Source organism: Hydra viridissima, unplaced genomic scaffold, assembly GCF_058129835.1.
Source record: "Hydra viridissima isolate aposymbiotic clone 2 unplaced genomic scaffold, HvirCarnegie_v1 scaffold_12, whole genome shotgun sequence".
Taxonomy (NCBI): Eukaryota; Metazoa; Cnidaria; class Hydrozoa; order Anthoathecata; family Hydridae; genus Hydra; species Hydra viridissima.
In genome coordinates this window covers 11220744-11363312 of record NW_028324311.1, presented here as the reverse complement: position 1 = coordinate 11363312, position 142569 = coordinate 11220744, and the positions used below count along the sequence as shown (strand labels likewise).

At 29.1% G+C, this 142569-nt stretch overlaps 14 protein-coding genes and 3 pseudogenes across 29 annotated transcripts in view; 12 read left to right on the top strand and 5 right to left on the bottom strand.

Moving 5' to 3' along the window:
* Positions 1 to 215, bottom strand: part of LOC145193436 (SCO-spondin-like) — a 14255-nt gene extending 14040 nt beyond the window's left edge. For all 3 annotated transcript variants that reach the window (XM_090068597.1, XM_090068598.1, XM_090068599.1), the window contains exon 1: positions 90 to 215. The gene's annotated coding sequence lies outside the window, so the exon portion shown is untranslated. The remainder of the gene's footprint in view (positions 1 to 89) is intronic.
* A 17409-nt stretch (positions 216 to 17624) lies between these two features.
* Positions 17625 to 19444, bottom strand: LOC149881274 (uncharacterized; annotated as a pseudogene).
* A 6108-nt stretch (positions 19445 to 25552) lies between these two features.
* Positions 25553 to 32148, top strand: LOC145193882 (18S rRNA (guanine-N(7))-methyltransferase-like). 2 transcript variants are annotated; one of them, XM_090068614.1, is made up of 12 exons: positions 25553 to 25686; positions 25769 to 25895; positions 26293 to 26388; positions 26621 to 26703; positions 27407 to 27503; positions 27857 to 27953; positions 28274 to 28324; positions 28471 to 28556; positions 28828 to 28876; positions 29080 to 29129; positions 31706 to 31798; positions 31928 to 32148. In XM_090068614.1, exons 3-12 carry the CDS (start codon positions 26300 to 26302, stop codon positions 31977 to 31979), a joined length of 747 nt encoding a protein of 248 aa, XP_089924740.1. In that variant the 5' UTR covers positions 25553 to 25686; positions 25769 to 25895; positions 26293 to 26299; the 3' UTR covers positions 31980 to 32148. The 2 variants fall into 2 exon arrangements, with proteins under 2 accessions (XP_089924740.1, XP_089924739.1); XM_090068613.1 differs by having other exon boundaries at positions 25576 to 25686; positions 25858 to 25895.
* Positions 32149 to 32582: 434 nt separating this feature from the next.
* Positions 32583 to 50035, top strand: LOC145193778 (ankyrin repeat and FYVE domain-containing protein 1-like). Its single transcript, XM_090068612.1, has 25 exons — positions 32583 to 32766; positions 33126 to 33321; positions 34024 to 34145; positions 35277 to 35412; positions 36000 to 36273; positions 36386 to 36657; positions 37008 to 37115; positions 37267 to 37335; positions 40003 to 40157; positions 42075 to 42240; positions 42556 to 42890; positions 42990 to 43085; positions 43342 to 43578; positions 45210 to 45462; positions 45590 to 45758; positions 45855 to 45991; positions 46546 to 46684; positions 46790 to 46990; positions 47098 to 47274; positions 47397 to 47544; positions 47810 to 47900; positions 48007 to 48131; positions 48254 to 48400; positions 48970 to 49060; positions 49564 to 50035. The coding sequence occupies exons 1-25, from the start codon at positions 32763 to 32765 to the stop codon at positions 49682 to 49684; spliced, it is 3969 nt and encodes a 1322-aa protein (XP_089924738.1). The 5' UTR covers positions 32583 to 32762; the 3' UTR covers positions 49685 to 50035.
* Positions 50036 to 53445: 3410 nt separating this feature from the next.
* LOC149881273 (uncharacterized) lies at positions 53446 to 54460 on the top strand (annotated as a pseudogene).
* A 1632-nt stretch (positions 54461 to 56092) lies between these two features.
* Positions 56093 to 60911, top strand: LOC145193632 (malectin-A-like). The gene is made up of 4 exons (XM_090068173.1): positions 56093 to 57742; positions 60085 to 60264; positions 60362 to 60419; positions 60567 to 60911. The coding sequence occupies exons 1-4, from the start codon at positions 57341 to 57343 to the stop codon at positions 60779 to 60781; spliced, it is 855 nt and encodes a 284-aa protein (XP_089924299.1). The 5' UTR covers positions 56093 to 57340; the 3' UTR covers positions 60782 to 60911.
* A 225-nt stretch (positions 60912 to 61136) lies between these two features.
* LOC145193676 (protein retinal degeneration B-like) lies at positions 61137 to 77085 on the top strand. 8 transcript variants are annotated; one of them, XM_090068165.1, is made up of 22 exons: positions 61137 to 61188; positions 61385 to 61525; positions 64718 to 64992; positions 65453 to 65550; positions 65755 to 65844; positions 66074 to 66361; positions 66479 to 66527; positions 66858 to 67060; positions 67200 to 67587; positions 67980 to 68083; positions 68895 to 69174; positions 69336 to 69505; positions 71872 to 72169; positions 72272 to 72535; positions 72628 to 72773; positions 73497 to 73613; positions 73737 to 73853; positions 74018 to 74157; positions 75235 to 75384; positions 75591 to 75774; positions 75975 to 76100; positions 76421 to 77085. In XM_090068165.1, exons 5-22 carry the CDS (start codon positions 65767 to 65769, stop codon positions 76682 to 76684), a joined length of 3366 nt encoding a protein of 1121 aa, XP_089924291.1. In that variant the 5' UTR covers positions 61137 to 61188; positions 61385 to 61525; positions 64718 to 64992; positions 65453 to 65550; positions 65755 to 65766; the 3' UTR covers positions 76685 to 77085. The 8 variants fall into 8 exon arrangements, with proteins under 8 accessions (XP_089924291.1, XP_089924292.1, XP_089924295.1 ...); XM_090068166.1 differs by lacking the exon at positions 61385 to 61525 and having other exon boundaries at positions 61144 to 61188; positions 64718 to 64982; XM_090068169.1 differs by lacking the exons at positions 61137 to 61188; positions 61385 to 61525 and having other exon boundaries at positions 64707 to 64825; positions 64928 to 64982.
* Positions 77086 to 83858: 6773 nt separating this feature from the next.
* LOC149881272 (T-box transcription factor TBX5-like) lies at positions 83859 to 86182 on the top strand. The gene is made up of 7 exons (XM_090068775.1): positions 83859 to 84004; positions 84264 to 84510; positions 84681 to 84948; positions 85082 to 85234; positions 85328 to 85404; positions 85543 to 85667; positions 85829 to 86182. Exons 1-7 carry the CDS (start codon positions 83965 to 83967, stop codon positions 86152 to 86154), a joined length of 1236 nt encoding a protein of 411 aa, XP_089924901.1. The 5' UTR covers positions 83859 to 83964; the 3' UTR covers positions 86155 to 86182.
* A 659-nt stretch (positions 86183 to 86841) lies between these two features.
* Positions 86842 to 97670, bottom strand: LOC145194402 (coiled-coil domain-containing protein 42 homolog). Of its 2 annotated transcripts, none has more exons than XM_090069479.1 (12): positions 97321 to 97670; positions 92245 to 92350; positions 91495 to 91599; positions 91326 to 91411; positions 90793 to 90907; positions 90590 to 90646; positions 90370 to 90444; positions 89557 to 89592; positions 89262 to 89314; positions 88897 to 88965; positions 87032 to 87116; positions 86842 to 86955 (listed from the first exon to the last, which is right to left on the bottom strand). In XM_090069479.1, exons 1-12 carry the CDS (start codon positions 97374 to 97376, stop codon positions 86863 to 86865), a joined length of 936 nt encoding a protein of 311 aa, XP_089925605.1. In that variant the 5' UTR covers positions 97377 to 97670; the 3' UTR covers positions 86842 to 86862. The 2 variants fall into 2 exon arrangements, with proteins under 2 accessions (XP_089925605.1, XP_089925606.1); XM_090069480.1 differs by having other exon boundaries at positions 91541 to 91599; positions 97321 to 97435.
* A 3330-nt stretch (positions 97671 to 101000) lies between these two features.
* On the top strand, positions 101001 to 103809 carry LOC149881271 (uncharacterized). 3 transcript variants are annotated; one of them, XR_016445972.1, is made up of 5 exons: positions 101001 to 101306; positions 101707 to 101788; positions 101941 to 102543; positions 102647 to 103381; positions 103559 to 103809. XR_016445972.1 is itself a non-coding variant. In XM_090069756.1 (4 exons), exons 3-4 carry the CDS (start codon positions 101985 to 101987, stop codon positions 102889 to 102891), a joined length of 804 nt encoding a protein of 267 aa, XP_089925882.1. In that variant the 5' UTR covers positions 101014 to 101137; positions 101707 to 101788; positions 101941 to 101984; the 3' UTR covers positions 102892 to 103018. The 3 variants fall into 3 exon arrangements, 2 of the variants coding, with proteins under 2 accessions (XP_089925882.1, XP_089925883.1); XM_090069756.1 differs by lacking the exon at positions 103559 to 103809 and having other exon boundaries at positions 101014 to 101137; positions 102647 to 103018; XM_090069757.1 differs by lacking the exon at positions 103559 to 103809 and having other exon boundaries at positions 101014 to 101137; positions 101941 to 102566; positions 102647 to 102763.
* A 1356-nt stretch (positions 103810 to 105165) lies between these two features.
* Positions 105166 to 109110, top strand: LOC145194399 (uncharacterized). Its single transcript, XM_090069755.1, has 9 exons — positions 105166 to 105376; positions 105603 to 105635; positions 105814 to 106173; positions 106457 to 106831; positions 107077 to 107400; positions 107673 to 108059; positions 108194 to 108379; positions 108491 to 108673; positions 108914 to 109110. The coding sequence occupies exons 1-9, from the start codon at positions 105334 to 105336 to the stop codon at positions 108958 to 108960; spliced, it is 1938 nt and encodes a 645-aa protein (XP_089925881.1). The 5' UTR covers positions 105166 to 105333; the 3' UTR covers positions 108961 to 109110.
* A 4581-nt stretch (positions 109111 to 113691) lies between these two features.
* LOC149881270 (uncharacterized) lies at positions 113692 to 114476 on the bottom strand (annotated as a pseudogene).
* A 2681-nt stretch (positions 114477 to 117157) lies between these two features.
* Positions 117158 to 118214, top strand: LOC145193704 (uncharacterized). Its single transcript, XM_080071202.2, has one exon. It carries the CDS (start codon positions 117279 to 117281, stop codon positions 118212 to 118214), a length of 936 nt encoding a protein of 311 aa, XP_079927328.2. The 5' UTR covers positions 117158 to 117278.
* Positions 118215 to 118256: 42 nt separating this feature from the next.
* On the bottom strand, positions 118257 to 133064 carry LOC145184500 (glutathione hydrolase 1 proenzyme-like). Of its 3 annotated transcripts, none has more exons than XM_090068212.1 (9): positions 132927 to 133064; positions 129858 to 130035; positions 120496 to 120730; positions 120111 to 120303; positions 119715 to 120019; positions 119450 to 119589; positions 119126 to 119319; positions 118772 to 119012; positions 118257 to 118649 (listed from the first exon to the last, which is right to left on the bottom strand). In XM_090068212.1, exons 1-9 carry the CDS (start codon positions 132932 to 132934, stop codon positions 118380 to 118382), a joined length of 1764 nt encoding a protein of 587 aa, XP_089924338.1. In that variant the 5' UTR covers positions 132935 to 133064; the 3' UTR covers positions 118257 to 118379. The 3 variants fall into 3 exon arrangements, with proteins under 3 accessions (XP_089924338.1, XP_089924339.1, XP_089924337.1); XM_090068213.1 differs by lacking the exon at positions 132927 to 133064 and adding an exon at positions 130124 to 130763; XM_090068211.1 differs by lacking the exon at positions 132927 to 133064 and adding an exon at positions 130656 to 130693.
* On the top strand, positions 124015 to 128000 carry LOC149881269 (uncharacterized). Its single transcript, XM_090068210.1, has 2 exons — positions 124015 to 124248; positions 125424 to 128000. The coding sequence occupies exon 2, from the start codon at positions 125424 to 125426 to the stop codon at positions 127659 to 127661; it is 2238 nt and encodes a 745-aa protein (XP_089924336.1). The 5' UTR covers positions 124015 to 124248; the 3' UTR covers positions 127662 to 128000.
* A 4569-nt stretch (positions 133065 to 137633) lies between the features above and the next one.
* LOC145194212 (uncharacterized) lies at positions 137634 to 139546 on the top strand. Its single transcript, XM_080071840.2, has 4 exons — positions 137634 to 137756; positions 137908 to 138014; positions 138169 to 138315; positions 138442 to 139546. Exons 1-4 carry the CDS (start codon positions 137687 to 137689, stop codon positions 138670 to 138672), a joined length of 555 nt encoding a protein of 184 aa, XP_079927966.2. The 5' UTR covers positions 137634 to 137686; the 3' UTR covers positions 138673 to 139546.
* On the top strand, positions 139312 to 141143 carry LOC145194211 (homeobox protein GBX-2-like). Its single transcript, XM_080071839.2, has 2 exons — positions 139312 to 139478; positions 140454 to 141143. Exons 1-2 carry the CDS (start codon positions 139313 to 139315, stop codon positions 140864 to 140866), a joined length of 579 nt encoding a protein of 192 aa, XP_079927965.2. The 5' UTR covers position 139312; the 3' UTR covers positions 140867 to 141143.
* Positions 141144 to 142569: the final 1426 nt, after the last annotated feature.

Sequence of the window (142569 nt, the reverse complement as noted above, 5' to 3'; positions counted from 1 at the left end):
GAAGAGCAAGAATCCTAAACTATTTTTATTTTAGGTTCGCTCTTAACCTCCTTAATTTAATTGAAAAAATTTTAAAAAGTATTCCTAACCTTCTGAGGAACTTTGTTTTAACTTCTTAAAACTGGTTTAGCTTCTCTCTTCAAGATTGGCACCGAGCAAGTGACTGATGAAGAAGAAATCAACTGACTTATAAAACAACGATTAAAACCTTAATGGCGACAATAGGGATTAATCGCTATGGGGATTTGGAATCTTATGTCTTTTTTTGGTCCGTTAGACAGAGGTCAAAGCAATATAGATTTGAAAAAAGGTGATCCTTCTTCGAATAGCTTTTTAATGAATAATTTTTTCTATTGAGACCATTTTCAAAAACTACAATGGTTTTAAAATGCGATTATTGCATACAATCATTATCTGTAACAAACGTCTATCAAATGATGGCGGTGGTTATAATGCGCTTTTTTCGCGACAAACCAAAAAAATTCAAAGGTTTTTCTAGTTAAATTTTTGAGAAAAATATTTTTCAGTCGTTAAACCTAAATATATCTCATTTATTTTTTGATGTTTATTTTTCCTTTTCGTTTTTCTTTTTTGTAGTATTTATTTAATAAAATTTTAAGTATTTAGAACAATTAAAATAAAGTTTATAAAATGAAAATTTCAATTCACTTAAGAAACAAAGGTCAATGTGTAATCTTCAACGCTCATCAATTTTTAGAAATTTATCTCAAATCTCAACGCCATTAAACAGTCTTAAAAACTTTTGCTTTTTAAATATGACTTTTAATTCATGTTTTGGTACTAAATAGTAACAAAAATTAAACTAAGTCTTTCAGCTCTAAACTTTATAAACAGCAGAAGTTTAAAATAGAAAAAAATGGATTCATTAAATCTTTACTTTATACTTTCGACGATTATACTTAAAAGGTTAAAAAAGCGCCACCAAGTTTATTTTCTCCCTAAATTTTTTGACTAGAAAAATGCGCTCTTTTTTATTTTATACATATTTAACATATGCAGTTAGTAATATATATGTTTCTTTTTCATTAGTATGATGCTTATAAACATTTGTTACTCACATTTTGTTAAAGAATAAGCGTATGATAAGCAGTTGAGCCTTACTCAGTAGACATGTTACTCAGTAGACACGTGTTTGCTGTTTTATTTCACAGTAACAAAGCTAACGTTGCGTTGATGTTAAGATTAAGTGGGTAAAATAATGATGTAGTGATAATACTGTAATAATAATTGAAAAAAAGACGATAAAATAAGAAGGTCTACCAACTCTGAAACTACAAATAAAGATTAAAAATGATAAAAGCTTGTGGACTTTTTAAAAGCTGGATTCTGTTTTTGTTAGGTGTTAAGATCCAACATAAAAAAGTACTCGTTGATTTAAGGAGATTTTCCTGCGATTTACGTTTATCCAAAAATCAAGTTAAAAAATCAAATGAGGAAATTTTGACGCCACTCTTTTACTGTTTTATATTTTTTATATTTGTTCTTGCTTTTTTTTTTTTTTTTTTATTTCATTCCGCTTTTGATTGCACTTTTTTATCGAGAATTTCTGACTCTAGATGCAGGTAACAACTCTAAACGCATTATAAAGACTTGTCGGAAAAAGGGTTTTTGTAATTAGTTTTATTTTTTTAACACGAAGTTTATTTTGTAACTTTAAGTAATCAAAGTTTGCTAAGCTGCCTGAATAACGCAATTGGTTGTAATTCAACTTAACAGATGTTATCTGATGATGGTATTTTTTGAAAACCAACCTTTTCACAAACGTTAAAGAAAAAGAGAATTAAAGAACAACTATTAGTAAATTAGTGAAATCCATTCAACAACAAAAGAAGATTAAAATATTCATGGCTGCGTATTCATGGCTGTCAGCTCTGATTACAAAAGCATTTTTTTATGATACAATCTAAGTAATTAATTAGATCAATGTTATCTGATGTCAAAAAAGCCAATCAACAGTAAAAAGTAGGTAAGCTATTTAAATTAAAAGATTTTAATTTTGATCTCTTTTGCAGTCATGCTAAAAGTATGAGTTTTATCTTACGATGCAAACTTCTGCATAATCACGCATATTTTTTTTTAGGTAACCAAGCAACAGCTTAGGAACGTGGACGTGAAAGAGCGATTTTTCTTAGATACCTGAGAAATATTTAAAAACTTTACGGGGAAAGTTTTATAAAATATGTATAAAGTGGAATTCTAATTTTTTTTTTTTTTTTTTCACTCAAAGGGCAATATTGTCACTTAACTATTTATGGGTGTTTTTAAACAAATCTTTTAATGAAATTTATCTCAGAAATTCGAGGATCGTTTTATGTTAAACAATCGACTAAAGTTAAGATGTATTTCAAACTCGCAAACTCTTAAAATGGTTCTAAAATATGTTTTTACTTTTAGAATTAGTTTTTCACGTCTCTACTTTCAACGCATAAAGCTTAAACCAGATGAATTGAAGATATAAAATTATTTTAAAAAATAAAAATATTGCAAACATTAAATGTTGCACTTAAAAAATCTTTCATTTTGATTTTAGGTTGATGATTAAAAAAATAAATTTATACGTATTTGCGCTCGCTTTCACTTTCTACACGAAAAAAAAAAAAAAAAACCGACTCTAAAATTATTAAGCAATTTTATCCGCATTTAAAAATCAAAGGTGTGCGTCGTTAGAATTTTGAAATTTTGTTTTATAATCACAAAGGTATTTCATAGCTCTTATAATCACTAAGATATTTTCATAAAATGAGAATTTTTACATTTTCACAAAACTCGTAGTGTAATGAAGGCACACCTTTTTATAATGTTGGCTCCAAGTTCTACTCTAGAATTTTCAGGTTTTTCAAGTTCCAGAAAAAAGTAATCAAATCTATCATTTCAAAAGCTAAATTTTTCCAGTTTTTAGAAAATGTACAAATTTTGACATTTCTTTTTTAAATAATAAAAAAGCAATCTCATGACTTTTCCATGTGCATAAATAAAACTTAAGACTTTTGATAAAATTTTAGAAAAGCTTTTTGTAAATCTTTAGCTAATTTTTGTTTTTTTTTTATTCATGGCTTCCTGATTTTTAGTGGGAAAAGAGATCAACTTTTTGAAATAGCAAAGAGTTTTGTTTGATTGAAAATTTGTTAAGATTTTGTTATTCGAGCCGCTATGAGATTGTCACGCAGTTTCAAGTCGTCCTGAGGCTTTACTAGCCATTTTTCCTAATAAATCATTGTAGATCAATAGATCGATGATATATATTAGGATAAAAGTATTTGATAATCTTGATATTAAAGTTGTTGGCTTTTTTAATTGTCAGATTGTGACTTCACGATGTGACAGTGCAAAACGGTAATAGAAATTCGGCAGCATGAGTGTTGGTAGATGCTTCTGAATTCTAACACTAGTTTATATTATTCTGGAATATTTTAAGAAGAAGCCAATAAGGCTCGCTGAACTTCAGAAAAAGAAACGAGAAAATCAAGTAGAAAAATATAAGTTGGATTCTTTAAGTGTTTATGCCCTCCGATGGATTTAAAATTATTTTAAATTTATAAAAAGTTTGATAGGGTTGTTTATCAAATGATAAATCGCGTTTTCACCTTCGTATTAGTTGGTTCTGGAAAAATATTACCTGTTGAGACAATGTCTAAAACAATGCAAGATCATCACTTCGGATCGGTCAGACCTTATTTCTATGCAAGATACAGTTAAATGACAATCAAAAACATAAGAAATACGTATGACGTATGACGTATGACGTAAGAAATACTCCCAAGCGGTACTAACTCTGCATAATTTTATTTCAAATTTTGTCAGGCGAAGTCTTTCTGAGCTGAATGTAACAGTAAATAAACAATGTTGTAGATTTTAATAAAAATCCAATCCAAATCAAGGTCCTTACTTTCGCTTAAGGTCAGCCTAATTTATTGTTGGACCGTATTTTTTTGAAGATGACAGAGGTAACGCTGTTATAATCAACAGCGCATGCTACAGTCAAATGATTGAGCAATTTTTGTTTCCCGATCTGAAATCCAAACTCAAAACATGAAAAGTCCAGCAAATTTAAGATTAGTTAAAAAAGCATCAGAGACGAAACCGCAAACATATCTTCCATGCTAATAAATAAATAAAAAGTTGCCTCTGTTGAAATATTTGATTATTTGCAGAAAGAGTTTATTTATAAAAAAGTTTATTTATTGATAATTTTTTGAGCGATATTAAATTTTCTATGATCTGATTAAAACGGATGTTCTTTAGAAAAAGTTGTTTTATATTGACGCTAAACATTTTTGTCTCGTTATGAGCAAATTCTGTATTGCAAATTAAACGCATTGAATTGGTCTGTTCCTGAAGTATTCTTTTTTGAAATATTCTTTTTTGATCATCAAGTTTTCTGTTCTTATTTTTTGTTGTGAAGTGAATTATTGTTAGCATTTGCTTTATTCTTCTGAACAAAGATCTTCAATAAAATAATGTTATAGATAACTTAAAAACTCTCTTGAAAAGAATCGCAATGGCGCTCTTAGAGCCGCGAATAGGCCACCCTTTTACTAGCTAATAGAAACAGAAAAGAAAGACATGTTGGATTGCTAAATGGTGAGTAGCATGTTTAGCGTCCTCAAAACTTAATTGCGCAATGTTCAAAGGTAAATAAAATTGGATCTATAAAAAGAAGAAGAAAAAAGTTATTTTTGCAATAAAAAAAAATGTTAATTAGATTTACATCGAACTACAGGCCTTTATGACGATCATCGCACTGGTAAACAGTATGATAAGTAAACAGATTAAAAATATGAGTTAAAAGATTAGTACCAATTTCCTCGGCTGCTTTCTTCAAAATCTTTATCCAAGAACTCTCAAATTATAATTATGGCAAACTTCTTGTTTAACTGTCTGAAATTTCTCCTGCACATTACCCAGAAACGATTTTTTTTTTTATCTTTGGTTAACTGTTGTATTACTTAATTTTATAGTTTATATGTTATTCGATGCATAAAATTTTTCACGTTACGATCATTTTATTTTTACTTACTTGTATTTGAGTTATAATTTTTGTATTATAAGAATTGACGTAATTGCATTATTCTATGCTTTGTGAGAATCTATTGGTACGAGATTTATATATACATGTTTATTTTTTTGTATTTCCTTTCTCTCTTTTTTTTTTTTTACGTCTTCAGAAGCTTTTTTCCGATGCAAGGCATTTTGTTATCCTCTGTGAAGTAGCCAAAAGTTATCACCCATTATGTTGTCATTTGACTGTCCCTGGTAACGTTTCCTGCACAGCCTCCATTTCAGTTAATACCACAATTTTCGTCAGAATGATTTTTCGAAAAAAATTCTTTCCATTTTATAAGAAGCTTCTTTTTATTTAGTAATCTTTTTTGTGTTATAATTATTTAGTAATCTTTTTTATGTTATAATTATTTAGTAATCTTTTTTATGTTATAATTATAGTGGGATTTACACGGGAAACATATCGGCAAAATAAAAAAAACGAAAAATCTTTCGGCTGTTTTTTTCTTTTCCCCGTATTTTTCCCCAAATTTCTCCCGGATGTGTTTTAAATAGATCTAATTTATAGAAAATTGGTTCTTTGTAATTTACATTTTTTAGATTTTGTTAACAAACTCTAAGAAAATGTAAATTATAATTAATTTTACATATAAATATTAAAATTTTTATGTTTATTTATTTCATTTTAAATAAATTAAATGACGATTTCAATTGTGGGATATGATTATTTAAACAAGTTGTAGTTTGTATAAAAATAATGAAATAAAAATTTCACTTCATGATTTCTATCTCCAATTTAAAATCTAAAAGATATCTTTTCGTATTTATATTTATAACATAATTTTTTTTAAAAAACGAAATTGGAACCGAGCAGCTATCAATTTATCAAATGTAGCGTTTAGATACTGATATTTTAATTAGCATATTTTAATTTTAATTTTTAAATATACAAAGAAAATTTTAATTGTACAAAGAAAGCGATCGATGTTGCCGACAATCTTTGTGAGATATTTGCCGTATTTGGACAACCAATTGAAAGACATATTTGGACAACCTAATAAAAGACATATTTGGACAGTCAATTGAAAGACATATTTGGACAACTAATTGAAAGATATATTTGGACAACCAATTGAAAGACATATTTGGAAAACTAATTTACAGATTGAATTTTATTATCAAGCACCCGGGTACTTGATCATAAAACTCAATCTCTATCAATTGATGAAGCGAGGGTACTTAAAACGGTTAAAAGTTTAATTGCACAATTGCATTGCTCAATCAATCTGGTAGCACTGCTTTATAACGAAATGGTCGGATCAGAAAAAAAAAACAGTCTATCTAAGAAATTAAAGCCGTGAAACCATTCAATTATCTGCAATAAGTAGGGTAAAGTAGGGTAATTTCGGCAGGGAGGTAATTTCGGCACCCCTTCAAAAGACACCTAAAAATATTTATTTATTGGAATATTAAAATCATAGTTGGGTATTGCAGCTAGATAAACAATTTTCCTAAAAATATTGCTTTAAACTTTTATTTCTACATTACAGGTTAATTTATGCTTATAAGCTTTTTCTTAACATTTTCACCTTTTTGAAAATGTAGGATAAATGATTTTTTCTCGGAAATTTTTTACCAAAAGTTGTTATTTATTTTATTCAAAAATATAAACTGAATAAAATGTGAGCAACAATAAGATGAAACTCAAAGTATGTTACAAAATATAAAAGTTTCCCAAAGGACTGCTCTAAAGAGATAACTTCGGCTGATAAATAGTTTTTAATTTTGGCAGTGCCGAATTTGCCGACCTGTGCTTTCTCAGAAACCAAAATGGAATAAAAGCGTTTGAAATATCATGTGTAGAAGAAGTTGATTTTAGTAATTCAGATAGTAATAAGATAATAACGAATAAAAAAGTGAATTCGTTAGTATCTCTGTGAAACTTAGTAAAATAATTGTTCTCCACAATATAAATTAAACTTATGTCATATATAATAATATGTATATAATAAATTAATAACTTATTATATACATATTATATATATATATATATATATATATATATATATATATATATATATATATATATATATATATATATATATATATATATATATATATATAGGGGAACATGGGGTAAGATGACGAATGGGGCAAGATGAAAACATGTTGATATCTTCAAAACTCAACTAAATATGAAATCTGACTGTAGCTGAGAGGGAAGTAGATTACATCTACTAGATTTATTTATGCTTTCTTAATATATGTTATTTTCGTAATCAAAGATAATTATTAAAAAGATTTTTCCTATATTAAAGGAAAAAAAAATTTATCCACTTGTTTTTGATTTATTTCATCATTACATCACCAGCCAAAGGTAAGCAAGAATTCCTCATTCAGTTTGTTCAATTTGTAAGCCACACAAGTAGTATTAAGTTATGATGACTTATTTATGTAGAGTTCTGAGTCATTTTAAAGATTAAGTAGCCTAGGGGCAAGATGAACGGGGCAAGATGACTCGTTTGTCTTTTCGCCAAAGTACATGTTTTACCATAAACCTATACTGTAATAACTTTTGTGTAGCTTAGTCATTATTACATAACTTTTGTGTAGCTTAGTCATTATTACATTGCTTTATTATGCATTAAAATATTTTGTTTTGCATTTGCTTTATTTTGTTGTGTTGGAATTTGCTAAACTGATTAGTAGACTTTTTTTTGCATAGCCCTATATAAATATATAGTTTAATTGTTTAAAAAATTACATAACCGTTTGTATGACGTATCTTATTAATAAGAATTTATGATATTGTGTTATTTGAGAAGGTAATGGTGTAATGGAATTTACTTTTTTTAAAATCGCCATCTTGCCCCGCATACGGGGCAAGATGATAATTTGAGGTAACTTTGGTTAATGAGTTTTTTCCAAGCTATTTTTAATTTTTATATGGGTTTTTTTTATACATATGGGACGCATAATAATTTTTTTTCCACTTTTTGATAAAGTTTTGCTTATTGAAACAGTTATTGAATAAGATATAAGTGCTTTTCAAAACGTTCGTAATCTTGCCCCATGTTCCCCTATATATATGTATATATATATGTGTGTGTGTGTGTGTGTGTGTGTGTGTGTGTGTGTGTGTGTGTGTGTGTGTGTGTGTGTGTGTGTGTTAGCACCATATAATGGCTTTAAAACGTGTAAAGTATGGTAATTTTTCAAATGAATCATTAAAACTTTTAAGTTGATGGTTGCTCAAAAAATTCTGCTGCTAAATAGTATAAAATTTCAAGGCGAACACTACATGACTATATAAAACGAGCGTCTGTTGATAATTATGTTAAAAAGTTAAGTGCAGGATACCCAACAACGCTCTCAGCTTTTCAAGAAAAAGAGCTTGTAGAAGTTCTTCTGACCATGTCACAGAGATTATTTGGTTTGTCTCCAAAAGATGTGAAACAAATGGTATTCCAGTTTTGTGAAGAAAATGGGATTATTCACAAGTTTAATTGTGCAACAAGTCAGCAGGAAAAGAATGGTTTAGGGGTTTTTTGAAATGTCATAATAAACTCTCTGTAAGAATTGCTAAATCAACGTCATTGCATCAAGCCAATGGTTTTAATAGAATAAAAGTTAATCATTTTTATGATGAACTAGAAAATATAATGTTTAATGCTAATGAAATGCAGATTATTCCACCATCAAACTTATTCAACGTAGACGAATCTGGATTATCTATATGCCATAAACCAGAAAAACTTGTTGCCCTGAAGGGAAAACATAGTGTTGGTGGCTTAACAAGCGCCGGAAGGGGAAAAACAATCACAGTTTGTTGCCAATCAGCAAGCGGATTTTTTGTCCCTCCAATGTTGATTTATCCACGTATTCGAGTGAGACCTGAATTTTTGATAAAGCCCCAATTGGTTCTATTTCTTATAAAGTTTTCTTTGAATTTTGTATCTTATCTTTTTTTTTTTTTTTTAAACAGAATTTAGAAATAATCATCGAAATCATAGAAATTAGTGATCATTTTATTTACAATTTTACTTTGGAAGCACATTTTTCTAAAAAGGCTGCTGTTTTGGGTGATATATTCATACTTTACTAAAATATGTGGTTCAAAAATTATTAATCTTTACAATTGCAACGCCCTTAATAAAATGCCAATTAAGTGTAACAAATTCCATTTAAGAGACAATTACTTTATACAACGCAGGTTTACAGCTGTTTATAATTATATTAATGCGTTTTCAACGAACGTCTTAATTTTCTAAAGTATGCCGAATTCACCGTATCATTGTGCCGAAAATACCATACTAGGTCGCTAATTTCGTCATTTTTGAGTATTTTGTAAAACAAATTTAACATAAAACTTTGTAAGTTTGAAACAATTTTTTAACTATTATTTAATAGATATTTCTGCAGGACATTGATATGCATGACTTTTTAAGGTTATTAAAGCAACCATTGTCTATAAACAACAAAATAGCTTAATACGCCGAAATTACCCTACTTTACCCTAGTTTCTGTAATATGAAGAAAACTAATAAAATAACCACTCAAATAACCCAGCTGTGCTCATATTTCAAAAACTTATTTTACATATTGATGTCCTAATAGGTTATTTCATAAATGCAAGAATGATAAACTAGTAAAAAAAAAAAGTATTCAAATTACTAAGAGAATTGCTCAAAATTAGACTAGAATACTGAGAAATTTTTACCCTTTGATATTATTTCTTAATTTCTGTGACAGATTTACTGTATTCATCTTCTGAGAAAAGAAAACAATTAATAATTGAAACAGATATCAGAATGCGGAAACCAGGTCCAGCAATATTATGATTAGGATTCGGAATTCTTGTGTTGCTTTTTTTTCTTAATAATCCTGTTAAGGGAAATAGTCACGTCAAATGCCATTTAACTTTTTGTAAAATACAATAAGATTCTTACGATAGCATATATACAAAAAAATTTGGAATCACAAAGGTTTTGGAATTTCAGCATCTATAAATTATTAGCACCTGTAATAGATCCTTAAAATGAAGCTTTTGTACATTTTTCTCCTTTCGAAAGTAAAATCAAAAAATGAATTTATTCCAAACTTTTATTTGCAATGGTTTTATCAGTTGGTGTGGCGTTTATTTGCGTGTATGTTTTCCGGGGAAGTTTAACATAGGCGGAAATAAAACTTTCAACATCAGTCCATTTTTTAACTTTTCTGGTTTGCTTAGAATTTTCACCACTGGTTCATTTTTTATGAGCTCCTAAACTGCATATCTTTGCCCTAAATTTTTTTTCATTCAATCGTACAAAGTTGTAAAACTTATCGGTCCTAGTACATTTTTTGTTGCGATCGTTAATTTGTAATGAACATAAACATATATACAAAATTCAAAACAAAGCTTTTTTTGCTGTATTTTAATTTTCAACGGAAGTTTTAAAAGTTTTTACGGCGGGCCTAACTTCTGAATGAGAAGAAGCAAAATATGTACATCCATCTTTAAAAAGAAATAAGTGTTTGCTAAGATAGAAAAAATGTTCTATTAGTTCTGGAATAATCATTCGGATTATGTTATAAAAAGTAATATAAGATGTGTTTTAGAACTTTTTCTTTGTTTTTTTTTGATAAACTGTTTAAAGTAATCCAAAAATATTTTCTCATGATTCTGGGTGGTAATGATTGACCCATATTTCATCTCCTTTGACTATCCTTCTCAAAAAATTATCGTATTCATTGTTTTAAAAATTGAGTAAACGTTAGCAAACATTTAGACGTTTTCACTTGTGCTCTTCAGAAAGCTGCCTTGGGACCTATTCCACACAGACTTTATGGAAGCCAAGTTCATTATGGATAATTTTAAAGGCAGAGCCATGACCAATCTGCAAAGAACAAGCATCAATTACATCAATAGTAAATCACCGGTTCGCAGTTACCTTATGTTGAACTTGCTGAATCTTCTCATCAGTGGTAGAGGTTAAGGACGTTCTGCTCCCCCTTCGTGCGTCACGCTTGGCCAGCCACATTTAAATATATCTATCCACTTATAAACATTTCTTCGTAAAAGTGCACTTTCCCCATATTTTTATAAGAACCTCCAATGAATTTCACCGTTTCTTCTTTCTCGGTGTAAATAAATAGTGGAGCGTCTATGTTTGCACTATAACGACACAAAACTTACTAGCCCTATTAGTCTCAAACTTTAATTACGCGGCCACAACTGTACAACTGGAGTATCAAATTTTCATTTCAGATTTTTCAACTTTTCTTGGGTTTATAAGTTTTCTTTTTCTCTCATTTCTTAAATTTTAAAAGAAGTTGTTGTGGAAAATGTATTAAGGCTTTAAAATTCTTTATGAATATCAATTCTTATTATTTTAGGTAATGTAACAAAATCTTCATTCTGTTATTCTCTAAAGTTACACGTAGAAAACTTATGTTTGGATCAAAATGATTTTAGTTTCAGCATGCTGATTTTTAATTTGGCCTTAATATGAGTTTCATTCGTCACTCCAAGACCATTTGAGCCCAATATGAAACTACTTATACTTTGTTTTAAAAGCTTTGATTTATTTTAAAAATGCTATTATCAATACAAAGTACTCATTGGTAGTTCTCTCTTAATGAACGATAAATGAATGACAGCAAGCCCTCTGTGAGTGAAGACGTTGTCAAACGCTTAGCTGAATTTATTCAATATTCCATTATAACTAGAGTATTAGTAAAACAAATGAAGTTTTTAACTGACGTTTTAAACCATTCTTAATTTGCTTGTGAAGTAAAATACACTTTTGAACAAGATGGTAAACATATACTCACCATGTTCAGTCTGACCGATAATATCCAAAAAAAGTCCCCAGGAAATCCTATAGAGGCATCTTAGATGGGACATAGAGGATTCAAAAAAAATATTTGAAAATAATGTCATTGTATGCGGGAAATTTTTAAGCTTGAATATAACTCTTAATTCAAATTTAAGCCTTTTATGAATATATATGTTTAAGAAAGAAATTTATTTTTTTATCTTTTTATCATGAAAATCATCTTTCACAATGATTCACGCAACAAAATCTTGTATCACTGCTTAAAAAAAAAATCAACAAAACACACACAAAAAAAATGTCAACAGAAAACAATTTGGTGTACATTTAAAAAATTGTTTGAAGCGGCAATAAAATGAAGATAGCTTTGAATAGAATTTTAGACACGGCATCTCAACAACACAGCACAATCAAAATATTAAAAAGGAACGAGAGAATAAAGTTTTAGAATAAAACTTCAGGACTAGAGTTGAGATGTGGGATTAGTTTGAGATTTTTCTTCAACTGTTACGAACAAATTTTACGGGGAAAAAAAAAGTATTGAGGAAATCCTGATATAATTCTTTATATTCTATTATTCCTCCACCCCACTCTCCTCAAACCCTAAACCCGATCCATCAAAATCTCATACTTATTCAAAATCAATTAAAAACTTATTTCATTTTAAAATATTACCTCTCTACTTTGAAAATCAAAAAGTTTGAGCTCAACAGCTATGGATTGAGATTTACTAGTTGGTAAAGTTTAAATTTATGAAAAGCATAATTTTAAACTTTACCAACCAGTAAATAATAATCAGCCTAATTATCTGAAAAATGTAAATATTTTATAGCTATATTGTCAACAATTACAGGAATGAATATGCAAAGTTGCCATACTTTTGGCTACAAATATTTGTAGTTGTTTTTTTACTAGGCACTGATTTTTATTACACTTTCAGATGATGCCTAAGCAGTTTTTGGAAAGTTCTCTTTTAAAAGAATCTCGTTCCTTTCCCAGTTCATTTTGTAAAGTAAGAACTCGTTCCAGTTCCTCGTTCCATGTTCAAAAAAGGAACTCGTTCCACGTTCCACAAAAAAAGAACTCTTTCTTAATTAGTTCATTTTTTTAAATTTACTTTTACATAGTAAATTGTGTTACTTATACTACATTTAATATTTCTTTTTCTTTAATATACTACTACATTTATGACAAAGTGAGAGCAAATTTATTGTTTCGCTATGCGAGCGAGGCTTTTTGTTAAAAAAGCTGCTTTAAAGCTGCTAAAAAAAAGCTTAAAGTGTTTTATTTAATCCGTCACTTTTAAAAATTTGTCTAATATTTCTGGTGTCCTGCCGGCCTAGTCTGACTCTGCAAGTACTTTTCACACCTAAAATTGATATATTAATTTTAGCTCAGAAGTATGAGCATTATAAAAATGTTATTGGAAAAAAAAAATTTAGAAAAAAAAAAAAAAAATTTTAAACACCATCTTTATTTTGATTTAATATAACTAATTTTTCAAATAGAGAGTCACCTAATTTATGTCTATTTTCCAATTTTCCTAAAGGGCCACACAAAACACAATTTGCATTTACATTATTAATTCCATTGAATACAAAAAATGATTCTAACCAACTCCTAGGCAAACATTCACCTGAGAGAAAAAGAAAACATTACATAGTGTTAAGTATAATAAATATTTTAGTTGCAAAGACTTATGACTTTTGTTAAGTTATGGACGTCAGTTAATAAACTTACTTTATAAGTAATAAACTTAAGTCAATGCAATATAAAATAGATAGTATGTAACAGCATTTTGTTTTTGAACTGTCATAAACAACAATAGTAAAAAGCAAAGTTAAAATTTTTTTAAGAACTATTACTTTTCGTTCACGTTCCTTCAAAAAAAGAATTCTTTCTCTTCCCTCGCTCCGTTATTTTTAAAGGAAACAGTTCCAAGCTTCGTTCCTCAAAAAAAGAACTCGTTCCAGAAATCCGTTCCTTTTAGAATACATTCTTCTAAACAATAAATAATTTTAAACAAAAAGTTCCTTTAGCACAACACAGGTTTCTCAAATACCTCAATTCAGTAGTTTTAACACTAAATATTGGCAGCAGTTCAAAGGTTGTTGAACACTCTCAAAGGAAGTTTTCTGAAGCAGGAAATGCTATCACATTATTTTTCAGTTTTAAAAATTCTAGTCAGCAAAAACAATGATCAAGAAGAAGGAACAAATTATTTCAAAATGATTCTTGGCATAATTGATACACCATCAAAAAACGAAAAAAATGACGAATCAAAAAACCCAATTAAGAAAAGATACATGCTACTCACCAAATTAGTTGCACAAGAATATCCCAGAGTCTTAAAATAACCTAAAAAAATCCTTTGTGTAATTAATCTAAGTAATGTATATTTCTTCAAAAGTTCCAAATCTTATTTATGGTTTTCAAGCCCATTCAAGCAAGCTCTATGCTGCTAGTGTGATGTCAGCAGTTATTCTCTTCAGAACTGTGGTTGACCGTTGACATTTCATACCCTTGCATTTCAATACCTCAATTTTATTACTTTTGGGATCAATTGTCAAAAGCAAAAGATTTTGACGATGTTGTTAACCCAAGCTTGATGGAAATCCCTGAGTTAAAATTGCTCATTCATGTAGTTCCTCCTATGGATCTTCATCTGATATTAGAATTAGTCAATAACTTTTATCTAACAACTTTTATCAATTTGGCCAGATAGCAAAGAGTGGCCCAAAAGGTTTTAAGATTAAAGAGCAGCTTAATCATGCTGGTAACTTTGCAGGAAATAATTATTGCAAACTTCTACAAAACGCAGATCAACTTCAACAAACGGCTAAGAATTCTTGTGCTTTCGAAGTTTATGTTGAAAATTCAGAAAAATCCGATTGGCTGTGTTAAATAGTTTTGGAAATAACGTTAACGAATTATACAGCAAAAAGATTGAAAATTTCAATAATACCTTTTTCTCAACATCTCGGTCCAAAAGCACACGCTGTGCTTTAAAATGTTTACCATATCATCAGAAGAATGAAATCTTCTCTGGGACTCAAACTTCACTAAGAGAAACATAAACAGAATCCGTTGCATCCAAACTATCATAAACAGCTGCAAAACTGTATTGTTGACTACAATAGTAAACGTCTCGAATAGACTGCGATAAGAAAACAGTTGCCAATGAAAATCTAGTCATCTTTACAGATTATAAAATATAAGAGGAAAAAAACTCATTTTTAGAATACTTAATGTACTTTAAATTGAAATGGAAAATTGCCTTGGACTTAAAGAATCCGGAAACACATTTAATATCAGCAACTATAAGAGGAGACTTATATTTCTGATGTTGCTTATACAACTGGCAGCTAAAATCGTAATCAGTCCGCAAGCAAAATTTTTGTTCTTTGTTAAATACTACCCATCCTTCCCAAGAACCTTTGATTAAACCACACAATTCCTGTACTTACACAATTTAAATTAAAGACGTTGTCAAAGACGGAGTTAAGGTAGGAATTAAAGCATGGACGTATAAGAGATGGACGTGCAACTTTTTATTATAGTTTAAACTTTTAGTATTAGTTTAAACTTTTATAGCATTTGACTAATAAGACTGTTAAGGGCAAAGTAACTACTTCACGTGTTTACAAATAACTAAACAACTTACACTAAGGTAAAGGAAATAAGTTGTCGGTACGAACAGATTTTATCATTTTTTCAAGATGAAAATTTGTAAATTTGGGAACTATTGGTTTATGTATATGTTATTTAAATATAATAAATTATTGATTTATTATATACATATTATTATATATGACATAAGTTTAATTTATATTGTGGGGAACTATTATTTTACTAAGTTTCACAGAGATACTAACGAATTCAAACGCTTTTATTCCATTTTGGTTTCAGAGAAAGCGCAGGTCGGCAAATTCGGCACTGCCAAAATTAAAAACTATTTATCAGCCGAAAACATCTCCTTAGAGCAGTCCTTGGGGAAACTTTTATATTTTGTAACATACTTTGAGTTTCATCTTATTGTTGCTCACATTTTATTCAGTTTATATTTTTGAATAAAATAAATAACAACTTTTGGTAAAAAATTTCCGAGAAAAAATCATTTATCCTACATTTTCAAAAAGGTGAAAATGTTAAGAAAAAGCTTATAAGCATAAATTAACCTGTAATGTAGAAATAAAAGTTTAAAGCAATATTTTTAGGAAAATTGTTTATCTAGCTGCAATACCCAACTATGATTTTAATATTCCAATAAATAAATATTTTTAGGTGTCTTTTGAAGGGGTGCCGAAATTACCTGCTAAAATTACCCTACTTTACGCTATATATATATATATATATATATATATATATATATATATATATATATATATATATATATATATATATATATATATATATATATATATATATATATATATATATATATATATATATTGTGTCTGGAAGCACAATGGTTCCATGTTTAATGAACTACTTCTTCTACTATATTGCTGCAGTCTTCTAGTGTATGAACACTATAGAATTTTCTATTAGGAAGCCCAAATAGAAAATTCTATAATGTTCATACACTAGAAGACTGCAGCAATATAGTAGAAGAAGTAGTTCATTAAACATGGAACCATTGTGCTCCAGGTAGCTACAAAACTTGTTGATATTTTGTATTTATTATATCACAAGCATGGCCGCCGAGAGGGGAGGGGTGGACGGGGAAGATTCCCGGGGCCCCGTGTAGGTATAAAAAATTTTTTAAAGTAATTTTCAAAAGATTTAAATAGTTTTGACTTTTAAAAGAGTTAATTAACTTTTATTTTTAACTTTCAATGACCAGAGCACACATCTTTTGGTCCTAGGTATATAATTGATCATAATGAGGGCTCCTTAAGAAAACTTTTCCGGGGCCCGAAATTTCTCTCGGCTGCTATGATCACAAGTTGTAGATGTACTGAAGTAGTCAAGTAAATGATCTCAATTTCTTTTCATCATCCGTGTTATTTCTTAAAATATTAAGAAAGTCAATTTATATACAATTAAACTTAAAACTTGGTTCTATTGCTTATCTTTAATAGGTAAAAGGAAGTTGATGTGAATGGTTAGGCGAGACCAAAAATTTTAGACGAATCCGACTGACTTTAAGAGAATTAAATTTCTATTGTTTAAAACAACTGGCATGGTCACGGTGGTTTAGTAATGGACTTATTATGCGCATGCGTTACATTTTGCTCAAATGTTGGTAAACAGTAATGTTCGCAAGTAAACAGAGAACAACTAATAAAGTTACCTAAAGTTCAAATTAGATTTTTTTGTAGATATTTCTAAATAGTCTATAAGAAATGATATCAAAACAATACTTTAGGTATGGTATGTGTTATCAAAGCTATCATTTAAATAATTTTACAAAGAGAATAGAAGTAACTAAAGTGATCTTGATTTTTTTTGAAAACATAAAAGTTTGTGAATCATTTAAAGCAAAAATCAAACACCGGTTACTTTTTTTGGTGATAATATAATGCTTTTAAAGATTGGTAAGTTTTCTTTTTATTTGAAAGGTTAAAAATACTGACAGAAATATTATGAAGGCTTTAATACTGCCATTTTCTTTAAATCATTTTGCAGTAATTTATTGGATTATTTTTAGTATCTACAATTTTTCTTTTTCTTGGTTGGGTTTTTTTTGGTATTTTTTTACAGTTGAGTTCTTTTTTATGAAATGCTCATTCATTATGCTTTTTAATCTACTTAGTACTTTCATATGGCAGTAGGTACTCTTCATGCAGTTGTTTTAGCATGAATACTTTCTCCACCTTGCTCTCCATAAGTACCTAGTCCTACTCCCCATTTTCTAATGAAAGGTAATGCATGGTACTCCACCATATGAAGCTTGGGTGTGATTAAAGCGTTTGGCCAGTTTTCACGGATTACTTCATGAAATCTTTGATTCAATTTTCTGTAACCAATAATATGTATGTATATATATGTATGTATGTATGTATGTATGTATATATATATATATATATATATATATATATATATATATATATATATATATATATATATATATATATATATATATAAATTTGATTTCATAAGAACTTTTTGAATCTTTTTTTTCAACCATAAATGGAGCGTTTTTAACAATAAGATTATCACATGACCATTTCTTAGACACATTTCTTTGTTTTGCATTAGAAGCACATATCACATTGTTGTTTTTCGACCACCTAAAATGATGTTTTTTTCATTATCAATAACTATTAAAAGTATTGAATTTGTCTTTTCAAGATTTCTATATAATAATTGCAATCTTGTGTACCTAGATAATATTTTCATGTTGACATAAGTACTGCTCATGTTTGCTTTTAAACTGATCATTTCTTCAGCAGATATTTTGGCTTTTGAAATATTTCATTAAAAGATTTCAAAAGAGAAGCAGTTTGCTTGATTGTAGAACTGATGCTTTCTCCACATGTTTTGCTCATTTTATGTTTTAGCTGTAATTGTTGTCTGCAAATTGTGCATAAACATACATCTGAACTTTCTTTGTAGGCTCTTGGTGTTGATGTAAAGCATAAGGGCTAAAATGTTGTGTAATTTATTTAAAATATTCAAAAAATCATACTAAAGTTTCCTACTATAAAATTAAAAGCATTTTTTTTTGTTATAGTAATTTTACAGTCTCTGCTTTTGTAAAGATAGTCTTACTTTTGGTCCACCTGTCGGAAATTCAATGACAATAGATGTTGTTTTATTATATGCAGAGCAGCATCTACAATATTTCTTGGTATAACGCTTGTTGAATCCAATGCAAGTATATCTGAAAAAAATATTTGTGAAGTTGATGACGATGATGTTGATAATGCTCTTGAACTTGATATCGTAGTTGTCTGACAAGTTTTTTGATGTTTCTTTTGTTCTGACAGTTGTGTGACTTTAAACAATCTACCACAACCTTTTCAATGGCGTTAGTTGATGAAATTAACCCATCACTTGGAATTGAAAAGGAACATTTAGGGCATCTTGTTTTTGATATTAGTTTGCCAATGATAAGTGGTAATAGACATGGTGTGCAGAATGAATGAAAACAGTTTTTTATAATAATTGGTTTATGCATAATATCGTTGCAAATAGTACACACACAAAGATGCACATGAGGGTTTAAGATGCAGTTAATATCTTGCAGTTTAAGATTAAATTTTGTTTGAGGTAAAAGTTGAGATTGTATGTTATTTATTACATGTCTAGTCCAAATATTTTCACTATAACTAATACTTAAAGATCTTCCACTTATCTTTTTCTTTTTTATTCTTCCTTTATTGGGTTTAACGCAAACACATTCAGTTAGATTGCAATTTCAGGCCAAGATCTTAATTTTAGTTCAGTGTTTGAACCTTTTCAATATTTCTTAATATTGAAAAGCATCTATAACACATTTTTTGAGGATGCATATTTGGGTGGTCCTTATCGATTCGGATAAAAAAACAAAATGCTATTCTAACAATATGTCTTGTTAAAAGAACACTATTATTATCTAGACTTTCTCCACATATTCTGCATAATGTTTTTAGTTTTGTTTCATGAAACTCAGTCATTTTTACGTGTTTTTTTATTGCTAAAATATAAGATTTGATGTACAAAATTTTTAAACTTAAAAAAGTAACCGGACTCTGATTTTTTTTTTTATTATAAAGTTAAAACTATCTTTTTTTTAAATATATATAGCTTTAAAGCATAAATATTTTAATAAACGCTTAATTATTATGTTTCAGTAGTAAGGATGACCATAAAATAATTTCCGACTTTCCTGCGTATTTTATCACATAAATGTTAATAAATTTAATTATTTCAAATAAAATGTGTTTTCCTTGACCACATTTTATCAGTTTATAAATTTATATCTGGTTTTTACATCTTCAAAGCAATGATATGACCTTTTTTATTAGGTTACGGTAAAAGACCATTAAAAAAAAAATCAAAATTACGATGTTGTTGTTTTTAATGTAACGCATGCGCATAATAAATGTCCACAAATGCTTAAAATTAAACCACCGTGTGGTTTGCAAAAAAAAAAATTACGTTGCACGTCCATCTCTTAACTAAGGGTCTGCGTATCGTTATCGGTATATCGGTATGAACCAATATTTTGAACCGATAACGATATAAAATGATAACAATATCAAACGATATGAGTTTGTCTATGGAACGATAATATCGATTTAGTTATCGTTTGAACCGATAACCAAACGATAACTTATTGGTTGAAACGATATTATCGGCTTTTTTTTATCGGTTTATCGGAATACATAAAAATAACGAGAATACCGATATTTATCGGTATAATAACGATATTTTTTACAATATTCCAATTTATTATTTTTTTAAAATGCCAGATTTTAGTTCAAATATATAATAAATCTTCAAGTCGAGTCAAGATGTCGTTTTGCCTATCTTTACCGGTTTTACAAGTTAATCCTTCCCAATTGTATATATTATCTAGATGTCTAACTTCACAAAAATTCTGTAAAGAAAAAGTGAAGCAACACTGTTCTCCAAAATAGTGATCGACCGGAATTCGGTTCGGATCCGGTTTCCGGCCAAAATTACGACCGGAACCGAAAATCCGGTTCCTGTTCCGGGTATATTTACGGTTTCGGTTCCGGCCGGATTTCCGGTTCAAAATGCTACCGAAAATATATATTATAAAGCTTTATTTAGCATAATACCGTTATGATCATTTTGATAAAAATGATTAAAAAAATTTTTTAATTAGTTGTTAAGCTTGAGAATTAATGTTAATAAAATTTGGCTTTGTTTGAAAACTAATTAATTTTCTTGCTTAAATTAACTTTAAATTAATATTCATATCTTGTAATGTTTTTATCGCTATTATTTGAGCTGAAGTTACACCATTCTGATTCTTACCAGCTCATTTTCTTAAACATATTGTCATGATCCAAATGGACAATTTTGAACCTCCTAAAGATGAATTTGGCCCCTGCAGCTCATCTTTTTCGCACATTGTAAAAATTATTGCGCAACTTCGAACAGGGGAAAACAATTAATGTGCATTTTGACAATCCAAAAAATCATTTAGGTGTTAAATGATTTTTTTGGATTGTCTAACTGCTTCTCTATGCCTTGGGTTTCAAAAAAACTTTAAAAAAAAATGTAAAATTTTAGTTATTTTTACTACATTAATTTTTGTTTAAATTAGAACTAACTTTTTAAAAATATATTACTTATTTTCGGTTCCGGTTTCGGTTCCTGTTCCGGTTTGGATTTATTTTCGGTTCCGATTCCGGTTATATAATAAATTGGAATATTGTAAAAAATATCGTTATTATACCGATAAATATCGGTATTCTCGTTATTTTTATGTATTCCGATAAACCGATAAAAAAAAGCCGATAATATCGTTTCAACCAATAAGTTATCGTTTGGTTATCGGTTCAAACGATAACTAAATCGATATTATCGTTTCATAGACAAACTCATATCGTTTGATATCGTTATCGTTTCATATCGTTATCGGTTCAAAATAATAACGATACGCAGACCCTTACTCTTAACACTTTCGTTGCCAACTACGAGTATACTCGTAGTAGTAATTTGGCGTCATTTACTTGCCAACTACGAGTATACTCGTAGTGAGTTGGCGTCATTTCTTTGCCAACTACGAGAATACTCGTAGTAGGCCGGCATCATGAGTTTTCCAACTACGAGTAAACTCGTAATTATACTAACTTACTTCAAATAATATTTGTGCATGACTGGCTTTATCTGTTCCTTTTTTTTTTTTTTTTTTCTAAGCTTCACATTTGGTTTCAAAAAATATTACATTCAAGTTTTTATTCTAAAAATCCAGGGAACCTAATTTAAATGCAGATAAATACAGAAATAGCTTAAAACAGATAAAAGTAAAACATTGATATTGATTTAATTTTATTTCATGAAAATTTAAGTGTAAACCTATTCTGTTGAATGATACATTCTGAAACATTCGCCAATACATAACGGACGTCTATTTTTACAAACAGCACATTCATATCGTGTTTTTTTACGTCTTATTTTAGAGCAGACTCGACATGGTTTGGTTGGGAATTTTTTATTTTCATTCGGTGGTATTGAAGACAAATAGTGGAAGCTATTGTTGGCGATTAGAGGCACAATTTCATTCAAACGTTTACCCAATAAATCCGTAACAACTAATTCTCTAAACTTAAGCAAGGAAATTGTTTGATCTACTCCATATTTGCTGTTTAGACAGTAAGCATTAAACAAAAAAGCATCAAAGAGATGAAGTGCTACTTTTTTATACCATCTGATTGTCTTTCTTAGGCAATCATAATATGATACCATTTGTTCCGCCCTATCTACTCCTGACATATACTGATTGTAATCTTTAATAATGTTGGGTTTTATTTTCTTCTCTCCTTTTCTGTTTATCACTTCAATCATTTGCAACGAATGCAAGTTGCTAATCATCTTCAGAACCTGACTCTGATGCAGTCAAGCTCGAAGACGTAGTAGTATAAGCGAAAAATGAATCCGAATCTTCAATATCATCATCTTCACTATCCTCACAATCTTCCATAATCATATGTGCTGATCCAATTGTGGAATATCTGTGTTGAGCTTATTGGAGAAAACAAATTAAAAATAAGAAAACAAAATATGAATTACCTTTTTTACTCATGATAACTGCCAATGTGCATGTGCAAAAAAATTGAAACACTATAACAATAATGCATAAAATAAGCTACATTACTACACCTTTTCAAGATGTAAGTGAGAACTTGAAAGTTGTAATGAAGAAACGTAAGATTTAATTGAGAAATACAACATGTAATTTAGAATTCGCAATATGTAATTTAGGACATGGAAGATGTAATTAAGAAACGGAAGATGTAACTGAGAAGATGAAAGTTGTAATTGAGAAGAGCTTATAATATATGTTTCAAATTCATATTGCGATTACTTATTTACATGTTGGGTTTCTCAGTTACATTTTAAAATTTCTTAATTACATGTTGTGTTTCTTAATTACATATTGCGACTCCTAAATTACATGTTGTATTTCTCAGTTACATCTTACGTTTCTTAATTACAACTTTCAAGTTCTCAATTACATCTTGAAAAGATGTAGTCACCACAATGAGTTATACTTATTACTGTGTTAAGAGTACTTCGGCATTGGAGAAAAAAATTTCTTCACCATTGCCAAACTACGAGTATACTCGTAGTGCTTTTTTTTTGTCAGTTATATTCAGAATAAAAAATACTATAGAATTATTTCAGATTAAAAATTTTTTTTTTTATTGAAATGTTGATATCTAGCCTTGGCTATGAGAATGAAACCACGTAAAACAGCCTCGGCAAAAATTATAAATTGTAGACATTATGGCTCGGCAAAGATGTAACACATTGTTTAAAATAGCTCGGCAGCGAACGTGTTAAACTTCCATGATTAAAGATATATTCAACTGGTTAAGCCGTCTTAAGCACGCCTTTACCTAGTTACAGACGTCTAGACGAGTTAAAGATAAGTTACAGACGTCTTAAAGACGTTTTATGTTTGAGTGGGTGGTTCTTTATTGTTGCAATGTATCAACCTTGTATTTTTGCACAGATATCTATGACAAGAAGTTAGAAACCAAAGAGATGGCTAGGAACTTTTTTTTTTAAACCCATGAAAATAGGAATTGTTGCTTTAAAGCTAAACTATGTTTTTCTTAGATTAATTATTAAATTGTTATTTAAAATTTTAAATTTAAGAGACTAAAATTTTAAAAACAAAAAAATTCCCCAAAAAGCAAAATTTTAGTTCCCGAAATTCTACAAAACTTTTTCATTTTTACAAAGAACTTTTTAGAAAATTTATACTCTTTTTCACCATAGGTTTCGGAAGAAAAAGACTTCACAAAATAATTGCGTTTTTTGGACAAAAACGCCAATATGTAACGCGCCAGTATTTAGACAAATATGTGCCAGTAAAAAAAATTGAAATGTGATTGTACATACCGTAGATTTCCCTAATTCCGAACAGTCCCTAATTCCGAACAGCTTTAGTTAACTTATTGTTACATCTTTTATTTTTGTAGGATTTTTAAATGAAAAACTGATTAATAAATTGGAAGATTAGGGTAATAAGAATTTGAAAAAATATTTTCAAAATGTATATTGATAACATTAAATTTTTTAATTGCAAGGAAAACACTTTTTAGAACCCTGAAAAACCAAAAATATAAAACCGACTTAAAAAAAAAAGACAATTTAAATTGCGTACTGTTCGATGTAGAACTTGATGGTGATTATTTATCTGAAAAAAAAAATTTAAAAATTAGCAATACTTCGTAAGATATCTTAATAACAGTACTTTTCTGCATAGTTAAAACGTTTCCCAAATTCCGGACAGATTTTGGAATGCACTTTTTTGTGTGCAAAAGTTGGCATTTTTATGCGCAAGTAATTAACAATATTTAACAATAGTATTTTAACGACATTAACTTATAAACGCCATATAAGGACAATAACTTATAAACTTTAACCTTTTTATTGAATTTCTAAACGTCTTGTTTATCTTAACGTAATAAAATTTCTGAACGTCTTGTATACCTTACGTAATAAAAAAAGCTTCCTATTTGATTAATCGGGAAGCATTCGCTAAGGCTGCAACCATCCTGATACTAATAACTGAAATTTCTTCTGGTTAACTGACAGAAACAGGCAGTGGCTGTGAAGGTTTTTTTTTTAACTGATTACAAAAAAATAATGGAAGACAGGATCTTATAAATAGATAATGCACACTCTGCACCAACACAATGTTATACCCTTACATTAAAATAAAAGTAATTTTAAATGTTAAAAATCTTTTTACCTAACTCTAATCTAGAGGTCTACGCTAGCATAAATTATTTACTTTTTTAAATTGAATGCCATTTTTTAGGATTTGATATGTACGTCCGGAATTAGGAACACGTGTTCCTAATTCCGAACGAAAACTTTACTTTTTAAATTTAAAAATTAACAATATTTTTTATAATAAATATACTTGTTGCTTAATATGGTTCGATTCAGTTTAGGATCCAGTTTATTTATTTAAAAAAACTGATATGAAATTCAAAAAGTAAGCGGAGTTATTCAACTTTAGGTACGATTTTGTTCGGAATTAGTGAAATCGACGGTACTTATATTATAAAAAAAATCTTGGATTTACTCCTCATAATTTTCCAGAAAAGTCAAAGTTTCTCATTCTAATTGAGCCTTTTTTATGGACTTAAAAAATTCAAAGAAGATCAAAAAAATAATTTATTTATTTGGAATATATTTAATCATAATGAATGTTAACACCTTTTTAATGTGGATAACTATTCACTCAATCGTTTATTAGTTAAAAAAAATTTACCATTATTAAGTGTTAAATTTGCAAAAAACAACCAACAAGTTCGGCATAAATATAATTATGGAAAAATCTATATAAATGATTAAATCTGACCAATTTACCTTTCAGATTTTGTAAAAAAAAAAAAAAATCCAAAATTTAATATCTGTAATATAAATATAAAAATTTTCAAAGTTTCTTCTTACGAGCCGTTTTTGACCAATGTGCTTCCCCCCTCCTTTCCTCCCCAAGCCGACCTATCACTTAGGAAAAAGTGATATCGTTATGAAGATAAAACGTTTATTTTGTTATCGTGTACATCAATAGCATGGTTCTTAGTTAAATTTGTGTTGCTATTATATATCTAGTTAATGTCTTTAGGTGATTAAAAAAAAAAAAAAAAAAAAAGCTATGAGTGCAAAGCGACCTGAGCATCTTGCTCCACCTGAAGTGGTAAGGTTTTAATTATAATTAGTGCTTCAAATAAAGTTTTAGGTATGATTACAAAATGTAAATGTTTATATCCTGTTTATAGATGCATTTATCTGGGGCTATTATGATGCTTCATTGTCGTTTAAGTAACCTTGGCTCCTAAAACAAGATAGATATGTTCTTTTCATTTAGTTTTACAACGAAGAAGAAGCCAATAAATACACTTCTAAGTAAGTTTCTTGATATGATTTTTTAACACTAACTTTAAGCAGTTTGCTTAAGCACTTTCAAACTCTTGTCTTTGGCCTTTAGACCTTAAAAGGTTTCATAAATTTTATGTTCTTAAAGTAATCTTAAAAACTGTTTATTGTCTCTATTTTGCAAAGTGTTGTGTTAACCAAATTTCATGATAACTTTTTTATTCCAAAACCTCACTAAAATGTTTTAGTTTTTGTAAGATTTTAAAAAGAACTTTTCTGTGATTCTTCCTTATGTTCTTATCAAAGTTTGCTAACAGTTATCAGGAGCTATATTTGCAGGCTAATGAATCCACCATAAATTTAAACAGCTAACTGTATAATATAGTCATTTGTATCATTAGACCTTAGATAATTTTTTTTTTCTTAGCACCCGTATGATAGAGATTCAAAACCAAATGACAGAGCGAGCTTTAGAGCTACTTAATTTACCTGACGATGAACCATGTTTTCTGCTTGATGTTGGGTGATAAAGATAATTAAAATTTTTATATTTTTCAATAAGTTATGTTATAGCTATAAAATGAACAAAAGTAGTAAAATTGTAGAAAGCTAAAGAATTTTAATAGTTATCTAATCAACACTCCAGAAAAGATTTAAAAACATCATGGTTCAAAAGAACATTAAGGTTTTTTTTTCTAGAAATTATACAAAATAACTTCTTGTCATTACTTTGATAAGTATTTATTTTGTTTTAGGTGTGGTTCAGGTTTAAGTGGAGAGGTTTTGACAGATCATGGACATTATTGGGTTGGCTTTGATATTAGTAAAGCCATGCTTGGTATAACAAAAATTTTTACACATATTAAACACAAAGCTATTAGCCTATGTTAGATTTCTTTTTAATTATGAATTATGTCTGTAACATTTGTCATACTTTTTCAACTTCTTTTGATATAAAAATATTTATTTGCTGATAAACTTATTTATTTTAAATTAATTTTTATAGATTTTTTTTGTTTCTAAAGGTACCAACCTAAGAGATGAAATAAAAACCACCTTAAACTGTTGTAAAAAAGTTAATTAGTTTTTAGAAATGTTCATAATTTTTTAATAATATTATGAGGTCCATAATTTTTTGTGACACATTTTTGAACACTACTTTGTTAGTTTTCCCTTAAAACCAGAACATCTCCTACCACTCTCAGGGGGCTAAATTTTTATTTCCATAAGAGTGGCAGGAGATATACAGCAAATATTGTCCTTAGATTTTTAGGGACAATATTTGCTGTACAAATTGTGTCAGGATATGAAACTATGTTTCTGTATACTTGAAATGCTTCCACAGCTTCTTTTTGTTTGAGGTGGTTTAGTTTGTGATTGTACAAAAAGTTTTATAAGAAATCTGGCATTAATAAATTATAATATAGTATATTTGAAAAGGTACAATATTGCATCAAGGATTGCTATACTATCTAACTACTTTTATATGAGGTCTTATCAATACAAAAAGTCCATATACAAAGAAAAAATAATTTTTATAGAAGTGGCATGTGAAAGAGAAGTAAAAGGTGACCTTTTAGAGCTTGATGCTGGAATGGGTGTTCCTTTTAAACCAGGAACCTTTGATGCATGTGTCAGGTATGTTGTGTAATCTTTATATTTATTAATATTTTGCACAGAATTTAAAATTATACAAAGTTGTTAAGAAACTAAAAGAAATAGATTGGTGTTTTTGTTATCAGTATAACTTTAAGTTGATAACAAGAAAATTAAAGATAAAATAATATTTGAAGGTTCTAATCAAGCAGAAAGAAAAATCATGATTTTAAATCACAATATTTTCTTTTAATTTCATTTTTATGCTTGTTAATCAATTAGGGGAAATCTTTATGTCTTGTTTTCTATCAAAGAGTTTTGTTTCATATTTTGATAGTTCAAATACTATTGGTTAGTACAGCTTTTTAAGTTACATAGTTCATGTTAATTTTTAGCATATCAGCACTTCAGTGGTTATGTAATGCTGATAAAAAGTGGCACAATCCAGTTAAGAGACTGCAAAGATTTTTTGTTACACTTTATTCTGCTCTAGTGAGTTTGATGCACTTTAGTTTTATAGGATTTTATATACTTTTTATATTATATATCTTATACTTGATATTTTATATATCTATTTTATATACTTTAGTTATATAGGATTTTATTTTGGATTTTAGCTGGATGATCCATAGTCTGAATTAATCACTTCTAAACTTCATTAGATAAAGTTTATTTATAAGTTTGCTGTGTTCTCACAATCACAAAATGGTTCCAAAAAGACTTGATTTGTTTGTTTGTTGAAACTACTATAAATATAAAACTGCCCTAAAATTTTGTTAGTATTTTGTTAGGGTTTGGCTTTTCATTCATAGGTTCGTGGGGGAAAGGCTGTCTTTCAATTCTACCCTGATAGCCCAGATCAGGTAATGACAATGTTTTTAACAATCAGCATTTGAAATATATTAGATAACTGAAAAGTTTTACTGAAAATGTCAAAAAAAAAAAATTAGAAAAGTATTTAAAAAGAGCAAACTTTAAAAGTTTTAAAAATACTTTGTTGTTTTATAAGGTTGAATTGATAACACTTCAAGCTATGAAATCTGGTTTTACTGGAGGAGTTGTAGTTGATTATCCAAACAGTTCCAGGGCTAAAAAGTTTGTGTTTTTTGCTTTTTTTTTTTTTTTTTTTAATTTTTTTCTGTTATCTATAACAATTTAGTTAATTTGTAAATTTCTTTATTATTGTAAAAATAGTGGTATCATTACTCACAACTGTTACATATATATTATAGGAGGAAGTAATCTGTAAAATCATTGATGTTAGTGTTGCTATTTAAAACAATAATAATAAAAACTCCTAATTCACTGGCATTATAATTAACCTGGCACTTTTTATACCAATTCATTTTATAAATTTTATTTTTAGAATGTTTCTGTGTTTGTTTGCTGGAGTTAATGTCACCAAACTGCCCCAGGTAAAAAGTTTCTTACTCTAGATTGGTGCAAGTTTAAAAATATTTTGAAAATATATGCTCTCAGATTTCAAATAAATATTGATAGTTTTTTTATTTTTATTTCTAATTAAAAGTTACAGAATAATTTGAAAAATCTCAACTTTGTCTTCATCTAATTGATTATGTGTTGCATTTCTCTAAATTTCTAAATTTCTTACACTAAGGCACTAGGAACTGAAGGTGCAAGTACAACAATTGACTATACAAGCGCCAGGTAATATATTATAAAGATATATTATAAAAATATGTTATAAAAATTGATTCTATAAAATAAAAATATAGGCAAAGTACTAAAACAAAACAGAAAATGGATTCACATACTTAATTTATTTTTAAAATTAATAAAAAAAAGAAGTTTCTTATTTTGAAAAGCATGAAACAGGAAAGCAATATGTAAAGTACCCATTAAAAAAATGGAGTAGAACTATGTTGAAGTAATTCAAGTGGTTCCCAAGTTATTGCTAAAATTTGATACGTTATAAAAGTTTACCATCTTTAAGATGCTTTCTATTTTTATAGTAAGGAAAGCAAAAATCTTTCAAAAATTCTAAACAAAGTTTTTGTTTGCTGCTCACAACTAACTGCAATAAAATTAGGTGTCAAAAAAATGTTTGAATAATTTTTGATTTCAGTTTTATTTGAAAAAAACAAAACAAAAAAAAACAGACAAGCAATAGTTGAATAATATAGATAAGCAATAATTGACCAAATTTGACAAACCATAATATTCAAAAATAGATAAGTAATAACATGTAATTCAGATTTCATTGTTTAAATTTAAATATTAAAATTGAATTTAAGTTCATTGTTAACTTAGAAAATACAATTTTAAATGCAGTAATTAACAAAAAATCTCCTGCATGGGCTTGTTTGATTCCACTGTACTTTCCAACTAACAGTTGTTGGTGTTGTAATTTGCATTATTTTGATATTGTTATTCTACAGAAAGAATTGAAGAGGTTCATACAAATTTTAACTTAATAGGCCTAGTGGATGCCTGAATTTAAGACATTCTTTTGAGACATATCAGTTTATAAAAAAATTCTACAAAAAAATTTAGAGAGCCACAATAGCAATTTTTTAAAAATGTCAATGGTTACAATTTTTTTTGGGTAGAGATCAAACTTTTTTGTCCTTCTTAAAATCCAGACAGGTAGTGTGTGTACTGTTAAACACTTATTTGCTGATGATCATCCCAGTGATTTTTTTCTAAGAAATACTTGTTGGGTAGGAGGTGTCTTGATGGTAATTTTTTTAATGAGATTTGAATAATGGTTGTGATAAAGTTGTGAGTAAATGAATTTGTTGCACATATTTGACAACAAGCATGTCATTACATAAAGTCATTCCTTGTTGTTAGTTCTATGCAATACTAATACAAGCATCATTACACTTTAATATTTTGTATCAGTATATTTCTTATTCTTGAGAAAAAGTTGTTTCATAATTCTTTTTGAAATAACAACAATGAAAGAGTTTGGGTTTGAGTCAATGTAATAGTATATTTTTTAGTATATTTATTTTATAATGCATAGTAAGTTTTGTTGTGTCTAGCCTGTTGAATCTTTTGGAAAGGTATTTTAAGTGTTGTTTTTCTCTTATTTTATTTTTTAGGAAAAGGTAGTTTATGTTCTGGTAAAAAGTTTATCCTTCATATTTTGTTCTAGTTCCTAGTGTTGAAAATTGTACCTCACCCATGCAATAAATCAACTGACTTTAAATGGATTTTAGAATGAAAACTTGTATTAAATGTCAATAGTATGAGTGTCTATACACAAATTCAACATAATTCAAAGATTTTTTTAAAAAAAGGTTAAAAGTCCAATTGATAGACCTTCTGCCAGCAGAAAAAAAAGTGAATAATCATATTTTTATACAAAGATGAAAATTTTTTAAGACTGTATTGTTACTTGGTGATTCAATTTCTATTCTGCCACAACAATTAAAAAAATTGTGTAACAGTTTTATTAATATATTAGTAAAATTTGAAAAGTATTTTAAACTTATTTTACAAATTTCAAATACATTTATGAGTTTATTCCCAACATTTTCAAGGTAAATTTACAAATTAAATCTTTTTTAATTTAGATAATAATAGTTTGTATGCTATTTTTATCATTATATAAAAAGTAAAGTTATTATTGCAAATTATTTGGTGTGAGAAAGAAACTTTTAAAACTCTAAGAAGCTCTAAATTTTTCTCAGACACTCTTTCAAAAAATTTATTTAGGTACAATTAAAATTAGGTAAATTGATAAAAGTAGTTTTTATAAGCAAAATTTAAAAGTATTTGAGTTTTATCACTGTCTTAAAAAATATTCACTAGAGTAATATAAATTCTGTATTAAAATTTAACTTAATCCTTTGTTGCAATTAATAAGAAAATAAGCACAATAAACTTTGTAAATTTAAAAAGAAATTGTTTAGCTGTTCAAAATTTTGGATAACTTGAGTACTACTCGGATTCATGATTTCAATTTATGGAGTTATTTATTAAAACAAAGTAAATTTACTCATGCATTTTCATAAGATATTAGTTGACTTAAATTTCTAACTAATCCATTTTGTTGACCTTTGGTAAAAATGTAAAAAAAAACTCCTATTTTGAACCCCACTTATTCTATTTTTGTAAATAATTCTGTAAACATTTTTTTTTTGCAACATTTTTTTAAAGCAATGAGTAATACTAAAGTGTATATGAAAACAGTTTCTAATGCAGTTTTATTTTATTAAATTGTTGATGTTTCCAGACAAATAAATCTTATTTTATTATATTGCTGATGCTTACAGACAAACAAGTAAATATGCAAAAGATAAACCAGCTAAGAAAAGTAAAGCTTGGGTTGCACAGAAGAAAGATCGTCGCAAAAGACAGGGAAAAGAGTAATATTTTTTCTTACATATTTGTCTTTCAAAAACTCTTTTTTTTTTACTTTGGTGTTTCAAGTTTTTTGCTTCTTCTTTTTTTTTTTTTTTTATTCACATTCTTTTAGAAAAGTAACTTATTTTTAGTGTGAGAGCTGATTCAAAATATTCTGGTAGGAAACGAAAAACACAATTTTGAGAAATGTTTCATGGAGCTGAATTTTCAGTTAAGTCAATTGTGGCCTGGTTTGTGGATTGTAACCTGTGTCTATTAGCAGATGTTGCAAGATTTTAAAGAGGTTTTAGAGATATGCAAGACAAAACAAAGAAAAACTATTCAATAAAAATAAGATTTTTTGTTAACAGAATTTCTTAATTTTTTCTTATTTTATAAGTATGGGCATTATATTTGAAAGTCATTTATTTAGGGCAGCATTTAGTTAAAGGATGAATTAAATAACTTTTACTTTTACACCTACTTCATCTTAAGAAGCTTATTAATTGAAATTTTTTTATTAAAAAGAATTATGTTGATCTTTCAAATTTATTTCAAATAAAAATGTTGTTTTCTACTAGTTTACAGTTTTGCTTTAAAAAAAATAGGAAAATATATTGAGAATAGAAAGATGTATTGAGAATTTGTAGATTTATTTAAAGTTTAAAATGTTTTGTAATGATTAACCTTGAAAAACTTTCACCAGAAGTTACATTTTTCTAACTAAAGTAAATTTCCTGTGAAATCTATTTCATAAGATTAATTATTTACAATTATTTTATGAGTATTTAGTTTAGTTTTAATGGAATTAGGAGGTATGAATGTTTATATTTTTATGATTTAAGTTTTCCCAATTTATAATTTTTCATAAAGACAACTGCAAACAGACATGATAAATATCACACCTTTGTTTCTGTGACTCTGGAACTCTGGAATTGAAACTGAAAATGAAAAATAGAATTAGAAACTAAGAAAGCAAATTTTGCAATGGGTAAGTATTTTTAAATCAATATTTTTTAAAGATTTTTAAGATAATCTTTTAAGATTTTTAAAATCAATCTTTTTGTAGTTTTTCTATTCAATCGATTATACAGTTCCTTTTTATTATGAGTTTGTGTAATCTAAATATTAATTTATAAAGCGTTTCTATTATGTTTTATTGAAAAGATAAGAACTTTCTTACTGTGTTGCCTATGTAAGTTTGACTGTGCAATCAAAACTTAATTTGTAAAAAATTTAAAAACTCTAAAAGTTTTAAAAAATGTATCACATAGTTTTCTTATTTCCCTGGGTTTTTGCAAAACTAAACAAATATTTTAAACTAATATTTTCCCCTTTTTTATCTTTTAGCTGACAGTGAAGCAACAAAGCTTCAGAAACATTTAACTTTACTCAGACAAGAGTATGTAAAGTTACAAAATAAATGCTTAGAACTTGAGAAAAAATTGTCCCTTGCAAGTGCTGCATCTGGTGAGGTTCATGAAGACTCATACATTTCACAACTTTTGCGTATCTCAAGCAATTTATATGAGAGAGAAACATTTAGGTAATATTATTTTTTGAAAAATCACTTTTCTGAAGATTGCATTTGTTTAGTATCACTAAAATATTTGAAGTACCGCTGAAATGTCTGATGCTTTTTTTTAACTTTTGTGAATTTGTTTTTTTTTTTTTTTGTTTTGTTTTTTTTTAAACTTATAAAACTAATATATAATATTTATGGTAAAACTTGCATTGTATTATAACTACTTATATATTACTTTGTTAGTTGAAATTAGTTCTTTCTTTCAGGTATAATTATTTGCTTTCAGAAAAATGATTCCTAAAATATTTTTAGGAAAGAATTTTGTTTTTTTACTTTGATAAATTTATTTGATAAAATGCTTTTATACTTTTAAATTTTGACTTGATTGCACCAATTTTTTCGGTATTTAAAGAATAAGAGTCTTACAATTAAATGTTCAGATTTATTTATTTACCATATATGTCAGTATAAAAAACTTTAGGCTGTTTAGATGGATCAAAAATGTTCTTTAAGAATGTAAGAAAATGAAAATATTATTCAGGAAGATACACTCTGACTTTTTCTACAAAACATTAAACTAATCTTTCTAGTTAAAAACAGGAAATAGACATCGGTATATATGGGATCTCTAAATGAACAAAAAGTTCATTTAGAGATCCCATATATACCGATGTCTATTTCTTATTTTTAACTAGATGTCTTTATTGTTGTCTTTATTTTTAGTGATATTACTGTCAAGTATGCCAATAAATCTGTTAGAGCCCACAAAGTTATTCTTGCTGCGCGCAGTCAATGTTGGTGCTCAGATGCAGAGTTGAGTGATGTGAATGAACTTTTACTAGAGAGTAAGTTTAGAATATTTCATAAAATAAAATAAGAAGCGTTAATAATCATTAAAAGAAAATGATGATAATATTTTCATAAAGAAATATATTTTTTAATTTCTCATTTATTGTTAGAGCAAAATTCAATTATCACAATGATAGAATTTGCAAAATCTGATACATTCTTTATAGCATGAAGTTGTTTTGTAAAGTTATGTTTCATAATCTTATTGATTACATTTAACAAAACACAAAAAAATACAGTATTTATTTTATTTTTAAAAAAAGTAGTGCTGATTTCAAATTTGTAAATTTAAAAAAAAATTAAACATGATGGCAAAGGGTAGAGTGGTCAAATCATCCTAAAAAGTTCTGAAGTAGTTTTGACATATTTCTTTTAACAGGAAATTTATTTGTTTTGAATATCTAAAGTGAAAAATGGATGAGGACTCCTTTCTTGATTCCTTTTATATAGTGAGAACAACACAAGTTGGTGTATGTGAGAACAACACAAGTTGATATGATAAGAGTAAACATGCATCTGATTGCAACTTCTGCACTTTTTCAATTAAAAAAATCTTTTAAAAAAAAAACCCTACCTTATTATAAGCTATTAGACCGATTCCATACTCCATTAGTTACCTTTACTACCAACAAGCAGCCACAGATCCTCACCTGACACCATCTCTAATTAAAAATTTACAATTGTAATGGTGGTGCAAAATATGAGCTTAGCTGCACATCATCTTGAACTTATATTCATAGCTGTTCCCAGATAATATGGGTTGTTTAAGCAATAAATATAGAGAAAATTTCAACCAACATATTGCTGTAATGGATATGAGAGTCTTGTACAAAAGAAAATGTTCACTTAAACTTACTGACCTAACACCTTTGACACTGTTCTTTGAAACTGTATGTACTGTGTAGTTGTTTTTTAATGTGTTTGAAAACTGTTCCTTCTACTGCTATGTTATAGTTTGCATATATCTTAACCTGTTTACTTAAGTAATTGGTTTGAAATTATGAATTTGTATTTGAAATCTGCATTTGTTAGAAACTTAAAGGCTGAATACTTTATCATAAAAAAAGTTTTTATGATTCTCATTTAAAAAGTTTTTATTTTTTACAAACGTATTTTCCGCTCCTCAGATGTAAGTTGTGAAGTTGGAAACATGCTCATCAAATGGGTTTACACAGACCACACTGATGTTCGTAATGATGAGTTAGTCATTATAGATCTTGTAAAAGCTGCAAACCGATATAAGTTGAAAGCACTCAGAACAAGGTTAGTAATTTTGTGAACTAGTTTTTGAAATTACAGCAGCTAAGCAATGTTGTTTTTATAATTTTTCTTTAGCTTTAGTTTATATAATTGAGTTTGGTTATTGAATAAAAATAAATTAGTTTAAATATGATTATTTTTTTATGATTTAAAAGACAACCTTTTAAATAGCTTCATGTATGCAATTTTCATGTAAATTGGTTCAGGTTACTCCCACACTCAACATAAAAATATTTGAACAGGATTCTCCAGTAAATTTGATTTGCAATTAACTTTTTTAATTCCACATATATTTGATAGTTGAATTCTGTATTGATTTTTTATCAGCTAAATGTTTTTTAAAAGTATCTTGATGAAGATTATTACATTTTTCCCCATTTTATTCCTGTTCTTTCTCATTTTACATTACTTTATTATTTTACATCACTTTATTATTAATCATGTTCATCGTTATCCCATTTCTTTTAAATGTTGTTTTAACAAATCTACTGCTCACAAAATTATCTTCTAAGTTTTTTTTTGGGTTTAAATTAAAGTTTTTTTTATAAAAATGAATCAACTTTTTAAGTTGTTCTCTTTATTTTGAACAGATGTGAACAAATGCTGATGTCAGCTGTGTCTGTTTCAAACTGCATTCGATTTTATCAAACAGCTGAAGATATTGGAGCAGATTCTTTACGAAAGTATTGTGGGGAAATTATAGCTACTCATTGGGATGATTTAGAAACAAAAGACTTTGCTGGAATGAGTGCGCCATTATTGTATGAAATGTTCAAGACTAAATCTAGTTTTCCGTTACATTTTGCAGTGCGTCATCACAGAGAAGATGTGGTTTTTTTGTATTTAATTGAACATAATTTGCAAGTAAGTGCTTTGATAAACTGTTTTGTGAATAAAAATGACTTTTATTTTATTCAGTTATTAGGGGTATGAAGATGATACTGTATAATAGTTAAATTGCTATTTATGCATATAGATTCCTGCAAAATTAAATGAGATTGAACCTCAAACAGGTTTGCTACCACTTCAAATTGCTTTAAAAGAGCAACAAGAAAGTATAGCAAAGACATTGGTATTGCATAAATGTGATGTTAATATGACAGATAGTGATGGACAGACTCTCCTTCACAAGTTTATACGGGAAGGCGATACTTATGCTGCTATGTTTCTTATTGAAAATGGTGCAGATGTAAAGGCTGCAACAAAATTTAAACTTGAAACTCCACTTCATTTAGCTGCTGCTTATAAGTAAGTAGAAAATATTGTTTACTCAATGGTTGTTAATTATAATGCCTTAAGTTAGTTTTAAAAAATAAACCACAAATTTATGAAGTGGCAATAATTTGATATGCCAAAATAATAAAAATATGCAATAATTTTTTGAGTAATTAAGTCGTTTTGTTAATTGATGTTTATTAAATAAATTTAAAATTAAAAGAATTGAACAATTTAAAGTTTTTGTACTTTTGTGGTCAATTTAAGTCTGAATTAAATTTTTTTTATATCTATAAGATTTATCAGTTTTCAAAAATTTTCTTTTTACACTTATGAACTTGAAATGCTAATAATCTATTTGGTCTGTCTAAATTGCTTTTTAGATCTAATTTTGCTTCAAAAAAGGGCAATGTATCTGAAGCCATGGGTTTAGTGGCAAGACACCTTCTGGAATACGGGTGCAATGTTAATGCATTAGACAGTGAAGGGAGGTAATTTTAGTTCACATTTGTTCCTTAAATAAAAAATATTTTTTTGAAAATTGCATTTTTTCTAATCTTTTTACACTGATATACTTTGTTAAATTAAAAGAAACTAATGGTTCTTGTTATTTAGTCATTGATATGATTATTTCTGTATTAGAACTGCGTTGCATGTTGCAGTTGCTGTATCAAATGATGAGGTTTTCACTGTTTTGTTAGCAGATAAATCGTAAGTTTTAAAAATAAGGTTAAAAAACTGGTGTATAATTTGCTTTTATCTGTTTCAAATTTTAGCTATCTTTATCCAGATTACGTTGTATTTGTAATCTGGATAAATGTCACAAGATAAAAGTTTATCATTTCAATAAATTTTATTGTATGTCTTCATATGTTGATTGCTTCTATATAAAGGGTAACTTGCTGACTTCTTTTTACTTTTAGGCTTACAAAATTTTAGAGCCAAAATTAATCATTTCTATGTACTATTTGTAAAAAAAAAAGGTTGAGAAAAATGTCTTCCCAACCTTAAGGGTTTGATTAGGTCTCCATTCTTTCAATAGCAGCCTATAGATGTGGATGGAGTACCTGGCAAATACTAGCTGTTTAAATGATTTAGAAGCTCTTTTTGATTTCTCTAATTTGAGAGCTTTGAGTCTGTCAAATGTTGGCTGGTAAGTCTGACAAAACTGACTTTCCCAAGAGCCTTTGAGAGCCCTTCTCCCAGTCTTTTTACAGTTACGGAAAAAAGTATCCAGACAAACTATTTTTAGGTATAATTCTATGTTAAATGAAGGAAACCTCATACTGTTATATATATTTTTGTAGCTCTCGACAAGCTCTATCTAAATGTACCATCAAACATTTACTATACTAGGTAGATGTCTCTTTTGGTAAGAAAAACTAAAATAACTGTGGAAAAAAGTATCCGGACAAAAATATTATTTTTTTTTTTGTAATTCATTTCTTTAATATTTAGTCCATCCTCCTTTATTAGTTAATACTTTGTCAATTCTCTTAGGCATTGACTCAACCAGACTCTTACACCTCGTTATATCTATAGAATTCCAGCATTTTCTGAGTTCTTCCTCGATATCTTCTTTTTTCGTCAATATGAGCTTACAAATTTCTTCCTTGACTACTTTCCATAGGTTTTCTATAGGATTCAAGTCTGGACTTTGTGCTGGCCAATCTAACACCTCGATATTTTTGCTTTGGAGCCAGGCTTAGGTATTTTTTGCCGTATGTTTTGAGTCACCATCTTGCTGGAATAAGAATTCTCCATCGAATAACTCTCGAGCAGATGGTAGCATATGATTTGAAAGTATTCTAACATAATTAGGGGAAGTCAATGTATCCTCTATAACATGAATACGCCCAACACCATTCCAACTGAAGCATCCCCAGGCCATGACATACTTGTCATGCTATATTGTCTGTTTAACATGCTTTTGTTGCATTAACTCACCTGGTCTTCTCCATGTCCAACGTCTACCATCTGAACCATTAAGGCATATTTTTGTTTTGTCTGACCATAATACCTTCTTCCAATCATCAACGGTCCAGTTTTGATACTTCTTTGCAAACGCAAACCTCTTTGCAATATGTCGTTTGGTAAGTAGCAGTTTTTTGGCAAGTGCTCTAACATGTAAATCATACTCATGCAGCCAATTTCTAACAGTTCGAGGACTTATATTGACTAACTCGAGTTCTCTGAGTTGATTCGCAATATCTGTTACATTTGGTCTCACGGAATTCTCAACCAAAGTGAGGATTTTTCTATCATTCTTTGGAGTTGTTTTTCGTTTTCGTCCAGATCTTGGCAAACTTTTGAGTACTCTATGCTTTTTAATTCTCCCCAGAGTATCTTGAACAGTTGATTTGGGCATACAAAGCTGTTGAGCTCTCAAACTGTTTTGCTTTCTTTTAAGAGCACTTCAATCTCTTTCCTAGCAACTTCTGTCAATTCTTTACTTTTCACCATGGTAACGGTTGTCAATGGGTTCTAAATGTTATAGAAATAGAAATTATGGCTTTTATCATTTTTACTTATATTATCCTAAGCTACTAGGATACTTATAAGATATTATGCCATTAACTTTATTGAAAATCTTGACCAAAAATTAGCAAAAAGTAACTGTCTGGATACTTTTTTCCACAGTCATTTTAGTTTTTCTTACCAAAAGAGATATCTACTTAGTGTAGTAAATGTTTGATGGTACATTTAGATAGAGCTTGTAGAGAGCTACAAAAATATATATAACAGTATGAGGTTTCCTTCATTTAATATAGAATTATACCTAAAAGTAGTTGGTCCGGATACTTTTTTCCGTAAATGTATCAACTTGAAATAATTTGGCAACCTTTCTAATGGATATATTAGGGTTCTTCTCAATATACTTTTTTCACTGTATAAAAAAGTTATAAATTTTTCTATTTAAAAAAGAACAAATAGTAGTCAACAAAAGTCTTGTGAAAATAAAAGCACTAAAATTGGTGGGCCCTCAAAGCAAAATCCCTGCCAGTCCCCATTTTCTTGAGGAGTCTGCTTATAAATGTATTAAATCTAGAAATAAGTTTATATTGTTAAAAAAAAGTTGGAAAAAAGTTTATGTTAACATTTTCATGTATAAAATAACATAAAGTCTGTGGTATGGCTGTTAAATGGTTTGTTGTATGGCTGTTAGGGAAAAATTTATGTTAAATCTAGAAAGTTTGTTAAAAGTTTGAAATTGCTAACTAGCTGCTTTTGTTTTAACATGCTGTTTTTATGGTTCTATGGCTATTAGGCTAAACCCTTATTGGTACTGAGTTATTTAAGTATTTTCATTTTTTATGAGTTTAATTTTTTACACAGTTAAACACCATGTTGATTATGTAACTTTTATTTCATTTACAGGATTAATTTAGAGTCTCGGGATAATAATGGTAATGTAGTGCTGTGGTTTGCGTTAATGTTTTGCAAAGAATCATTAGAGTGTATGGAGAAAACATCATATGCATCAAGGTTGATAAAACAAGGAAGCAATCCTAATGCTGTAAATCCAAGATCAGGTGAATAACAGATTTCAGATGATTTTTATTTTTAGATGATTAGATGATTTTATTTTTTTAATAGAAACCTTTTTGTTTTAAACAAAAAAAAAACTCAAATAAAAAAAAAATTTTCGATATAATTTTAAGTCATAAATAATAATATAAAAATACAGGTTGATATAAGAAAGTGAAGTACCTCCTCTGGTTTAGTTTTTCCATTTTTGGCAATTTATATAACTAAACTGAAAGTTAAAAAAAGCAAAACAACAATTTTCTAATTTTATTTAATGAAAGAACAAAAATTTTTAAATACTTTTGTAAATGTAAAAAGTTGATATTTTTGTTCATTATCATTTTCATGATGTTTTCATGACGTATAGGAAAAATTCATTAATCACTAAAAATCCTGTAAAACTTTGTATATATGATGTAGATCAGTTTTTGATGTAGATCAGTTCTTGGAAGAGGCAGATATGCTGCAGATCCTTTTTTTAGCTGTCAGGGTAAACTGCCCCAATAGCCATGGTATTTGTATTTAGCTTGATTGGGGATATATTTATCAGCTCCAGGTAAACTTGATGGGGTTGTATTTCTCTACTATGCTGATGCTGAAAGAAGTTAATTGTGTCCATCTTGGTTTAATGCAACTACTGTTTCTCAGTAATGTTCAGAATATTGTTTTCAGCTTGAAAGTCATCAAAACAATTAAACAATGCAATCTGTCTGTCAGATGATGTAGATAAAATGTCAAATGTTGCACCTACTGTAATAAGTGATGTGAAAAGCAGTTTGAAGTGCAGAACTGTTTCACATGCTATTGTTTTAGTACATTTATTATTGTTTTTTTTTGTTGTTGTTGTAAAAGAAATTTTAGTAGGACCTGTTGCTGCTTGTGTTGTTTTTTAATTCTATTTTTACTCTTTTTCATCATTATCATTTTCTCTGCAACTTGCCTTCATCACTTAATAATACCATACCTGCATGTAATGTACCATCTTTTTCCTTTACTTTTTAATTTGAAGATTCTCTTCTGTCTTTCTCATTACATTCTTTGAAATGAGCAACTTGCTGTCTTAAGAATTGCCAAACACTTGATGATTTAATTGTTTTTCTGGATGATGTGACAAATAAGACAAATGAAAAAAAAAAGCATTTTTTAATAAAGTTTTATAATAAATGTACTACCTTTATTAAAATAGAATTAAAAAATCAAACAAATTCATGAGTTAATCACAATTTGTTGATTTACATTGTATTTTTAAATGAATAGAAAATTTAAACAAGTCTAGTTCAAACAACAAAAAGACTTTTGGCTTCTCTGGATATAAGGACATTTCTAATTTAGCTTCATTAGGAGAATTCAGCGTGGCCAATTCTTCAATGCGAAAAAGAGATTTTACTTAAAGAATATTGACATTTTTGTATTAACGTCTTTGTTTAGAATAAGGAACAATTCTTTTGAACTTATGAAATGTTTAGCGCATATTTTTATTCGTTCAGATATCAGAATGCCCATCAAGTTTACCTGGAGCTGATAAATATATCTTTTTTTTTTGACTCTTTAAATTTTAGTAATTTTTTAAGTTCTACTACAAGTGAGAGGTGTATAACATTTATACCTCAATTTTAGAATGAATTTCTTGCAAGTTTTTCTAGCCTGAATAATTCAAAATTTAACTCATTTAATTTCTACATAAGTTATAGGAGTTATTTATGTATATGTGAACCCCTATTTACATTTAACTGCTCATAGTTTTGTAAAGTTTAAATGATTTCTGCTTACCAGATTTTTGTAAATTAAATTAATTAAGTTAAAGTTTGCTTCTGTGAACTCTCAGTTTCAAAAGCTAAGTTTCAACAAAGATGTTGTAAATTTATATCCTTGAACAAAAAGTTTGTTACAAAAATTTGTTAATGTTGCTAATTTTACTTTAGGTGATTCTCTATTGCATCTCTCTGCAGCATATAAAAATGAGCTAGCAGGGCTGTTCTTAATTGACCATGGGGCTCAGCTAAATCATGCTAACATGTTTGGTGAAACTCCTTTGCATATTGCATCAAAAAATGGTTTACTGGTTTTGGTTGAAAAGCTTCTCAAGAGGTAAAAGAATACAGTTTTGTATTTTTGAAATAAGTATTTAAGTCCAAAAAGCTTTGTTTCTGAAGAAATTTAGATGGTCTGTGTACTTGTGCTGCATAGTACAATAATGGAGTGGAGTTTGTCTTATTAAATAAAAGAGTTTATGAATTTTCAAAGAATTTTGTTTGGTTTTTTAACTTCACAGGCACAACTGTAATTGATTTAACTATGTGTTATTTAGATATAACAATTTAAAATGTAAAAAAGCATAATGCCACATATGTCATTTTAAACCTGAATTACCTTAGATTAGATATTTGTGTAATATCCTTTTAGTGGTGCTAACCCAAATTATACTACCACTGCTACTGATGCTTTAAAGGAAAAAGAATCTAAGAGACGAATAGAGTATCAGCAAAAGTGTGATGAATCAAGGCATCGCATTATTATGCTTGAGAAATCAAAAGCCATGAAGCGTGTAAAAGAGATAAAAGAGATGCTTCAGGAAGAAGAGAAGAGATTGAAATCTCAAAGTAAAAAGACTGAACCTAAAAGCTCTTTTATTGAAAATAAAAATCCATTTTCAGAAGATGACAGCGATAATCCATTTGATTCCAAAGATGATGATGGGAACCCTTTTCTTGATGAAGAAGATGATTTAAATCAGTTAAGTAAGGAAGGTTTGGTTTTTCATAGTATATATCTATGTATTCTATTCTGTGCATTTGAAGCTCGTCTTTTTATAAAAATGTTTAAAAAACTTTTTGTAGATAGTGCTTTTTATAATGAAATGCAAGCAGCTAGTTCAGCAGCAATGGCATTGACTTCATCATCTATGTTTGGTTTACAAAATGTACAAAAAGAAGGTTTGAACTCTGATTTGATATCCTTTTTAAAATATTTTTAAAACAATTTCATATGTTTTGAATAAGGTACTTTATGTGCGTACATTACATTACAAATTATTTTAATACTTCTCATTAGGGAAGCAGTCACAGGTGGTTTCCTTATCATTTTATATATAGCTACATTGTTATATGCAAAATGTAAAAATTAATGTATATAGAGTATATAAAATTTTTTTCAGAAGTATAATTTATCTCATATAGAATTATTTCTCAGGTTTTAGACAATCAAAGCGACTTATTACAAGTTTTGATGGTCGTATTGATGTACAGCTTATTCAGTCCCCCACTGATGTTGAAAAGTTTGACTTTGATCATATGCAGATTAGTCAACTTGATATTGAAGATGGTTTACAACAAGATGTCATCACTGAGTGTTGGAATTGCTCCCCGCTGCATTTTGCTGTAATTGAAAAACAAGAAGATGTAGTGAAATGCCTAATCAAGTATTCAGGTGCTGATTTCTTTTACAGCTTTTTCGTTTATGCATGTAAAGGGTTGTTTTGAATTTTTTTGAAAAGTAAAATATTTTTTACTCAGCTTAAAGTATTTGATTTTTTTTGAATTTTTCACAGTATTCTGAAAATCATTCTTTTGAAAGCATAAAAAGTTTAAATATTTTAAGAATTCTTAAATCTGTCTAAAGCGAAGTTGTATATGGAATATTATACAAAGTGACACTTAATTTTAAAAAAATATTATACAGGGTGGCATAGTTTTTCAATATTTTGGGTGACATGTAATTTAAAAAAGTCATAGATGGTAACTCATTTAAAAAAGGGTGTGTGAGTGTTAAAATTAAATAAAATAACAGATAGTTAAATCTTTTATTTTATCTATTTATTTTTTTAATGTAGAAAGTGGGGGAAAAAAAAAATCAAAAGCAATCAGTAAGTTTCTACAATTAAAAATGCTAAATCTAAAAGTCAAAAGTTTTTGCTTTCTTCTGCTGAGTGAGGTTGAATCTTGCTGGAGCAGCTGTATGGGGTGTAACATAATATATATATATATTTTTTACTGATTAATAGAAGTTTCTATAAATGATATATTTAATATTTTAAATGAAAAATCTTTTAAAACTTTTTCCCAGTTTAATTGTATCTTGTTACTCTGGATCTGGTTGAAATTCCATTTTCAAACAAAAACACTGTCAAAGAATTTTAAGCTTTAGTTTTCATTTATTATCATTTTACCACCTACCATCACTCAACAATATCTTCAATAAATTTTCAAGGTTTTTCAGAGTGTTCTTAAATTCATTCTTGCTTGCCCTGTTTTCCTCATTTTATAATTTAAATTTTCCTATTAAGTGTTTGAGAATTTAGGAATTTGTAAGTTCTTTCATAAAACATATTGTTTTTATAAATTTCATATCTTTTCGAATCTGCAATTTTTGAAATCTACAATTTTAAATCTGCAATTTTAAATCTTCAAATTTCATATCTTTTCAAAACTGCACCATATGTAACAATTCTGTTTTATTCACTCAATCTTAATATAGTTTTTTATTGTCTCAAATACATTTTTTATCCATTACCTTTATAGAAGAATCTTCTTTGCTTACACAAACTGTTTGAACAGTTTGCATCCTAAATAAAATATAAAAATCTATTTTGCTACTAGCTGACTTTTTTAGTTCAGATGCTCATGGTTGCAATTTAATTAAAAGGAGCTTTATTGCTTATAATTGAGTTGTAAATAAGTTAGTTTATTATTTTTATATGCTTGTAAGCAAAAACAAGGTTCATAATTGTATCTCATAATCTGTTGGTTTTAGCTCTTGAGCAAGTTACACTTTGTTAAGAATTATTTTCTGTTCAGCCAAAATTCTTTACAAAGGTTGCTGATTCTGTTGTCAAATATAACTCAAATGATTAAATGATTGTTGTGTACTTTTCTCTTATGAATTTCTTTATAATAGTTTGAAAAATATTCTAAAATATTTATTAAACTCATCATTCTTTATGCGTCACCTTGTGCAATCTGTAGGTCCACAAAACTCTTAAAAAAAATTGAAGTTTTTCGTTTTTAAATTAATTTACCTTGCAAAACTTCTTTTTAGTTACTAATTTGTTTTTCTTTTAGAAAATACATCTTTGAGTGGTGGGCGGCTACCCATTCTTCCTGATTTCAACATTTTAGATAGTGCTGGTCAATCTCCACTCTTAATTGCCCTTATGACTAAACAATACAAAATTGCTAAGTTGCTAATAGACACTGATGTTGATATTGATATTTGTGGAGAAGAACAACGAACACTGCTACATAAAATGATAATGTCCAGGAATATTGAAGCTTGTTTGTTCTTATTGGATAATGGTGCGGATGTCAATAAGCGGTGTGTGGAAATTTTGTTATAGTTAACTGTTTTAAACAAAAGTAGATTTATTATTTAGATGTTAACTAAGAGGTGAACATTTAAACTTTTAATTAAAATGAGCCATCATTCATTTTTTCCTTTATAGAAGCAAAGAAAATATGTCCCCTTTACAAATGGCAATTCATTTAAAGCTAACACCTGTGGTTGAAGCGTTATGCACTAGAGGTGCAGATGTGAATAATAGTGATGGAGATGGAAACACAGCATTGTGGGTAGCTTTGAAAAGTCATCAGCTGGATGTTGCATTATCCTTGGTATATTGTTTTCTTTTTCATTTTGTAAAAAGGGTATTTCTGAAGTTTTTTGTTCTAAGGAATTTTATAACTTTTAGCTGTCTTTAATTTTTTCAGGTTAAACATGGTGCAGACACAGACTTTTGGAGTCCAGGTGTCAACAACTGTATTTGGACGCTACTGCACCGAGCAATCTTTGAAAGGGATGAGGAAACAGCATGTTTCTTGATTCAAAATAAATGTGATATACACAGGTAATTTACTACTCAAAATATTTTTGTGATGAGTTTTTAATGTCTTAAATTTTTGATTTTGGTACGTTCTTGTTTACAATTTCTTTACCTAAAAAGTTTTTAATTCCATCAGCTTTTAAAGGATTTTATTTATCAAACCTAATTATCTTATTTTCTATCTATCTTCCTAATCTGTCTAGGTAATCTCAAAAATCACAAAATCTGTCTAAGTAATTTCTAAGAAGTTGGCACAAGTGCCTTAGTTAAAAAGCTTAAGCATTCTAACTAAAATTGATAGAAATTACATACCCTGCTGGTAGTTTAATTTTTTTTTTCTTAATTTTGGTTTTATTTCCACTGTTGCTCATCTTTCTTTCATTTTATGTACCTTTTATGATCTATTATGTTAAAAAAACAATTAAAAAGTATTAATAGAATGAAGTTATTTATTGTATAGATATTTATTTAAACAAATTATCAACAGACAACTTTTCTTTATTATTATTTTTAAATATTGTTTCAATGTAATACAAAAATAATTCATAGATAATTTTTAATTGCTTTTGGAAAAAAAGCCCTCGTCGACCTGGATTAGAAGGTGGCAGTGCAAGTGAAGGCATTGATGGGCTCACACCATTGCATTTAGCTTGTGCATCCTCTCAAGATAAAGTGGTTCAATGTTTAGTTGAACAAAACGCTGACATCAACATGCAGGTACTAAAACTGACAGTTTTATGTAAGGATCCATTGACAAAATTAAAGGTGTGTTTAATTGCAGTTTTTGATAATCATAACAAATGTAATTTTGTATCATCTCAGGATGCTGAGGGTCGAGCGCCAATACATATTGCAATCACGACTAAGAATCCAATTATTACTCGGATACTCCTTAGCCATCCAGACATGAATTTTTATGTCAAAGATCGTCAAGGGAAGACACCTTTTATTGTGGCAATGAACTGTAGAGATAATAATGCTTCTGCAGCAATTTTAGCTCGAGAACCTTTAGCAGCTGAACAGGTAATATTTTATTTAATAAAAGTTGTTATTATTGTTTTTTATCATTCTAATATTATGTCATTTTTTTTTTTTTTTTTACCTATTATCTATCATTTTATGCTAACTAGTTTGACAACAAAGGTCGAAATTATCTTCATATTTCAATCATGAACAAGGATGTGGATAGCATTCTCTTTTTGATCAGTATTGAGGTCAATGTCAACTCTGTCATAATGGATGGTTCACAAAGAACGCCCCTTCATTTAGCTATTCCAGCTGGAAATGAAGTCATTGTTCGACATCTGGTATGGTTTTTCTTTTTTGCAAAAAGATTTCCTTTATACATCATGTATATTTAGAGAAAAAACGATGGTAAGTAAAATAAAGCACATTTAACTCTGCTGTATACTGCTACCTTCTTCTGTAGATACTTGCTGGAGCTGATGTTAATGCTGTTGATAGAAATCGTCAAACGCCTTTGCACAATGCTGCTATTGAAGACAAACCATCAATAATATCAGTGTTACTACAGAACGGCGCTGATCCCGATCTTCTCGATGGCAATTTTAACAATGGTAAGACACTAGTATTTTTTTTTTTTAATCTTCATCCTAATGAAAGTGTTTGCAGTATCATTTCATTTGGTTAATTTTCTAGTAATCTTAAAAATATATTTTAATTCAGTTTAAACAGTAAGTTTTTTAAGTTTTTTTTAAAACAGTAAGTTAATTTAAAGGTTTTTTTTTTAGTCATTAAGTATTATAAAACAAGATAGGTGTTCGCTTAATTTTCATAACATTTTTTCTTGATAAACTTTATTTTGTTCCTTTTCTTTGTCAGCTTTACATTTATCGTGCCAGTATGGAAATTTGGCATCTACTAGAACGTTGTTGACTGAGTCGAGTATTAATGCCGAAGCCTATAATGGTCGGTATGTAGTTTAGTAATTTTTTTTATTTTGTTCTAGTTTTTTTACTCTGTTAAAATGTTTGAACACTTTTCCAAACACTACTACTATGTATTATTATTCGTTATAGATCGCAGAACCCTCTTCATGTTCTGGCAGCCCATAGCCGTGACAATGCTGCAGCCATTTTTGATTTATTTCGTCAAACGATGCCGAACTATCCTTTTGATGCGCTAGATGGAGAAGAAAACACAGGTGAGCCTTAGTTTACCGGTGGATTTCCTTGCAGATAGAGTCCTTAAAAAAATTTTTTAATGCCAACTGCTTTTAAAATCAAGTCGCGTTAGTACTTTAACTAATTTTTCTTTGTTCTGAAGCGCTATTTATTGCTTATTCAAACGGAGCTGTTGGCTTATGCTGTGCCTTGTTGAAGGCTGGAGCGAGATTAGGAACAATGAATAAACATGGAGTTTCTGTATTCAATGCTCCGGTTGCTACAAAAAAGTTACTATTCAGACTATTAGGTATGGGAAATAAATTTTAATTTTTTGAAATTAGTCAGCATTTTAAGTGAACTATTCATATTTAGTTACAGCAATTTAGATATCTAAAAGTAACTTGAATGTCCTCTAAGATAAAAAAAAAAGTGTGGAAATCTAAGAAAATGATTGGTATAGAAATATTGCAATACAATAATTACAGTATAGTGTTATGGCTTCTATAAAATGTAGTAAAAACTTTAGATAATGCGTTATGATTATTAATAAAATGTACTTAAAACTAGTTAAAAACAATACAGGAGAGCAACAGAACTACCCATAAAAACTGAGATACTCAGCTTCGAATTAAAATTTCCAGGTAATTCTGATTGTTGTAAAATAAATAGAATTGAAGTTGGAAAAAAAGCATTTACAGTTTTTTTAATCGTTAAAATCGAAAGCAAAACGAAAAATTAAAATTATAAAGGTATGAGGTCATCAATTTTTTTTTTTTTTTTTTTTTTCTTATGAAGTTTAAGTAACTTAGGTTAATTTTCGCTAAAAAGCACATAACGTCCCTTAGTGCGCTATCCAGTAATGTTAAATTTTTTTAGATTTGTTAAATGCTGAACCAGCATGGTCAGATGGACCTAATTGCCATGAATGTGGAGAAAAGTTTGGAATCACTACAAGAAAGCATCATTGGTATGATCAGCTGTTTAATGTTATTTGATTTCGCTTTTTAATGTTGTCATTTTAATTTATGTTTTTTATTATTAATTATTTTTTCAAAATTAATTTCGCTTGGTTCCGTCTTATGATCCGTACATAAAAGTTAGATTGTTGCCATCAACATCTGTCTGTAACGGTTTCTGTCACTGATCGTCACTGTCATCGATTAAATCGTTCACCGGCCAAATTCTTTTTCTTTTTTTTTTAAAAAAAAGTAGAGGGTCATTTAAATGCGTCATCACTTTTATATTTTAAATTAATATCCCTAATATTACATGCATTTAACACTACGTTTTTTTGAATTAATTTTTTAAAGGAGGTTTTAAAAAACGATGCATATAATTTCTTCACTTGTTTATTGGGATCAGTTCGACAAATAAGGGGTTTCAATTGATAATGATTAACTTTAAAAAAATGTCTCATTATTTTGAAATGTTTGTGTTTGATTTTTAAATCAATGATAACCTTTTTTACAGCCGTCATTGCGGTCGTTTGCTCTGCAGCAAATGTTCAACCAAACAGATGCCAATCCTCAAATACGAGCTCTCGAAACCCGTCCGCGTTTGTGAAGTGTGCTTTCAGTTTTTAACAACTTGACAAAAGTTCACCTGATTGGTTAGAATGAAATTACCTTTTAAAAATACGAAGTATTAATAGGGATTTAGAAATAGCATTAAAAGATAAGTGTATATTACATAAACGACTTTCATCGACGCAAACGCAACAAATGAGGTTTTTTTTTTAGTGAACAATTTTTTAATTTTTATATATTTATGTTTGTTTTAAGTTAATTTTTTTATTTTATGCATCTTGTTTTTTTTTTGTTTTTTTTTTTATATATCTTAGAATTTAGTTGTTAGATGTTGTTCTAAATAACGTGACATTTTTAATGAAAAATTATAACGAATAATAATTATAAATAGACTTTTAAAAATTCATCCAAACAATCTGGATTACTTTTTTTTTTTAGTTTTCTGTGGTCTTTGGTTTTTATTATTTTTTGTGTGGTATTTCGTATAACTTAAATGATAAACAGTTTAGTTGTAAAAAGTATTATACACCATTAAAACAGAAACGTACCTCGTGGGAGATTTCGCTCCGACAGCAAAAAATTTTCTTAACTTTATACTTAAAACAAAAAAGTATATCATCAAGTTAGATTTATTTCTTTAATTCATCTTTTTGCAGTATTTCCAACAGCGTCTAATTTAAAATTTCCAAAATAGTTTGAAACCGAAAGGGTCGCCTTATTTTTACTTACTTGTTCACTGCTATCTGTTTAATTTTGGCTCTTGTTCCTTCGTTTGCACTCGTGTTTTTGCAGTCGACAAGTCATGTATTATGTAAAATAGTACAGTTTTCCACTGAATTTTGCACTGCACTCAATCCTCTGAGCCTAGAATTGTATGGCTGGCAAATTTCAGATTTCTACTATCAAAAAAGTTCTTTTCTTAAAGTTCCTTCAAGAAAAAAGAAAGTAAACATGAGGACATTGGGTTTAATGATAAACAACAGAATATAGAGAAAAATATTGCTGATATAGAAGTAGATGTGGTAGCCATAACTGTGCCTGCTATAGTTAAAGCTACTGGTGGAGACTTGGAAGATTTAAATCTCCAGATCTCGTTTCAGTAGAATGTTTAATCGAAAGAAGATTGTTAAATGTTACAGATAGTACAAGTCTCAACTCTCCCCAGTTTGGTTTTATTCACTGAGACGGAAAGCTTTTGAAAGATTTATTAGGTGTGCAACATGAACAGCTTGTTGTGTTTGCGCTACTGTAATAGAATGCAGAGAATAAAAAGAGCTTGACGTTCTCAGAGACAATGTTTGTCTTAATTACTTGAAAGCACAGAGTGATATCCCAAAAAGTGTTGCTAAATGTATCGAAAATAAATCTTCCCCAAAACATTTTGCCTGTTAACGCCACATTTTAGAAAAATTTGTCAGAGCTGTTCGGAAAAAGTTTTTTAAAAACATTTTTAGTCCAGAAAACAATTTTAAAACTACCTGGCCAAAGAGTTTTTGTCTTGATATGCCAGTTTTTCGGAAATTCAATCATCAAACGGACTTGTTAAATCTTTTGAGGCATTTCACACATTATTCAATGTTCCTAGCGCCAATACATGTTGGCTTGCTAAATCAAACCTTCACTAGAGAGCTACCTAAAAAGAATACTAAAAAGCTACAAGATTTCAGAGTTTGTCACCATTATAACCAGTGATTAAGAACATAGAGCATGGTTGCTTCAGTGCTTTGAAAATTACAGATAGCAATGCCCTGATTTTGAAAAAAAACTATTACAGTTAAACATTAGTGCCCAGGTAACTAACCCGATAGCGCCATCTATAGTGATAGCAGACTTGTCCCCACATTCTGTGGCGGCAATTTGGAAATTCATCTATTAAATTCACTGAAATAAATTGGCTTTGAAGTTTTGGTTCATATGTTATTAGGCCTTTTCATCTAAAAGAGAAGAGTTACTATAAAATTCCTAAAATAATACCATTTGGTATCGTTTGGTCTCGATGCGATACTTTACAGTATCAACTCCGAGATAACGCGATACTGGTATCGAAAGTATCGGTTATGTTGCTATCGTTTGGTATCGCTGCGATACCATACAGTATCGATATCGAGATCATGCGACACCGGTATCGAAAGTATCGTTTATGTTGGTATCGTTTGGTCTCGGTGCGATACCTTACGGTATCGATACCGATACTATTATCAATAGTTATCGGTTATGTTTGTATTGTTTGGTACCGATATTATCATTTGGTATTGAAACTCGGGTCATCATGAGAACTTCCATGTTGTTTTTATAAACGATTTGTAATTTGAAAAAGTGAATTCGTATAATTAATGAGATAAATATATCGTTCATTTATTATAAAAAAAAAAGTTCTCCAAGCTGGTGGTATGACATCATGTTTATCATTTAATTTCTCATCTAGTATCTTTGTTTTGATTTAAATAATTGTGTGGTACCACTTCTGTATTTTAATTTCTCATCTGTTATCCTTATTACAATTTTTTCTACCGTGATTAAAAGGAAAGAAAAGATTTTTTCAACATTTATTTCTGTATTAAAGTTTTACAAATTATTAAATTATGTTAAACAGTGTGTAAGAGCGGACAAAAAGGTTAGGGAAGGGGGGTGGTATTCGGAGTAACTACCCCCTTCCCCTGGCTAAGAATTGTCAAACTTCAAAATATTATTGATAAAATTAAAAAAATAAGAAAAAATAAAAAAAATTTATATAACCGTTTAATATATTTAATATTACTAACTATCTTATAACCTTTCTAAAATCCATCTAAATATCAAATGAAACAGTTGTTTTATTTTGAAAAAACGCAACCCTTATTTTTTACATATTTTTTGATCCGACTACCCCCCTAGAACAATGACCTGGATCAGCCCATGCAATGTGTAATTTTCCATGTCGTTATTCCAACTCTATTGAACTTTTATTCCATTCAAGCGAAAATTTTCCGTGCGGATATAATCTCCAAGGGAATAGTTTTGCAATCATTAAAGAGTGTTTTTCATAATGGTTGTTGATTATTCTAAACGAGTATTAGAAATGGTTGTTCAAAGGGAATTAGTTTTGAAAATATCATTAATTAGAGTTTTTCATGTAATTCTCCTAAGGGAATTGCTTTTGATGCAATCGTTAATGATTATTCTAAACGCTTATTAGAAATGATTGTTCAAAGGGAATTGATTTCGTAACAGTCACTACAGTTATTTTAATTTAATTGTGTGATATCGCATTCATATTTTAATTTCTCTTCTGGTATCGTTACTTTAATTAAATCTCTCATGGTATCGTAATTCTCGCTTTGTTCTGTGTTCAACATTCAATAACTAAACTTTAGTTTTAAACAATTAAACATAAGTATACTTTAGTTATTAAAGAAAACTAATCTTCGCTCGTTATGCCTTTTACAACATCTTTAACCTGGGATTATTTCAAGAAAAATATTCCCAATTTTTGGATAAAGTATAAAAATTACTAAGTATTTTTTATACTTTATCCAAAAATTGCCGGCAATGTCGGGAAATAATTCTCAAATTAATTGCCGGCCGAATTATTGTTACATATAACAACTTAACTAAAGAAGAAGGTTCTGTTACATGCAGTGACCACAAACTCAACAATGCACTTCAAAGAACAGTTGAGGGTACCCCGGAACTGAAAGATGCTTTTCTTAAAGCCAGCTAACTTACTACCAGGCTTCATAAATCGACAGCCTTCAGTGCTTCGTTGAAAGATGGTTGTTCTAGGTTAGATATGAGTTATCTCAAAATACCCTCCACAGTAACCACGAGATGGAACAGCCATTACGGTATGCTGCAGGTCATGCTTCGACTGAAGGTTCCACTCATATACTTACGTGATACAGAAGGTGATGATTGGAAGAAAACCGTACCTACACATGAGCAGTTCCTACTCTTTGAAGCTATTGTTCCAGTGCTTAAATCTGTTAAAGAATTATTAGTTTTTTTTATCTTCTGACACAGAGATCCGAATTGACATGTCGCTGTGGAAAGTAACAGCACTCATCAACTTCATCGAGAAAGATAAAAATAATTATGTTACTCATGGAAACAACAAATTAGTAGAAAAATTCTTGGAGGACTTATTATTAGAACTAAATAAGAGATTCCCAGACAAAGGCCGTAAATTACCCGCATTTGCACTAGGACATTACCTTCATCCATTTTTTCGTGGACATCTTCTTGATGTTGACGATGAAAATATTCAAAAACTGGTAGAAAACCATCCCACAACCAAAGAATACTTTGAGAGTTCTTCATTGTCTGTCTCAAACTCCAGTAATAACAACGGTAGTAACGATTCCGTTGCTGATAATGCACAAGGTTTGAAGGAAAATGAGTACAGTATTATTTTAGCAAAGTATAAAGAAGATACTAATTCACATCATATACACAAAAACCCTCCTATAAAGCTTAAAATGGAAAAATACCAAAAAACAATGAGATCCAAAAATGCAGGAAAAACTGACACCTTAGCATGGTGGAAGCAGCATGCAGCGGAACTTCCTATTCTTTCGGGTGTTGCAAGATCTTGGTTGGCAACTCCACCAACCTCATCTGAAAGAGCATTTTCTTCTTCTGGCCTTGATAAGGTAGATAAGCTTGCATTTATAATGCAGAACTATTCCGCTCTTGAAAATTACATTAAAAAATGGCCCATCGAACAAGAGAATGATAGTAATATAGGACATGAATCAGACTTATCTTTGCTAATATTAATAGAAGAAAATCCTAAAATACCAACGAAAGTACGGCAAAGGAAAAAACAACGAATGGACGATAGCCAAAGTATTGTAGATTATTAAAAAGCAAGAAGTAAATCTCTAAAAAGCAATTGTACTTGTATTTTTTTTATAAAAAATTCAATAAGTCACATTTTAATTTTTTGTTTTTTTGTTTTATTGAGTGTCTCGATTCGAGACTATGCGATACTATACGATTCTTTCTATTATCGGTATCGTTTGGTATCGAAGCGATACTGATAGTATCGACATTGGAACATACGCGATACCACACGATATGAGACCTTCCTTCTCGGTATCGAATGGTATCGAACCGATACTGATAGTATCGACATTAGTATATAAGCGATACCACGCGATACGAGACCATTCTTCTCGGTATCGACTTGTACGATACCGATTATCTAGTGTCTAATTAGCACTTGATTGAAAATTGGTGGGATTGTAACCCATGGGTTTACCTCTATGTCTACAAAATTTAAATTAAAAATCTTTTGCAGTTGCTGAGTTACAAGGCTTTAAGTATTTAAAAAGGTCAGAACTTGACTCTTTCTCTTCAAATCGTTTTCTGTAAGAGGACTATTATATAGTCTGTTGACAAGCCTTCATTATACATAAGCTCTTTAGGAGACTGGGCAGTAACTTTTGTTAAAGTTTTTTTTCAATTCACTATCTCTCCCAAAAAAAAACAACACTGTGAACTAGATGATCAAATATTTTTGCAAATATTATGCGAGCTTTTTTTTGATTGGTTTAATTTCTTTGATTTAGTTTCAAAATATTACCACAAATATGGTTCATCAGAATTTTTTTACTGTAATTTTTTTTTGTATATGAAGTTGAGGTTTGTCTGAAAGGGTTTTAAGGGGCCTGTGGAAAAATTATTAAAATTTTTCTAAAAAATAATTTTTCATTAAGCCCTAACACCGGAATAGGAAAAAATTTAATTTCGGTGGTTTTGAAACAAATTTGCGATGCAGACAACCCGAATTCCACTGTATACTTATTACTTTTCAGTAATTTAAATATATTTTTCCCTTTTGGGTTTAGTGTTGTTTAGTGTCGTAAATATTGAAAGAAAAAAAAAAAAAATAGTTGCACCCTTAATATCCTCATCACATTGCTATAAATATTCGAAATTAATAAAAGTAAAAGGATTCTGGTAAGAAATAGTTTTTATAGAGGAAAATTAAAAAAAAATTTTTTTTAGTTCAATTAAGTCAGTAATTTTTTCTTGTTAAAAAGATAAACTAGGATAATATAAATGAAAATTCTTTTATTTACATTATTTTAGTTTATTATTTTCATCTTTACTTATTTTTTGTTAATCATTATTTACGATTTTTATTAAAACTTATTTTCATTTTTTAAAATTGAAATAAAATTTTCAAAATAGATGAATTAATTAATAAGTCAAATATTTACTTAAGAAAGTAAACTTTTATTAAGCAAACAACTTCGTCTAACAACATTATTATGGTTAATGTAACATTTTTTTCCCATAACAACGGATGTTTATGCTTGTGTAATTGTTTTGCTTTTTTTTTTTGTTTTTTTTTTTTTGTTTTTTTTCGAGCTTTGAACTAATCTGTGCTTTAACTTATTATATGATAACTTAAAGATTGAATCAAATTTTTTTTTTACCTTTTTGACATTGGTTGTTGATAAAGAAAATGTGAAATATTATGCTGCTACATTTAGATAATAATAATTCATTTATTAGATACTTAAAAATCATGATGCTGTTAAAAATAGTTAAGAAAGACTGCATCAATTAAGGTAATTTACTTCGTTTTAGTAGCTGCAAAGATGATGGTTAGCTAATGATTTTCGGAAGCTGAAAGATATTTAGTTATAAACCATAACCAATCACATTGATTGTAGTCACTAAATATAACCAATCGCATCAATTACAGTGACAAGCGGTTATTGTTTGTCACTGTAATTGATGTGATTGGTTAAAGTTTATCTGCATAAATCTTTTCTTAAAATATAAATCACATCCATTTATTTCAGTCACTAACCATAACCAATCGCATCTATTACAACCACAAACCTTAACCAATCACATCCATTACAGCCTCTTTCAACTTAATCAACTGGTAGCACTACCTTTTTAAAGAAACTTGCAAAATTTCTGCCAGTAGGAGTCTTGAACTTTTTTGGATGTAAATGGGTTCAGCACTTGTCATATATGTAAAATTTTCATGTCGTTTTCCATCAAAAGTCAGAAAATTGAAGTTAATTATTTATTGCTTAAAATATACAATTTGTAATTGTGATTTCTGTCTGAAATTATTAACAAAAACCTGGACATCAGTTATTTTTTATTTTTATTTTTTAATTTCTTTTTTAATAAATAAGTATGAGGTTTAAAGTTAGATTTAATCCCCCTCTTGAAACATTACGACTTTTTTTAAAAAAAAAAAAACAAAAACCTACAGTATTAGAATTTACTTGACTCTTAAGAAAGGCAAAATCCAATGGTAAAACCTTGGTCTTGAAATTTACCTTGGTAATTTCCTTTAAAAGTAATAAACTTTTAGACTTTATAAAATTGGGTACCTTTAAACTTTTAAACGTTATAAATTTGGGTATGTCTATGTTGTTAAATTGCTATTCTAAATCCCAAAAGTTTAATATCTGCGATGGAGTGACTTTTTGAGTATCTGATGCCGTCGAAAGTTCAGCGAAGTCTTTAAAAAGAAAACTAATTTGATTTTTTTCTTAAATACCGAGAGTAAAACTTCTGGGAATTTTTTAATTAATGTCAGTAAGATTTTTCCTTATGTAAGAACAAATATTTTTCATCTAAAAAGCATTTAGTAAGAGTTGTAGGAAATAAGTACGCTGTGAAATGTACTAATTAAATAAATATTTAACAACGCTTCATCGTTCGGTAGCATTTATCAGTTAAGTTCTTATATTTTCTCGATATTGATAATGGCCTCTATGCTGCGGATGATGGCGTGTCCTTCAACAACCATTCATCTCCGCTTTTCCTCCCATTTTTTAAAAGCCTTTTGTTTTTTGTTTCTTACATGGCTGAGTTTCTCAAACGTCGACTGTATTGGTGAAGTTATTTATGCAGTCAATTGTGGTGGATCTGCACATACCGATTTAAATGGGGTCCATTATCAAGCAGATAAGCTATCTACAGGAACGCCATCTGATTATGGTAAAAACTTACAAATAGGCCGAGTGGCTCCGGCAGATCAAATTTTATATCAAACCGAAAGATATCATAGTGCAGATTTTGGTTATAGCATACCTTTTAAAAATGAAGGAGACTTTGTTTTAGTATTAAAGTTTTGCGAAGTCTACTTCCGTGGCTCAAAGCTTAAGGTAGAGATTTTGTTATATTTTCGAACTATATAGAGCTGCATACTTTTATCTTACATATGAAGTACGAATTTTTTTGTTTAGTTTCTGGTGCATTATGAAGTATACAACTTCTTTTTTTTTTTACTTTGCAAGTTTTGAACTTTTTTAATTAAGAAGTTGTGGTTTGGCCTAGTTTAAGTCTCCTAACCTAAACCTCAAAATAATTAACCAATAAAAAAGACACCAACTCTTCTTCTAAGTAAAGTAACTAAAGGTAAATTTAACTGTAAACCCTGAAAAATTTTGTTTAATAGCTTTAAAAACATACAAATTCACTAAAGTGCATGTAAAAAAGCATATTAAAAAATTTGTAAAAAAATAAGTCCATAGAGTTTTAAACTTTAAATAGTTGTAAAGAATTGCTTTTGACATGCTGTTTAGTCACATTAATTTCTTTTTTAAACTTTTAAGATCTAAAAAATTAAGACAAAGCATTGGTCAAAAGGTAGTAAGTGAAGCAATAAATTAGCAGATGATAGGTATAAAGGGTGGCTCATCAAGGTGATTCAACAAATGAGAAATTATTAAGTAGATTATTAATTTCACAGAATTCAGTAATATTTATGACCTCAAGGTTTAATGTTTTATATTCAAGGTTTATTATTTTTAATATTGATAACCTCAAAGTTTAATATTTTTGCGTCAGTAATATTCTGAAAATATTTAAAATGAGAATAGGCATCCAATGTCATCAAGTAACAAGAAAGAATAGCCTCTAATTTTTCAAGTAAGACCCAATCCAAGGTAAGTGATTGTGTAACTTTCGAAAAATTTTAACCAAAAAAACATTTCTTCAAATATAGTTAGAAGTATTTCACTTAAGAAAAATATTTGTATTTATGCTGCTGTTAAAAAGCTGATGATGATGGCCAGAGATGAGGCTTACAAGATTAAGATGGTGTAAGGAAAGAATTTGGTCTATGGAAAAAAAGAGAAAACAATTTTCAGTAATGAAAGTAACTTTAGAATAATGAACAGGAAAAGTGAAGTTCTTTTTAAAAGATATCAATCTAAAAAGTGTAGCAATCATATTTTCTTACCAAGTTATGAAGTGGTGTTGGGAGAATTAATCAAGGTCAGAATAAAGTTCCACAAATGTTCACAATTTCAAAAAAAAAAAAGTGGGAGAGTTCCATAAGTAGTCTAAAATAAGAACTAGATACCATTTGGAGAAGAGTACCAAATGAAATTTGCAATAATCTTGTTAATTTGATGCAAAAGAGATGAATAGATTTCAAAAAAGAAAGTGGGAGAAAATTTCAACACTAGTTTCAATAATTTATTGTTGTTGCACCAATTTTGGTTTATCAGAGTTATCTCTCTCTCTCTCTCTCTACGTTAGACCGACTGGTCATCTTAAGTCAACAACAAGCTATGAAGTTCTGCAACTTGAGAAGTTAGAAGTTTTCTGTATAAAATTTGAAGTAAATGTAGTAAAAGCTTCTGATGTACAAAGGTCAGCACAAAATATATGAATAGTTCTGAAACATTTTGTAAAAAATTACTTGGTCAACTGATAAAGTAAGCAACTGTGCAACAAATTATGCAAATTAGCTGTAATTGTTTTTGGAATAAGGCAATCTGGTCAGATGCAAAAACATTCAGAATTTTTTTTTCAAAATTTTGATTCTAAGTGTGTTGCCAATCATTGCATAGCCAATACAACATTTAATGACAACACTCAAGTAGGAGGGAGTGCATGGTGTCATAAGGCTGTGCAATGGCTGCTTATAGTGACTACTATGATGACTGTTTATGATGCTTGAATGACTTGTTCAATCTCTTGATCTTAATCTCAATAGTATCATTAGCAAAAAATTATCAACCTTTTCAACAAAAAAATATAATTAAACTCAATTTGAAAATGTATAAAGAAGGAATACAAGTTCTGACTAAAAATAAAAATTTATCAGTTCTGTTCTATTGTGAAAAATGCATGCAGTTCCAATAAATGAAAAGAAATTTCATTAAACAATTATTTCCATTAAATTTTTCATCTTTCTGTTAAATTTGGCACAAAATATTACTAAAGGTGAAAATTTATGTGATCATAATATTTTGTGCCAAATTTTATTATTAAAATAACCTTTGCTGTATTTTAAAGGGTGTATATTGAAAACTTTACTGTTATAAGGCTTTTGTCAAAACTAATAAAAACTATATCCAAAATAAAACTAATAGTATATTATTTTGGCTTGTGTCTTGTATGTTGATGAAATCAATTTAAATGAAGTTATTTTAAGAACTGTGCTGGTAAAATGAATATAAGATCTGCATAAATCTTTTCTTAAAATTTAATTTAGGTCTTTGATGTCAGGTTAAACCATAATTTAGTGGTTGTTAAAGATTTAGACATTTATGATCAAGTTGGTTATGGTATGGCCCATGATGAATATATTCCTTTTAAAATTCAAAACGGACAACTTAAAGTTGGCTCAAAAACTACTCCATTCACTGGTCATCTCTATGTAGAATTTATAAAAGTGAGTTGTTTTTTTAAAGTTAGGTTTACTACTAACTAGTGATATGAATTTTTATTTAATATTTAAAATGTTTATATATTTCTAAATTTTATTTTAGTCCTACTATGACAACCCAAAAATTAATGCATTTGTAATATTCAAAGGTAATGTTGAAGGTAAGATTCTTTTTTTTAAATAACCAAAGAAAGTTGTTTTCAGCTTGTTTGTCTTCTTTTTTTTTGTTGTTGTTGCTGCTGCTGCTATAAACATGGAAATGGGAATTAATTATTTTCAGCTCGTTTGTTTTCTTTTTTTAATTTTAGATGTTCCTCGTTTGCAACCTCTAGAACAGCATGAAGAAGAGCTGCGGGAATCTGAAATTGAAGAAGAGCTTCCTAAAGATAAAAAGAACCGGAAAACATCTGGACCAAAAGTAAGAGATCCATACGAGCTTGACGAAGGAATGAGCTATTTTTATCCGTTGCTTATTGCAATTGGTCTTTTCATTCCTACGCTACTTTGCCTTTGTAAACTTTAGATGATGTCATTTTCCTAGATGATATCATGTTGCTAGATTAGAAAAATTTAATGTGTATTTATTTATTATTGTGAAAGGCTGGATGTTTTCTTAAAGATAAAAATTAGTTAAAGATGTTTGAATTCAATGAGGAATGTAGTTTAAGTTTTTTTTTCCTCTTTAAAAAAACCCTGATGCTTTAAAATATTTTAATATAGTCTGAGATTTATAAGTTGTTTATTAAAGTAAACAATATACGAATGGAAAAACCTCGTTTGCTCAGTAGGCTTACCGCCAATTGGCTCCAGAGCTTTTCGCGCGTAAAGAAAGATTTTTCCTAATAAATTCTATAGATAAGTGTAACGCGAAAAGAGAACTGCATTCTACTGCGATCGAATAAAAGTTAAACGAGCTTAAGACTACTATTGGTAATAAAATACTTTTTCTTTAATTCAAAATTAAAAGTTTTATTAAATAGTGTTAATGATAATAGTATAATGATAACATTAGGGATTATTGTCGTAAAAAGAAAACTGTATGATTTTCTTCAATTTCTAATATTCAGATTTCCTAATATTTTTCTAACTTCCTAAAATTTTGCATGTAATTTCGAAATGAAAACAGAATGGGAATATAGTGTTCAACCTCCTGAGAGAAAAAAGAATGGAATGCAGTGTCCAACCTCCCGAGAAAAAACAGAATGCAATTTAGTGTTCAACCTCCCGAGAGATATATTTATTCAAGTTCAATTAGGAGAAAAGCTCGGTAACTGCAATCAGTAAATTATCAAAATTCTAAAGATTGTTATAAATAATGCTGTTAAAAGTTACCTATCACAACTCTTAGAATTTTGATAGTATTTCTTTTTTTTTTCGTTTTAATCAAGGTTTTTGAGGTTAATTTTTTTTTTCTTCAGGCAATTGCAATATTTTGCAAGTAAACGCAATGCTTATATTTCTATTTTAGCAAATGCTTAAAATTAATTTCTATTCAGAATTTGCCCAAAAAGCACTCACAAAGCTATTATAGTCGAATACAAATATTTTCCATATTTGCCAGTTACAAAAATTTTCTTCAGAGAAATAGAAGTTTAAAACCGTGAACCATCTGCTTCAAGCCTGCAGATGTTGGTGCTTTTTTTTTTACAAAAAGAAAGGGAATTCGGTAAAAAAAAAAAAAAAAAGTGGTTTTGTGAGAGATTCGCTTCATTTAAAATGAGTTCTAATTAGATCTAATTAGTTATCCAATTTTTTGCTTCTTTCAGTTATTTATAATTTTGCATAATTTTTAAAGATTATCAATAGAAGTGGAACAAAGTAAGTGAAGGTGAAATCAATAGTGTTTATAATGAAGTTTCTTCCAGAATTCTTTATTTACTAACCACGTCAATGAGTTATGCCTCTAAATAGATTTTTTTTTTTGCTCACAACCATCTGTATATGGTTTTATTATAAATATTTTTGAAAATTGTAATATAAAAGCTATCAAAGGTTTTGCTTGGTTTTAATCACCACAGTAAATCATTAGAATTATTGCTTGCTCATCATAAAAAAAACAAAAAAACATCTTAAGAAAACGTTCTTTAGATCTTGAAAGGTTTTGATACTTGGTTTATTTGCCTTTCATAATTGAGACGTTATAGATGCTTGTTTCTTTTCGTGATTTATGTTTTTAGTATGTATGAGTGCGCATGACTCTATGTAGGTGGAAAAAATTTCAAAGATTAGATAATCTTTATCACGAAGCGTTCTTGATATGTAAAGATGAAATTTAAACAAAAGGATTTTCTTACCAAGTTTTGGCGAATTTTTTTTCTTTTCAAAAAAGAAAAGAATAATTTATTGAAGCAAAAACAGTTTTAAACATGGATTTAGACGAATGTAGATTAGTTTAGGATTTCTAATATGTACACTGTAATCAAGATCTTGAGAAGATCTTCTAATAATTAAATATAAAAGCAAAACGGTGATATCATCTTCTTTTTTTTTGTTTATTCTTCTTTAAACAATATTCTTATACGAATTCAAATCAATTATTTGGATCTCAAAGTTTTGTTTTTAAAAAATTTGAAAGTTTGGACATTGAAAAAAATTTTATAGCCTGGACGGCGAAGAAAAGTTAATAAAAGTCTATGAAAAAATGAAAATTTTTGAAAAGATACTTGAAGTAGATACAGAGCTGAGAAATTTATTGCTGATTGGGATCAGCATCAGGAAGCATTTAAATATCTTATGGTTGTTATCTTCAAATGCAATTATAGCTGGATTCAAACTGGTAAATTTAAAAACGCGACAACATATTAATTATGTAAAAACAATAAACAATGCCCTCCCTCTTTAAGTATGTATGTATGTATGTATGTATGTATGTATGTATGTATGTATGTATGTATGTATGTATGTATGTATGTATGTATGTATGTATGTATGTATGTATGTATGTATGTATGTATGTATGTATGTATGTATGTATGTATGTACGTACGTACGTACGAACGTACGTACGTACGTACGTACATACATACATATGACCCCCTATGAGTATAAATATATATATATATATATATATATATATATATATATATATATATATATATATATATATATATATATATATACACACACACACACACACACACATATATATACTCACAGGGGGTCAGTTCTATTTTTCAGTTGTATTGTAAATAAACAAAACTTTTTAAAGCCACTCACAAAAAAAATAAAAGCAGCATGAGTCAGTGAGAAACTACCATTTGAATTCACTGTTAATTACATTCCTATGTTGCCCTTCTTTGAAATTTATAAATATGAACCTTGGGTTTTGAATTAAATAATGATTGGAGGAAATTTTTAGCTTGTTTAACCTTAAGTGACATAAATGTGAATTTGTTTTAATTCATAAAATTAAAAGTATGGTTGTTCAATAAATTTTTAAATATTTTTCGATAAGAAATAGGCATCAAACGTTTTTGCTCGTGTTGTTTACCTACAATAAAATTTAAAAAGTATTAGTTTGATTAAGGGGCATAAGTCGTGTCGTCTGCATAAAAAGTTCCCTTCGCGTGTTCTCATATTGCCACATTAATACTTAATTTAGAGATGTTATTGTACACAAAGAAGTGATTCAAAACCATGATTCAAAAATCGTCCTAATTTGAAGCATTGTATTTTTTTAAAAAACTGCTAAATTATGCAAAATGTAATCAAAGAAACTATATAATAAAATACTTTGGTTTTTCTATTAATAATTCCACTTGTGTAACGAAATATCTTCCGGCAAGATATCTTTCTTATATATTTTTTTATTGTATCGGTTATTTAGATCAGGTTCAAAACTTTCAATCCAGTTATCCGTTTGTTAAAAAAAAAAAAAGAAAAGAAATTCGAAAGCTTATTTATCGAAAAAAACAAACAAACAATAATATTCGACGAATTGCTAAAAGTTGTTAGTGAAATATATAAATGTCAAACTGATATTAAGTTAAATACTAGGTAATTACATTAAACACAGTTTTATCAGACGAAGCAATACCTAGAAATCCCTCTGTTGTTGTATTGTTGCTAAAGAGAAAAAGAATGAAATAATAAAACGTCGTAAAGAACTAAAATTGTAATACTGCTCTGAATAGGACAGAAAAAAAAAAATATGATGATTCACTTTGAAACAAGATGAGCTTCTGACATTTAATCTGATATATATATAAACACACACACACACACACACACACACACACACACACACACACACACACACACACACACACACACACACACACACACACACACACACACACACACACACACACACACACACACACACATATATATATATATATGTATGTATGTGTGTATATATCAATTGTGTACATGTATGTTTGATATGTGTAAGTATACATATATGTGTGTGTTTAGTAGGTATGCATTTTGATGATAATCTTTAAATTTGTACATTAAGATTTCAAATACAGCATAGAAATCTACTTTGAGTCTACTAGTTTGTATATATGGAGCTACAGATGCATGCAGCAATGTAATTTGGAGTTTTGAGGTTTTACATCAATAGGTATTTCAAAACAGAAGCTAAATTATTGATGCAGTGGTTTTTTATTAAATCTGATATAGGCAAAAATCTAAATAGAAATACAATAATTTATTTTGGAGAAAGGCAGCCAAGAGCAAAATGGTGGAATAAAAATGCTGTTGAAATGGAATTTTAAAAGGTAAAAAAAAGTAAGTTAAAATTTTTGTTTACATGTGGGAGATCCAAATAATTGTGTTCTTACAATTAAAATCAACCAACTCAAAAATGCCAATATGTTTTTTTTTATCTTGAATATTTTTTTTATTTTAAAATAAAAAAAACAAAATACAAAAAGCCTCTTATACTGATGTATATGCTTATCACTCTTAACCATTGAATAAGGCTTTGTTTGTTAATATAGTTTGAGACTTTGTTTTATGAAAAAAATGATGCGAATAGAAAAAAAAAAGTTTTTCTCTTATTATAGTTTGAAAAGACTACAAATTTAAAGCTTTGAATTGTAAGAATAAATCCACAATCCAAACAGTTTGAAGAACATGAAAATTAAACATATAACTATGTTTCTTTTTGCATTTATATATACATCATTAATAGCTTTTTAGCATTTTTTTGAGAAGTGTTTATTTTTAAACTAAGTTTTTTATTTAGACAATACTTATGAAATATTTCATATTGCAAACTTTGGTTGCAGCTTCCTATGAATGTCATGAAATAAAATGAAAACAACAAAGAAGCTTTAGTAACAGGTTATTGAAAAGTTTGTTAATCCTCATTTTAGTTTAAAAGAATGTTTTAAAGTTATAATTTTTCTATTGCTCTTTGTAACACTCAAGTGAGGCATATTATGCTGTTATCCTTAATTTGTATACTTACACTGTACATATATTTTATACCGTACATATATTTTAACCTTAAAGATCTTAAAAATAGTATAACTTTATTTCATTTAGTTTCTTTTAAAAATGCTAATAAAGGAGTATCGTGTTCCTTTACCTCTCACATTAGAAGAGTATAAAATAGCTCAGCTATATATGATTCAGGTTTGTCATTTTTTTTTTGCTTTTATAAGAAATTTGGTAATAATATTCATAATAATTTTTTTATAAAATAGTTTTGTTTGTCAATCTTTTTAGGAATTATATAAGAAATTTACAAATATTATTTTTCATAATAGTTTCTTTATAAAATATTTTTGTTTGACAGTGTTTTATTATTTACAATATTAACATATTACAAAGTAAATAAACAAGTATTTCTTTTAAAAACTAGAAAAAAAGTCGGCTTGAAAGCACAGGAGCTGGTAGTGGTGTAGAAATTCTGGAAAACTCTCCTTACACAAATGGGCCAGGTGGAAGTGGACAATATACAAAAAAAATCTACCATATTGGTAGTCATCTTCCTGGTTGGTTAAAGTCTCTTCTTCCTAAAACAGCACTTCAAGTGGAAGAAGAAGCATGGAATGCTTACCCATACACAAAAACACGGCATACTTGTCCTTTCATTGAAAAGTTCTCTATTGATATTGAAACTCACTATTTAGCTGATTATGGCCAGACAGTAAGTATTTTTTATGTATGTATAATAATTTAATCATTCAATTAAATTTTTTTCATTTTAACATTCATCTTTGTAGATATTGGTTTCTTATGATGCCTAATGTTTTTTTATCTTTAGGAAAATGTTTTTAACTTGTCAGCTTCACAAAGAAAAGATGTTGAGATTGGTATTTTATTGCGTATTGAATGTTTTCCATGATTTTTATAAGTTTTCAGAACAAATGATTTATATAAGTTTTCAGAATTTACATAAGTTTTTTCATGATTTACATAAGTTTTGTCATGATTTACATAAGTTTTCAGAACAAATGTTTTCCATGATTTATATAAGCTTTTTTCACAGTTAAGTTTAAAGAACAAATAGTCTGTCATTGATCTATTATCCCCTTCCAAGAACTTTACAAAACACAGGATAACAAGGAGTTAATTAAAAAGTGATGTCAAATCTTTAAATATTGAAAATAAAACTTGTTTTTTAAGTGTTTGAGTTTTTTTAGATTTTGTAGATCCTGTTGCTGATATATTTCCACAGAAAGATTATAAAAAAGAAGAAGATCCGCAGATTTTTGTATCCAAAAAAACTCATCGTGGTCCTTTGAATGAGCATTGGTTAAGAGATTACAAAAATGGCAAAAATACTAATCCGGTAATGTGTGCTTACAAGCTTATCAGAGTTGAGTTTAAGTATTGGGGTATGCAGGTAAATTAATTAGAACATTACTAAATTTTTGTTAACTAAATATCAGTTTTCTCTTCTTTGAACTGTATTTTGTTTTGAGCAATAAGTTTTAATGAGAAATATTTTCACAGTTATGCATAATTGAAATCTTATATTTTAGAGCAAAATTGAACACTTTATTCATGGTGGACTTCGAAATCCGATTCTTGTTGGTCACCGTCAAGCATGGTCTTGGCAAGATGAATGGTTTGGTCTAACTATTGAGGACATTCGTTTGTTAGAGAAGCAAACACAGTCCGAGCTTTCAAAGGTCATGGGACAATTTTCAGAAAATAATGACCAATCAAAGCCTGAATCTTCAATTATTGTGGAAGTTGAAGAGAACTCTAGTTTTAGTCCATCCTCACAAGAAACTTTAGAAAAACAGAAGATTGAATCATGCATGAAGACAGTTGAGCAATCAGATTTTGAAGATAATAGTAATAGAATTGAAGAAAGGCACAGTGATGGAAGTGATGATGAAGATGTAATTTTTTATGATGCCTTAGGTATGGTATTAGTGTTTTTTTTTTTTAAATTTTTATAATTGATAGTTTTAATAAGTGGTGATAATGAAAAATATACTGACAACTAAAGAAATATCAAAATAATTTTCAAGATTTAATTTTTGATAAGTAATTTCATTTTTATTCTTTCTACAGCTGTAAATCAAATAAGTTAATATATTATATAGATGAAATTTTTAAAAGCTGTTTAGTTTTGTGCACTTTAATTTAAAAAAAGTTTATACAATTAACTGGTTGTTACTTTCAGATGCTTAAATAGTAAAGTAGGAGAAGAAATCAATATATGACTTTAGTAGATTTTGTAACACAAATAAGTTTAACTGTATTACTCAAATTACTATTAGTTTTTGTGTTAAATGTACATTCATTTATAGATTCATTTTACCATGAGGATTTGCAAAGCCAAGAAGAAAAGAACTTTATGTTGAATAAATGGCACTCTGTTTCTATGGATGCCATGGTTAATAAAAGCTATACGGTAACTATTTACTATCTTTAAGAAGATGATTGATGCTTGATGATTGATGATGATGATGATGATGATGATGATGATGATGATGATGATGATGATGATGATGATGATGATGATGATGATGATGATGATGATGATGATGATGATGATGATGATGATGATGATGATGATGATGATGATGATGATGATGATGATGATGATGATGATGATGATGATGATGATGATGATGATGATGATGATGATGATGATGATGATGATGATGATGATGATGATGATGATGATGATGATGATGATGATGATGATGATGATGATGATGATGATGATGATGATGATGATGATGATGATGATGATGATGATGATGATGATGATGATGATGATGATGATGATGATGATGATGATGATGATGATGATGATGATGATGATGATGATGATGATGATGATGATGATGATGATGATGATGATGATGATGATGATGATGATGATGATGATGATGATGATGATGATGATGATGATGATGATGATGATGATGATGATGATGATGATGATGATGATGATGATGATGATGATGATGATGATGATGATGATGATGATGATGATGATGATGATGATGATGATGATGATGATGATGATGATGATGATGATGATGATGATGATGATGATGATGATGATGATGATGATGATGATGATGATGATGATGATGATGATGATGATGATGATGATGATGACAATGATGATAACAATGGCGATGATGATGATAATTGAGGATCATAACTTAAAATTAAAGTTGTTTAAAATTATGCTATTTTATTATTGTTAGAAGAATGCTTCTTCAGTATCTTCACAATCTTCACAATCTGCACCTATTGAAACCTTTCTTTTTGTAATTCATGGTGGAGGTATAACTGAAAATGAACCTGAACTTGTTTATAAATGGAGAGAATTTGAAACTTTGGAAAAAATTTTTACCAGTGTTTGTGACCAATATTATCCAGAATCTCGAAGTAATCTTCATGTTAAACTGGTAGAATGCCCACCTCTTGCAAATCCAATTATCAATGACTTAAGAGATTTATATTTAACTACTACTTCAAAACCATGTGAGTTTAAAGATTAAATGTGAAAATATTTATATGTTTACATGTTTTTTCTTGTAATTTTTTTGTGTTAAAAACATAAGCAGATTTAGGTTATGTTGGGTAAGCATGTATCTTGGTTACAGTTATCTAGGCTAAGCAAGTTCCATTCATTTTCTTTCTAGATATATACAAAGATAATGATAGTCTACCAAGCAGCTTTCCATTTTGTGCTGTTCCAGGTTTAATTGTTGACTCTGCTGCTTTTCAGCCAGCTCTTACAGAGCTAGTCAACAAAATAAATTCAAAGTATTGCAAGATGATTGAGAAGTTGGACCCAAATAGTCAGGTTGAGGTATTGAAGTATTTATGAATAAATTGGCTTACAATTGAAATTTGTCCCCAGTAGGTCCCTGAGTCTCCCCTATTAACATTTTGAAGATATGGCAATCTATCCTTCATGTAGATATGATAAACTTTCCTAAGCTAGAACTATATATTGGTTTTTCTTTGTTAAAAATATTTTCCCTAAAAACCACCTCAAACTTTGGTTATCATGTGTTTAACAAATTTGTAAATTATTAAAATTTTTTTTTTATAAAAATTTGAAATTTTTGAAATTTTTATTTAAGAAAAATTTGTTACAAAAATATTAAGTAAGATGTTCATAAAACAAATTGATTGCAGAGAAAAAAAAAGTGCTCAATTTAAAGCTTCATAACACTAGCATTAGCATGAGCAAACAAACTGATATTGTGATGCTTATCTTGTTTAGTTAAATGAAAATGGCAATCTCTCCTGGAGTAATCCTAATTTAATTTCAGTTGAGCTCAATAAGTTACATTAGGTCATAAAATTAAATATTTCCTATACTTTATAGGGAAAAATAGTTGCAGCAAACAACTTAGAAGAAAATATTTAGTCTTATGATCTCTTAGAAGCTGCCTTAAATATTTGATTTTATGGGTCTTAGAAGCTGGCTTTATAATGTAACATATTCTGGCATGTACTCAAGTAAGCTATGTACCACTCTATATAACAAAAAAGCTAGGCCTAATATACTATTTTAACACATACTTTTTTATGTACACAGTGTTTAAATCCACAATAATTTTTGAACATTAATTGGGCTGATAAAACAAGAAAATAAGACAATTCTTTTGACAAAATAATTTATTTCATGTCATCTTTCTATGAATTTTAAATAAATTACTAAATGCGTGAATTTTTTATCTCAGCCTAAATTCTGGGCCTGAACCTCTTACATGTCTTCAAGACATACTACTTGGGCATCACATTCCACTGGTTGATGAAAGCCTTAAGAGCTGCAATACTGTTGTGTGGAGTCATTTATTGTAGTCCAAAGGATTTAAATTTGGTAGCTTGGTAGCCAAAAAGCCAATATTAGTGGCTGTGTTAGGTAGAGTCCCATCCTTCTGGTACACAATTTTGGCATCAAGGTTGAAGTTAGATGTGATCCATGGCTGGACATGGTCTTCCAAGAATTTAATGTTGTACACATCAGCATTGATTTTGACCCCTGAATCAATAAAAATGGAAGGCATCTTTAGGATATTGGAGGCCAAAACTCCAAGCATGACCACAGAGCCCAGATGTTTTATTCTGAACTTGAACCTAATGGGCTCTGGAACATCTTCTGGCTTTGAGGTGCTAATGTAGTGATCAGTTCTGCTATTATAATACATAATCCACTGTAAAAAGTTTTTCATTTGAGAACAGAATTATTGGTTGACCTTTCTTAAGGATGGACAAAAGTTTCTTATCTCTCTCAACTTGTTTGATCTTGACTTTTTTCTTGACTTCAGTAATGAGGTTAGTCTCTTTTAGATTTTGCTTGAGACTTGACCTTTAGGTTGTATTTTACAACATTTCTGATTATGTGTTCACTCAGAGAGTTCCTTGGCCATCTTCCTCATGTATTAGACTGGATTGTGCAGAATTTTGCCTTTGACTGCTCTGATAACCCTTGAAGTCCTGGTTTCCTCTCTGTCACCAAACTTTTAAATTGACTTAAAATATCATGCATAATTTGTTTAGCTATCTCTAGTCTTGCTATAATGTCCTTGGGCACCTAAGAGATGAAGTTCAATAATGATCTTATTTTTGGTCATAAGTCATAAAAAAAATCAATTTTTTCATTTTATTACTTGTTTACTTATGAATTAAAAATTCCAAAACCAAAAAAATAATTCATACACAAGAAATTTAAAAAGAGGCACCAAAGTTAGTGTGGATATTAAGGGCACATGCTGTATTTCTAGAATTTTAGTGATGTTTGCACTATTTAAATAACTGCTATAGTGATGTGCTTATAAATTTTTAATTTGAAAAGTTAAGCATACATTTGCATACAGAAGAGTTAAAAAATGCAGTTCTGCTGTAATTATTACTATGTTTTATTTCTGACTTGAGTACAGAGAATAGGCTCCAATCAAACTGTAAAAACTCTGATTTGATTTGATTAAATATGATTTCAAAACTTCTGCACTCTGAAATCTAAGATAGTGTCTTCTTAAACACTTCTTATATTGATGAACTGTTTTCAGCTTGCACAAAAGGTATTATAATGGGTACAAGGAATTGCGTCTTCCTCATAAAGACTGCGATTATTATTGTAATGTTTTATTTATTAGACTGTATTTGATTATATGTTTTTTTATTAGCTTTAGTGAATGCATGCTAAAAATATATTATTTATAGGTTTACATGATTGCTGATTGCGTTGGAGGACTGCTTCTTTTTTATTCTTTACAAGCACCATCTATAAACAGTGATTCTATTAGTCTATGTACAATAGAGGATTCTCTTTCATTTAAAGGTTCATCAGTTGTTAATGACAATCATATGAGTCCAGGGAATAAACCTTTAAATTCTGCAGAAGAAAACTTTAAAGAAAACAAAAGCAGTGTTTCACTATATGATTTTGTAGTCAATGGTGTGTTTGTATTTGGTTCCCCAATAGGTATTACAGCTTATAAAGATAAACTATCCTCTAAAGGTTAGAAATTTATTATGTAATATTTGTAAGTTAATTTAGTTATCATTTTTTTATGACATTTAAAAATTAATTTGTTAAAAACTTCTGTTTCTTGTCTTTCAGGTTTTTCCCCACCCCAATGTGGCCAATTCTATAATATTTTTCATCCATTTGATCCAATATCATCTCGCATTGAACCACTTATTGATAAAACATTTTCGAAAATAAATCCATCAATGATCCCTCGGTATCAGTCTTTTCCCTATAAGACTGACATCCAGTATAATTGGGGTGGCTCTTCACAAGAAGCTATTTCTGTTGGCTCAAAACTTTCGTTGTGTTCTAATGCTTGCATTGATAGGAAGAATTGCCATGATGGAGGTTCAAGTATGGCTTTAAAATTAAAGTCTTTAAAAATTTGATGTATTTCTTTAAGTCTAATCTGGAGCTTGATTACTTATTATGGCATTCTTTCTTAGATGAAAGTTGGTGGGGGGAGAAAAGAATTGATTATGTACTTCATTGTCCAGGTGGTGTGGAAAAGTTCCCTTTGTCTGCATTACATCAGATGTGTTATAACAACTATTGGGAATCTAAAGACCTTGTCACTTTTATACTTTGGCAGGTTTGATTGAGTTGATAAATTAATGTTGTGGCATTTTTATAAAAACTACTTAGATTTTTAATGGGGTTTAAAATTAGTTAAGGCTGAAAATTATAAACAGTCAGTTGTAAAAATAGTAATTTGACCAGAAAGTTTTTAAATTTCTTACTGATAATATAAGAGTATTTAAAAGTTATCTAGTTGTAAGTTACAAGACCCAAACAAGTCAATGTTGTGAATTGTATAGTAATTTGTTTATTTTGTTGTATTTCAGCATTTTGTTGATAAATTTAAATATTTAAATCTATATTTATTTTTTAAGATTATTAAATACAATCTTAAAGTTTGATTTCAGTTATACTTAAGATATTTAACTTGCTTGAATTAAATTTATTTCCTCATTTGTTAATAAAAAAGAAATAGTACCCAGTATCAAAAGGATGAAGACAACAAATGTGTGTTTATTGTTTTATTTTTCTGGTTTCAATGGCTAACCTCATAACAGAGTTTTTATTTCTTAATAAAAAAAAAAATAGTTAAAAGTAGATGTCATCTCTTTGTCAAGGTTTTCAACTGTTAGTAAAAAGCAAATTTAAGTAACTCTACATAAATATAATAAATCAACCAAATTCAGGGTCCTATTTTACAAACAAGGCTTGAAGGTTTTTGTTTCCAGCTGAAATTTATTGAATTTTGCTAGCTGTTTGCTTGTTTTGATTGGCGTTGTTTTTCTTTTTTTTTTAGATCCTTGATGTTAATCAGTGTATCCCTGCTCCAGTGATTTCAGAATTCTGTGGCTCTTTTTTTCACCAGCATCCTCGTGAAAAATGGATGAAAAAAAGAACTAAGTTGAAAATAAAGGTAAAGTTTTGTAGTGATAATAAATTATACTTAATAAAAAGGAATTATGCTATTATTGATGATTTTGTTTTACAGAAACTGGCTAAAACAACATGATTTATTGTTTACAATTTTGATTTTTAGAAAATGAGCCCTAGCCACAGAGCTAATGATCTCATTGTTCTATGTGGTGCACAAGCCTTCATTGCAGGAAAGTTTTCATATGGTCCATTAGACATAGCAACTTTGGATGGAGAAAAGGTGGCTATTTATTTCTTAAATTTATACTAATTAATCTCTTGTTCCCATTTAATAAGTCTAGAAGGTCCTAATAATAGAAAAGACACAAAAGCTTAAACATCACCAAAAAAGTAATTTAAAAAAATACTCAATAAAAAACCTTATAATTCATTTATTTATTGCAGGTTGACATTTATATTTCAAAGCGTCCACAGCTTAGTGACTGGACTTTTCTTGCCAGTGAAGTAACAGATAAACATGGTAAAATTCTTTGTCCATTACAAACAAATCAACCTGGAGTTCATTCTCTTCGCATGGTAGTCAGGTAGGTCATTTAGAATTTTTTTTTTTTTGTTTCAAGCATGTTATATCACCTGTCAAGGATTTCACTAATTTAAAATCATTACCTGTCTTGTCTTTGAAAGAAAGGCCAAATAATAGGAGTGTCTATAAAGTACCTCACACAGCTGTTTGAGTTGAAAATAATTACTATAAGTATGTAGATACTATAAATTTAATGTAATAAAAATGGATAAAACATTTCTTTAAATATTGTCATAAAAATGGTTAGAATACTCTTCACTATAGACTAGGATAAGTTATAAAAATGGATAGAATATTTCTTAACACTTAGATGATCAACTGTCATAAAAATTCAAATAAAATTGTTAAACAATTCAAAAATAATTTCTAAAGATATTCTACACACAAATGTTGTTGTTATATTTGGATACAATAATAGAGATTTAGTTGATATTACTAACCACATCAAACTTCTTCTTGTTATTGATCATTAATCTTTTCATTGGCATTTAAAATTTTTCTCATTGGCCTTTAAAATAAATGCCTAAAAAAGGCATGTGCTAATGACTCAATAAGATCTTTTTGATGACAGTTTGTGCAGAACCATAAAACGAAAACCAGCAAAAGTATGAACTTTTTTTTTATTTATTAGAAAAACTGTTCTTAGATAAATCCTGTAACAAAACATCACACTAAAACTTTATTACAAAATGTTATGCACCATTCATTTAGTCAATTAAAAGTCTGTTGAAAGAATAATAATTCTCTAACATCTCTGAATAAGTGGGTCAGTTTACTCAAACTAAAATTTCTTATAAGTTAACAATGACTTATCTTTGACTTTTAGCAACTTGACCTTGAATGATATTAGATTCCTAATGTTACAAGTATTCCAGGTGTAATTCTAGAATTGATAATCTTTTTTTAAATATCTTTATTAACTTGGATATCAGGCTGCATTTTTTTAAAAAGTTTCCTGGGTAAAAATATTTGTAGGAAAAAAATTGGCTATGATGCTTTTATTCGTTAATAAAGATTACTGAAATGAATAAAAAATGGCAACAAATAAATTTAGTCAGCGTAATTTGTTTATCTCTAGGGGTGACCATTCTTTTGTGGATTGCAATTTAGCTGTTTTACTTCCACATACAGAAGCTGTTGTTTTTAGCATCGATAGTAGCTTTCTTGCATCTTACTCTATCCTTGGGAAAAATCCAAAAGTTAGAGGAGGTGCTGTTGATGTAGTTAGGTGCATTATTATTATCCTTTTTTTTTATCAATATTTATTTAATTGGAATCTCAGAAAATATGATTAGTAATTAACTAAATTTAATCTCTAATAAAAATATGGTTAGTAATTTACTAAATTTAATCTCTAGCTACTAAAACAGTTTTAACTGTACACGTGAATAATAAAAGTTTTTTAACTTTTAAAGGTTTTTTTGCTTTTGTTAGATATTGGCAAGAACTTGGTTATTTAATTATATATGTGTCAAGTCGTTTATTATTCCAAAAGTGTCAGGTAACAACTTGGCTTTCAGAACACAAGTTTCCTTTTGGTATTGTGTCATTTGGTGAGCACGTTACTGGAGATTACCAGAAACACAAGATTGATTTTCTTAAGAATATAGTGCGAATGGTAAATGTGAAATTTTTTTTTTTTTTTTTGTTAAGAGTTGTTTTTTAAGAGATCGTACATTGTTTTTTTTACATTGTTTTTAAATATTTTATGATGAAATTTATGATGAAATTTATGATGAAATTTATGATGAAATTTATGATGAAATTTATGATGAAATTTATGATGAAATTTACGATGAAATTTATGATAAAATTTAGGAGCAGGTTTCCATTCATGCTGTCTATGGATCATCTCGTGACTCAGCAGTTTATTTAGACGCATTAAAAATCCATCCATCTCGAGTGTTCTTAGTAAGTAAAAAGAACAAAGGTGGCGGCGCTCAGGTTTGTATATCTCTCATATTGATGGCTTAGAGTAAAAATATTGTGATTTCTGGGTTAAAAATATTGTATTTCATTAATCTACCGTTCAAAAGATATTTACTTTATTTTAAATACTCGCTTTGCTATTATTGCTGTTACTATTATTTATTATTTCAACTATTGTTATTGTTTTCCTCATTTTTTATGGTCATTTTTTATGGTCATTTTTTATGGTCATTTTTAAGCTGCTTTTTTTTGTAATACTTTTCATTTTTTGGTTCTATTTTTTCTTAAAGTTGGGATTAGCGTCTTTTGCATACTACATTCAATTTTCCTTTTAGTGGATCATAAATGGCTATTCTTCGCATTTGATTGATCTAAAACAATCGCCATTGTCGATACGCTCAACAAATAACCACAACTTATTTCTTTCTTTGGGCTCGTTTGGCGTGAATCATCAACCTAATGTAAAAGAGCGGTTGGAGGAGAAAAAGCGCCCTGGTCATCATGAAAAATACGGAAGCTCTTTAAAACTTTCTAAATGTAACGCCAGCATGTTAAAACCTATTGAACCACCTTTAAAGTCTGGAAACCATAGCTCTTAACTCCTGTCAATTAAGCAGAGGTTTTTATTCGGGATATTCTTCCTTATTCCGGTATATATCAATATACATCGTTATACATCGATATAATTTTTGACAAGCCTTTCTCATACAAAAACCGTTCTCTCCCACTCAGCTGATAAATTTTTCTATTTTTATAGTTTTATTTTTGTAAGTTTAATTTTTATATGTTTACTCAAAAAGGGGTATTTCAAAACGACTTTTTAATATTAGGATCTTGTTCTTTCCATCATTGCTTTTCATCACATCGTCATTTTGATCGTTTTATTTTGGGATTTTTACAATCAGGTTGTAAAATGTAAAAACCATTTGCTTAATGTATGTATCATTACCTGCTTCTACCTATTCATACTTTTTAAAAGTGCATTGATGTCCAAGTGATATTTTACCGAGTTTTCCTTTATTACAGCTGACAAGGTGTGTTTATTTTAAGCGTGCGATTGCAGACTTATTTTGTTTAATGCGAATACACATCAAATTTTATGTGATGTTCTCTTGTTTTTTCTTCGGAAGCATGGAGCATTTTAAAAAAAGGATAAGCTTCCGTATTAAATTTAGCTTAAATTACTTGTCATATTTTAAACCCTTGTTTCTAGATTAAAAGAGTGCCGTACTCATTTTTTATGCATCGGCGTTCGGTTTTTAACAGATAATAACCAACTGTCCACGAGAGATATTAAATTTTTAAGATTTCAATAAAAAAAACAAAACAACTTTAATTAGCAAGTTTGAACAAGGATATATTTTCTTATTGCATGAACTTTTTCTAAATAATAATAACGAAAAGAGAAAAATAAAAAATAAACTTTCGATTTAATAACATCAACATTAACATCAACATTAGGTGTGCTTCTATTTTATATATTTTTACTAATACTTTATAGTTGAAGAGTTTTTTCAAAGACTTTACAAATGTTTACTGCGGTTGTCAACAGCGCACTGCAAAAGCGTTGAATACTTTGGATGCAATTTTTTTTTTTTTTTTGTATTTTTTCTGGGAATTTGGAATGCATTGCTTCTGTTGCCTTTTCACTAAATATTCCAAGTGAAGTGCCACAGCGTTCGATAAATTCTCGTATATGGAAAAAATGACATGCGCTTTAGGCTTTACTGATAAGCAAGTAGAGGCATGATTGCTTGAAGTCTTCTATTTTTTTCAAGGAAACTGTCATCCAAAAACCAAAACATGAAATGGCAAGGTTTTTGAAGAGTCTTAAAGTTTTAATGAACTCTTGAAGTTTAAAATTACAGGATTTTCCAGTCATTTTTTAAAGGATGTCAACATTCTAAAATAACTTACCACACTCATTCCTAGTAAATTGATCCCCAAAAGAGTTGCATCTGATTATTCAGCTTTGCATGCCAGTATCTTGCATCTGGTCAGTACAGCAGCATGTTCTTGCACAGCTGGATAACAACATCCAAAACAAGATGGAGCTCGATTGGTGGCATAAAACCCAAAACAAGTTCAATTACTAGCAATGACCAAAGAAGTTTTAATCATATTGCTGAATTCCTTGGCCTTGCTTATTTTTGATCCAGCTGCTATAAACTTGCTTTGATCCTTGTTCAGACTTCCAAATGTCCTTAAGACTCTTTTGGTGGAAAGATTCTCTGAGTCAATGTCGTACCAACAGCGTGAGTATTTGCTTAGATGTGATTGAACTCCACTCAAGTGGTTGGTAACTTTGGAATAACATGAAATAATGAACTTCACATTTTTTGCGTTGATCAAATCCAGCAATGTCTTTATACTGTTGAAGGATTCTGGAACGTCTGGAATTGCAGTAATCAACTAGCGCTTGACTCCTGTATCCCATGCTGTCAACGTTGTCAGTAATTGTGAGGTTTTCTTTTTAGGTCTGGATGTTTTATCAGTTCCCTTGGATGTGTTAATAAAACCAAGAATTATTTTTTTTAAATGATCTCCACCATCAATTCTAAGTTTAATGAGGTAATTTGCAGAAAATTCCCTTTTAAGCAAAACATGATTGATTATTTCTTCCACATTCTTGCAATGAATAACGTCTGTGTTCTCAATTATTCTACCTTGTTCCTTGGAAATGCTGGCTTTTAACAAAGCCAATGATGCAGAGAGTTTCTTTCCATGAGCATCTGACCAAAGTATGGCTCAATCGTTCTTTTGCTTGTTGACTTGTTTAAAGTAGATCCACGTTGCTTCATTTTCGAGTTAGAAAGTCCTGTATTGATCTGAACAATGACCATGTCTTGAGCTTTGAGAATGTTGGCTAAAGATATGTGTCTTTTTGATGAACCTAAGCAAATCAAATAATAATTACTTTTACTAAAATAATTTTTTTTGAATAATTTTTTGTGATAATATTAAAACCTAATTATTGAAACTTAAGCTTCAAAACTAATGAAAAATGGACATCTGTTACCTAGAGTTAATGAAAATAGTTTGCCTCCGGTTGCTTGGCTGAATCTAATGGCACCATGGGGTAATCCTTGCTTACTGGCAATGACTGATGATGCAATTTCTTTAGCTCCAACTTGCTCGATTGAAATCAAAGTTGCAAGTTTTGATGTCTTGTCCCAGTTATGCAGAAATGACTCAGACCTCGATCAATGACTGCTAGGCACAGTACATCTTTTTTCAGTTTGTTGATGGAATAGGGCTCTTGAGGTTGATGATGAGCAAGTATCTTTTTGAGTATTTCATTTTATCTTTAAATTGATTCTTTTCATTCAGCTTTAGTTTTACAATCTTGAAAATCAAACACTGTTCATAGAATTTTGAGTGTGTGGCTTTATTTGGAAAAAATCCACATTAAACAATCCAGGGAATGAAAATTTTTGGCCACGTTGGTCAAACTTTTGGAACAACTTTCGACAAACTCTTCTTGAAAACTTTTCATTATAAAAATTCAAGTCCTTTTTCACAAGCCTGTGCTTTCAATTATAAATGCTGTAGTTTTTTCTATTCACACTTTTACATATGTAAAAAACACAGCTTTGCGGCAATCTTCATGACTTTTACCTTTATTAAGCATATTTGTATGTAAACTACAAATTAAAATTTAATTGTTTACAACAGATTTGTAAACAGATCTGAGAACAACCTGATTAATCTAATTGTAAAGAATCAATAAAAAGGTTCGTTAATACTTTAAATGTTGTAATTATGTAATTATGCATTTTTGATTTAAGACAAATTTTGAATAGTTAAAAATAATTAAGTTGCAAGAGCATGGTAATTATACTTGGCTTTTGCTTTATTTACATCATTCACTTTTGAAAATTGGTGATAAATTAACACAAAGCTCTGCTTAAACTTAAGTTTTATTGGTGTTTATCATCAAAACCTTAACAATGGAACATCTTTCTCGGACGAAGTTCAAAAGTTTTACATAGTCGCTCTACTATATGTGTGTATATTCATACATCAAAAGGATTTTCTTAACCGTCCTGACAGAAATGAGTTTTTATTTTTATTTTTATGAAATTAATTTTTCGTTTGAAAAAAACTTTTTCAAAAGTTTTTACAGCTTTCGGTAGCTGATGGTTGCAGCTCCACTTATCTAACTATTTTAGTAGATACTTCTGAAACTTGAAGTATTTTTTAAGAAAAGCCTGTTTGATACCCTTCTAAATATGTTTACATTGACTATATTTCATTGAACTGTGAAAAACTAACTTAAACTGTTATTTTTAGACTTTCTAAATTACAGTCTTAACGTCATAATTAGAAATAATTAGAAACAAATTAACAACAATATCAGAAACATAATAACAACAATATCAGAAACATAATAACAACAATATCAGAAACATAATGACAACAATATTAGAAACAAATTTTTTAGCATTTTTAATTCTTAATATCAAGTAAGGTGACGGCCATCTTGAACATTTTGGTTCCACGAACCTCGTTTTTTAAATACACAAATGTACAAGCAAGTCCGAAAAATTTAAGCGCCAAGCTGTTAAAAGTTTAAGGGGTATTACAGGGCAATTAGTTGTGCAGCTAACTACGTACTGGAACTAGATCAAGTGCGAAAATGTTTTATTTACAAGTTGTCTGTGTACTAAAACAAAGAAGGACACAACGAGGACTTATCCCATGTGACAAAGTTTTACGGGAGAGCAAAAAAACTTTCAAGTTTGCGTGTTTCCAGAATATTTGATACTGTCTAAGTTTAAATTTGAATAACATCTAACGACCAACGAAAGTTTAAAGTTATGAATAATTTCTCCGGAATGTATTACTACCTGTAACAGGAAGTTTTCTAAGGGAGATTTTTTTGGCAACAACTTGCAGTTTACGTCTTTTGTTGACCTAAATATATATATATATATATATATATATAAACATATTTTAAAAGTATGTAAATGGCGTTTGTATTTTGGAAATTTTTAAAACTACTTTTTAAATAACGGCTTAGAAATTTAATTTTCATTATCAATATTTTAAAAAAATTTTAAAAAATCAACATTAAAATCTGTTTTGAAAGTTAGCTATAATATCTTGCGCAATTATTGTGTCTAATTAGTACTTTGTTTCCCTTCCAAAAACGCGTTTAAAAAAGATTTGGAAACCCTCAAAAAAGCACTGAATCCAAGTCTGTGAATGTTCTAAGAACATTTTTACAATATTCTTTTTCTTTCACTCTGTAATTTGGTTTTGTAAAGAGTTTATTTTATGGGACAAACCCATAGATTATAAACATTTTGAAGTTTGATTTTTGTATTTGGGCTCAAACACGTCATTTTTAATCAAAAACTGGCCGTATTATTTCAGTGTCCAACAATACACCTTGTTATCATAAGATCTTTAGAGTTAAAATTAAATAAATGTTTTACAACCCAAACAAAAGAGTTAAATTTAAATGACCTGACCTGACTTTTTAAGAGTTACCATGGCCTACTATATTCCTTCTATGGTTTACTATAAACCTTTAAAGAATCAGCACCTTCTTGTTGAACTTTATTTAACAGAGATATTGATGATATAGGAACATTTTTAAGTAACACTTTGTACGCCTGCAAAGAAGTATATTTTAGAAGTAATGCATACCGAATTATCTCTGCAGAATATGGTGGCCTGCCTTGTGGCTTGTAAAGCTCACTATCTTTATTCTCATTTAAAATAAAGTTGCAATTTTCTAATGTAATGTTTCTAATATAAGAAGGAAAATTTTCTAGCACACTAATTAACAAACCAACTTGGAATGGATGTGGTGCCCCCTTGCAGTGAAAATGCACATTCAGATCTGCATCAACTGCTTTTGGTTTTAATATTGTTGGAAAGTATGTTTGTTCATTAAATACTATATTATAAAATACAACAACTTTTTCAAATTGTTTAAATTTAAACCCAGGTAGTGCCACTGCTTCATTCAAGTTGTGTAAACTAAACTTGTAAGTGTATCATTTTTCTTGAATGTATCTAACTGATCTTCTTGGAATATTCTTTTTTTAGGAGGATTTCAAGAATTCTTAGATGATTTTTTTTGCAAAAGTTCACATGAATAATTGGAAGGAACAGGTTTCATAAGCCAATTCCGAGTGCATTTATCACCTCTAGTTATATATTTATCTTCAAAATGAAGTTCACATAAAACAGAATGATTTGTTAGAATCCAATCTGAATGATTAACAAATCGTATCCAAAGTTGATTTAAGTTTTGGTCTGTTGGAAAACGAAATGTTGCAATTTGCTTGTATTTGTTGCTTAAATATCAGGATGTACATTTTAGTGCAGACATTTGTTGACCATTTTAAATATAGTTTCTTTAAATTTATAAACTCTTCAAGAAAAATAGATTTTAAAATAATACTTTAGCAATTTTTTGTGTCAAAAACATTAAAAATCGGCCTCTTAATTTCCCCCTCACAATTGTAAGATGTACGGCCATGAATGTAGTAGGCCAGACTCACCAATAAAATATAAGTTTTAAATAAAACTTGTATAAAAAAGAGCTATCATCTCATTAGCTGAAATTTTAAAAATAGTTATAGAAAAATCTCCACAATTTTTTTCACTCTCTTGGAATCTACGGAATCCTAAAACTAAATCATGTTTTACAAAGCGAAACTTTTTGATGAACCTCTCTTCTTTGATGTTCATATTAAAAGTTTGCTCCGAAAAAGCATGACTCTAAACGGGCTTAGTAACTTACACCTAACAGTTGGAAGAAATGCTTCTTTGACAAATGTCCTTTTAAGCTGTGTAAAATTTTACTGTGATTTAATTTTTGCTCATTTAAGGTTCTAAACTTTAAAGGTAATCTTTATATGACTCATTTTAAATAAATTTACTTGTAGAGGTCCAGGAAATTCATTTTCAGCTTTTCGTTTAAAAAAAAAAAATTTTCTACTTAACTTTCACATAAATCTATGTTAATGCATAACAATATGCTAAAATACTATACTTATTAATGACTATGCTTTGATACTATGCTTTTGAATGCAAATGCCTAATAGTTTCTCCATTCTAAAATAAGATTTTAATCTTATAAGGCATCATTCAGCGCCACCATTCATTAAATCTCTAGTGTGATCGGTTCAAAAGAAATTAATTTTTTTCAATCAAAACTCAATATTTCTTTAAAAAAATTGATATTTCAGTTTTAGCAAAGACCTTTGAAGGATTTTTTGAAAATTTTTATATAACCATGAGTAGCCCTCCTGTGTTCGTAGTTTTACTCAAATGCCAGATGCTTTTAATTTTAAGGTTCTGCTTATTAACCAAAAATCAATAGCGTTTAAAGAAAAGAAAACATCTGCGTTTAATTACAATGTTTACTAAAACAATTTTAGTATTTACCAAATCAATCCAAAAATTTTTAAAAAAGATATAGTAATATAAATTAGGGATTTAATTATTGTGAATAAAAATTTTTTAATTTTCTAATTAATAAGTTCCTCAGCGCGTTAATAATATGCGAAGATGACAATTATAATAAACTGAAATAATTTAACTCAGAAAAGAAAAAAAAAGGATTTAATTCAAAAGCTTCTTACGTTCCATGAGCTAATTTTTTAGCTAAATATCCAACAATAAAATAGGGTGGTCGAGTTTTACTTGGGATGGTCAAATTTGATTGGATAATTGTAATATTTTTTTACTTAAACAAATATTCTAATTAGCTTTTCATTTGTAGTATAAGATTTCAGTTACATAATTCTTACCCACTAATAAAAAGCCGCTACAAGGAATGGGACCCTCCACGTGAAGCTACGGCCATAACCTATATTTATATCAATATAAAATTTAATGAAGTATTTTAATAAAAATAATGAATGAGATTACAAATGAAGAGCCGAAAAACGAAAAAGGTATTTGATGCTAGTCTTTAAAATATTATTAAAGAACTTTGTATGAAAGTTTCTTAAAAAAATTGTAAGTGGTTGAGAAACTCGAAATAGTATATGGTTGAAGTATACGGCAACCGAATTATCAGATATACCTATTATTGCTTTTGGTATATTTGGTTTAAAAAATTATAATTTTTTGTTTATTAATTTTGTTGTTAATTTTGGTTTATTAGATTAGATACTTTTTTATTAAATTTGTTTTCTAAATTATCATTATTAGAAACGGCTATAAAGATGGACTTATCTGAAGAAAAAATAATTTCTCCGAAAGAGGAAATACTTGAAACTTTATCAAGGGATATTGATTATTTGCTTTTATCAGCTTCAAATATTAACTCTGAAATAGGTTTATCTAAAGGTTATACACCACAAAGAACTTTTAGTGCAAAAGTAGTTTTACAAAACAAAGAGATGTGGACAAAATTTTATGCCGTTGGAACGGAAATGATAATAACAAAATCAGGAAGGTAAAAAACGTTTATTGAGGTGACAGTGTAATAGCTGCATAACATCACTGTTGCAATGTTAGGAATCGTTTCTCATTGATGATAATGTTTTTGTATAAAAATTGCAAAGGTTTACTGAAGTCGTTCTTTGACATAAAACTCACCTTATAAAAAATGGTTTACACTTTTAGGCGGATGTTTCCAGTAATCAAAGTAAACATTACGGGGCTTGATCCGAAGCTAAAATACTTTCTTATCATGGACATAGTGCCAGTGGACGATAATCGATATAAATATTATAATTCTGAATGGATTATCGCTGGAAAAAGTGAAGCCCAGTTACCAAGTTGTATATACATACATCCAGACGGTTCGTTACTAGGAGCACAATGGATGTGTCAAACTACGAGTTTTCAGAAACTAAAATTGACAAACAATCATCTGGACCAATTCGGTCACGTAAGTTTGTACAAAGGTTATACAAACTTTTTCTGAGCCTATATTTGCTTGATTGCTTGAAAAAGCAATAAATTTTCCTTAAATTAAAAAAAAAAAAAGTTTCCAAAATGAATGAAGTTTAATCTTATTTTAGATTATTCTTAATTCTCTTCAAAAGTATCAACCTCGTATTCATGTTGTGCAGGCTGATGATATTACTAATGAAGCGTTGCGCAACAGTGCGTTTAGTACGCATGTGTTCAAAGAGACTGAGTTGATCGCAGTCACAGCATACCAGTGTCCAAAGGTAATTTGAAAAATTTCATTTAATTTTGCTTTAAACTTAAATTTGATAAATATTGATTCCTTTCGATAGTAAAACATTTTTTTAAACTTACAGATGACTCAGCTAAAAATTGAAAACAATCCATTTGCAAAAGGATTCCGCAGAATCACAGATAGCCACAGAATAAAAAGGTTAATTTCTTTTCAATATAAAACATTTTAATGCCGTATATGGAAATATATGGAAATGCACATGAAAAATGTGTAAACTTTAACAAAAACACTGTACTTAAAAACACTGTTGAGAGTAAATTTACAAAAAACTTTTAGATATCTTAATCCTGATGTCCAATTAAAAACGAAGCGAGCATTCGCGCCAAATATTTACTTAAGAAAGAGAGGAGCAAGCCCAAATCGGAAAATCAGTTTGGCGAAATCAGATCACACGAAATACGGTAAGTTATATTCAAATTCAGAAACAAGAATCTTAAAGATTTCTTAGTTGGCACTAAAAAGAAGTTGTTTTTTTTTGTTTTTTTTACTGCTCTCTTTAACTAAGTAAACTACTAATAAATTAAAGATCAACAAAAATTGTTAAAATAACGTTTACATGTAGAATTTCAATCAAAATGCAGCCCAACAGAATACACATGCAACGTTCGATCGTTTATAAAAAATATAAACAACTTTAGACATCAAGAAATACCAGAAGATCACGTTCATACTGATCTATCGCACATTGGCGCAGTCAAGTACAATTATACTAGTTTAAACCCTATTTCTCAAATTCAGTTTCATTCAATAACTGAATTCACCCTCCCGATTTTGTACGGTTTAGCACCGCCTCAAGTCACACCGAATGAATCAATCTATATGATGAATAATGTAGAAAATTATCAATACGGCGATTGGACCCATAATAAGGAAGTCTCAACCTTATAACTCTTATATCAGATTACTAACTCGCCTCCTTAGGTGGTTTTTTTTCATGATTATTAAGACTGTTCTCATGGTTTATTTACTGCAACCACAACCCTGAAACTAGTTTCAGGTTTGAAGAAATTATTACCATAGTCGAATGATGATTTAACTAAATGATCATTTAGTTAAGAGATCTTAAAAGATCTTAAATGGGTAATTACATTTTAATTGAATTCTAGCAGGATTCCTTCTATAGAAACAGTGAATTTTTTTTATTTTGAAAGATAAAATCTTGCAGCGTATTTTTGAATTTTTATTTTATGTCCTGCTGCTATAAAAAAGAACAAAAAAAAGAACAAAAAAACAAAAAAAAAAACAACAAACAAACAAACAATAATTAGATTAAAACAGCTAAAAATTGAAGTAGCAGTTAACAGAGTATTACTAAACGTATATGATAGTATTACAAGCCGAAGTGGAAAATAGATAACTCTTTTTAAGAAACTTAGTAACCACAAAAAGTTTGCTCTACTAATGTTAAAATACTTGCAAAGTCAAACAATAATTACCCAATAAATAAATCATATATATATATATATATATATATATATATATATATATATATATATATATATATATATATATATATATATATATATATATATATATATATATATATATATATATATATATATATATATATATATATATATATATACTGACAATAAATTAGACGTTAGGGCTCAGGGGTGAGGTATTTGCATTTTCTGATCTTTTAATCTCGTTTGTTATTTGTGTAAGATCCTGAACAAAAGTTTGAATCTGAAAACAAAGTTTAAAAGAATAATCAGACAATGTAGAGATAATTTACCGGTTGAAAAAATAAATCTTTTTATACCCTACTGAGCTGTTCAAGGGTGCTTTCAACTGGTTCGGTAACTTTTGCATTTTTATTGATTAACTGGAATAGATTATGAGAAGCCCTGGTTCAAAAAATAAAAAAATTCATCAAAGACTTTCCGGAATGAAAATTACCCATAAGGTTTTTGAAGCATTTCGAAAACCAATTAATTTTGATCATTTTTTTATTCTTTAAAAGCAAATTTATCTCCCTCACAAATATTATAATACATATATTTAAAAACGTTCATTGTAAAAAAGAAAACATATTTGCAAATAAAAGTAAGAAAATTGATTTCGGACGAGTGGCTTAAAAATCTTAATGTTCCAATTAATTCGCTGGCAAAAAAGCATTAAGTTCGATAGAAAAGTATCGTGTCATCAAATTGTGGAGTGAAAGTTCAATAGAAAAGTATCGTGTCATCAAATTGTGGAGTGAAAGTCGCTGATTGGAGAGAAAATCCAGAAACCGAGAAAGAGGACCGTCAAGTTTAAAACTTGATCAAAAGTGATTAGGGGATCGATGTAAACCCAGAGTATTTCGTTCGAGATATTAAAAAAAAACAAAATAAACAAACAAAAAAAAAAAAACTGAAAAAGTTGACAATTCAAAAAGTCAAATAGAGATATGGCTAGAGACAAGACATACAGGAAGTAGAAATTCCCTGGGAGATCCCAACAGCAATTCAGAGAAAATGTTAAAAAACGCGCTCGAAGAAAATGAATATTAAAAAACGCGCTCGAAAACTGCTGCAAGAAAAGCTTTAAGGAAATCAAAAGTGTATTCTAATGGATGATGAAACCTACTGCAAGCTGTCGACTGTTCGACGCTCACAGGCCAGAAACTTTATTCAATCCCGAAAGGAACGAAACTTTTGAAAAAAAAATTTTGGCAAAAAAATCATGGTTTGGAATGCCACCCGGTGGTGTAGTTTTAAAAAATGTCCAGAAAAATTTTGAAAACAGCAACGAAATTCAAGAACATAATACAGAATTTAAATGGCTTTTATTTAAACAAAAAGCCAACATGGTTTACAGCTTTTTAACTTGAAAATTTAACTCGAATTCGATAGATTGTTTATAAATCACTTCAAAAAGTTCTATTGCAAACAATCAATCTATTACAAGCCTACAATATGATAGAACTTTATTAGGTGTTATAATTCTTCTTTAGTTAAAAATCAGAATTCTAAATTTATTCTTCGATAATAAACGCTTTTTCCTTGTTTTCTTTGAGTTCATTTAAATGTATTTGTAATTAAGTTGACTTACTTAATCCCCTTTTTCTTGATGTGACAAAATAATTTTTCAAAATGTGTTTTATTCTAAAGCTTCAGGGTGTTAACGATTGCTGTTTACACTTTACAACAACTGATGCGCACTCAATAAATAATTCACTAAACTATAATCAAATCTATCTCAGGTTGAATCTTTTTACAATTTTCAAGATGGTTATTAGGAACCTTTTTTTTCAGCAACCAATTAGCAATCGCAAATACATCATTTAAACACAGCAAAAAGCAGATTGTATTTCTATTAAAACAAAAAGAAAGCCTTCGGAAAATTAGAAAAATTTAACGACAAAGAGTAACGAGCTATTAAAACATTTTATCTGCTGTAAGAGAAAAAACCTAATCGAATCTTTTATTTTTTTAAAGAGGTATTAGATGGGTGAAAAAATGATTACCGACAGCCATCTTTTTGATACGAATCTCGAGTAAATGAAAGACTCATGTTAAGTAATATTTAGTAAAAAGCTTTGTTTAAATGGAGTGGGCACTTTAAAAAAGAAATATTGTAATATCTTAAGATGAAAGCTCGTGTGAAGGATAACTACTAAATACTTTAAATAACTACACTTACATTTTAATTCTTCCCAGCAACAAGGTTTTTTTAGCAGCTGTATTTTGGATATGTGTCCATTCTGATTCCCTGCAAACAACAAGTAACCAATTCTGTTAGACAGACATAAATGTGTGTTATATACATTTTGTGACATCTGTATTTTGCTTTTTCCCTTACTTTAAACATATCCTCCATGGTAATCTTTTTACATACAGATTTTTTAGATGCATAAGTGTAATTGTTTCTTGTTTTTATGTGTTTTTAACATAAAAAAACAATGGAACGCAAATAATTTGTGTTATAACGAGCCAAATATTCTATTTACACTTTTTACATTAACAAACTAAAACTTTAACTTAAATATAACTACATTTAAAACTGACCATTTCAAGGCGTTACTTTGCTCTTTTTCCAGTTCTGTTTGCAGCTGGGCAAGCTAGATCAAAGTAAATAAAAGATCAAGATAGATAAAATATTGATTAGCAAAAAATCAACTTTTTTTAAAAAAAAGTCTGATCTTCCTGAGATTAAAAGTTTTGTCAATTGATAACATAAACTTACTGACATAATAATTTTATTTATTAAAGGAGTAGTTTAACTTAGAACTATTTAACCTACCTGGTTGTTACAATGAAGTATTTAAGCTACCTGGTTGTTATAATGGAGTATTTAACCTACCTGGTTATTGTAATAAAGTATTTCATTATTTTTCTCCTAAAATAAAAACCAGAAAAAATGAAAATAGAACTCATTGAAACCTTGAAACAAAATTTTGAAACAGTTTGAAATCTTTATCAAATGAAATACTTAATGACGTTCTGTTTTTTTTTTTTTTTTGCATTTTATTGATCTCTAGAGATTTTATGCTATTGCTAATAAAAACATTGCTAATAGCATGGAAAAATACCTACAATCAGTAAAAAAAAACCGTTTTTTTTTTCAGTTAAAATAATTAAAAGAAACCCAACAAAATATCAAATATTTAATTCAAATGCTTTTTTTGCATCACAGTTGTCATTGTGATTAAAACAGTAATTGTACATTACAATTGGTAACTGTTGATCTATTTCAAAGAAAAGAATTTAACAAATAAAAAAAAACAACAACAACAGCAAAAGAACAAAATAAAAAAAGAACTCTTTTGGGTTAATATTTTTGTAAGATTTCTTTAAAGAACTTTTGAAAGAAATTTTACAAATATTTTACAAGTCCCTGAAAACTTTGAGTACTTACATTAAATTGATCTACATAATTATCTTTGATCTACATAATTATTTTTGACCTACATAATTATCCTTGATCTACATGATTATCCTAGTAAGAAAACCTATACCTGATGGAAAAATGTTTATACAAACTATAGTAATAAAGGTGAAATAATAAACAGAGTGAAACATATGATGATAATAAAGTATAAACATGAACTTGAAAAAGATAAACAACACTTCAATAACTCTACAACACTTAAATAATTCTACAACACTGAACTACCTCTACAAATTTGCTGAGCTTAGATTTTTCATACTCAATTGCATCTTGATGTCTGTTTTCTCTTGCTAGCAACTCCTGTTGAGGAAAAATTGAAATAGGCGAGGAAACAGGAAAAAAAGGAAAAAAAAACAACAACAAAAAAAAACAGAATGGTGAGATTATTTACATAAATTAACATACTTAAGCCCTAATTAAAATAACTTAGCAAAGGAAAATGTACATTATGAGTGCTGATTAGTGTGTCATAGCGGGCTGTAATTTCACGAAGTTCTTGAAACTATAAAGTGGAAATAAAAAAATACAGCTAGATAAAATTTATAAAAGATAACTTTATAGAGATTAAAGGGAACTACTTTATAAGATACTGCTAAAATAGAAAAAAAACAAAAATCACAAAAAATTTATAACATTTAAAACACAAACTTCTTCAGAAATTTCTAATGCTTTATCAAGATATTTTTGGCAAGTGGAATATTTTTCTGCTTTTTTTTGTATTTTATCCCGAATTTTTATCAATTGTTGCATCTCATCTGTAAGCCTAGAAAATAATTAGCAAACCATCCCTCAAACTGAACATCTATTTTCCTTAATTTGATTAGGAAAACAAAATTTTCTACAAATAATCTAAAACCTACACCTAAAAAAAAGAGCCGGATTAAAATAAACATTTACTTAAAAGAAATTGACATTTCTGAAAACTATATCAACTCTAGCATTTCTATGAAGTAAGTTTGCTTTAATTTAGATTCACTATGGACTAAATAAAATAGATTTGTTTTTTATTAAAAATGCAAAAAATTTTTATTTAGTATTTAGAAAAAGGTATTTTATTTAGTTACATGGCCAGATAAATAAGCAATCACCAGGTACCTGATTATTAATCTTGTTTTGGGGCTTAATAAAGTTGAAACATGGTCACAGATAAATTTGTTTAAAAAAATTGGATTATTATATACTTTTCAATTTCCCTTTCTTTCCCTCTTTTTGCTTCTCTTTCATCAGACATTTTTTTCATTGCTCGTGCTCGTTTTGAATCATTTTCCTAAGAAAGTTTTAAGTATCAAAATCAACAAATGCTTTAAAATTTTAACATAAAGGAAATTTTATAACAACATGCTTAATTGCCTTAAGAAACTTGTCAAATTTAAGAAGAGATTCTTTGAGTTGGTACTTTTTTCTCTCAAGCTGCTCTTTCCGTTGCTGCACACTTTCCATCTGCAATTGAAATTCCTAAAATATGGTAAAGAACTAAATGTAACTGACTCACTATAAATAATTTAATCCAATAAAATTATATTCAACAAACTTTCTTATGCAGTTCTTTTCTTTACATAAATTTTGATAATAAAAATATGAAATTTTACAGCAACTAAGATAGTAAACATTATAATTAAATGAATATTAAATGGGAAAACTATGTGGATTCTGTTTAAATCTATTTTTCCATCAAAGCCAATACAAGATAAATACATATTCTCAACGTTGATTTAATTCAAACTAAGATTAATAAAGACTTTGGAGCACCAAAAACAGTATGTTTTGTTTGAGATCTTGTGCTTAAACAAGATTTGCTTTTGTCTTTGATTCTTTTGATGTTTCTCAAAATATTACTGTGAAGATGGCATTGTGTTGAATTTTAAAAGTTATTAGTTGATTCTTTTGTGGCTTTAATACAATAATATAATTGTGAAATACAATAATATAATTGTGAAATAATTACTAAAATTTAATCATAATTTCAGTCACTACTTGGCAACGATATATTTTTATGATAAGTCTTATTTGTAATTACCACTTTGAAAACCTTTGAAGCACCATAAAATATTTTAAATCTTAAAATTAATTTAAATAGGTGAATAAAAAAATAATTCAAACTTCTTTTTGTGTGCTTAAGGCTTGCTCCATCTCCAACATTTCTCTTCGTTTTTCAAGGAGACGCGTAGCAGGTGTTAAGTGTTTATCAGCTCTATCAGGCATACTTCTAAAAGTAAGTGGACAAGAAGATTCATCATGCTGGTAGCAATCTTAGATATTGCCTCAACATTAGGATGGAATTCATTACCAGCTCTAATAAATCCAGATTGTTGCTTAGAGCATTAAATGTATTTGGACAAAAGTTAAAAGTTTCAAAATATTGCAGAGAATAATGATAAATGGTTTTGTGTTTCTAATCACAAAAAGTTATGCTAAAGTGATTTGCATTTTTATGTTTTGACCTGGGATTGATTCCATCATCATTTATAAATCCCATAATCACATATTTCAGAATTACAGGAATTTTCACCATAATGGTCAAATTTTCTGCAATTCAGACAAAATAAAAGTGCTGCTACTATCAAATATTTTAATAACCCTGTAAATTGGACCAAAGTATTCAATAACAGCTTTTGCATTGTTGCAGTGATTAGACATAAACATAAATGTGATGAATCTTCAACCTTCAGATAGAATGGCCATTTTGATAGAAAAAAACTTTTTTTTATTCACCAAATTAGAAACAAGTTTTTAACTCATGGGCCTCTAATGTTTAATTTGTCTCAACTCAACATCTCTGTATGTTGAGTTGAGACAAATTAAACATTAGAGGCCCATGAGTTAAGAAAAATTTTTATTGAACTTTGTGAAACAAAACAAAAAAATTTTTTTTTTGATTGCATGTTTAAATTCTTTTACAAATTACAAACCAACCAAAAATGTAAGAATTTTTTGGAAATTTAGTTTATTCTCTTGAAAGCTCATTTGTATTTCTTGCCCTTGTTCTTGTTGCAGTAGAACAAAGTTCAATTTATGAAAGCATAATCAAGAGTTTCTACAAACTTTGCAACACACTTAAATAATTGAAAAAAGTTGTTAAATACTTTAAGATTAAAAACTTAAGAATTAATAAAGTTGTGCAACTATTAAGTTTAGCAATAACATTTATAGCGCAAGAAAGAAGAGTCAACAAAGTTAAGATGTGGCTCAAGTCTCTGAAATGCTTTTCCTTGCAACACAAACTCTTAATGAGAAGGAAATCTTGTTTACAAAATGTCAGCTTTAAAAAGTCTATGAGAATGTCATACCTTTAAAAATGTATAATCTTCTGAATTAATTGAACACATCAATTGATGACAAATTTGTTGATAAAATTATTTTTTCAAAATTTTGAGCAATTTTTTAAAAATCTTGTTATTGTTATATACTCGAAGAACACCAGATTCAAATGCAAAAATCTTGTTTCTCATTTAAAGAATATAGAATGAATGTGAAAAATTTTGTATCTAATTTTATATTTAAAAAATCCTTTCTTTTGAGTTGAAAAAACAATTCCAATATATTGCAGTATATCTATAAGCATTAAATATAATAATTGAAATATAATTTAAAATCTATAATTTAAAAGCTAAAAAAAGTTTATTTTGAGGTAAATCTAAATAAGTTACCACAAAAAATGTGTGCATCATTCAAATGATCAATTATCAATTATGTTAGGATAGCTTGATTGAACATAAAATCTTATTTGAAATGAAAAAATCTTATTTGAAATGAAAAAATCTTTTCTTTTATTCTGGAACATTCCAAAACACTGATCCTTAGATTGATCCATAAAAGAAGTTACATCCAACAGGTAGTGTTGGTGAGAAGTTCAAAGCAGATGATTGTGCCTAATATTTTATGATGTGACTCAACATCCATCAAAAGTCATCAAAGGTCATCAACTTCTTGACAATATTTCTTTTTTTGGATAGAAACTGTCCCTGCAACTGCCTCAAGTTCATCTAGGTGTGAAACTCCAGCTACCAGCCTAAATCCATCATTCTGACTAATATAAGAATAGTTTCTTTAAGTTGTTTATTGTAAAATAGAAATTTTCAGCAAACTAAAAAGTTGGATTTATATGATGACTGAATACATTTCGATTCACAAGATAGTATTTACATAGTTTTGATGTAAAAAAGCTGGAATTCAGAAGTTGCAAGGGACATAGTTAAACTGGCTAATAAACTGGTTTAATAACACTTATATTTCTCCTCTTCTTGCTGGATTTGTTAAAATCCTTATGAAGTTTAACAAGATCCTGTGCTAAAAACCTTACTATGATCTACAACTAATCTTTTATTGTCAGTTTTAGGAAAACCTCGATCAATGAGAGCTACTATAGCAGTTGCAGCTATTGCATGAGCAGATACACTATACCTATAAAGAGAAGCTTGTTTTATTTTAAAAATCACAAAAAACCATGTAACAATTAGTAAGTAGAAAAAATATCTAACTTTATACTGCTTGTAGTTGCAGCTTCATATTCAAAAAAAGGTTTTTTACATGCTTCTACCTTCTTTCTGTTTCAGGCTGTAATGGTTCCACCACCTCCAAAGGTATTACTTTGACATTCTTTTGTATTTATTTTTTTATTATTGTTACTGCCTGATTTTTTCAGATTTTTTTTCTTGTTTTTGAATTAGCTTGTTGAGATATTTTTCTCAATATTCTTTTGCATAACTTTCAGACTGCAACTCTATCATATAATTTAAAGCTTTTCTTTCCAACTATATCTCTTTAACAACAATAAAACCATAATATTTAGTAAACTTAAATCTTTTCTGCATTTGCACTTGTAGAGAACGTCTTCAGAAATTTTTTTTGAGCAATTAAAAGCTTCACATTTTATAATAGGGCATTTACAAACTAGAATTTCAAAACGCTTATTAATTGTCATAAACTTTGAGATTTATCTAGTTATAGTTTGTATTGGATGCTACAACTTCATCCCACAATGCTACTAACTTGTTGAAATTGGTTTTACCAGTAATTACTTTTGCAATTAAATTAGCTTTTAAATTATCTTTGACTGTCTTTTGCTGGACAATTTCTTCTTTTAATGGCATTACAATTCCCTCTTAATAGAAATTGATATTGTATCAAATTCCTTTCTGTAGGCATCTCAGATACTAAAAATATTTCCCTAAACCAAAGTAAACACTCATCTGTTAATAAGATTACTGTTTAATCTTGGATGCTTAAAAAAATAATTTTTAACACAAAATTACTAACAATAGTTTTGATTTTAAAGTAATAAAACAAGATACTAATTGAGATTTCATGCATAAAATGCATAAATGCATGTATAAAATTTCTATTTCTAGAGCATTAGTTTATAACAAAGGTAATTTTCTGCCACAAAAATGTTGGTACAGGTGTATTCAAATTTAAACAATTTATTTTTAAAGATTACAATATTAAACTTAAGTTTCTTATTGCAATTCAAAATACTGATCAATTTTAAAATTCCTATTGAACATGGTACATAAACAAAAATCTATAACAGGTGTAAACTTGCTATCCTTTTTAAAGTAACCACTTTATAAACCATAAATGTTAATTTGAAAAATTATATTTCTGATAAGTAATTCAATTTTGGTTAAAGCAGTCAGCATACATACAATGCCAAACTGCAACCCTCAAAAGAAAAAATTATTTATTTTGATAAAGCAAATCACCAGAGTAAAAATTAAGCCAATTTGTAAAACAAAATTAGATTAGCATTCTCAAAAAAATTTAGCAACTTTTAATTTCCTTCTCCCCTTGTTTTAGGAATAAAAAAAATTAAAAAAAAAGTCTTGACACACTCTTATGCTCAACAACTTTGACTTCATGTTCTTTAACATTAAAAAACACCATTAAACAACACTGTTAAACAACCATTTATAGCAACTTTTAACCTAGATAATTATATGAATTTGTAATTATCAAAATCAATAGGTATTAGTTACATATAGGAATTTTCCATGACAAATATAGATTTGAAATAATATACAAGAAAAGCAAAGTTTTTATAAAAGGATATAAAAAAAAGTATAGCAACCTCTTTATCATACCAAAATTACAAAGCAGTGGTATAAGTGTAGATGCTTTAACTTTGATGGAATATATTTATGTAATATCTGTATAAGTCTACAAACATACCTGCATAGACACACCTTAAGAATATATATATATATATATATATATATATATATATATATATATATATATATATATATATATATATATATATATATATATATATATATATATATATATATATATATTAAGTTCTGTTAAAACTGATATCTAGTTACTCATTGCAAAAGTGTCTTATTGCAAAGTCATTTATATAGTTTTAATAAAAATTATTTTTGCAAATATGAAAAGAACTAATTACATTTAACATACTGATGACATATTTACCATATGATTTGAAATTTGTTTTGTTGCTTTTTTATTTGAGTAATTATAACTTAACTTTTACATTTTAATTTAATAACCTGTATCTATAAAGTAAATTTACTATAGCATAATAAAAAAGTTAACTATTTATAAGAATTAGGATCAGAAAAATTAAACATTAATTTCATCTTTACTTATTTTGATTTAATTACAGACATGGTAAAACAATGGAACTGAAATTGCACATGCTGATTTGACACCATCAATTTACTCTTTATTTTAAGTCAATTACAAGTTGAGCAATCAAACTGATATATTGCATGACAAAATATAAAAAAACTTAAATAAGTATTAGGTTTTGAGTATCGCAACTTAAATTCATGGCTTGTGACCCAAACAGGTAGAGCAAAAGTCATACTACTTAGATGTATTTTTTAACATCAATTTTAATTATGGAAGAATTTTAGTTATACCTTTCTATGCTTAGCTTGGGAAAATCATGTCACAACAGCTATTTCCAGCTAGTTGAGATGTTTTCAAATGTAAAGCTCATGGCTCAATAAATTTTTAATAAACATATTATATACATATATAATTGAAATAATTATTATGAAAGTATAAAAGTAATTAGCTATATTTAGATTTTTTTAAAACATATACTTAGATCTTTTACATTTAAGTTTTTTTTTTTGCTTTATTTACCTAAGTTTACTAAAGTAAGCTTATAGCTGTGTAATAATTAAATAACTGAAATAAAATTCTCACATCAGAAGTCTTTCTTCGAAGCTAGCTTTGAAGTATTCTTCCCATTTGCCAGTCATTTTCACTTTTTATTTAATAAGTATTAAAATTAGCTATCTAGCACGTATTTAAATCCTCTAAACCAAAAGTAACAAATATTTAAATCATTTCATGATCTTTTTTACGTGGAAGAACTTGTTTTACTGGTCTCATATAAAGTTTTTTTTGTAAGATTTCATCGGTCAGAAATAGTAAAAATAAACTTTTTGATTTGTTAGTTCTGTTGCCAATGTTGGTCTAAAAATGGATATAAAAAGCCAAAACTTTTAATACATAACAAAACAGATACATTAGAAAATCTGATCATGTTTATTAACGCGTACTTAAAATATTTCAAACGATACCGCTTGCGGCTAGCTAATCAAATTTAAGAAAATTAATTAACCCAATCAAATTTAAGAAAATTAATAAACACGAGATCAAATAGAAATAGGCAATAATTTATGAAATACTAAAATAAATCTTTAATCCTAAAGTTTCAAAATTTTTCCTTCTTCAGTTTTGACGCTCATTAAAGCCTTTAGACAAACCCTGAACCTCTTGTAGGTGTTCTTGATGGACTCGATGAAGAGGTTATCCTATAGTTTCCAAATGGATTGGCCCTAACTAGATAGATTGTCTGATAGATGGGTTTGATGTCACCTGGTATTTTGTTAACTTTTAAGGTAGAGATGCATCTTTTATCCTGCTGTTGAGGACCATACTCACTGTGAAATATTTCTCATCAGAAAACAGAACTACCGATATTTTTTCTTGAGAATCCAAAGCAGCTTCGCACTTTTTTGAAGTCTCAATGATTTAAAAAGTCGCCCTCATGGTCTTGATAGGGCTACTGTTGATTCTATCTTTAATCTTGGCCATAAAAGTCTTGTTGGCAAAAGGGCACTTGTCATTGGTTCTTGGCTTTTCTTTGTCATATTCTCACTCAGCAGACGATTTTCAATGTTATAAACTTTCTGGACACATAAAGGGTCTTGACAATCTCTAGTGAGTCCAAGCGCGCGAGGAAAGCCATGAAAATTTATTTATGAATTTCTTTTAACATTTTTTCACGAGCGTTTTTCACAAAGAATAATATTAAAATTCTATATATATCGGTTGTGGCTACCATAGTTAAAAAATTCCAAAAGCTTGAGCTATATATACACAACCTAAGTTGAAAAAGACATCATGGGTAAATTTAGCAAGCCATATGCAATATTTTCAAATTTGAAAAATACAGAGGAAAAAATATTACTCAAATTTTAAAAACTTTTAACGTATCGTCCCTGTCTAATAGATAATTAAGTTTGTTTGAGATCACGTTTTCATTAAATAAATGGTCTTGTTCAATAGAAATCTTTATAAGAAATATCTTTATAAGAAAAATCTTTGTATGAAATGAACCATGAACAACTTTATAAGAAATAACCATGAACAACTTTATAAGAAATGAACCATGAACAACTTTATAAGAAATGAACCATGAACAACGGTAACCATGAACAACGGTAAACAATCTAAGCCCAGCTTTAAAAATTATATTTAAACCACAAAAGTCTAGCTCTGTTATTTTTTCCACTATGATTTTTAACTAAACATCCAATGTTAACATGTCTGAGAATCCTAATAATGACTCAGAATAAGAAGCAAGGGCTTAAAACACTTTTTCTAAAATTCCTTTCTATTCCTTCAGAGATAAAAGATCTGGAAGACGTTTTCTTTTCAGAATAGAAGTTAAAGATTGATTCTAAGTTTAATTTCGAAAAACATAACTTCAGCTTTGATCTAAAAGCAATAAATAGTTTAAATGACACTATCTCTATCCTTGTAACATCAGTTCTGCAAAACCCAAAGAACTTAACATTCTAGCACTGATATTATCTCTACCCAGCCCTGTGATATCAGTTCTGCAAAGCCTAATAAAGTTTAGGGAATGTCATAGAACTGGTAAATACTCGTTATACAGCCCAAGGAATCATCATAACTCATCGGGTTCGCGGGCAATTAGGTAGCTGTTTGCATTTTCTCAATATTCTGTAAAGTGACGAGCAATAATCACATATCATGCTAATACTCCATCAACCCTGGTATTGTTTCTTCATTTCTTTTATGCCTATTTATAAAACTGTTTCCCCTACTTTCCTTTACATCACTCATATTTTTAGGAAAAAGTCAAGATGGTCGTGTAAGAAGTGGACTCAAAGTGTCACCTGACAATCAAGAGTTCTGAACTTATTGGCTACAATAAGTTTATAGTTAAGCGCTTTCACATTGTCCAAAAACTCAGTCACAACTTTTTAAAACAATATCCAGCCGACCTTACTCTTTATATTCATCTATCGTTTTATGAATATTTGATAAATGAGGAAATTTTTTACACAAGTATTTAAAACATTCACCATCTTTAGGCGAACCATTTACAATGCTAACACCATTTAAATCACCATTTACAATGCTACATTAACCCCAACTTCATGCGTAGGAATAGTTAATCTTTTTTTGGTCTTCTAAAATACAAAATGTTTTTTGTTTTTGTTTCTTTTTTGAACCAATCTTGATCTCTTGCTCAGCTATTCTACTTACATATAAAACATGGAAACTTCATAAAACTTATTTTTTTGACCAAGTCGCATGGAAACAGTTTTTAAATCTCCACATAACATCCAATCACGAGCTGTTTAGTTTAGTTAATTTTTTTATAAAGTTAAGTAAAGATTCAATATCAAGTTCATTAGTATACTGTCAATAACATGGCAGTAAACCAAATCTTCTTCCTGCTTGAAAATTTCAGCAAACTGTCGATCTCTTGTTCTATAATCGTATATAGATATTCTAGATTCTAAAAAATGTTTTCCAGTTTTGATTTAAGCAATTCCACTATTTCCTTAGTAAACCTTTTATAACTCATTTAATTCAGCTTATGTAAACATTGGAACTCATTAGTAATTGGTTGACTTTCACTAAACTCGGAACTATAAAATCATTAGACTCTGGTGGCTCAGGGACAGGCGGTCCTGGTTCATGATTTTAAGGGTCGATCAGCTGAAGTAAGGTTAGGATAGATAATTGCTTTCTTATTTTAGGAGTTATGCCCAGAATTGATAATTCTGGACATAACTGCAAAAAGCATAACTGCTGCAAAAAGAGCAATGGTTTGAATAATTTTTTTTTTTGCTTTCTCCATACCTTGGGTATTGCAAATTTAAAAAATTTCCTCTCTTCCTTACACCAATTCTTAAGATACATCATGCGGAACTCAACATTTATGTTCGTTACCGATTTCTACACCAAAATAAACAAGTATATTTTTTTCACCAAGTGATTAGTGTTCCTTCAATAATTTTTAACTACAAAGTCACTACATTTTTAAATAAAAGTGTTACGTACGCAGAGTGTGAATTAAAAGAACGTATGTTAATTACTGCATGGTTAAACATGAGTGATTATCACTGAAAGGAAATAAAATGCTGCAACATTTAATCAGAATTACTGGTCTAATAACAATTGTTTTTATTGGCAATTTTACCACAGAATTTTACCATTATTTAAACTTTTACCGCATTAGAATTTATTGCAAACCTAATAATATATGAATGATTAAAAATATTTTTTTCACATTTTGAATAAAAAAATATATTTTTTCAAATACTTAAATTTATTTTAGTATTTTCACTTATAAGTGAAAATTTTGGGTGGTACAACATTTTTATTATAAATTTCGGAATCAACACACCAAACAACACAGAATCAGCACACCAAACAGCTCAGGAATCAGTATACCAAACAGCACAGGAAAGAGGTAAAGCTATAAAAATAGTTTTTTAATCGTTGGTCTGTGTAATCAATAAAATTAATAGAGGACTACTATCTCTTTGCACACGTCCCAGGAATCATGAGAAACTGTCACGGAAGACTCAGAAAAAATCCTTTGAAGGGAATGATCCTCACACATTACTGTTCTCAAAAAGGCAAAAAATGAAATTTTTTGTGACCGTCCCAGTAAAAAAAATCAGTTTGAATTTTTTCATTTATTTCTTAAAATCATGAATTGACGACTTCGACTCTTTTTGTATTTTTATAGCATATCTAAACAAATTCTACTCAAGCACTCTTTAGATATGGATACTGAGATGAATTTGATCAAAAACATCTTTACTAAGAAAAAATAAGTAAAATATAAATATATTAATATAAATCCTTTTTAAAGTTTTATATCTATTCTAACAAGCCGTAAATGATACCATTTCCTGATATGTAATTTTTTGTTAGACAGGATTTGTTAGTTCTTCCCAATATGTCTAAAAGACCAATCTTTAAATATTTGCTTTGTGCTATATTTTTAATCAAAATATTTTTTTCGAATTCCAGGAAATAGCACTGACAAAATAAAGTGTGCAATACCTACATATCTGTGCATGAGAATTTATCTGCTTTGGATCCCATTTTAAAGGTAAATTTTCCATAAAAATCTAATGATGACAAGGTGTTTCTTGACCAATAACTCATTTTCTTTTTAATTTTTAAATATATTTTCTATGTCAACTTTTGCTAGTCACCAATGACAGCCCTAATCATATGCATAAAGATAGTGATTTTCTTTAGGTCTGCTTTGCGATCATGCCTAATTCAGTCAAGTCCCATGATGAATGCAGGAAAACAGTTTGTTTTCTCTGCATGAGAAATTGTGTCAGAGAGGTCACTTGATACAAGTTGTGCTAGAAACCCTTCCAACTCCTATAGACTTCAGTGACTCAAGAGTGCCCAGAGGCATTTGTGACACATGTAGGCTTGCATTAGGGAAAAAAGCAAGGGGAGAATCTGTCACCATTTCTCATGTCTTTGACTTCTCTTCTATCAGGATGAGACCAGTTAGAAGAGAGCAAGCATGTGACTGTTTAATCTGTAAGATAGGGCGGATGAAGTTCCTTGAAAAGCATCCTCTGGACAACCCACCGTCTTCAAATTCAGCAGAGCCTCAAGCAACACAGCGGAAATGCTCAGACTGCCTTTCAATCATTGGAAGAGGGGTGCCACACAACTGCAGCAATGCCTCCTTCAGTGAAAATATGACAGCACTTGCAATTGAAAACCCTAAGGTTGGAGAGCAAATTGCAGCATCTGTAGTTGCTGCCAAGGAAGCCTCTCCACATGGGATTGTGAAACTGGCTCAAGCCTCTGGTGGGCGCAATTTGCGAGTGAAGAAAGGTTAAACTTATTGTTCTTAATAGGTGCTGCTACATTATTTTCGTGGTTTAAATACTTAAGAGATTTTTGTAAACTAGTATTGAGAATTCCTCTGTGATCCTAGGTCCATCCAGTGCCAAAAATCTCTTCCCTGAAGCTGATGTTTTGAGCGCTCGAGACTTATTGCAACTTCAAGCCAACAACGGGCTGTCAAATCAATCTGTAAAGAAGCTAGTGTCCACACTTAACCACTTCTCCCAGGCTCGAGTCTTGGAGCAAAACATTCACGCAAAGTTTGCTGAGCTTGGCAAGAGCTTAGCAGAATATTTTACCCAATTTACAATTGAGATCACCACTGACAAAACATAAAAAAGAAGTCAAATTGTTTTTCACTGCATCAAACTAGCAGACCTTCTTGATCAGCTGCTGCTCGAAAGGAAAATTTACTCAGAACATGTCGTGAAGCTTGGCATTGATGGTGGAGGAGGCTTTCTCAAGATCAGCCTTGGAGTTCAAGAAGCTGAACAACCTGAAGACTTACAATCTCCCCCTCGAAAAAAGACTCTGGCTTCACAAGTGGCAAAAGACACAAGCGTCAAGCGCCATCTTCTGGTTGCCATTGCTGAAGATGTTCCTGAAAACTACACCAACATTCAGAAGATCCTTGACTTAATCCATCCTGATGGAGTTGACTTTCTCCTCTTCTGCGACTTAAAACTGGCCAACATTGTATGTGGCAATCAATCCCATTCCTGCTCACATCCCTGCACTTGGTGTGATATTGAAGCAAAAAAAACTCTCTCAAAAAGGTAACCTTCGAACGTTTGGGTCACTGCGACAGTGCTTCGATGCCTTTCAGGTAAAAATTACATTCCTTCTTTACGTGGAAAATTTATAACAGTCTTAATTTTTGACTATTTCAGTTACCAATTCAAACAACAATAACTTTTTCTTGACACCAGATCTAACCTTTATTCTTTCATTAATGTCAATTTAATAGAAAAATTGGAAAAATAAAATTGTTCTTGTGTTTCAGGCACATGGACAAGATCCAAAGCAAGCACGACTGTTCAAGAATGTCATTCACTTGCCACTCTTCAACAAACCAGACAGCTCTTTGGTTCTCACCTTCATAGCACCCATGGAGCTCCACCTCCTCCTTGGTGTGGTCAATCACCTCTTCAAGGCCTTGAAAGAGGCTTAGCCAAAGGCTGATATGCTCTAAAAATGCAAAAAGAGTCAGAGTTGTCATTTCATGATTTTAAGAAATAAATGAAAAAATTCAAACTGATTTTTTTTTCTCGGACAGTCACAAAAGATTTCATTTTTTGCATTTTTGAGAACAATAATGTGTGAGGATCATTCCCTCCAAAGGATTTTTTCTGAGTCTTCCGTGACAGTTTCTCATGATTCCCGGGACGTGTGTTTGAAATCATTTATTATAAGAAGGGATAATTGGAATTAAAAAAAACATTTTTATGACTTTCAGGACCAACATCGTGGAGAACTAGTTTCACTTCTTTATGATTAGCAATCCATTTATCTCAGCAGCATTTTAGTCAAACAAAGCTTGAGGGTTTCACATACTAAAAAGTGTAAACATTTGAAACAAAAACACAAAGCAATCTTCTACTTTGTAAAAAAAATCATTTTGACTACCCATGGTTTAACATGCATCAACATACACGGCTGAATATATTCAAAACCAAGTAATAAATACAGGGTGGCGCCAGTATATCAGGACGATGTTTGACTAATTGATTAAGGTTCCTCAAGTTACAAAAGAGTTTCGTTTACCGAATAAAAAGGGATTATGATGCGGCGGAGACTCAGAAAACGTTCAGCTCCTCACGTAAAAAACATGCCCGTCGCTGCAGTATAAAGAGAAGTAACAAATGTAAAAAGATGTTTTCCAAGGCAATATATTCATAATTCTATTTTACAACGTTTGGGTAGCACCATTGGTTTATGCACCTTTACAACGTTACTTAGCAATTTTGAGATCATTATGTAGTGCTATTACTTTGAAAAATGAGAATCCGTTGGTTCCTCAAACTTCGTTTAAAAATAAAAAGCAACCGAACGAAACAAGTTCATCATCATCAAATTCTTAAAGTTGTTTATAGTATTAATTACTAATAATCAAAGAATGTCGATGATTTTAAAACTATGTTAGTTATAAACAAAAGTTTTTCTATGAGCGTAATAAAAGTGAAGGTCTTTAACATATTTGGTAAAGCAGCCACCCAAACCCCCTTCGCCATAAAAATGTTCTCTAGACCCCGCCCACTGATATATCTTATTAACTTATTCTCAATTATTATGGACTTTGTTGAGGGAGTTGCTCTCACGCCTCTTACGTTTATTTATTTCTGAGAATTATGAAGTTTTGGTTTCTGCTTACATTAAAAATTTTAACGGGGGGAAGCTCAACTTTAATAGTGTTGATAAAACTTATTTCAGTTAAAATTTATTAAAACGTCAACTAAAAAATATTTTTTTATTAAGCTAAAGTAAACTTTGTGCAAATTTTTTACATTTTATTCTCAAACATACATTACAAGATTTTATGTGGGTTTTTTTTTTAAATAATATTTAACATCCGTTAAATATTTTTGTAAAACCTCAAACTGTATATTTTGTAAATAGCTTTGTAAACTTTTTGTAAGCAACTTAGCAAATAAAAACTGAAACTTGCTCAATAAAGCACGTGAATTTTTCATATAAAAAGTGACTCAGTAAAATTTCTCTGATACTTTCGCAATCAAGAAGTATCACTTTTTCCAAAACCTCAAACTTTTTGGCATTAAAATGTTTGCATTTTATTTCCTTGGATTGCTATCTGTTATTTCAGGTAAATAATTTAATTAAAACAATCAGATTCTGAACTCATTGGAATAAGCAATCGGTAATTGGAGATAAACAACCGGTATTTGTGAATAAACAAAATTTGAAAACTAAGCATCATGCTTTAATACTTTATTATGTTGATGGAATCCTCTTCGAAAAGAAATGTGCTGCTTTAATTTTCTAATTTTTTTTGAACATATTCGTTTTCATTTTTTCTTTCTTTTTTTTAGGATTCGTTTTGAACTCATCTTCTGGCAATAGAGGCAAGTTTTAATCGTTTTAAAAGTTTATTTCCATATTTTTAAATCAGTTTAACTCCAAGTTTGTTCATAAACCTTTAGTACAAGATGTTAAAAAACTTTTAAAAAAGTATTTTAGATTTGACTTTTCGTATGATGACCAAAGCTGTGTGAATGTAAGTTATATTTATGTTTACTTAAGTTATCACACTTGGAGATGATCCGTGCATTGGAAAACCAGATGGCATATATCCTCTGCGTGACGTATTTAAATATTTGACTTGCAAAGATGGCAAGTCTACTTATGTGGATTGCCCAAATAATTCGTTTTTTGTGCCTGGAAAAAATCTCTGTGTTAATGCATCTACTCAAAATCCAAACAACTTCTGTGAAGATCGATGGAACGATGATTTTGTTGACCCATGGAATTGTCATAAGTTTTTTAAATGTTTTAATGGAATAACTTACAGTTTTGATTGTCAAAGTAACGGTCTAGTTTTTAATCCATACTTAGACCAATGTGTTTATGATTATGAATACAGTTGCCATCAATTATCCTTAGGTATTATCTTTTTGCCAAGTGATTTTCTAATTATTTATTTTCAACACTAAACATTTATTTTCAACAGACACTAAAATTTAAATCACAAAAAAAAGTATCAAATGAAAATTTAATCAGCAGAAAGAAACCATCCAGCTATTGAATATTACAACATATTTAATCTTATAAGTTAATCAGCAGAATACTTTAGAAACCATCCAGCTATTGAATACTTTAGAAACCATCTAGCCATTGAATATTACAATATATTTAATCTTATAAGTTAATTATAAAATAATCTTAGGTGGATATGAAACAAAGCAAGCATTAAAAGTTGATGACAACCCATGTGCTTCCCAAAGTGATGGAAATTATACGATTTCTGATGTGTTTGCCTACCTCCACTGTGATGCCCAAAAAGCAAGTTATGTGAACTGCTCATCTAATGAGTTGTTTGATTCAGTTAATCGCAAGTGTGCTGATGGTGCTCTGTTTAATGTGATAAACATTTGCGAAGGAAAGTCGGATGGTCAGTATCGCAACCCATGGAACTGCCATGGTTTTGTGTCTTGTGTAAATTCAGCGCCATTTTTATTACCTTGTCCAGAAAAATATTTGGTTTATGATCCTTATATTAACAGTTGCGAATCTTCAGAGTCTTTCACATGCAAAGAACTGCGTAAGTGTCATAAGTATTTCCATAACTGTTGGATTTTTGTCTCTTAACGTTTGTGTTAATTCTATAAAACTTTCAACAAGTTATCAATGGAAAACGTTGCGTATGTTTTCTTTTTCTTTTTTTTTTTGGAAGTGTTCCATTTTGGTATTGTCATATTTACAATTTATTTGTCATTAAAAGTTCAGCTGTAAAACATCAAGAAGCTTTCTTATATCTCTTTGACTTTGCTTTTTAAAATTATTTAGCAACAGTGGATAATCCTTGTAATGGAAAAGCTGATGGAAATTATTCACTTCCTGATATCTTTACTTACCTATCATGCAAAAGTGGCGTAGGAGTGACAATCAGTTGTCCACAACGCAGTATATTTGACCCTTTTCTTGCATATTGTATTGATATTTCTAATGTTACAACAGATAAGTTTTGTTTGCACCGTAAGGACGGCGATTACATGAGCCCATGGAGTTGCTATAGATATTTGCAGTGTACTAATGGCTTGACAAGAGACTATCCGTGTTTGATTAATGGCTTTGTTTTCAACCCTCAAAGAGATTTATGTGTACGATTTGGTATGTTTTTTTGTTGTTGTTGTTGTTGTTTTTTTGTTGTTGTTGTTTTTTTGTTGTTGTTGTTTTTTTGTTGTTGTTGTTGTTTTTTTGTTGTTGTTGTTGTTTTTTTGTTGTTGTTGTTGTTGTTTTTTGCTTAAACAACCAGCCATTTAGTAATATTTAGCGTTTATAAAAACACAATAAAATTGTGTTTCAATAAATGCTTAATATTTCATTCTTGAAAAAAACCAAAAAAGTTTCTTATTTCATTCTTGAAAATGATTATTTTAAAGGAAGATATCCTTGCTTTCAATCATTGAGCATAGCAAAGCTTGATGCAAAAGAAAGTCCATGTGCAAACAAATCTGATGGAAAGTACTACATTTCTGATGTATTTGCATACCTTCGATGCACTTCCCACCAGGAAAGCTATGTAAACTGCTCTCAAAATCAAATTTTTGATCCAATTAAAAATGCTTGCACTAAAGCCAATAAGTATAACATAAATAACATTTGCAACGGAAGGATTGATGCTCAGTATCGTAATCCATGGAACTGTAATAGTTTTATTTCTTGTGTGAGTAACAAATCATATCAAATGCCTTGTCAACCAGGGTTAGTCTACAACCCTTACACTAATCAATGTGCTTCACCAAGCAACTTTACTTGTCGTCAGTTGAGTAAGTAAAATTTAGAGAATTTTTAAATCTAAAGTCCTGAGTATTTTTTTTTCCAGGAGATATGACTTTTTTTCACGCCTTTATTAAATGTCCAATGAGCTCACTTTCCAACTATTTTTTTTTCTAATATTTAGAAGTTAATACTGATATTAAGATTGGAGACATATGCACAGACCTCCCTGATGGAAATTATGCAACACGTAATGTCTTTCAGATTTTACAATGCAAGGGCAACAAATCCTATCCTGTTGATTGTCCTAAAGATCAAGTTTATATTCCTGGTGACGCCAGTTGTACAGACGCATCTCAAGTAAATATTGGTGGGAGTTTTTTGCGCTTTGATAAAAACATGTTTAAAAAAATGTCTTGTATTTTTGCTATTAAAGTTTTCTTTTAAAAAAATTGTTATTTAAAAAAATATATTGCTTTAGATAACTTTTGCAATAAGCGATCAGAGGGCAACTGGCAAAACCCATGGAATTGTCATTCGTTTTTGACTTGTCACAGTGGACAGCGGGTTGCTAACCAAAATTGTTCTCTATTTGTTACCCTAAACTACGACCCTATCACTGATGCATGTGATTATCCAGCGGCTGTTCCTTGCGTTCAGTTAAGTAAGTTTGTCAGCTATTTTTAATTTGAACGGCAGTTTATTTTGTATTAAGTTATTTGTAGTTTTTACAGTTTTAATCAGGATGTTAACTCACAAAAAGCATTATTTCACTAAAAAGTTGATGTTGACCATCTCTAAAACCTGTTTAAAGAGTTCTTTTGTCAGCAACATAATTTTATTATTTCTTTTATACAATACAAAATAGTCTTTAGAAAATTTACTTTTTTATTGAATTCTTTAGGTGCGTTTCCTAAAAAAAAGTTCTCTTTTGGCAAAGTTGCAAAGTGATGATGATTTGTCGCAATTTTTTGATAGCTTTGGTTCGTTTGTATAAACAGTAGTTTTATGTAGCAAATTGTAATATATATACTAATATATACTTGCGGCATTTTTTCATGTAGAATTTTTTTATTAGATTATGAGATTATTACAGAAAAATTGACATAATTTCATCAAAATTTCAAATCAACATAATCTCCATCAAAAGCGGGTGTTTTTGCGATGGGGGGTGTTCTTGAGATGTTTATTGATATTTCGCATAGTTTGAGAATCTTTTTCATGAATTTGATTCTCAATTTCCTCTTGCTTTATTTTACAGGCTGTAATATAAATTTTACAGGCTCGGCTCTATAATTTACACGCTGGAATATAAAGTTTGGAGTCTGGAATATTAAGTGGTATATAATGGTTCTTGATTTTCTTCAGCTTTTTACCTGTTAATATAGACGTTTGAGGACCTGAGTTCTTAGACCCTTTTCCAGTATCAATACATTTCAACACTTGTTGATCTCTGTTAACAACTTTCATTTTCATATTGTTTGCTTGTTTACTATTGATCTTTTTTTGTTTCATGCTGATTAAATTTACGAAATAATTTATGAAATAGTTTGAACAGTTTACGAAATTCATTCAGCCAAATTGAATTTTGTAATAGTCGGTAATGGGTAATTCCACGTATCAGTAAGACAGTCATTCCACCCGGCTCCTCAGACTTTTATTAAATTTTAACCAGTGGTACCTATCAATGAAACATGAAAAAATGCAAAATTTGAGCTCCCAACTCCAAATGGTTCAAAAGTTATGATGTTTTGAAACCTAGCCTAAAATGCCATGTTTTTTGTTCACGTCTGCCATGATGGATTTTATAGCATCACCTTTTTTTGAATAACTCAAAAATTTGGAGTCAGCACCCTAAAAAATGGTTAGTACCTAACCATTTTTTAAAACCCTAAAAAATGGTTTGTACCTAACCACTTTTTAGGGTGCTGACTTTAAATATGTAAAGAAAATAACAAAAGTAAAAGTTTTTTAATAGTCATTTTTTGATTTTAAAATGGCGATGACAAATTTTCTGTTTTTTTACAATGGGTTACACATTCTTTAATTCCAGGAATCGCCCAAATCTCATGGGCTTGAATTTTTGTCAGATAAAAGAAGTGTCTTGTTCTCCATTATGGATATTTTAGAGGTATTGGCTGAGATTTGGTATCTGACCATTTTTGAGGGTGATCAATCCAAAGATAAAGAGAAAATAACCTAATTCAAAATTTTGATCACCATTTTTTTTTGTTTAAAAATGGTCAAAACATGTTTCTACGCTTTTTTAAAGTTTATTTTTTGAAAATATAATTTAAAGAGTAAAATCGGGTTATACCGTTCGTTGTGTATGACCGTCGTGTATGACCGGACACTTAATAATCAAAATTTACACAATGAAAATCAAAACATTTTTTAATAAAAAAACACATTCGATAGATGATTTGTTTCTCTATCATATTCGATAAGAACCCATTGTACTGTTGGTTTTAATATTTATATAAGTTAATTGGATCTAAGACTCAGTAATTAAAATATTGAGGTCTTTCACGTCGGCTCTTCTGAATAACAGAAAAAAAAACGATAGATAATTTGATCCTGATTACAAATCTTTTTTGTTTTTTCAAAAAAAAAAGAAAAATAAGTTGCAAAAAAAAAAAACGGATATGATTAACAGCAATTATTTTAGCAATTATTTCAGAATGGATTTCCAATTAAAGACTGATTTCACAAAACGATAGAAAAATGAGATAAGTTTACGTAAAGCTAATCATTAGGGTGGTTCAAAAATAGGTCATTGTAAAATTTCAACTAGAGTGGAAGATTATAAGGTGCCCAGATATTGGTTTTATATATAAAATTTTTTTTTTTTTTTCGTTCATGTTCAAGGGTGGCCCACGGGCCCTAAACTTTTTAATTGTGATGATTTTTATCGATTTTTAAGAAATTTCAACGCCCGTGGGCCACCCTAAAACAATGGGGAAAAAAAAAATCATCAGTAAACTCAGAATGAGTAATAGAAACAAATAAAAATGCACTCTTAATAAAACTTTTTATGTAAAAATTCTGAATGAACCTGAAAAAATTAGGAAAACCGAATATTTTGCTTTTTCAATCATTTTCTTTTGTAATTTCAATCATTTTCTTATGATTACATTTTTATCATTTTTTACAGCTAAACCATCAAAAGTTTTAAATATCATACCACAATATTGCATTTTATATATAAATTTGAGAAAATATTTTAAAAAAATCCTTTTTTTTGTTGATCATGGTACAGTTTTGTTGACTAAAAAGTCAAATAATGCTGGAAGTAGCATTTGCTGCAAGATCGTTCTTCTTGGATCCTTGTTTACTTCTCTTGTAGACATGGTTAAACAATAACATATTTTGCCTCTTTTCCTCCTTATTGGATTTCATAATAAGCTCCTAAACCAATTTGATAGCTCTCTCAGAAGAATCATTGACTACATCTAGAAATTTGATGGTTGTCTCTAAGCATGGGAATTTCGGCCTTCGAAATCGACGAAATTAAACGAAATTCGTGTTTCAATTTCGGATCGAAATTGAGAACGAAATTTCGATTTTTTGGATTGTTTAATTTCGCGAAAAAATTTCGTATAATTTCGGGTCATTGAAAGTAACGAAATTGACACGAAATTAAACATAAGTTTTAATTTCGAAATTCGTGAATTTGTAATGTTTAAAAATTTCGTCTTTCGAAATTCAATATAAATTTCGATACGAAATTGAAACACGAATTTCGTTTAATTTCGTCGATTTCGAAGGCCGAAATTCCCATGCTTAGTTGTCTCAAACTCTAGATAAAAATCATTCTGCTCCCAGAACTGTGAAGGGGTTTTAAGCCACTGCACTTCCCTCTTCCCATGAACAATCTTATCAAAGATTAGCCAAGATTGCTCAGTAACAAGAGATGCTAGGGATGGAGGCTGATCTTGGGTGAAGTGAGTCTAGTGAGTGAAGAGCCTTCTTATCTACTTCAATACGCTCCAGTTTGAAGACATTGGGTCTGTCCAAATGAGTACTATAGAGTTTCTGAGATAACTCGTCTCTATCAGGGTAATTCTTATCAGCTAAAGCAAACACAACTAGAACTGGACTTAAGTAGCAGTCATGCTTTGACATTGATCGGACTACTTCAGTAGCTCCAGGAAGATTTGTTTCCATAAAGCTCTTCATTTCCCAGAGGGCTTTAATATCCTATAAAAGAGTACATTTTCAGATAGTACTTTTATATCCTATAAAAGGTACATTTTCAGATAGTACAAGGCTTTAGCCATGAACCTGGCATGGTGTACAGGTCCAGGCATATAAAACCTGAACCTCTCCTTCTTAGTAACAATCATCAAAGAGAGCTCAACTAACTCCTGGTAATCTTTTCTTGATTTCCCATCCTGTATTTTATTAATTTTTGTTTTTAAACATTAAAATACATGCAAAAATAGTTAACAGCAAAATAATGTACTAGAATGAATGATTCATTTTACCTTCTTGTATGTCTTATTGTTAATTAAATCTCTGTAGAACTGTTCAGATTCCTGTTACTGTTGGTTTATCCAGGTTTCAGGTGGATTTTCAATCCTCTTCAGGGGCAGTATATATATTTCTCTAAATCATTCCAGGCTGACTTGATTTTTTTGAACAGCTGGTTATCTGGTCCTGTAGATTTACTACTTGGGTACATCTTACAGAAGTGAATAATATGACGCTCCAGAACATGGTGTCGGCAGGCAAGGAGAAGAAGTTGCCGTCCTAACTTTTCTGACATTCTGGTATTTACACCTTGGAGCCTTCCAGTGTTTAATGCAGTGGTATCAAAACAGATATATTGTACTTGGTTAGTGAGACCATAATTCTCTAGAAGATCATAAATAGCAATGAACTACTGTTCTCCAGTCCCTGAGTCAATAGGGGGGGGGGGGGAGAGAGAGAGGAGAGAAAGTGTGAGTAGCGCCCGTTTGTCATACATGTTTTTAAATTGTTTTACATATTTATGTAGGAAATATTTTCTCAAATTTATATATAAAATGCAATATTGTGGTATGATATTTAAAACTTTTGATGGTTTAGCTGTAAAAAATGATAAAAATGTAATCATAAGAAAATGATTGAAATTACAAAAGAAAATGATTGAAAAAGCAAAATATTCGGTTTTCCTAATTTTTTCAGGTTCATTCAGAATTTTTACATAAAAAGTTTTATTAAGAGTGCATTTTTATTTGTTTCTATTACTCATTCTGAGTTTACTGATGATTTTTTTTTTCCCCATTGTTTTAGGGTGGCCCACGGGCGTTGAAATTTCTTAAAAATCGATAAAAATCATCACAATTAAAAAGTTTAGGGCCCGTGGGCCACCCTTGAACATGAACGAAAAAAAAAAAAAATTTTATATATAAAACCAATATCTGGACACCTTATAAGCTTCCACTCTAGTTGAAATTTCTCAAAAATTTCAATTTTCAAAATTCATTCAAAACTTCGCTGACGTTATATCGGTAAATTTACTGAAAAAGTATACCCTGAAGTTTGAATTGCATTTTGATAATAAAAATATTTTTAAAATATATTTTTCTTATTTCAATTTTAGCCTAAAGATAAGAGTAACCTAACATTAAAAAAAATTAGAGGATGGCGGGCAGCTTTGATTTTTAGTATAATTTTTAGTAAAATTTTAGTATAATTTTAATATAATTTTAGTAAATCATTACAAGCTGCAACTTTTTTTTGTTATTGTTTAATTTTTTCTCTATTTTTTTCTTCTTGCTTTGCTAGAAGGTGCTGAAGCTTTATCTTTTTTAAAGGCTTCTTTTCTTTCATCGTATTTGTTTTTCATCATTGTTACTTTAGTTCTTGAATATTCAAGTAATTGTTTTCTTTCTTCATCTGCTTTATTATTTAGCCATTCTAATGTTTGGTTCTGAGACCACATTGTCAGAGCCTGGATAGTTTGAACATTTGCCTTGGGTTTTGTGCGAACCGTTGAATCCAAAATAGCAAAGTCACTTTCTGATGCTTTGTTAGTGACAGGGACATTAAAAGCAGGTTTGGAAACTGATATAGATGGGTTCCAATATTTACCACCTGGTAACTGATCAGCACACTGACGCTCCAAATTAACAAGAACTGTTATTTTGTTATATTAAAGAATTAAACTCATTATTTTGAGTGCATTCAAACAGTTTGGTGTAAACCTTATCTTGATGAAGAAGATTGTTATCCTCAAAAATTTTTCCATTCGCAAACAATAAAGAAGATGCATCCATACAAAGAGACGAAAGTCTAATTTTCAAGAGAAGTAGGTAGGGGCTTAAAAATAAAATACTATCAAGTGATTCGATAGTTCGCCACATTGGACCAGTAAGTAGTTTTTCAATAATACCTAATGCACGAACTTCAGCTATGAATACAAGATTTGAGATATCTTCTTTAATTGCTTTTAATAAATTATTAGGGTTAGGCCAAGCATTAAGAAATTCTAACAATTCTAACATTCTAATTAAGAAATAATAACAATGCTAATTTGTTATATTCGTTGTTTCTTTAATTTTCTGATGGTGTCAACCATCTATTTATCTTTTTAGCTAAAGCTTTCTTGCAGCAGAACAGTTTCACATTAAAATCCACGCAATATCTACGATATATTGCATCATAAGATGTATCTTTTAATGTCAAATACCAATCATAAATACTTTCATTGACCATTTTATCTACATAAATATAGATTTTCAGTCCATCATTTCAAACAAATATATAAATATATTATTTCAAAGACTTTTACTTATAATATATGTTATTTACTTATAATATATATATATATATATATATATATATATATATATATATATATATATATATATATATATATATATATATATATATATATATATATTATTAACATATATAAAACTTAAAAATTAGGTAAATTGAATAAAAAGGAAATTGTCAGTTGTAAATATGAATTATTGATAAACTAATTGGTTAGCAAAAACAACATCAACAACAAAAAGTAAACCTGCTTTTAGAGTAATGTAAGTAAAAATTTGTAATAAATTCTCAGCTCTCAAAAAATATAGTTCAACAAAAGCAAAAATTTTTAGAGTAGTTAGAGAGAAACGGCAAATTTACCTTATCGCACTCGCACTACCTATCGCACTCAAAAATATCTAAAGACAGGGGGAAATTTTAAAAATCTGCACTAAGAAAACAAAAAAACTACCCTATTCGACTATCAAAAAAAAAGAAAAAAACTGATTGACATAATAAAAAAATAGTTGCAGAACCTATTTTTATGTGGGGACGAAAGAATTAGCTTAATTTACTTTAATATAAACAAAACTGAAACATTTAAAATTAAATAACTTTATCAATTCTAAAGCAAAACGACGTCCCCAAAAAAAATTATTGTAGTGCAACCTTTTCTAAAAAAAATAATATCTATATATACGTATACACTACTTATTTTCATGGGTGGGTTTTTATTCTTCGACACCTACATAAAATCATTTGTTGCGTTTTTTGGACGAAGTTTTTCAAAAACGTACTATATATTTTTTTTCCGCGATAAAATGTCACGTGACAAAACTCCCTATACCAGAAGACCTCTTTATTTGTTTAACTCTTCAAATAATAGTAGGTTTGGCTTTATTATTGCCTTTTTTACTCAGCAATTTAAATGATAGTGATTGCCCCTAACTTTTTCTAGGTTTACTCCTGTTTCTCATATATTCACGTTGTTTCTTGTATATTCACGTTGTTTCTTGTATATTCACGTTGTTGAGACTAGAACGTGATCCTATTGAGGCGAATTTTTCGGTTTTTACTACTAATTCGTGAGTGTTTTCTAAAATGTAAATAGTTCAGGGTATTTATATCAGCAGTCATCAAATTTTATCAAAGCGTTCTCGTATAGTAAATTAAGTAATTTTAAACATCCGTTTAGTATTGCTCACAAATTTCTCTTCTTATAATGATTTAGACAATGAAAGTTACTTTTAAAATATTTCACGGACCAGATTGATCTAGATGTCTTTAATGACAATTAATTTCGAGTTTCATCAAGTTCCACTGTACGCATTCTATGGGCACAGAGTTAATATTGTTTTCCAAAATAAAACTGGGGCTTCTTTTATTTTCTAACAGACTTTTTTTATATTGTTAGAAGAAAGTATTTGGCGGGTAGCTTCTTCCCTAACAGTTGTAAGATGACTTTAGGCATCTTACAACTGTTAGGGACTTTAGGCATCTTACAGCTGTTAGGGAAGAAGCTACCCGTTTGTGGAGAAAAATCAAACATAAGAAAATACTTATTAGTATAACACCACTATATTACAATAAAACTACCATAGTTACATGTTCAACAGTTCAAAAACTGACCAATGACTCTATGATTTTTGTCAAGAGAATATTTTCAACTTTTCATGACAAGTAAAACTAAAAAAGTTTGATAATTTGACAAATCAGTGTTAAGATTTTATCCTCTTATGATTATTTTTCTTCTTGATGAACATTTCATGATCATAATGAAAATGAAAACTTTTCATCCCTAACTAAATTTCTTGTTAAAGTATCAAAACCAGAACCAATCACAAATGATTCAACTTTACTTTGGTTAATTACCTCATGAAACTGAACTTTGATTGGTTAATCACCTCATGAAACTGAACTTTGATTGTGTAATGTTCAAATTTCAGTAAAATCAGAAAATAAAAAAAATCTTCTTGTATAAAACTGATATATATGTGAAACTTCATGACAAAACCAGGCTGCGTTACAAAAAAAACTTTAAGTTAAAACTTTTTGTTTAAGTTTTTTTATAACATTCAAGAAAAAGTTCTTCCGATCATTCACATTTAAGCTTATTCCGATCATGGACACTTTAAGTTGGATTTCTTTGTGACTCTTTTTCTTTCAGAAAATCGTTTTTAAAAAATAGAAAACAATTTAGCATGCGAATTGTTTTTCATGATTTCACCCCCTTAATGTTTATTTCAATATCTTAGCAACTGCTTAAATATTGTTTTTCAGATGTTTTTCTTTTAGAAGCGTTTTATTTTCTTACGATGTTTTGTTTCAACTACTTCTTTCCAGGTCCCTAAAAATTAAAGAGAATTGTATAAAAACATACCCTAGAGAGTAAGTTGGCATTTTATCGAAGGTTAAAGCAGAAATAGATTAAATTGTTTGCTCAAGTTGATATGTGGCAGTAGTCAGTGTTCACATTTTCAAACATTTTTTCTGTTTGTTTACTGAGCTAAAGTAGTACCAGTGATATGTTATTTCTGATTGCTATAACAATTTTTGCTCTAATTGATTCCTACAACACATCAGACAGTTGTGAAGGGGAAGTCGAATCTTTGCTCTGTAAATTGAGGAGTGCATTGAACAGAAATCCAGACAATAAAAATGTAGACCAACGCGTTCAACAAATTGAAAGACGATTGGAACAGATATGGGAAAACATTTTGACTTTAAACAAAACTAAAGTCAACGAAAAGAAATTACTGGAGAGAGAGGAGAACTATAGCAACCAACTAAAAGCTTATCAAAACAAAGAGGAGTCTGAAGTAAGACAAATAATAAACGACTTAGTAGTATCTATCGACGTAGCAGTAAAGACATTGTTAACAAAAATTGAAAATATTTCAAGTGTAGGTAAAACAGAACTTGCTCGAATCAAGCAGTTGCTAAACGTAATAGAGGAAGGAAGAGCCAATATCGATAATGAAATTAATACATTTGTCAACGCTTTAAGTTCTTATAACCGTAGTTTAACAGCGACGCTTGATAAAAAAACTTCGGACGCAATAAAAGTTATTGAGCAAAAGCATTTGGAGTTCATAAGTCAAACGAAGAACGCAGCTTCAACTCTTCAAAAAGATTTTTTTCAAAAGTTACATCAAAGCAACGAAGAACTTCAAAAAAAAGTTCAACAAAACCAACAGCAACTATTGGAAATTAAAGCCGCTTATGAAGCATTAAAAAAAACGGAATGGCCTAAAGGAAGTTACTGTATTTTAGCAAATGGAGATTGCCCAATCGGATTTCAAATGATTAGGGGACATTTGCGCTCTATTAGCATGTTCAACTTTTCACCGCCTTGGATCAAGGAATCAGTTTTCGGAAGCAGTTCGATTAAATGCCATGGTTCTTGTGGTCAATGGCCGAATTGGTATGGCGAGTTAAACCTTTCTACTTGCTGCAAATAACCCTGTGCACCGCAACTTTTTACACTTTTCCAATTAAGTAGATTTTAGATTACTATAAATCTTTTATCTAAAAACTTTTACTATTCGATATTTGTAAATTGTTTTAAAAAATATCTATAAAACAGTTAAAACTTGAAACGGGTGAACAAAAAATCTTTAAATGTTTTAAAATCCACTAGAAACCCCCCCTTTCCTTGGATCCGACATTGCGCTTATTGTTCCTCCGGCTTTATCTCTGTATACTGCTTGTACTGCAACGCCTAACTCAGACATGACCATCTTGTGTCCAAGCTTTTCTAAACCAGCTATCATTTCTTTTGAAATGGGATAATCCTTGGTCACGTAGACTTCATTAGGCAAAAGATGAGTATGAACGCGGTTCTCATTAATTGCTGACCCCAAGTCCATTTCCAAAAACATTTTGCGAAACAGTGTCTAAATAAAGAAACAAAAGAAACAACAACAGTAAAAAAAATCAGCAGTTCTTAAAATAAACGAACCTGCATTATTAAACCCGCATTAATAAACCAGAAAGATCTTTGTGAAAGTTTATTTACCAGTCCAGTCCCTGAAATAATTCTTGAGCCACCCGACCCTCCTACAACCATGATTACGTCGTCATTTGAATCAAGGACTATTGTAGGACTCATCGATGAGAGAGGACGTTTACCAGGTTTAATATAATTAGCTTTGGCCGGAAGATAGCCCCAAGTGTTAGCTTTACCAGGAGTTGAAAAATCATCCATTTGATTGTTGTATATGATTCCAGTGATGTTTGAGCGCACACCTCCTCCATAGCTAAAATTTTAATAGCGTTAAACAAATCAGAATACGCAGTTATGAAAAGTCATACGTAAAAAAACATTTGATAAAGAAATAATCATAAAATGAGAAAATGAAGTTCCATATACTCATAATTGATAGTATCAGTTGCCGCTACTGCGTCACCATTTTCTGAAAGTATTGACACATGGGATGTCCCGTAAGGCATTTGTTCTTGTGAATAGTACCCACCGTAGTATGTCTCGTTAGGAAGTACGGAGGTGAGATTTATCTTTTTACGTAGGATTTCAGCAAATGTTTGATTAAACATGGCGTCTATTACCTATGGAAGTAAAAAAATTTTAAACATGCAAACATGTTGAATGACTTCTATTTTAACAAAAAGTTTGATTGTGAAAAATGTGTAAAACAAGTTTAAATTTTACAACGTTTTCAATCAACTTTCATCATACATTTGAAACGTTAGCTTCGAAAGTCGGGTCGCCTAACAAAGGCCTTCTGGCAAATGCAAACTTTAATGCTTCAATAAATGTATGTGTAATTGATATTTTTTGTTCGGTTGTTGCGTAGTCTTTGGCTGAATAGTTGTAGCCTAAAAATCAAATGAAAAGCAAGAATATCGATGACGTTACCATTAGCTTTTTAGAAAGATCGCTTCGAAAGTCTTTTCATTTGGGATAGGAGTCTAAATTAAAAAGAAGAAGATAATCGAATTACCGTTTAGAATATTCAAAGTCATTGCAATAACAGAAGCGCTGCTTGGTGGCGGCATAAATAGATACTTTTTACCCTTGATTACATTAATCAAAGGCTCCCTTTCTGCAACCGTATAGTTCATCAAATCTTCAAGAGTTATTATTCCTCCTGCATCCTGTACATCTTTTACGATTTGTTTAGCTAAAGATCCGTTGTAAAAATCATGTGGTTTATCTCTAATGATTTCAAGAGTAGCCGCCAACTGCGGGTTTTTAAGTGTCTCGCCAGTTTTATACCAACTTCCGTCTTTCTTCATTAGAAGCTCTCTGAGTGAAAGAAACAGATTTTATGAGGACGAATGAGAATGAGTTACTAAGAACATCGAAAAAATGCGCAAACACTTAAATGTTATATTACCTAAAGCCAGCGCTTTTAGCCAAAACCTCTTTTAAGCTTTCTATAGAACCTCCTGCAGACTTTGTAATGGTGAAGCCCTTTTTGGCAATATCTATTGTCGGTTGCACCAAATCTGGCCAGGGAAGTATACCGTGTTTTTGCCAGACATAGTATAATCCTTTCACGTTTCCCGGAACTCCGATGGCTAACCCACCTGAAAAAAAAAAAAAGCTAATAGTTGATCAACTTTCATAACTACTGTTTAAAAAATAAAACGTTCTCTTCATTGAAGACCATTTCCTCATTTAAAGCATTTACACCAACCAAGATGGTCGAGCCCGCATTCTTCAGGTCGATTCTTTCATGAAAACGAATAAGGGCAACTAAATCTACAATTGCAACTTACCAAAAACTGAGGATGAATTTAAGAACATGCTTTCATTTGCTGCTGCAGGTGCCGTCTCACGAAAATCATAGATAATACTTTTGTTTTCTTTTTTTAAATAAACATTCATGAACCCTCCTCCACCTATACCACAACTTTCCATGTTGAACAACCCAATGCAAAATAACGTCGCTACGGCAGAATCAACAGCGGTGCCGTTCTTTTGTAGAATGTCTCTACCTATCTCCGAGCAAACCTAGTAAAACAGATAAGTTATAAATAAAGAACAAAAAAATTAAAACGTCTATGTCAGGACGTCTAAGTCAACGTCAACAGCATTTTATAACAACTCTCTCCTCCTACCTTAGTTAAAGAAAAAACCTCCAATCAAGAGGAAAACTTTCATCAAAACAACAAGTTTATTTTTTATAAAACAAAAAGTTACCGGCATGAAGTTTTTTACAAAACAACCCTCAAAAAGTTTCCGGCATGAAGTTTTTGCTACTCCGCTCAACTGAAAATGATTCTCAATAAGAATGATTGTCAGTCTTACTTATTGAAATGAAAATAATGATATAAGAACAAAAAATAATTCAGTTTAAATGAAATTTATAAAACTAAAAGTTACTTTTACTTAAAAGGATCTAAAAATGTATCTAAAAAAAGATGGGAAGTTGATGAATGGTGCACTTAAATGAGTTCCTTAACTTTTATTGAGTTACTGTGAATTAACTTTTTACATCCCTAATGAAAAATTAAGTTTTATAAGATCAAGTGTTGCGGCTATATAAATATCATTCATTTAGTTATGACTTCTAGGTTGAAAACTGTTGTTTATTTAATTGGTGAACCATCTCAAAAACTTTTTGAACGAGTTCTTGCACATACAACGGCGGGTACAATTCAGAAGAACAAATGCTTTACGGGACAACTTTTCTTGCATGACCAGCGAACTAAACGCAAAATGGTAATGGAACTGAAGACAAAAAATTGACAAAGAAAGAACAGCGAGTTCAAAAGAGGAAAAAAAGGTTGCTTGGAAGACTTGCACAGGAAAAGGGAAAAAATGATGCTGTAATCCATAGCCACGCTGACCTCTCAGTACTAAGCAGCAGTAATTGTTCAGAGAAGGAAGAAGACAACCAATTCTTTCCAGTGCCGATGAAATCGCTTTGAAAGCTATGGATATTGTTTCGCCATAGGTCTGCTCTTGATCACACAGGAATAAGTGATAGACAGGCAGTTCACACCCTTGCTGTGACGAGAGTTGGTGATGGAGAAGGAAAAGATATTGCTTTGTCAAGTAGTAACGTGCAAAGAGCCAGAAAAAAACGTCCATCCAAAAAAGCAGCTGATTTCAAAGAAAGCTTCCAAGTTGATGGTCCACTGGTAGTCTATTTACATGGGAAGTTACTTCCTGCAATAGATGGTAGTCCAAAGAAGGAATACCATGTGCTATCCTCATCTCTGGATAAGGTGTTGAGAAGCTTTTGGATATGCCAAAAGTTAAACAAGGAACAGGGAAACTTGTTTCAGAGGCGGTTGCAAATATTTTAAAGGATTGGTGGTTGACAGAAAAGATCTCTGCGATTTCGTTCAACACAACTATGGCGAACACAAGCCACATCAATGGAACATGTGCTATTGAAAAGAAATTGAGCAAGAAGCTGCTTTGGTTAGCGTGCAAACATCATATATTTGAGGTAATATGTGCAGAAGTCTTCAAAAAGACATTTGAGGGTTGTACAACTCCACCGGTTGTGCACAAGCGCCTTAAGACGTTTTGGCCAGAAATAAGACAGCCAGAATTTAGTATATGCTACGATGTTTGACTGGAACAAAATCTCAAGCAATTAAAAGAAGAAGTCGAATGAAAAGCAGTTCAAGATATTTGCCACGTGAAGATTACTTTAGAAATTTTGACTCTCAATCTTAAGTTTCTGGGAGGAATTCCTCTCTTTGGGATGTATTTTCGTGTTCCGGGAGCTCATCATTATGCAAGGTAAATGCCTAAAATAATATCATCATGGAGATTTATCTCTTCCGTCATCAATTCAAGCTGACTTAGCGTGAAGAAAGATCAATTGCGGAATTCGCTGTCTTTTTACCCTTGGTTTACATTAAAGTTTGGATTAATTGTCCCATTCCAGCAGACGCACCTCTGAATGATCGGGAGTTCATCAAGCTTCTTATTGATTATAAGGATGTTTCTCCCTCCATTTTTCAGAATGCGTTGAAAACGACTGGCCGAACTAGTGCAGAACTCATTCTTCTGGTTCTCTTTTCTCAACGTGTCTTTCTAATCATCAGAAGATTTCTCCATGAGTTGTCTTAAACAGTCTTGCTGCTTGTTTGAGACAACTCATGGAGAAATCTTCTGATGATTGGAAAGAAGAAAGATGCATTCGTCATCGCTGTTCTTCTTTTATGCTCTTCTGCTTCCCACAAATTTTCTCATGACTGATGCTTCCACCTGGCAACATCCTTTCAGAAGGCAACAATAATGGTCTCACATTTGAAAATTTTAATTTTCGTTTATAGCGCTTTTATAGTGTTTTTTGTACAATCACAACAATCTTTAGAGTTAAATCAGCAAACGATTTTTCATACGAAATCTCACTGAAATAGAAGCCTTAATACATGAAGCTCTTGTACAAAAGTCGTCTTGCACTTTCTACTCTAAATGTCGATAGTCGTATTTTGTTTAAAAAATGAAAAGTATGAAGTTTTTTACAAAGTCTTTTACTTAAACAATGCTTCCTTTGAGGAAAAAACACATTTACGTGAGGTTTAGAGAAAAACTTATCTATCAAAGGATATCTCCGGACCGGATTTTGGAGTTTTTTTACTTTAAAAATAACTATTACATCAAATGCTTATATTCTAATTTACAATAGATTTAGCTGTTTTCAATATCTTAAAACATCCACCTTTGTTTTGTCCGTAAGTTTAGTATCTCAAAATATTCGCGAAATACATGATTTGTTAAAAAATATGTGGTTCCTGAAAAAAACGCGTCTAAAAGAGGTTAAATTCCTATTTAAAAATAATGTTTGCGCGTGCAAAATTGTTCGCGTTTACGAGTGTACTTGGGTAAATATGTGCATGAAGGTAGTTTTAAACGCTTCAAGTTCGAATTCCTTGACCACAGAATACTTTATTTTAGTTTATAGCATGTTTATTTTTTATAAGATAATTTATGGTGTTTTTTTTGTTTTGACCCTTCTATTGTCAAAACCTCCTCAAACCCTTCTGTGCTTCCGAACATTAAGCACTGCAGTTTGGTTTTTCGATTCTTTACGATTAATAACGATTAAAATAAAATTTTTTGTATAAATTGTTCTAAAGTTTATTAAAATAGAACTCTTCCCTTACAAAAAAACCCAGCGAACTTCCAGTGAAAGTTCACTGGAAATGTAAAAGATCACTGGAAATGTAAAAGATCACTGGAAATTCACCGAGTTCGCTGGGTTTTCCGCAAATTTTACGACTTCGCTGGAAGTTCACTGGAAGTTTAACAAAAAACGTCATTTTATTTCCAGTGATCTAAAACCTGAGTGGAAATTTAGCGCTGATTTTCAATAATCGAAAACGCCGCGGGTTTCATAACTCAATATTGATATAACTTTTGCTAACATAACTTTTTTGAAATTTGACAGATATAACATCTTGAAAATTTTTTTCCAATTTCTGTAATAAAGTAAACGTTGTTTTTTTATATCCACAGTTTCAGTTTCTATTATTTTAAGTTCTACTCAATTTCCAAAACCACAGGTATGTTGTTCAGTATGTTCATTTTTATTAAAGCGAGTTCATATTCAACTTTATAATTTCACAAAAATTTATTATTATAAATTTCTTTATTGTAGATTATTGAACATAATAGATAATGATTGATTTATATATATATATATATATATATATATATATATATATATATATATATATATATATATATATACATATATATATATATATATATATATATATATATATATATATATATATATATATATATATATATATATATATATCTGTGTGTGTGTGTGTGTGTGTGTGTGTGTGTGTGTATTAGGGTGTCCCAAAAACAGCATTTTTGAAAATAATTTGTTCCCACCCCCTAAATGTGTTCTATTTAATACAAAAACACTAGGTTTAAAATTTTTTTGGAATAAAAAATATTTTAAGGGGTCCTTATAATTTCAAAATATATATATATATATATATACACACATATATATATATATATATATATATATATATATATATATATATATATATATATATATATATATATATATATATATGTATTTACATATATATATATATATATATATATATATATATATGTATTTATATATATATATATATATATATATATATATATATATATATATATATACATACGTATATATATATACATACGTATATATATATACACGTATATATCCGAATAATTTTAAATGTATTCTTAAAATAGAGGGCTCAATGTTCTTAAAAGAACATAGCAATAATAAATTAGTAAAAATCATTTATCAAACTTATTTCATTTTACACTGTGTTTCATCAATTAAGACATCAGAAAATTTCATCAATTAAGACTCATCAGAATAGATATTTTGTAAGTTTTATAGTTTTCAAAAGAATATTAAATTTTCTGAATAATTATAAAATTTAAATAAAATTATAAAATTTTATACCGCTTAAACACCTTCATTTAACATATATATGCATTTGATATTTATATATACATCATACACTTGATAAAAAAATTTTCATCAAATAAAAGTATAGTTTGTATTGTATATACTAAAGAACTAGCTGTTAAATAAGCATCATTGTTATTTAAGCACAATTAGGTTTAGTACAATCGTTTCTCTTGTTCTCTTTCTGATGTTAATCTTGTTTAACTAAAGTTTAATTTTGCCTGCTTGCCTCTTTTATTTTAGATGCCTAGAATTGGTCGCTACAAGAAATGGCAATCAGGCGAAGTAAGTATTCCAAGAACAACACAATGGAGGATGTCAAAAGTTAACTGTGCTCAACAACAGAATGAGAGCACCTCTGATGACAATAATTCTATTGACGATGAATTTATGGATCATTTATCTGACTTAGATGAACCAAAAAATGAAACAATCAATGATGAGTTTGATGAAAATGAAAGTTCAGAGAGTCCACCTCTGTATCCTGGGGCAAAGATAAATGTCTCTAATGCATGTTTATGCATAATGACTTTTGTTTTGCGCTTTAATTTGTCCTACGAAGCCTTAGAGGCGTTGTTAACTCTCTTAACTATTTTATTGCCACACAGTGTTTTGCCTACATCTAAATATTTGTTTTTGAAGTTTTTTAAGAAGGAAAAAGAGTTATATGAAAAAGTTTTTTTTTGTGATGTTTGTGAAGTTGCTTTAAGTCTTAATAAGCAGTGTCCAAAATGTTTGAAATATTTTACATCATCCTATCTTCATAAGAAATGCAATTTTTTTCATATTTTAAACATAAACAAACAGCTTAAAAATACTTGCGATAACAATTGGATACATTTAGCAGATCTTGAAGAAAATGGGCAAGCAACAATTAGACTTGTTGTTAATACTGATGGAGTTCCCATTTTCAAATCATCAAAGTGGTCCTTGTGGCCTTTGCTAGCATCCATTCATAGTTTTCCATATTCATTGCAAATTACTAATATTTTGTTTTTTGGTCTCTGGTCGGGTTTTAAAAAACCAAATATACAATTATTTTTATCTCCTTTTGTTGATATTTTTACTAACCTATCCACTAATGGTATACTCTTATCTAATAATGTTCGTGTTTTTTTTCATGTATCTATTTTTTCATGTGATACAATTGCAAGAGCTCTGGTTTTTTGTCGTAGGCAATTTAATGGTTATAATGGTTGTCATTGGTGTTCTTCTAGAGGGGAAAGAGTTCCAAAAGGCAGGGGGTCTTGTATGACTTATCCATTTTCTGATGTTACTATGAATTGTAGAAGCAATACAGATTTTTTTTGTGTTAATGTGGTTGAAGGGTTTTTAGATATTTCACCATTAGTAAGATTGCCTAATTTTGATTGTGTAAATGGAACAGTTGTTGATAATTTGCACTGTATAGAGCTTGGTGTTATGAAAGCTATGTTTTCTTTCTGGTTTGATAGTTGTTATTCTGGTTCTATTTTTTCTATTCGTAGACACTGTACTGTTATAAATAATCGGTTATCTGTAATTAGTGTGCCAAGCAATATAAGGCGGACTCCACGATCATTAAGTTGCATAAAGCATTGGAAAGGTGTTGAGTTTTTTAATTTTTTAGTTTTTTATGGTCCTGTTATTTTATGTGATATTTTGCTTCCGCAGTTTTTTGATCATTTTATTCTTTTATCTAATGTTGTTTTTATGTTAAATAATAAGGTATTATCTGAAAGTGTTGTTAATGAAGCCACATTATTAATTAATCGATTTGTTTACGAATTTCCTGGTTTGTATGGTAGAGAGAATATGTCTTATAATGTGCACCAATTACTTCATCTTCCCTCATGTGCTCGTCTATGGGGGCCTTTATTATCTTATTCTTGTCATCAGTTTGAAAATTTTAATGGCATTATTTTATCTCTTTTAAATGGTACTCAAGATATATCTACTCAAGTAATAGATCGATTTTCATATTTAACTACATGTAACATTCAAGCTTCTCATTCTAATATTATAGACGAAGATTGCATTGACTTTTTGGATGACATGTTATTTTCTTATAATTTTAATTTTAAAGGAGTTATTATTGGCTCAATTAAAGTCTTAGATAAAGGCTGTAATTATAATATTCCTTATTGTGAGAAACTGTTTTTTGAGCATTATTTAGGTAAGCATATTTTTGAAATTCAAAAATATTACAAAGTTTCTATTGCCAAAAACATTTACCATATTCGTCATAAGAATGTTCGTCATTGTGACTCACTTGTTAAACTTACTTGTGGATCATTTTGTAGTATTGAATATTTCTTTATCTTTGAGATGAATGTTTTTGCTTGTGTTAGATTTTTAAAAACAAGTCCGAAAGCAGCTAAGCATATTTTTATGTATACTTATGCAGAATGTCTATCTATAATTTTTGCAGAGCAAATTATACAAAAAGCTTTTTTGGTTGAAGATTGTGTTGTTAGTATTCCTGATTTATGCCCTTTTTAACTCTTCTATAATTATTCTTTGCATAATATTATTATTTGTATTATTATTGCTTTTTATCTTTGCATGATGATTTGTTTGTAACATTGTAATTTTTGTTTGTGAGCTGTTTACATAATTTTTTTTTGGTGAACTGTTCTTTTTTTGGTAAACTGCAATTTTTTTTTGTTAACTATAATTTTTTTTGGTGAACTGTAATTTTTTTTTGGTGAATTGTTATTTTTTTTTTTTAAACTGTTGCATTTTATATTTGTGATAAAAAATTACATGTAACCTTCAACAGTTTATGTTGGCTTGTCAATTTTGTAAAAACTTCTGGTTTAAAAATATTGTTTTTCTTTAGAATTGTTTTTTTATTTTATAAAGTTAATATTTACATTTTCTATAACTACTGGGTTACTGTTTTTTTTTTAGGGTTACCTAGGTCATTTTATTCACTTTCCTACACAGCAACAATTAGAGTGTTGTTATTTTAAGCGGTAGTGGTGTTGTGGTAGAGCGCTCGCTTTATAAGCGAGAGGTTCCAAGTTCGATCCCCACCATGTCCCTGGTAGTACCGCGCTCAACTTGTTTCTTCATGCAGCGGCCTTGTTCATCAAGGTTTGTGTTTTGGAGTTATAGAGTTGAGAGAGGGTTATAACCACAATTAAGTAGCCTCTTCATCTGTAGTGGCCTTCTCAGCCTTGGGGAGGTGAATTAACAAAAAAAAAATTTCAGAAGCATGGTACTGGTTAAAATTGGATAATTTTCATTTAATCTACTGTCTTTCTAGACCGTTGCAATTTCGGTTACAATATATTTAACTGCTTATTTGTTGTTACAATTTTTAAATACTTAAAGTCTTATTAATATACATCTATAAATTTATGTAATACAGATCTATAACTATACATTGCTAATGAGGTATTAGATTTAATAGCAACTTATAATTTGCTTCAAAATTTTTTCAAAATTATGTATTTATTTGTAATCTTTAAATTGACTTAAGTCTTAGTATTCATAATGTCTAAGTTTGCTGTTGTACAATGGTCTCGCAACGGAACTGTCTCTGTTGAATGGGATACATCTGTACTTAACAGGGCTTTTCTTGTAAATAACAAAGAGGGTGATATAAGATACACAAAACTTACTAATCGAGATGAAGGCCCCATTGAGAAGGGTAAAGTTATATGTGTGGTTGGTAAGCTTCAAATTTGAAAATATTTTAAGTTTCTTTTGAAATTTTATATTTAAAGTTGTTAATTATTTCAATTGCGTATGTTTCCAGCATTTAAGATATTTCATATAATGACATCGTTAGTATAATGTTAAAAAATTTCACTCCGAAAACCTGGCTGTTTTAAACGCATAAATTTATGCGTTTAAAACAGCCAGGTTTTCGGAGTGAAATTTTTTAACATTATACATAAAGTTGTTAGTTAAAATTTATTTTAATGAAATTAAATCGGTTTTAATCGAGTAGCAATTCTGTGAAAAATGTCTTGATACAAAATAAGTTTTGCGATTTTATCGCAATTTTATACTGAAACCCTGTAAAAATTTGCGTCTAAAAATTTTTACAAAATTTTTGCTTTAACAACACTGCAAATAAATTTACACCCTTGATGATAAGTTCTTTTTATTTCTTGATCTGCTGAATGTTTTTGAATTTTAGCAATCAATATCATCATCTGCGAAAAAATTTTGTTTGTGAAAAATTTTAAAAATCTGCAAGAGAAAATTTTTTTAAACGGCTTTTAAAATCCACATTTATGGACTTTAATAAATGTTAATTATATCAATAATGAACAAGTGTAAACCTTAATATATTTCTTAGAATAAAAAAAAACAACTACAACGTTACGCCATAATTAAACTTCGAACCCCAAATTAAAAGCCCGCCAAAAGAAAGAGCACTCCAAATTATAAAACGTGCTCACACATTCCTCCATTCTCATTAAGTCCCAGTCTTATTTACATCCAGTCTTATTTAATAAACCTAAAATACAGTCTTACTTAATAAACCTAAAATAATTAAAATGATTAAAACAACCATTAAACCATTAAACCATTTACAAACAGTTTTAAATAAACCTTACAGTTTAAAATTTTGTGAAATTTTCTTCATAAAAAACAAATTTTTCTCATTAAAGACTTTCGTTGATAATATAATTTTAGGCCTCAAGCAAATGCAAAGGCTCACACAAAAAAAAGAGAAACCTGGGCGTCTGCAGCAACAGCGACCTTTGAGTACGTCTGAGCACCAGAAACAAAGCTTGAATCAACTGAGGCATTGCTTTTTTTTCTATTGGAAAGTGGAACTGCAATTGCGATCACAATAACTGCAATAACAACGATAGTTGCTGCTACAATGACTACATTGCGCTTTTTCTTGCTCCTATAATTTACGACAGATTTTTTAATATGGAAAGTCTTTTAATTTACTGTTAAATCATTAGTGAACAAACGACAATTAAAAAACATACATTTTTCTTAAACGTGAAATTCGTAACAACTGGAAATTCCGTTGTTAAGTTTGAAATGAATTTTCCAGTTATTTTAATGAAAGAAATGGTTGTGTAGTTTTCTTGTGCTTATATTTAAAACGATAGATGCATTATTCCCTTTCTCTATTTGAACATTTCGAATTGTTCCTTAACAACTTTTAAAATGGTTTACATTTTAATATGTTATATATCAATATTTACCGTTGCTAACGAACAATAATTTAACTGCAAACTTCTATTAGTCCGATAAAAAGAAGTTTTGTTTTTCAAGATCAAAGTAAAAAAGCAAAACCCAATGCTTTATATTATCCCGGACACCATTTCGGCCATTCAGGGTACAAATCAGTGGATTAGAATTTTTATAAAAAATCTTTAAGTATCAAAACACTTGGTCATAACTTTTTATATTCTTCACAACTTTTATATTCTTCACAACTTTCGTGAAAAATTAACACCCTTAAACGATAACATTTTTTTACATAACGAAAGAAAATTTTAAAAAACAATTCACATTGTTTCATCACATTGTTCCATTACATTTCTCAATTTCTTGTTTTATGGAGTTTATCCATGGAGTTCTCTACTACAGGTCTATTCGTCGTCAACTGGAATTTTATGTGCGGGCCTATTTTTTACGGCTGTAGTGTACGACTCTAGTTTTGTTTACGTGCCATATAAACAAATCAAAAAATGTTGTGTGTATGCTTATCACTAATTACCAAAGTAAAAAAATATATATCTAGTGAAGCTAGTAAAGCATCAGTCTATCAACTTCCAAGTGAAAGTGTTGAGCGTGAAAAATGGATAAAAGCTATTCCAAACTCTAATTTAGTTGTTACCAATAATGCTGTTTCTGTGAGTTACACTAGCCTCCAAATTTTGAAACAGTTACAGTACTTTGACGAAAACGTCAACCAAAAAATGCTCCATCTTTTTGGCTGGGAGTATCCTTATCTCAGATTCTTACTGCTGTTCCAACTCAAAGAACTACCATAATATCTTAAAGTGGCAATCTTAGCTTTGAAACATTTCATAATGGAGTTAAGTGTAATGTTTCTGGTTTAACAGTCAATCGAATGATACTGTTGATACCTGGTCTAAGTTTGATAAGTTACCTTAGTTTTTAGGTTCCATGAAAATGGACAATAAAAAAGAAATAATTATGCAACATAATTCAGTTATGGCACCAAAAATAATTGGAGATAAAATTTATAAATAAAACATAGTTGTATGCTATTTTGTATATTTTTCATCATTTTTCAAAAATGATTTGTTGAATCATTTTTCAAACAATTATATAATGCTCTTGATGATTAAAAATATACAAAAGAGCATATAACTATGCTTGATTCATAAATTAATGCCTCTTTGTAGAAGCAACTTAACTTCCACTTGATAATATGGCACATAAAATGTCAGGTTCACAAGATACACATCAATGCAACTTGTACACATCAAACTTGTTATGACTTGGTAGATTTATGTTGACATTTACTTAACACTACTCAAAATTATGTTCTTTCGGTTCACCTTACATCAGTTCACCTGGAAAAAGAAAATTGTATACTTCATCAAGACTCTGGAGGTATTTTCTGAATGTTCAACAGGTCATTGGAAAATTACTTATCAAACATGCATCTTTACTTTTGAAATTAAATGTAGACATTGACAATTTTAATGTGGAATCTGGTCATCAGTGCATTATCCCCATATAAGTTGTCTGAAGACTGTTGTGAAATACTTGATAACTTGCAAGATCTGGAATCTTCTATTACTGAAGATGTCAATGAGAAGCTGTCACTTGTCCACAATGCTGGTTATGTTACATAATATGATAAAGAAAGAATTGAATATGAACTTTTAGATCAAACAACATTCTATTATTAGAAATACAGTCAATTTTCTAGTTTTTTGAATTGTGGTGGATTAAAAATTCCAGCAGATAATTCTTACTAATGGGCATTTTTTTGTTTTATAATTTTTCAAATAATTAAAGATTGTGTTTACAGAAAATCTTTAAGTAATTTTCTTATGATAACATCAGACTGTTATTTATTGGATATGGAAGAACATAATTTATAATACTGAGCAACATTTTTTTAAAAAAAAATTTCTACCACTGTCACTCCAAGATCTGGTAAAGAACCTCCATTAAATGATCTGGTTGTAAAAATATTATAATAATTTATAAAAGTTTAATTTAGTTGTGTTGCTGTTTTTAAACAAAATTCAACTGATACTTTTTATTTGGTTTGGTACCATTTTCTAATTGTAAGAAAATATCTCTTTTGTGTTTCAGACAGTAAAGCCTTATATAGGTAAAATTATAATAATCTAAATGTGTGAAGTTTTGAATTAAAAAATATTTCAATGCATTTTATTTACATTGTTCATTACTTTAGGTTATTTTTTTTATGAAATAAAATTTTTTTTTTTTATGAAATAAAAAAAATAAAAATTATTAGTTTGTACATTCAAAATATTTTTTAGTTTTTAAAAATTAAATTTTATTAAAGTTATATATATATATATATATATATATATATATATATATATATATATATATATATATATATATATATATATATATATATATATAACGGAATTTTGCAGTAAAAAAAGTCCGGTTGCGCGATGAATAGGCCTGTAGTAGTGAACGCGATGAGTTAATTGCTTTATGCACTAAGCGACTAATTTATTAGATCTGTGTTAATAAAAAGATGTCAAAGCTTAGATAAACTTAGATATTGCTATAGATATAGTAAAAAATATCGTAATTTACCCTTTCATCTCTGCAAAAAAAAAAAGCTGCAATAATGCAATCGGTTGAAATCAGCGAGCTTTATTTAAAAGTTACCGCAACTTCGCAGTAAAAACGAAAAACCACAAAAACTTCGTAGAAAATAATTAGCTACATATAGAGTATTTGTTTTTTGTTTTTTTTTTTTTTATGTGAGTTATAAAGACCATTTATTAAGAGTTATTTTACCCTTTATTAAGATAGTAACGATCAAATAGAATAATAACAACGGGGTATAGGTCTCGAATAATTTTTTTAAAAAGGCATGGTTAACTGAATTAAATAACATATTTAAAAGAAGGTGTTTTATCATTTGGAAGTAGCATAATGTCATACAAAAAGCGATTCACAAACAATGCGTGGTTTTCAGGTTCCCAACAATCTTCCTAATCTTACATTAAATGCTATCGTCATACAACTTTTTAATCACAAACTAACAAAGAATACAATCGGAACTATATTTATTACAAATAATTCCGATTGAATGTTAAGATCGTTAGTGATTGTTGCGGGAATCTAATACTTAATTTTAAGTTTTCTTAACAAGTCTTATTGTAATATTTGCATAGATACAAAGGCTTCAAATAGAGTTTTAATAGTCAATGGAAGACGTGGTTTTTAAGCACATTTGTAATTTAATTATTGTTAATGGTTAGTTTATTGGTGCGTGCTCTCCACAGACCTCTTTTTTATTATATATTCTGTTGGTGGAGCAGCATGGGTCTCTTCTGTTATTTTGTAACAGTTAAATACATTAGGCCGGGTGAATAAAAATGAGCAATTGCTTTTACTCAGTAATTGGTCAGCTTTACGTGAATAGAAACTTCAACAACTTTCCTTAAGTTTTTATTCGCGTAAAATTGAGCAATTACTGAGTAAATTGCTTAGCTTTACGTGAATAAAAATATGAGACAAACTGCTGAAGTTTTTATTCACGTAAAGCTGACCAATTACTGAGTAAAAGCAATTGCTCATTTTTATTCACCCGGCCTATTGTCTCTCCAAAGTAAAAGGACCATTTTTCAATTCTCGAGATTTTACAATACAACCCTTTTTACCATGTTGTCGAAGCAGGAGGAGAATAAATAAAAAGACAATTATACCTAGCAAAACCATTCAAAACAATTCAAAAGAGGACCATTCAAAAAATATTTTATTTTTTAATTCATTAAGTTTTTTTGCAAGATTTTAAACTTTTATTCAGGTTTGCATTTTCAACTTACACTTTTGCTTACAATTTAGGTTACATTTTAGTTTTCATTTTGTCATGCATTTTACATTGCGTTAGACTAAAACTTATGAGAAATGAAAACAAAAAATAATAATAACAATAATAATAATAATAATAATAATAATAATAATAATAATAATAATAATAATAATAATAATAATAATAATAATAATAATAATAATAATAATAATAATAATAATAATAATAGTAATAATAATAATAATAATAATAATAATAATAATAATAATAATAATAATAATAATAATAATAGTAATATTAATAATAATAATAATAATAATAATAATAGTAATATTAATAATAATAATAATAATAATAATAATAATAATAATAATAATAATAATAATAATAATAATAATAATAATAATAATGATATTAATAATAATAATGTTAATAATAATAATAAGAATATTAATAATAATAATAGTAATAATAATAATAATAATTAAAAAGCTAATAATATACAAAAAGGTTAAAATTTGTAAAACACTTTTAAAAAAATCTCAGAAAAAAACTTATAAATTTTTAAACAAACTTTAAAAGCTTTAAAAAAGGCATCTAAATTCACCTGTGTTAGAAAATGAAACAATTACTTTTTAAATTTATCATTAAGTAATCTTTACTTTTTAAATATATACTATTGTAAAAATGTATAATTTAAGAATAAACATTTTAATTAGACTTTTCAATATGGTCGTTGATAGAATTGTAAAATCTCGAGAATCGAAAAATGATCCTTTTACTTTAGAGAGACTATGTATTTAACTGGTAAAAAATAGCAGAAGAGACCCAAGCCGCTCCACCAATAGAATATATAATAAAATAAGGTCTGTGGAGAGCAAGCACCAATAAACTAACCATTAACAATAATTAATTTACAAATGTCACTATTAACAAACCCCATTTACAATAGTTAAATTATGAAAGTCACTTTTAACACTCTCCTTTACAATAGTTAAATTAATAATGTCACTTTTAGTATGTAAGTAATAAGTAATGTAAACTTTTAACAAGAATATCAACGTTCAAATACTGTAACTATCACACTCATGACCAGAACAACTTCCTGGCAATAATTGTAAATTGACAAAAGATTACTATTTTACTTTTGCAAGTTTCAAATTTAAAAACTGATTTTAAGATTTTAAGCATAATATTATTAAATTTAAATTTACGACACAGCCAAGTCTTCTTAAATTGATGGCATATGGCAATAATTGTAAATTGATAAAAGATTACTATTTTATTTTTGCAAGTTTTAAATTTAAAAACTGATTTTAAGATTTTAAGCATAATATTATTAAATTTAAATTTACGACGCAGCCAAGTCTTCTTAAATTGATGGCATATTGCTTCTCCAACTCGCTAAGGAAACTCTCCATAAAAGTCCATATTGAGTATTTTAGTATTTTTTTCTTTCCAGGCTTCAAGGTTTAATTGAAATACTAAATGATCAACTCCTAAAAACAACCATGAATTATGTTTCAACAAGAGATATTTTGTTAAAATGTCTGAACACAAGTTGACTTGTATTGTACGATTCAACAAGTATCAAATGCTATTAGCAAATCAGTACTCAGTCAGCGTAGAGATTAATTAACGCCTCTTTGTAGAAGCAACTTAACTTCTACTAGATAATAAAAGTAAGAGAGGTAAAAATAGCAACAGACTTAGCAACTCGTCCAGACGTAGAAAGTAGAAGCGTTGAATACTTGTGTTATTTATGTGGGGCTCGTTGGATCGAATAAATTTAGGAAGGAAAAATACAAACGACTGAAAATAGAAAGATGACTAAAAATGGCAGTACAAAATTCTTTATTAAAACGATTCTTCAGGCAAATATTTTGTGCTCCTAAGCCTTGGGGAATCCGGTGGCATCTAAGTAGTCTTAAGAGTGGTAAGCAAATAAAACTTTGAAAGAACTTTTAAAATATTAAAAAACCTTTGAACGGTTTCATATTTGAGATTTTTCCTGTTTTTTTTTGTTTTGTTTTTTTTTAACTTCAGTTTTTAATCATAGGTTACACGTCATAAACTGGAATAAGTAGAGCAAGTAAAAAATCTTGCATAAAACTTGTTGTAATGGTCTGTTCTTAAAATTGGTTATTCATGCTCTAAGTATTAATTTTATAAATCTAAATAAAAAATTTTGCAGTGATATCAATTATCTAAATGCTCCTGTTACTTTAGGCATCTATCTTACACTGCCAGGTAGTAATTGTGAGGAGGTTGTTTATCGGGTTTTTAAGAGAACGAGGCCAGTTACTTAATTTTCATTAGTTATTTCCTGGATTGTTGGGATAAATTCTATGGCTTATAGATTGTTGTAACTTGTATTCGTTTTAATCAGCTGGATTAGCTTAAAGGGAACTCTATTTGATAGAATAATTATTAAGGTCGTACTCTGTAAGTTCCGTGTTATTATTGCCTAGCTACAAATCCAGGATTAACTTTTAATATGAAAATAGCAGCTTTTAAAAAAGGCAACGCAAGTCCGCCAGAATATGATACCAAATATGATACTTTATCATTACTGACACAATATATTCAGCAAGCCAAATAAAATGGCAGAAATCTGAAGATGTTACCAAGCGAACACAGTATCTAAAATCAACTACATACCAATTTCGAAGATTTTATAAAACCTATCTAAATGAATTAAGGCAGCGTTACATTTGTAAAAAAACTAATAAATCAGAAATTGAAAGAATGGCAGTTAATAGTTTAGTGTTCATATGGGATTATACCAACGTTAGTCGATGTATCGATTATCGATTATCGATTATCGATTAGGAAAGGTGAATGAAATAATTTGAGGTGTTGGTTATAAAAAGCGTTTTTACAGTTACAAGAATTATCGAGAGGACCAAAAACAAATTGTTTTCAACCTGAAAATTAATCCCCAAATTAACCCCGAAATAGTAGAATAAAAACCTAAAAAATTTATTGAGATTAACAACAACCTTAACGATAATCCTGAATGTAAATGTGTGATGGCTATTGACGAAACCCGCAGGCCATGTGGTACGCGGTTGACTAGACAAGTGATGCACGATGCACAATCATTAAAGTTAAAAGATGTATATCTATAATATATAGTTGACACGGTACAAGTCAATACGGGGGAAAAATGTGAAAAGTGAACAACTTATTGCTCATTGGTATACTTGTAAATTAAATAAATTTAAACTAGGTACCATTTTTTTTAATTAAAATTAAATTCCAAAGATACCGAACCAAAAGTAAACACATAAAATGTTACTATTAACATGGTCTCCAATCTTCTGAAATCATAATAAACTTTTAAAATACTATTCAAGAATAGCTTCTAAATCCCAGCAGTGATCCTATTTGCAGATTTGCATATCAATATACATATATATATATTGCTATTGAATATATTGCATAAATTATTTAAAAAATAAAAAATAAGTCGAGGTAAAATTTAAAACAGGAAACAGCTCATTTGTAAACAATCTATAGCTGATTGTAAATGCAAATGGATTTGAAAGATTCAGATATAGACGATAGTTCTTCAGAAATATCTTTTCAAGATAGTTTTGGTAAAAAAAAATCAATCAAATTTTTGTGTAACTTTGAACAACCTCATTCCCAAGCACAGATTTGAATTGTAAACCTAAAAATGATTAGCATTAGTTCATCGATAATCCATTAAATAGAAATAAAATATTACAACTTTGTCTGTTTTTTTAGAAGATGAGTCTCGTGAGAAGCTACGTAAACATTTATTTGGATTGAAGAAAATTTTACGTTCATTTTCAGGAGGGGTGCATGCAATGAAGAGGCAAGAATTTAAAGAGGTATCTTTTCATAATTAGTTTTCTTTAAAATATTCAATCTTTGCTCACCTAAATATTTAATTGCATACCTAAACATTTAAACCGCGTGTTTTGACTTTTTTTTTAAATTGAATTTTTTTCTTTTTTTTTTGTAAATTAAATATAAACTATCAAGGCTCTTGAGATGATTGATTGCAAAGTTAGCGATAAAGAATTCGAGAGGTTATTTTATTCGACTGATACCAATCGTAACGGCTTCGTTGATATTAAAGAGTTTGCTGAATTGATTCTCAAGGACTTTATAAAAATGCACGAAGAAGAGGTAATTTTTACCGGAAACCGAATCATGTTTATAGATAAATATATCTGTTAAGTTATTGCTAAAGAATTTGTGTTTATTAAAAATTGTCGAAATCCAAAAAGCGTAAAAATGTCAATATTTTCTTAGGACAAATGTTTGGAAGCCTTTCGTGTTTACGATCCAGGAGACACTGGGTTTATTCCTATACTAGACCTGCGTACAGCATTGTCAGAACTCGGTGATAAACTTTCGGAGGAGGAGTGGAATGAATTTGTAAGGATTTCGGACATAGAACGCGATGGTCAAATTAACTACGAGGAAGTAACAAGAATCTTTTTTTCAAACATTTCTTACGTCCAGCATAAAAAGTTAAAATAAAATATTTTGACTCAACAACTCTCGATGAGAATTATTTTTTGATTACTACTAAAATAATTTTAGACTAAGTCGAGAAGCAACTATTAGCATTTCGTTCGTTTGATATTTATTTCTAACTTTCGCTGTGAATAAGTTTATTTATTCATTGCAAATTTTTTTTGTCACAGTTCATTGACTTTCCCAGATATTTATCGTACTTGCTTTTTGATATTTATCGTGCTTGCTTTAAAATTTTGGGATTCTTTTTACGTTTTAAGCTTTTAAATTTTTTTTTTCTTTATTCGTTTTGAATTTATTTTAAAGCAAAAATTTTCTAAAATTTTGACATATTTTGAACAAAGGATTTTCGTAGCTCAAACTTTTGATTACATGTTGGATTTCATTACGCACAAAACGTGGTCAAACGTGGTTCATCACGTCTAAATATACAGATTTGAAATGCTTGCATAGTCAGGTGCCAAAATCGAAAAATCGAATCAGTTAATCAGTAAATGAATAAGGCTGAAGGCTTTTAAGGCAACTACGCTGTTGAGCAGGTTCAGCTCGGCATTGTCTAATTATTTTTTAAAAAAGGGAGTTGTGCTCAAGAAAACAGTAAAGGAAACTTGAAATATTACTTTAAGCTCTGTCGCTATTAAAGATGGATTTTTCTATAGAAGCGCTGTTGGATTTAAAAGGGAACAAACTTAATACCAAACTAAATAATAATATAGAGACAACGAAAAAATGTTTTTCATGGAAAATTCTAGATACTCTGTGTATATACAATACAGATGAAAAAGAAATGGATTTTGTTGATCATAAAGGTAGACATTTTGCTATGTAGATAATTAAGCATGAAAAACCTAGTATGAAATGTAATGTTTTAAAAACTATTGATGCTTGTATTTATTTGATTTTGGTTGTAGCCCTCGAACTTAAACCATTTTAAAGAGGTTTTCATTCGTAAAATTCCTAAAATTCGTAAAATTACAACTTGAATAGAAATTTTTCAAACTTCTTATAAATTAAACTTTTAGATTTGATAAAAATTGTTTGAAAAGATTTTAAACAGTGAAGCGAACAGACGCTCAAACTTTGGGAGGATTTTTAAAACTAACGCGATACTTTGTACTTGTTCGTACCTGATGCCGCAAACGAAAAAATAAAAAAAAAAACCAATGGCTTCTTTCAATTTAAACACAAGCGCGCTAAAAAAAAATATAAAAGGAGTAAATAATCAGTTAAAAAAGCGATATTAAAAAAAATAAATGATAATGCTATTAAATTTTTTCTGGATAAGCTTTTATTTGCGCGCCTCTTTTTTTGGCGCTTTTATTAAACAATGCTCAGACTGAACTGATAGTAAATTCATCAAACAAAAGGAGTTTGCGTCCGCGAACAATGTTCAACTATCTCCCACCTGTAGCAAGTAGATCTTACAGCAATTTGTTCTTTAAAATTATGATGTTTAATACTTTTAATAAAATTTATGCCAATTCCTTTCTTACGCTCTTTATTTTAATTAAAGTATTACTTGTTAATGCTATAATATTCCTCTTTTTGTTATGATTTTATTATCATATATTTTTGATAGCAAAATTATTCTTAAATTTTTTTTTTTTTAATTAAATTTACAGTAAACTGATATTGTTATTATTGTAATCTTATTAATGGTGGACTACTATCATTCCTTAATTTTGATCAAAACAGAGTTATAATTTTCCTTTTTGTTTTTAAATCTAATTTTATTTTATTTTTACTACAAAGATGTTAGTTAATGCTTTATGCTATACTATTAGGCATGAAACCAACAGAAGAAAATGAAACAAATTTTTCGACAAACTCTCGACCGAGAGGAAATTCAATCAACAAAAATCGTCGAATGCGTACTTCATTTACTTTCGAGCAGCTCTCTGAACTTGAGAATAAGTTTCTTACCTCTCAATATCTATCTGCACATGAACGATTGAACTTAGCTTTAAATCTTGGGTTATCTGAAACGAAAGTCAAAGTTTGGTTTCAAAATCGACGAACAAAATGGAAAAAAATTAATTCGTTGATGGATTTTTGCCACTCAAAAACAGAAAATACATTTACAAACCGTGCAGTACCGATTAAATACTCCTGGGAAATAACTAACCACGAAGTTTTCTCGGATTGTACACCATGGCCGACAATAGATTTGAAAGTTCGTGATTATTTACAGCCGTAATAACAAATATTTAGGGTTTGTATGCTCGCACTACAAAAAGCGCGCTTTGAAGATAAGTACTCTCTTGTCGTTGGCCAAAAGATAACACTTAAATTAAATCATTATTATAAAAATTCATTCTATAAATTTAATTGTATTAAAGTTCATTTAAATATTATTTATATTGCATTTATATAAAAACAAAATAAAGTTACTACTATTTAATTATTATTTATATTGTAATTAAATACAAGATTTTTTTTTTTTTTTGAAAGTGTTTGTGGTACGAAATATTTTAAATTTTGTAAATATATTTATAAAAATGATTTTTTTTTTTTTGATAACCAGTAAAATTTGTTCTATGGGATACTTGCCATATCAAAACCTTTTCTCGGGATCTCAAATTCATATTTTATGTTTAACAGTTGGGTTTCTTGAACTTCGTGTTCCCTGTTTAAAGAATTGTTGTTACGGGAAATCTTAACGAGCAATTACGATAATTTCATACAATTTAAAAGTAATATCGTTTGAGTTTTAAAAAGATTTATTTTTTGAAAAAACAATAAATAAATAGGTTTCAAAGAGAATAATAAAATTAAAAAACGGAGTATTTATCATCAATCAATAATGTATATAAGTCCTAAATCAGCATTTATCCTGACAAATCCTTCATAAATAAGCCAAATTTCGAATTACTTTTTTTGTTTTTTCCGATGATTTTTTGATGAAGTCAGCAACAACTTTTTTTTCTTTAGTCTGAAGAATTAAATACTTTATATAGAACTTTCAAAATCGATCCTTTAAATTAGAATTTTAGAAGATTTTTAACACAAAATATATTAAGCTTACTTTACCTACACAAGTTTTTTTTGATTTCAATCTCTGATAACAAAGTTTAAAAAAAAAACAACACAAAAACTTTAACTTAAACTTTTGAAAAAGTTTTAAACTTGAAGTCTTTTACATCTGATAGATTACTACGAATTTTACATCTGATAGATTACTACGAACTTTACATCTGATAGATTACAACGAATCACACCCTTTTGGTTAAGAATACATTTTACATCTAGATCAAAAGTTCTTTTTAAAATTTTTTTAGATTCTCCAATATGTTGTTTTAGATTCTCCAATATGCTGTTTTAGATTCTCCAATATGTTGTTTTAGATTCTCCAATGTTGTTTTAGATTCTCCAATATGTTGTTTTAGATTCTCCAGTATGTTGTTTTAGATTCTCCAATATGTTGTTTTAGATTCTCCAGTATGTTATTTTAGATTCTCCAATATGTTGGGAAACATGTCCAAGACTTTTTGCCTTATATGAACATGAGGGCTAGAATCATATAACTAAAATGAAAACGAATCTTCACAGTGACCTAACATTTAAGTTCATGCATGAGGTAGTCTTTTTGGGAAGTCTATTTTTAAAATAGTATTTATCCAAGATACTGTTTTTAGACAGAGTTTGTATTTTCACTCCTGCCTTCTTCTGCTAAAAAAAAAAAATTAGAACTGCGTTCGTGATAATTAGGCCTACAAAAAAAAGCTATTGTTGGCCGCTTTAAGAAAATCATAGAAAAAAAGGAAAGTTCTTTTGCTTATATGAAACCTAAATGCTGATCTATGACCTATATAGATTGTATACTATTGTCATATACTCCTTTTTTTTATATACCCTCCTTATATTCTTATATGGAGATCTCTTTCTTAACACTTTGTAGCA

Bases quoted from the DNA above. Each gene is read 5' to 3' on its own strand.
- LOC145193882 (XM_090068613.1), top strand. From the start codon at position 25,645: ATGAGTGCAAAGCGACCTGAGCATCTTGCTCCACCTGAAGTG. The intron at 26,704-27,406 runs GTATAACAAAAA...TAATTTTTATAG, and splicing joins TATTAGTAAAGCCATGCTTG to AAGTGGCATGTGAAAGAGAA. The intron at 28,325-28,470 runs GTAATGACAATG...TTGTTTTATAAG, and splicing joins ACCCTGATAGCCCAGATCAG to GTTGAATTGATAACACTTCA.
- LOC145193778 (XM_090068612.1), top strand. The intron at 36,274-36,385 runs GTAAGTGCTTTG...TTATGCATATAG, and splicing joins TAATTGAACATAATTTGCAA to ATTCCTGCAAAATTAAATGA. The intron at 48,132-48,253 runs GTGAGCCTTAGT...TTTGTTCTGAAG, and splicing joins AGATGGAGAAGAAAACACAG to CGCTATTTATTGCTTATTCA.
- LOC145193632 (XM_090068173.1), top strand. From the start codon at position 57,341: ATGGCCTCTATGCTGCGGATGATGGCGTGTCCTTCAACAACCATTCAT. The intron at 57,743-60,084 runs GTAGAGATTTTG...AATTTAATTTAG, and splicing joins TCCGTGGCTCAAAGCTTAAG to GTCTTTGATGTCAGGTTAAA. The intron at 60,265-60,361 runs GTGAGTTGTTTT...ATTTTATTTTAG, and splicing joins TCTATGTAGAATTTATAAAA to TCCTACTATGACAACCCAAA.
- LOC145193676 (XM_090068165.1), top strand. From the start codon at position 65,767: ATGCTAATAAAGGAGTATCGTGTTCCTTTACCTCTCACATTAGAAGAG. The intron at 68,084-68,894 runs GTAACTATTTAC...TATTATTGTTAG, and splicing joins TGGTTAATAAAAGCTATACG to AAGAATGCTTCTTCAGTATC. The intron at 73,614-73,736 runs GTAAAGTTTTGT...TTTGATTTTTAG, and splicing joins GAACTAAGTTGAAAATAAAG to AAAATGAGCCCTAGCCACAG.
- LOC149881272 (XM_090068775.1), top strand. From the start codon at position 83,965: ATGAATGAGATTACAAATGAAGAGCCGAAAAACGAAAAAG. The intron at 84,005-84,263 runs GTATTTGATGCT...TATCATTATTAG, and splicing joins AGAGCCGAAAAACGAAAAAG to AAACGGCTATAAAGATGGAC. The intron at 84,511-84,680 runs GTAAAAAACGTT...TTACACTTTTAG, and splicing joins ATAATAACAAAATCAGGAAG to GCGGATGTTTCCAGTAATCA.
- LOC145194402 (XM_090069479.1), bottom strand. From the start codon at position 97,376: ATGACTGGCAAATGGGAAGAATACTTCAAAGCTAGCTTCGAAGAAAGA. The intron at 88,966-89,261 runs GTCAGTTTTAAA...TGTTGTTTGCAG, and splicing joins CAAAGTAACGCCTTGAAATG to GGAATCAGAATGGACACATA. The intron at 87,117-88,896 runs GTAAGTGTAGTT...TTTTTGAACCAG, and splicing joins TTGCTGGGAAGAATTAAAAT to GGCTTCTCATAATCTATTCC.
- LOC149881271 (XM_090069756.1), top strand. From the start codon at position 101,985: ATGCAGGAAAACAGTTTGTTTTCTCTGCATGAGAAATTGTGTCAGAGA. The intron at 102,544-102,646 runs GTTAAACTTATT...CTGTGATCCTAG, and splicing joins CAATTTGCGAGTGAAGAAAG to GTCCATCCAGTGCCAAAAAT.
- LOC145194399 (XM_090069755.1), top strand. From the start codon at position 105,334: ATGTTTGCATTTTATTTCCTTGGATTGCTATCTGTTATTTCAG. The intron at 106,174-106,456 runs GTATTATCTTTT...AAATAATCTTAG, and splicing joins TTGCCATCAATTATCCTTAG to GTGGATATGAAACAAAGCAA. The intron at 108,060-108,193 runs GTAAGTAAAATT...TCTAATATTTAG, and splicing joins CTTTACTTGTCGTCAGTTGA to AAGTTAATACTGATATTAAG.
- LOC145193704 (XM_080071202.2), top strand. From the start codon at position 117,279: ATGTTATTTCTGATTGCTATAACAATTTTTGCTCTAATTGATTCCTAC.
- LOC149881269 (XM_090068210.1), top strand. From the start codon at position 125,424: ATGCCTAGAATTGGTCGCTACAAGAAATGGCAATCAGGCGAAGTAAGT.
- LOC145184500 (XM_090068211.1), bottom strand. From the start codon at position 130,678: ATGGAACAATGTGATGAAACAAT. The intron at 119,320-119,449 runs GTATGATGAAAG...TTACTTCCATAG, and splicing joins TCGAAGCTAACGTTTCAAAT to GTAATAGACGCCATGTTTAA. The intron at 118,650-118,771 runs GTAAATAAACTT...TTCTTTATTTAG, and splicing joins TTATTTCAGGGACTGGACTG to ACACTGTTTCGCAAAATGTT.
- LOC145194212 (XM_080071840.2), top strand. From the start codon at position 137,687: ATGCAAATGGATTTGAAAGATTCAGATATAGACGATAGTTCTTCAGAA. The intron at 138,015-138,168 runs GTATCTTTTCAT...TAAACTATCAAG, and splicing joins AGAGGCAAGAATTTAAAGAG to GCTCTTGAGATGATTGATTG. The intron at 138,316-138,441 runs GTAATTTTTACC...ATATTTTCTTAG, and splicing joins TAAAAATGCACGAAGAAGAG to GACAAATGTTTGGAAGCCTT.
- LOC145194211 (XM_080071839.2), top strand. From the start codon at position 139,313: ATGGATTTTTCTATAGAAGCGCTGTTGGATTTAAAAGGGAACAAACTT. The intron at 139,479-140,453 runs GTAGACATTTTG...CTATACTATTAG, and splicing joins GGATTTTGTTGATCATAAAG to GCATGAAACCAACAGAAGAA.